Genomic DNA, 143,435 nt, shown 5'->3' on the forward strand with positions numbered 1-143,435 from the left:
AATCCTTCAACTCAGGGATAGAGAATCTTTGGCCCTCCAGATGTTGTCAGCTTACAACTCTCATCATTAGCTGGTTGGGGCTGATGGGAATTAAGAGTCCAACAACATCTGGAAGACCACAGCATCCCCATCCCTGCTTCAACTGGAAATGTGGGGGAGCCAACCAGAGTCCTACAACCACCTATGTTTTCTATTAACACTGAGCTATGGGAGTTGTTCCACATGTAAGCAAACGCAGTGCAGCAGCATCTTTTAGGCTACAGAACAAATTGAGTGACACAAAAATCCATAAGGACCGTGCAATAAATATTCCCAGGGAACGCAAAGAGTTTTAGCCATAACAGGCAGTAAGTACATCTTCCTTTATTTACCGAAACAATTTGCAAGGCTGCAGGAAGTCCTGATAATATAACCCCCATTTGAGTTACTAGGCCAAAAGCTAGCACACATAAGTCGAAGCCAGGGTCAGGTCATTCCCAAGGATATTAAGTGCTGAGGCATACATTTTGCACAGAATTCTTCCCAAGAAAGTGTTTTATCCCTTTAGGTTCCATGTAGAAGCCATTAAACACATTAATGGCTCTGCAGCAGCTAAACACAAGGTTACTTTTGGGTACTTGATTTATTTCACACCTAAGCCAAAGGATAAAAATGCACTAGAAACCAAACACTGTTTTCCACAGTAAGGAAAGCTGAGGTCTATGTGTTCACACTGGATGGGAATATTTGTTAATTTCTTTTTAAAAATATATTTCACATTTTTATATCCTGCCTTTCATCCTACAATGGAGCACAGAGTGGCCAACAGCATAAAACAACGCATTCTTCACAAAACCATTAAATGAACTAACAGGTTCTCATAAATAAAAACAGCAGCAGCCGAGAGCCCCATAACACCAGTTAAACCTCCAAGGCCTAGAAGAAGAAGAAGAAGAAGAGTTTGGATTTGATATCCCGCCTTTCACTCCCTTTAAGGAGTCTCAAAGCGGCTAACATTCTCCTTTCCCTTCCTCCCCCACAACAAACACTCTGTGAGGTGAGTGGGGCTGAGAGACTTCAGAGAAGTGTGACTGGCCGAAGGTCACCCAGCAGCTGCATGTGGGGGAGCGGAGACGCGAACCCAGTTCCCCAGATTACGAGACTACCGCTCTTAACTCTTAACCACTACCCCACACTGGCTCTCGACAAATAGGTGAGCTTTCAAATTCTGCCTAGAGTGGAGGACATCCTGATTTCACCCAGGAGGAGGTTCATAGAATCATAGAATTGTAGAGTTGGGAGGGATCCTGAGAGTCATCTAGTCCAACCCCCTGCAATGCAGCAATCTCAGCTAAAGCATCCATGACTGATGGCCACCCAACCTCTGCTTAAAAACCTCCAAGGAAGGAGAGTCCACAACCTTCCAAGGGAGACTGCTCCACTGTCAGAAAGTTCTTCCTGATGTTTACTGAGAATCTCCTTTCTTGTAACTTGAAGCCATTGGTTCGAGTCCTACCCTCCAGAGCAGGAGAAAACCAGCTTGTTCCATAGGCAAGGTGCTGCCCCTGAGAATGCTGTCTTGTGTGACCATCTTCCTTGCTGCCAACACTGATGGAACCATGAGCAGGGCCTCTCCCACTGAACATAAAGTCCAGATTAGAAAGTACAGTGGTACCTTGGGTTAAGAACTTAAGTCGTTCTGGAGGTCCATTCTTAACCTGAAACTGTTCTTAACCTGAGGTATCACTTTAGCTAATGGGGCCTCCCGCTGCTGCTGCCGCCGCGCAATTTCTGTTCTCATCCTGAAGTAAAGTTCTTAACCCGAGGTACTATTTCTGGGTTAGCGGAGTCTGTAACCTGAAGCGTCTGTAACCTGAGGTACCACTGTACTGAGGAAGGCGCTCCTTCAATTACTAGCACTTTGAACTGTGTGTGGTAGTTCACTGGCAGCCAATGCAGTGAAGATCAGGCGATAAGATTCCTTCTCACTGCTCTTTCAGTGGGATTTTGTATCAGCTGCAGCTTCTGGACTATTTTCAAGAATACCTGTAGTAGCCTATACAGGTTATTAGAACATAGATATTCAAGGTTAGACTATCTTGGTCCAGGAACAGTGGTAGCTGGTGAAACATCCAGAGCTGGGCATCAGCGCTCCTTATCACTGTAGTCACTAGTGACACCTTGGAATTGATGAGAATTACATAGCTACTCTTTCAGTGGGAGTTTTACCCTGCCCAGGGCAGGCCATCTTCCTAACTCCTGAACTTGGGAACGGCTGACCCACAGCATCTCAATCTTCTCAGGATTTAACATCCATTTACTGGTCCTCATCTAGTCCACCAGACTCCAGACACAGGTCCATCACCTGCACAGCCTTTCCGATGGAGATACGGAGCTGGGTGGACCTGCATGTTGGTGGCGCCATGCTCCAAATCACCAGATGATGTCTTCCAGTAGCTTCATGTAGATGCCAGTTCCTCTACCGAAATGAAAACAGAGTGTTCCCAAAATGTGAACCAGGCTTCATGGGATATTAATTGAAGCATACCTTTTGACCAAACTGAGGAGCAGCTTCTGATAAAGGTTATTTCTCTTATCAACCCATGTATCAACATGGCAGCATCAAGATGAATACTTATAGAGAAGCAGGCATTTATTTGTTTTTTTAAAAACCCTGCTCATCTGAACAGTTTGCAAACCACAGGCACCTTCGCTTCTTCGTATCAAAGCTATCCCTCTCCATATTTTAACATCCCTCTAGAAAAAATGATCAAAAGTCACAGTTACTATAGAAAGTAAAAACTATCACTCTCTTGCAGTGATGTATAGGATTATTGTTTGGCTTCCTCGTGTTTCGTTTGTGCATCGTGTGGACCTCTCCCACTTTTCTGTTACTCTCTTCAATGTATATGTTTCTCCAGCCAAAATTTGTTCATCGATGTGACTCAGTATATGCAGATGACAGATGTGTTTACATTGCTCTATATACAGAACAACATATATAGTTATGATTTGCCAGATGGGTGAAAAAGGCTGCAACAGACTTAGCAAAATCCAGTCTTCCACAATATCTATTTTCTCACAGTGTTTGATATTAAATGCCATATCCCATTTAAGGGAGGGAATGGCTTCACGCGCTAACTAAACATGTCTTGAACTTTCAAACATACAAAACCTACATATACTTAAGTTCACTGAGAAAGTGACATTTTACCTTTTTTTGGCATCATTAACGCTCGTTATCCACACATGGGGCTGCAAAGTGGGCTAAAGAGTCTCACTGCTTCCTAATGACAGTTTCCTCCCTGTAATTCAACACTGTTAAAAGATTTAACGCTCGGCTTGGAAAAAATCTGTCTCCCTTGTGCACACGCGGTTCATCTGCTTGTGACATCCGCTACCTCTTTATTTATCTTAACAATTAAACACAATGCTTTAGAAAGCTTACTTTAGAACACAGGGCCAACTTTTGAGAGGCCAAAAGGAAAAATGATACTGGATTTAATGCTATGGGGTTTCTTTTTTGGAAAGGCTGCAGAACGAAAACTGTCCTCAGGCCAAGTTAATACGACCGTTTCCTTTATGCTCAAAATATTCACTAGGGATTTTGCTGCTTGCATACAGGAAACAAGGGATGTGGTACCAGAACAAGATTCTGTTTCTTATAATTTAAGGGGTATGTTTAAGCAACCGCTCAGTGCAGCTATGGCTCTAAAGCCACTGCCCCGAATGGCCTTTAAGGAGAGACCTCAGGATCCCAACACACCACATAGTCTTACACCAGAAGGCGGGTAACAGGTAGAGTGAACAGGTCAGGGAGAAACTGCGTGCAAACAAATACAGCCCATTCCAGTTCTGACTTGTTCAACATGGAAAAGAGGGCAGAAGGAAATGTGGAATGTCAACATCTGGCCAAGGCCAGTATCTTATCAGTTGGAATTCTCCATATAAAATCTCAACGGGATCTCATTGCAATAGACTAGAGCACCAGCCAACATTCTCGCCTTTAGTGACTGGGGAAAAACTTGTCACAGTAGGTGAATAAAACATTATTTTGTGATCGGGAATGAGATGATTGCGGGGGACCAGCCCTACGTCCATGATTCCTAGGTGGTACCTTAGGGATAAGCCAACATCAAACGTCAGTTTTGTGTTTTATACGTATATGAAGTGTGTGTGTGTGTATGTGTGTGCATACAAAACATAAAGTAAAAAAGGAAAACCAAAACAAAGAAAATTGAAATAAATACTTATATCCAATGTAAGCTGGGGAGGGGGCAGACTTTCCCCCCCTACTGTTTTTTACAGTGCCATGCACCTTGATGGACACCGCATAAATATTCCACTCCGCTGTGCAATTTCATCACAAACTAATATTCTTCCCCCCCCTGCCATATTACTCCATTTACCTTATTCCCTGACTCATGAGAAAGGGACTTTTTTAAGAGATGAGGATGAAGGACGGCAGTCCTGGAAGCCAAAGTGACGCAATAGAGGTAGAGTTGAGTTCCTGACAGCAACTGGAAAGAGAAGCATAATCTTGTGGCGTCCAGCTATGTGATACTGGGCGGTACGCACATACGGTCCACTTTGGTTTTTAGAAATACACTGATGAGTCTTGCTCGACTTGTGTAAACTTATGAAGGACCGGTTGGGGAAAAACATCAGCGTTGGTACTAAAACACATTGAGCTTGTCCTTTCTTGTCACACGATTCGCCCAAGATAGAGAGACTTGGGATACTTTTCTTTGAGCGCAGGCCACTGGACGATGAAATAATCTGAAAAGTGGTAAAGGATCTTCCCGGACAGAGACAGGTTTTCCACGCGGCAGATGCTCTCGACGTATACAATGGTTACGCTTTTTATCCCCAGCATCCTGAGCAGGAGGGCAGATGCGCATATGGGAACGCAAGTTCCTGGGCCATTGCACAAAACCTAAAAAGAAAAAATGCCAGACAGAATATTAAACTTCAAAACCCCACTATTAATGGAGAGTGCAAGGATAAATCCCATGAGTCATACAGGACAATAAAAAACAAAAGTGAAAGGCTAATGCAATTTTAGTTCAAGACAAAATAAAAAATGATTATTGGAAAAAAACAAAACCATTGCCTTCTCCACTGTCAAAATTTGGGGTTTTAAGGTGCAGAGAATCTATTATTTGCTTGTATTATTCTGTAAACTGCAATCTATGGTGACGAATAAATGAAGATGGCTTCCAGTGAGTCAAAACAGGGCTTAGATATCAATTCGCAGCAGTTCTCTGGGAAGAGGACTTTCTGATCCCAGCCATCTGACATCCATTTTTATATAACAACAAAATGCCTTGTGGCACCTTAAAGGCTAACACATTTATTATGGCTTAGTTTTCATGAACCAGAGTCCTGCTTCATCAGATGCAGCTGATGTTGTTTTTGCTGCAACAGGCTAACACAGCTACCCTTCTGGAAATGGTTATGTTTTGCTATTTGTCCAGGCTTTCGGCAGCGGATAGGTGCGTTTAGGAGTTTTAGGGCATTTTAATTATTGCATACTGGATGTTGTTTTATTTCGGGTTTTGTGCTGCTGACTGCCCTGGGTACCCTTCAGAGAGAAAGGGGCAGGATACAAATTGAACAAATGAACACAAAACTTTTCTACAGATACTGAGGACCGAATCTTGACCCAAAAGTGTAACTTCCCCACTTATGGCCTTTGAGAGTGAGTCCACATCTGCACCATACAATTAATGCACTACTAAACCGTTTTTAACTGTTGTGGTCCCCCCCCCCCCAAATCCTGGGAAACTGTAGTTTGTTAAGGGGGCCAAGAGTTGTTGGGAGACCCCGATTCTCACAATTTCCAGAGTAGTTTAACAATCCATCTCTCCTCCCACGGAACTTGGGAATTGTAGTTATGTGAGGGGAATAGGGGTCTCCTAAAAACTCTCCCCACCTTTAACTAACTATAGAATTCCCAGGATTCTTTGGGGGGGGGAGTCATTATTGTTAAAGGGATTCAACAGCGCTGTAAAAATATGGTGTGGGTGCAGCCTGAGAGAATGCATATTGCACACAGGGATGTGGAAATTCTCAAATAAATTCCCAGGGCACGGGTGTCACTGGACCATTCCTTCCTTTGTTACTACCCTTCTTTTACTTCACTCAGCTAACAATCCCAATTCCACTCCTATCCTTGTGATGATCCTTTCAGTAACAAAGGGGCAAACCAATCTGGCGCTGAAATGCTCAGGGGGCACCCAATCTTTTTGTCTCTACCGTCCTTTCTAGGGCTAGGTGATTGGAATCCAACTGTGGAAATTAATTTGATTTTCCCCCCCTTCATGGCTGCTGGGCTGACTTTGGGGGAGGGGCTCTTCCAGATGAGGTTCTGTTATACATGTACCCTGCCTTGTTCACTAATTTTTTTTTCAGAGGGCCCGGTTTTTAAATTGCTCCTGTTTTTAAAACAAGCTGTCATGCTTTGGATCAGGGTTTTTCCAAACTTGGGCCTCCAGCTGTTTCGGGACTACAATTCCCATCATCCCTGACCACTGGTCTTTCTAGCTAGAGATGATGGGAGTTGTAGTACCAAAACAGCTGGAGAACCCAAGTTTGGGAAACACTGCTTTAGATGGAGGCTGTCACAAATTAAAAAGACAACCCCCCCCCAAAAAAAATGGGGTGGAGGAGACAGCAGAGGTAAAGCACAGCTCACGGGTGGCTGGGTACCCATTTGCCCCAGCTTGGCTACAGATCTGGGTGGGAAAGTGCCGAAAAATTCCCCTACAATGGAAAAGTAGCTTAGGAGGAGGGAATTGTTGGAGGGGACAGGAATGATGTGAGCATGTCTGTGGGAAGGTACATAAGAATCAACTACTTCAAAAGTGCTAAGAGTAACTGGGGGGCCCTGCCTTGAGGCCTACAATCTGTTAACAGCACCATGGCATAATTACAAATGGCGTGTGCTACCACATACTAGATTGTGGAGAAATTGCTAAACATGGGAATGCCGTTTCTGCTAGTACCCTATTTCCCCTCACATGTAGTCCTGTTTGGCGTGTTGGATATTTGATGGGTTTTGGTTTCTTCGTCCTGCTTTTACTGCTAGCTGCCTCAAACTTCTAAATCAGATGGGGTTCTACAGAAATATTAAATCAAAATGTGTGCCTTAACGTGCGCCAAGGAAGCTTGCAGTTCTGAGAAAATTATCAGGGAAAATAATAATGTGCTGTGGGACTATCCAAGATTTCTGTGGGGAGAAGAGGAATTGCGAATGTGGTCAGCATGAGTCATCCACAAATTTATTATAATTAGGCTTTGGAGAACTCTTTTCGTAGGCTATTGTGGAGATGAACAGCTAATAAGAGAAAAAAATAAACTGCAGGAGTCTGCTTTAAGAATTTCCTCCCCTCCTCCTTGGCTTATTCTCCCATTGAAATAAATAGTAACTGGTTCCCCCATTAGGGTAGAAAGGCATCTTAAAATCTGCAATAGCAATTTGGGCATAGTTGTTCTACAGTCCTTATTAACTGTTCAACAGTTTTAATTCAAGAGAGAATCACCTCACAAATTCTGTGTCGGCAGAACTGTAATGTGTCCCTTACCATGTTCCATTTTCATCCAGATACAACTTTCCATGAGATTAGTTCACAGCATTTTGACCACCTCTGTTTGACGGCATTCTTGAGGTGTCAACAACTGGCCACATCCAGCCCCCCCCCCCCGAGTACTAATTATCCACACACTTCCAACTGCCAGCCCACAAGGGAAAGAAAATATGGAAGAAGCAGAGGCTGTAGCCAATTGTTTTGCCAGAAATCCACTATGGTGTGTGGAACCGGTCTGCTCCCCTCTTTCACCTCCAGTAAGAGAATGTGTTGACCAGAGCTCTGTTCTTTTAATTAGGATTGTAACCTTTAATTAATTAATCAGTTAGTTCAAAAAACCTTTTGACTCAGTGCGGAGAACACGTGGCCTTCCAGATATTGTTGGTGTCTAACTCACATCAAACTGAGCTAGCATGGTGAACAGTCAGGGATGCTAGAAAATTATAGGTCAGCAACATCTGGGGGACTACAAGTTCCCTGCCCCAGTTTTAAATCAACTGAAAAGACTTCCCCAACACATTTTAATGTACACACAGGCCCCACTATCCAAATGTTCATTATATGAAAATTCACTTATCCAAACAAGAGCAATTAGTACCCAAACCTCACTATACACACTGCAGATTCAGATATCCAAATAGCCAGACCTGCCTGTAAACAAATAAGCAACCTTAAACAAGTCTCACTTTTTTGTGTTTTGCCGGTGTGTGCAGCTGTTTCACCAGAAATCATTGGGGAGAGAGGGAGTGAGACACTGGACATTCCTTGTTTCCCTTCTGCAAGGTTTCAGAAGGTTTTCTTGAGTTTCTTCATCACTTTGGGGTCAAAATTCCATAGCCGGGTACACAGTAGAATTTTTACCACAGAAATTAATGGAAATCATTGACTCATTCGGCGAACGCTTACCTAACAAATGATTTCCTGATAACACATTGTGTTCAGATAGCGAAACCTGAGTCTACTCCCCTAAAATTGGCTAGGTCCACATTGGAAGAGGTACTCTCCCTTCACTTTCACAGAGAAGGGAATATAGCCTAAGATGGTGCCTCCAAAACCAAGCATGTATCCCCCTATAAAACAAGGTGATAAAAAAGTTTAAATCTTTAAAACAAATTGCCTGAGCAAATTTCTACATTATTCAATTTGTTGAATCAATTGATTAAGTTTTCTTTAATTGGGCAGTAATTGTACTTTCATAGAACCTTTACAATCCAGTGTGTGCGTAGCAGAAGGTTTCCCTCTGCTGAAAAGATTTCCTCTGGGCTTTGTCTATATTATTTTCTTTCTCTATTTCATTGCAGGGATTTCACTTACCTTCACATTACAAAGAGTAACAGGCTATTGTAACAAAAACTGCAGGTCTGCATTGAGCTTTTCTACCCTCCCTCACTCCCACAACTAGCTTAACCTACCCTGAGCCCTTCCATCATTTCAATGTGCTTTTAATTGGCTGCTGCTGGTGAAATGATTGAAATAGCATCAGGGTACAGAGCAAGTTGAACTAGACCCTACCAATGGAAAGAGCCTGACACAGGACTCCTGTTTTCTGCGATACTTATGTTCTTTGCAATCTCCAGAGCTAACCACAGAACATAACACTGAAAGTCCTAAATACCTGAGAGCATGCACTATGCAACAGAGTGGGATTTCCTTCAGAATTAATATGCATAGGGACTGCACTGTATAAACACTCCCAGGTTAACTGCAAGTAGCAACCCACAAACAGGACCAAAATGCACAACTGTATATAGCAACACATAAACACACGCACCCTTTCCCTGTGAGCAAAGGAGAAAACAGATCCAGTTGATGGAGGCAAAATGTATGAAGACAGCAGAAACCATTCCTCGTCCCCCTCCCCCCAGACTTGGCATCCATTGAACTTTGACACTTTGCAGATGAAAGCTGCCTCAGTCTACTGAATGTGTAAATCTGTGCGAATGACATTTACTAGTTTCCAATGCAGAAACCAAGCTCCCAGCCTTGCATGGATTAAATGTCAGCCAAACTGGCCATAGAAGGGAGAAAGCCACTTTTAGGCCACTTGTTGAAACAAATGAACTCCTCTGTGTATTTTAATTCCACTTTGGAGATCTCGGGATGTTCCCAAGCTAAAAGAAACAAAAAGAGGACAATGATTCCAGACTCTTGGTGCAAACCCAAACATTTTGAGCATGCAGCCGTTCTGCTGAAGAAAGGCTTAAGGACCTTATCAGAGCGGAAAGCTGCCATAGACACTGGCCTTTGTAAGTCCAGCAGTGGTAGTGTAACACACTGTATTTCCATGTTCCTTGCCAAAGCCTGCTTTGTGGCCAAATAACCGCCTGAACTTTGGCAGTGATTCGCGAAGGCACCTAACAGCATCTTTGTCCTCCCTTATTTGCCAGTGCCTTACAAAACAAAGAGCAATTATAAGGGCCTTTCCCACATGGAACAGTTGGCATGGCAGAACAGCTATGATGTTAAATTAGTATGTGTTTGAAATCCCTGCTTGGACACTTAAGGTGTAATCCTGCCATGTTATTCACACACAGTTTTAATGGGGCTTATACATGAGTGGCCCCTTTACAGAGTTCCAGCCAAGTGTTTCTAGGAAGCCTTAGGCAACCCACTATACATGTGTGTGTGCCTGTTTAATTAATTAACAGGAGGGGAAGAGTGCTCTTGCGCTCAAATCCTGCAACTTGGTTATACTGAACTTTTGATGTGACTAAGTAACAAGAGGGTTAGCTCTAGCTAGCCAGACCTCTGCCTAAACTGCCTCTGCTGCAGCCACGGAGAAGCTTTTGAGAGCCCTGGCAGCTTTGTAGAGCAGGGTGAGAGAGAAGATGAGTTGCTTCCATTGCCTAGTTGGAATGCAAGCAGCACAGAGGTGGTTGCAATTGATTTATAATGACAAGGGGTGACTGTAGAGATAAGCAAGCCTCACCTCATTTGCCACTCCTACTCTCCATACACCCTTTGCTAGGTGAGGCATGGAGGTGGAGTAGGTTCAGACTGCAGAATTAACTGGTTTTTCCAGATGTGTGATGCAAGGATGCTTTGGAATCACAAAAATAGAGCCCCCCCCCCTTTTAAGATTCATGAAGGCAAAATGATTGACGGCCAAAACTGATAAAAGGCTTATACTGTGGCATCCTTACACTGGAGACAAATAAAGACGTGAAGGCAAGTTTTGATTGTTTGATGTTTTACTGTGGTTTTATAATTGTTGGAAACCACCCAGAGTGGCTGGGGCAACCCAGTCAGATGGGCAGCATATAAATAATAGAAGTGTTGTTTTATTACTATTACTACTACTACTACTATTACTATTAACCCGGGCTATATAAAGTGATTGCATGAGCAATTACTTCTTGATACACAACATTCTACCTTTACACTTACAAGGAACTGGAGCAGGCAGAGCCTTACTTACTGGTTTTGCTAGAATCACAGGAGAGCTGCCCTATGTTACACAGCCACCCATTTTGTGCTCTTCTGTGGGGTACTTTATAGCCTCGCGGATATCCAATGGCCCCATATTACTCCGAAGTTTTGGGGCAGGTGTTGTGGTGTGGGGATAGATGTGGCAAAACTGAGGAAGCGATCTACTACTACATGAAATCCTAAAGCTTCAAAAGAGTATTTGCACGCTGGAGACCAGGAGACCACCACAGGACCTCTTCACTGCTCAGTGCTACATGGAGTCTTTCATGCTTTTTGACGGTCCACGATTCCGTGTGCCTGCTTCCCAACTTTTGTTCTCCTCTTAAGCTACTTGACGGGCCATGCAAACACCAGTTAAGGAGTGGACCATTAGTAGATGTATTCCCCTAACCAAGGTGGAGCACAAGAACCTAAGAAGCTGCCTTACACTGAGTCAGATCATTGGTCCATTTAGCTCAGGACCAACTACACTAGGAATGGGCAGCTGGATTCTTATCTCCCTCACCCACTGCAGACCAACTGACGGGTGGGAGGAGCTTGTTGTTCACAGGGTGTCATGACGTCAGGTGACTGACAAGAGGCAAAGTTCAAAGGAGATTGCTTCAGTTGCTGATTTGTCTGCTAAAGCAACCACATTTGAAGATATGGATTTAGTGTGCCTTCAGAGGCTCCCTTTTAATGGGCCATCAGCTGAAGATGTTTCCAAAACTGGAGCATTTGTCCCTCTGCAGAGAAAGCAGCAGCTTGTATTCAAAGTGCTTGGGGAAGCGCTCTGAATACAACCTGCTTCCTTCTGAGAGAGGAGTGCACCATTTAAAACACAGAACTTTTTTTCTTTCCTAAGGAAGCCTGCATAGCCCCTTGCGCTGTGCTTCCCAAGAGCCTGACAATCAGCTGACTGTTGGGTGCTTGGGAAGCACTGCCCCAGAGGTTTTGGGTTTGCTGAGCACAGCGCTTCAGCCAGCCGATTGTGCCTGCAAAGCCCCTTTCAACCAAGCCCCACCTTTACCTGCCCCTCACCTGACATCAGGTGCAGGGCAGGTGGGCATGCATGGACAAAACAGCCTGGCAGGATAAATGGAGCTGCCTGATTTAGTTACTGAACAAGCAAGAAAGGATTTAAAGAAGAAATGTTCTGGCTTGGAACTGTGGTTTCACCACTGGATGACTCTGAACTGTTATTTTACTTTTCTTCTCAGGCAGGGAACTTTGAGGACAGAAGCTGTCAGACGGATCAGACTCCTTTTGTTTGAGCTGCCACTTTTCCTCCTCAAAGGCATTTACAAGGGGTGCCGAAATTATCCTATCAGGACTGAAGCACATTCCCTTACTAACTTCATGGCCCATGTTGTGGGTCCCTAAATCTCTAGGGAGTTAGGGACCCTTCCGATCATAGGTGCTTCCCATTCTGTGAACCAAGCTTTCCTGGCCTTAGCTCACCATATGACAGTGACCCCCCCCCCTTTCTTCTCTCTACTGCTCAACATTTTCTTAATTTCCTCAACTTTCACTGTTCTGTTTTCTTTTGCTTACTTCTTTGTTTCGGCTGCCTTTCCACTTATACCTGAAGCTCACAGAGACAATTTGACCTCCCGGAGCATTTCCTCTGCTGTGCCTTCACTGTCAAAACAGTCACAAGGTTTTGGGGTCTAGCCACAATAATGCATTCTATGCATTTGCAAGTTACTTTTCAGCTAAGGCAGCTCCCAATGTGACTTTGGTCACATGTACACCATACCATTCAAGTGTTGCTACACCATTTTAACATTCAGGGAGAATCCTAAGAAATATAGCTTGTAAAGGGTGCCGGGAACTGTAGCTCTGTGACGTAAGCACCCTTAACAAGCTACAGATCCCAGGATCAGCTGTGTTTTCTTCCGCAGCCTCAGGTGGAACGGCTGGCTGCTACATCCATCTGGCTTCCCAAGAAGATTGCACAGCAATTATTTCTGGTCCAGCCTTGCAAGCAAGCCCACGACAATTACCAACCCACAATTTCAAACAGCCTGTCTGCCTGCTCATATAGGTTTTTAAAATTAAATACAGCCCCTTACAAATTAAAACAAATCCTTTAATTTCATACCCTTACAAGTTGTTGGCAAAAGAACAGTTGCTCTGGGACTGGTGAGGAAAGAGACGTCTAGGCACCTCTGCTTTGAGGGAACTTCAAATAAGAAATTCTCCCCCTACTTTCCATTACAGCCTGAATGTAAAGCACACACCCCTTTTTACCCAAACTGACATCAATCCTAAACATGCTGACTTGAAAGACAGGTCCAGCTGTGCTCAACTAGGCTTGTCCCAGGCCTTTGGTTTACAGTGGAATAAGCCCTGTTCAACACAGCGGGGCTTATTTCAGAATAAACATGCATAGAGATAACACTGAAATTCTAATCATGTTTACTCAGAAATGAGCTCCACTGAACTCAGTAAGACTTACTTCCATGCAAACATGCTTAGGTTTGGGCGGCAATTCACATTCTACTCCAAAGGACTGTTCGCAGCTGGGCTTTGCGGTGGAAGGTGGTCTTCTCTGTTCTCCATGCCTTCTTAATTTGGCAATGCTTGCTAAGCTCAGATCCGGAAGCCACTTTCAATTAATGGGGCCAAACCAGAGTAACCACAACATGTCTTGGAACAGGGAGCCTGGGAATAAACTTCTCCCTCCAGCATTTTTCAGTCTGCTTCCTCCTATAGCTCCTTCAACCTTCCAAATTCCAAGAAGAGGAGTTAAAACCAGAAAGCTGCTTTTCGTGATTATGGGGGAAGTATCTCAGCTGTGGAAAATAATTCAATGGCAGCTTCTGCAAGTATGAAGGTAAAAGTATTAACAGATTGATTCATGGTGAAATACTAAATGATCATAAGAGAACTGGATAGAATATGTGAAATGGATTTCTTGTATTTTTAAAAGGTTCATGCTGTAGAAAAGCTGCATTGATGTTTTAAAGAAAAGATTCTGGATTAACATTTGGTTGCCTAAGGAGAAATTAATACTTGGCACAGGTAAGTGCCTATTTGCAGGTCTGTTTTAAGTACTTCCCGAGGCTTGTGCTTTCCCATTTTAGGCCTGGTGCCTCCTGTTTGCTAGAAACCTCCTCAGGTGGGTGAGAGTTGTCAGAATCACAGAAATTATGTGCAAGTAGACTGTTCAGATGAACAGTTGATTCAAGTGCTTGGTACCGGCCCTCTTTGACTGTGCTGTTTTGGTAAGGTGATTGCCCCAAATATTTGCACCAGCATGGTGGGAGGCTGTGCCACAAGACCCTATATTTTCTTTATGTTAAGATGCAAGAAAAGCCAAGGAGACCTGCCTTTGGGAAAGAACAGCATGTCTTAATGACAAGGACAAAATAATAATAATAATAATAATAATAATAATAATAATAATAATAATAATTTTTATTTATATCCCACCCTCCCCAGCCAAGGCCAGGCTCAGGGCGGCTAACAAGCAATAATAAAAACAAGTTGAGTGAATACAACTTAAAAACAAGATTTAAATACAACATTAAAATATTGAAACATTAAAATGCAGCCTCATCACAGGAGGAGAAAGGAAAAAGAAAGAGGGGGAGGGAATAAAATTGGCTCCAAGCCAAAGGCCAGGCGGAACAACTCTGTCTTACAGGCCCTGCAGAAAGAAATCAGATCCTGCAGGGCCCTGGTCTCATGAGACAGAGCGTTCCACCAAGCTGGAACCAGTGTTGAAAAGGCCCTGGCTCTGGTTGAGGCTAATCTAACTTCCTTAGGGCCTGGGACCACTAGGGTGTTGCTATTTATGGACCTTAAGGTCCTCCGTGGGGCATACCGGGAAAGGCAGCCCCGTAGGTACGAGGGTCCTAAGCCGTGAAAAGAGCTCTGTAAAAAAGTTAATTCTAAAATATGATAATTTGCCAACAGAAAGGGGAGGTTCTGCTTGAAAAATGCACATAACCAAACATGTATTAGAAGCAACTCCAGAACTGGCCCTATTAAATATTTTCCAAGCATATATATGAATGCAAGCAGCTGCTTTATAGTGAGTAATACCACTGGTCCGTCAAACCCAACATGGGCTTTTCTGACTGGTGATTGATTGAACCTAGGGCCTTATCAGCTGCACCACTGAGTTATAGCCCTGCAAAACAAAGTTTGTTTATTTTTTTTAAAAAAAGATGGTGTGGAAAATAAATAAGTGGAGGATGCCAGATCCAAAAATCAAAACACAATGATGGAAAGACTGAAGGAGCTCAATTAAACACACACTTTCCCAGGAACAGTCTTCAGGTTCCTCAAGCACATATCTGAAATTGCAATCTGGAATCCTTCAGTCTTCAAAGAAGGCTTATCTAGGTACCAAATTCTGGAACAATGTTTAAAAGGGCAGGAGAGGAGGCAAATAATATAGTGTGTGTGTGTGTGTGTGTGTGTGTGTGTGTGTGTGTGTGTGTGTGAGAGAGAGAGAGAGAGAGGGAGAGAGAGAGGGAGGGAGGGAGGGAGAGAGATAGCTGTTAACTTTTCCCTTTTCTTGCAAGGAATCCTATTCGGAATAAGGGAATTTCCCTTAAAAAAGGGAAAAGTTGACAGCTATGGTGTGTGTGTGTGTGTGTGTGTGTGTGTGTTGCCTTTCCTAAGTGGATTGTATTACTTGTTTTCACTATTGCTCAAAAAAGATGCCCTAACCCTATGCCACTAGGAACTTTACATGAATGCTTATATACATAAGAGGGGGCAGGGCGAGCACATCCATTGCTAAAGCTACAATATGCAGTGCTAACAGAAACCAGTGTTAATTTTTCTTCCGGAGTGTTCATGCTCCAACTGTGAACTTTTTAGCAGAAGTAGGTTGCAAATAAATGGAATTCCCCATTGCATAAATACAGATATTGAATACAGGCCAAAGAACATTGGTCTGGCACTCGGAATGCTACGTTTATCCATTCATGTCATCCCCATTGTCAGGAGAACCAAGGAACAAGGGCAGGGGTAGCAGAGAGGAACCAGAGAGATACAGGAATTCATGGGGTTTAAGGACTTTAAAATGGGGGCATTGCTCATCCGAATGCCCATTTGCAATCCAGACAAATATGCAACAAGGGTCACTTAACTCTGAGGTCAGAATTCACATTACACATATGGAAAGAAGGATCCAGAGTGTCTCCTCAGAGGATTTTTGCCTCTGAGAACTCCTAGCAAATAAACTGCAGAGGGAGGGTCATGTCTGTGGTTGCTCCTCCAGTGTTTTTTTTTTCAGCACGAGGTGAAGAACATTTCATTTCCCCAGACCTTTCCATCGTAAAAAAAACAACAACCTTTCAGTGTTTTTCAATTGCTTTGTACTCATGTCATTCTCTGTTGTGGTTTTTTTTAATTCCGTGGCTGGTTTAATTCTGTTTTAGATTTCATGTTTACAAGTTAATTTTTTGTATCTTATGGTTTTAATTATTATTATTTTTTTACTTCTAAACCACCTAGAGAACCTTTGCTACTGGGTGGTATAGAAATACTGCAAGTGAGTAGCCAGACTGTTCCTTCTTGGTCATGCACATGGCAATGCAGTTCTCTGAAGCCAAGGTCCCCCTGTGCATCACCTCATGGAGTCCCACACGTACTTTGGCTTGGTGATGACTGGTGCCCATTGAGACTGACAGGGTGGAAGGCAGAGACGACAATGGCAGGTGGAGCCGGAACCAATGACAGCCCCCCATCTCCCTCCCTGCCGAATTCTGCAAAGGCTCCTCCTCCAACTAAGCAGGAGGAAGCTGACAGACAGGGCCACCTCCTAGACTGGATGCAAGTTAAGAGGGCAGGGAGTTAGGGGCTGGCTGAGAGGGTCCCCATCCTATTATCTACAGCTGCTCTGCATCCTGCCCTCCATGTGGTTTGCGGGTGGGGAGGCAGATTGCAGGACTGTGACTAATGTGTACACTTAAAGCCATGCTTAGGCAGTTTAAACTCAACTCTCTCTCTCCCCGCCCCCACCTCCAATTTCTCTAGCCAAAAAAAGAGGCCTGACAGCTTGGATATTTCCAAAGCAGATATCCAAAGGAATGCAACCTCCGTTATTGATGAAACAAAGAACACTCAGACCTCTGTCATGCTATCAGATATTATTGCTTAGGTAATTATCAGCCACACTGTGTTCTTTCTAAATACTGGAGATCGTATCGCAGCTTCCTCTCCTCTCCCCCTCCGGTACTCAGGAGGGCACTGAATAGAACCAGTTGAAACTGCATGTTCAACGCTATTAGAAGGTAATGGTCTGAAACCATACACAGAACTGCTGTACGCCGCATTTATTTCTGATGTCCTTAGTGCTGGAGGTGCGTTAACTGGTTTCAGGAGAGCTTCCCCGTTAACAGTAACAAAAGCAACCCTGTCTGCAGGCCTCCTTCCTAAAATACTAAAGCTGCACAAAAAATAATAGGGAATGGTGGTCCCAATCCAGAGCAAGTTAGTCCAAGTCCCATTTAAGTCAGCGGGACAACTAAAGTTGTGCTGAACTTTTCAGTTCCCTTGAAATGGATGGGATTTAAGCATGACCGCCTCTGAATTGGGGTTTCATTTTTCTGCCTCTAATGTAGGAGCCTTGCCTTGTAGGTATGGATGACTTCTGTTTATATTTTCCTACATTTGTCCATTGTTGTTGTTTAGTCGTTTAGTCGTGTCCGACTCTTCGTGACCCCATGGACCAGAGCACGCCAGGCACTCCTGTCTTCCACTGCCTCCCGCAGTTTGGTCAAACTCATGCTGGTAGCTTCGAGAACACTGTCCAACCATCTCATCTTCTGTCGTCCCCCTTGTGCCCTCCATCTTTCCCAACATCAGGGTCTTTTCCAGGGAGTCTTCTCTTCTCATGAGGTGGCCAAAGTATTGGAGCCTCAGCTTCAGGATCTGTCCTTCCAGTGAGCACTCAGGGCTGATTTCCTTCAGAATGGATAGGTTTGATCTTCTTGCAGTCCATGGGACTCTCAAGAGTCTCCTCCAGCACCATAATTCAAAAGCATCAATTCTTTGGTGATCAGCCTTCTTTATGGTCCAGCTCTCACTTCCATACATCACTACTGGGAAAACCATAGCTTTAACTATATGGACCTTTGTCAGCAAGATGATGTCTCTGCTTTTTAAGATGCTGTCTAGGTTTGTCATCGCTTTTCTCCCAAGAAGCAGGCATCGTTTAATTTCGTGACTGCTGTCACCATCTGCAGTGATCATGGAGCCCAAGAAAGTAAAATCTCTCACTGCCTCCATTTCTTCCCCTTCTATTTGCCAGGAGGTGATGGGACCAGTGGCCATGATCTTAGTTGGCCATTATATTTTCCAATTAAATTTCTGACTTGGTTGCTTTGCAGCACTGGATTGTATTTCTAGGCCAGGGGTTGCTAACCTGTGGCCTTCCAGATGTTGTTGAATGGCACTTTCCACCAACTCCAACTATGGCCAGTGGTCAGGGAGGATAAGGACTATAGTTCAGAAACATCTGGAGGGTCACATCTTAGCCAGCCCTGATATTGACTGAAGTTAATATGGGCTGTATAAAGAATTCAAATTGTTGCTTTTTGTTGTTGTTCAGAACAATTGTTATGATCCTGCCAACTTTAGATATGTTTAAGTTTAATTGATTTCAGCAGGCAAATTGAACATGTTCTTAACTCTCTCATACTGAAACCAATGGGATTAAAAGTGCGCTCAGCTTAAGCTCTGTCATGCTCAATATTAACAAAATGAACATTACACAGATGCATCCACTGCAGCTTATAGGAATGTCTCATGTTAGCAATTTGCAATTCTTATTATTGGCACAAATATATTTCTAGTCGACTAGAAGGCATTTCTCCCCCTTGAAATTATACGTGAAGGGCAAGAGACCAAACTTTTCACACTGGGTGTTCTGCTCTGGCCTTGCAAAGGAGCCCTTGGGTGACGTGGCAAGGGAAGGTCAGCTGTTGCAGGACCAAGGAGAGCTCCTAGTCATTAAGAGATCTGGGGCAAACTGATGGATGACCAGCTCTATTTCTCTGTAATATCCGAATTGGAGAGGCTATGCAAGCCCTGGAGAAGTGCCTGAACTTGCTGGTGGGCTGGATAAGGACCAACAAACTGACTCTGAATCCTGGTAAGCCGGAGGCACTCTGGGTGAGTGGTTCCCAAGTCTGGATAATTGATCAATTGCCTGTTTTGGACGGGGTTGCACTCTCCCTGAAAAAGCTGGTTCATAGTCTGGGGGGGGGGGGGGCTTTGGTTGATATGAGAGCTGCAGCTGTTTCTTAACCGAGACAGCCCGACTGCTGTTGCCCATGCACTGTAACTCCAGATTGGATTGCTGCATTGTGCTCTATGTGGGGCTGGCCTTGAGAATGGCAGGTATGGTCTTCTCAGGAGGTCTAATCCATCCAATGTCAGAATCAGGTCTTTAGTGTGGCAGCACCTATCTTTACAAATCGGACAAAGTGTCATCGCTACTGTCTTTCTGGCAGGCCTGTCTGGGGTAGCTCAGTCAGTACAGAATGAGGCTCTTTGTGATGGCCTGTGATTTGGACTTGGAGGCTGAACCTGAGGAATCCCAGCCTGCACAGGAGACCCCGCCTCCATAACCAGCTGAGCCGGGGCTGGGGCTTGAGCCTGAAGGATCCTCACCTGTGCTGGATCCTCAGGTGCAGGCACCAGCTGAGTCTGCTCTGACTCCTGAGGTGATGGAGGACCCATTGCCTGCAGGTGCTCCACTCTCAGCCCCGGCAGGGGAAGCTGAGGTTGCCTCTGGGTCCGGTAACCCTCCAGCCTCTCCTGAGCTGCAGAGTCTCAGGGCAGAGAGGTGGAGGGAACTACGTTCCCGCAGGAGTGCTCACCTCCAGGCCAGGAGAGGCGAGTCACCTGTGGACCGGGGCCGCCTTATGCCTCGGGGCAGATAAAAGCCAGCCAGCCCCAGTCCCAGGTTGCAGGAGCAACATTGTGGGTAGCCTGTTCCTGCCTGCACCCTGTTCTGCTCTTCGGCCAGAGTTCCTGACCTCACCTGACTCCCTGCCTTGGACCCAGCTTCAGCTTTGATGGACAGTCTCCATACCGTACCATCGACCTCGGACTAGACTCGGACCCGCCACACGGTTAACCCTTGGGACCAGCACACTCTTAATTTCAGGGTCATGGATACGAGCCCCAAGTTGGCCTTCTTGCCTGCCGAGGACACCATATCCAGCTGTACCCATCTTTAGGTAGGTCTTCAAGGAACAGAGGTTGAGAACATAAGAGGAGCAAGACATCTAGCCCAGAATTCTGTTCTCACAGTGGCCAACTCTATGAGAAATATTGACCTGCCCACATTAGGACTTTACACATCAAGGGTGATATCCAATGCCCTTGTTGTGTTAGCACAAGGATCTATGGTATCCTCCCCGCCCCCTGCACACCCCACATCTGTTCCAGAGGGTTGGGGAAAACCCTACAGATTTAGGAAGTGCATGGAGGGGACAGCAGGGAAAGAAGATTCCGTTGTGCAAGCAGAAATCCTTTTGCAACATTCACCTAGCACTACTTTAGATACAACCCCAATATGTTTGTTCTCCAATTTAAAAAAGCACATGAGACAATACACACACGCACACCCGTGCGCGCACGCACAGAGCAGTATTTTGTCAGACAAGTTACGGATGGAAAACCCCCACAAAGCAACTTAGCAAATTCTCTCTAGCAGAAGAAATCTACTTTTTAATCATCATCATCATCATCCATTTTTCTATGTTCTCTGTAAACTTCAGAGATCAGGACAGAAGAAACCAATAATATACTGGAAAGTAATCTAGGTTTGTACTCTCTCCTCTTATAAAAAGTGGGGGGAAATCCCTAATGCAAATCATGCTACAAAGGAACAATACCTTATTATCCATTCTAGCATGCTACAGAAGTGCTATGAACTTAAGACATTTTGAGAGCTGCGGAGAGAATGGAAAGTCTTAGCTAAGTGAAATAAAGATCGCCTTTCATCACTGTGTGAGCGTTTCTATAACAATTGTATCTGTTTGCTATGGTGGAACTTAGCAAGACTGTGAATCCAGCACCTTACACTGCTTGCTCATTTCCATAATGCTATATGTATGCACTGAGGGTACTCCCTACCCAATCCCACCTTAGGGTGCCTAGCTTGGCACCTTTGGGAGATACGGTAACCAAATGGTGTTGTAGTCAGCCTTAAGCGAGACAGCTGCCTCCAGCCTATCCAGCTGTAAAGACGCATGAAATCCATTAAGGTTAAGGAAGCCAGATGGAATCCTTGTCTCGTCATTCTCTCACACAGAGCAGGAAGGAAAACATTGGAGTGCCTTAGGTCAGTCGGCAGAATCAAGAGGCAAAGCTTTTTCCTGGGCTTCGTCACTTCAGGCAATAGGATGCAGGGTTTGTGCATGTAGAAGAATGCTGTCTCGGTGGAGAAAGCACTCTGTGCATATAGAAAAACAGCCTGTCATAGAGAAGGCTTTATCTAAATGGATAGATTCTTGCAGTGCTATTTTTTATAGAAAAAGAGGTGCCGGAACTCACCATGAACGCCTCCCTTGTTCTCTTATAATGGCAATGGCACCCACCTGAGAGGTGCCGGAAGTGAGTTCCGGTGAGTTCTGGCTTAAAATAAAAAAAGCCCTGGAATATTGCTTTTTTCCTTTGAATGTATAAACATTTAAGCATAGGAAGAGTGTCTCCCCCCCCCCCCCCCAGTTCAGATCTCAACTATGCCAAGCAGCCTTAAGCAAGGTATCATACCTCAGGCATTAACACTGCCTTTACATCTCCCTACTGCAATTTAGGGATTACAACCCTAGGTAGGTTTCAGGGCTCCCATCCAGGTAAATTAGTCAATATATACGAAACTCAAATGGTGTTAAATGCTGGATATAAATATCACCGTTGCGCAGTTTCCCCACACATTTATGTCCACCTCCTCCTCGTGTGAGGCAGGGAGTTGGGAAGTACTGGAGAGAAGGGAAGGGAACAACAGGAGGCTTTGCTTATAAATTTAACATAAACACGAGAGGTTACCATGGGATTGCTGCAGAACAAAACTTTTAAGCACATAACCTTTCTAGGGCGAAGGGATGGAGATGGAGGACTTCAGACACAGGAGCACAATATGATGCTCCAGACATTTTTACCTGACCCCTTGGGACTCGGCCTAAGCCACACCTCCTCCCCAGGCCCCACCCCTTCACTCTGGCCCAACTCCACCCCCTCCTTGTCCACCCCGAATGTTGTATTGAATGTGTGCTGAGTGGGGATAAATTCACTTTCCCAATATGCCACCCAATGCCTAGGTTAGAAAATGTGATGAAAACCCTTTAAAAGAGAGGGGAGGATAACACCTGAGGAAAATACCCTGCTCTGAAAAGGGATTGGAAGTTTGTCACTGGGAGAATACACAAAAGCAGTGATCGGATGGAGGGGCCCATTAAAAAGGAAATGAACGAAGCACTGAGGTAGCACGTCCTCCGTCTTTTACACCCTCATGGCTAAATGCGGTTATACTGGGAGAGCGCAGGTTGGTAAGAATCTTCCTGTGGACTAGCAACTTGGGTAGACTTATTTGGCCAGTTGCTTTGCCGGCACAACAACAAACTGCTACGCACAGGCAAATGACAGAATGGTAGAGCGGCAAGGATGTCAGACTGATCCCCACTCAACCCTGAAACTCGCTGGATAACCTTGGGCCAGTTACTATCTCTGTGCCTAACCTACCTCACAGGGTTGTTGTGAAGGGAAAAACGCAAGAGGCACATATGCTACTTTGACCTCCTTGGAGGAAAAAACAAGCTTTAAATGTAATAAACAAACCTCTGCGTGTGATGTACTCGGAATGCTGTCTTCCAGAGCCTGCTGTGCTGTGCTGTGTCTACAACCTTGTGCCACAGCCAATTGCTCTCGCCGCTTGTTACCACCAAAGCCCTACTTGCGGGCAAAGCTGCTTGACTGCCACTTATTCCCACAAAGTAATGTTGAGGGCAGCGCTTGCTGTATTCTCACATTCCTTGCTTAATCTCACATTCCTTGAGCTCCTCGGATTTCTTCTTGCCGTCGAGAGGAGTTTGGGAGGGCACAAGAATCTGCACAATCAGGTCTTGCTAGGCGCAAGTGACTTTTTGAAAGCATTCCGAAATCCCACTGCTTCCCCATTAGAAGTACAGTAGAAACAGAAGAACGACAGCAACAACAACCTGCCTACACTGATTAACGCCTAGTGTGTCCACAGATTCCAGCACGGCAACCGTGTCATTTGGGCCTCATTTGGTGCTTTTCTTGGTGTTTCCTATTTTTAACACTTTTGAAGTTGAGCTCCATGGCAGATGCCTTTGACAGATGCTGTCAACTCGGAACGCCAACTTTTTGTTCCACCCCCTCGGAAGACTTTTTTAACCTTTGGGACCTGGTAGTCTGCCAAGGATGTGGTGCTCTGCGGCTCAGTAAACGCAGTCTCACCCAAGCAGAGTTAAATATATGTTGTTGTTGAGGCGGCTTTCAAGCTCAAAGCTAGATACTCTGGCTGATAAATGTCCGTGTAATAATATATTAAGCCAAGCTGTACGATCAAGGGGTTGTGCACTGTTGCTCTTAAAAAAAGATGCAATACCTCAAAGTGTTCAGGGAGAACCTTATCAAACAATACACAGCTCTCCCTTTCAATTGTTATCAGATCCTCTTTCCCAAGACACTTTAAAAGAGGCGGCAGTTAACATCTCTAACGTCGGGTTTACGACAGAAAGCCGTTGGCGCAGGCTCCCTGATGAATGGATTAATTTTTCTCCAGCTATTTACATTAGCTGGTTTTCACCTTCAAAGCCTTGGCTGATCAGAGTCAGAGTTATCTGAAGGACAACTTACACCTGTATCCACCTGCCCACACGTAATGACTAAGAATGGAGGTCCTCTTGGTTTGCCTACCACTGCAGTCGGTGAAATACGTCACAGGGCCTTCTCTGTGGTAGCCCCACGACTCTGAAATTTGTTGCCAGCTGACCTCTGGAAAGCAACCATACTCCAGACCTTCAGAAGCGCTTTGAATACGTATTTGTTTTGGGTGGCCGATGCATCCTTTGGTGCTTTTCGATTGGTGCCCCTTCTAGCTGAACTACAGCGGTGGTAGTGAACCTATGACCCTCGGAGTGTTGTTGAACACCAGTTCCCATCACTCAGTAGGACCAATGGTCAGGGATAATGGGGTTTGTAGTTCAGCAACTACAACTGCAGGTTCCCCACCACTAAACGAGATGATTTGACTCTGCATAAGGCAGCTGCATGTGTTCAGATGAGCGCTCAAAAGCATTTCGTATACATTATTTCAGCAATCCTAACCAAAACAGTCTTGCAAGCCCTATACCACAGGCATTAGGACCGGAGTGGGAGGAGAGAAAGAGCCGATTGCTTACAGCCACCTATAGAAAATCACGGATGAGGAGAGATTTGAACCGGGGACTTGTGGCCACACCCTTAACCACAATGCACACCACTTCACAAGCCAGTCTACAAGTCGCTCTAAATCAAAGCACCTGAGTGATGCTGCTGCGGCTGAGCACAGAGTGTATTCAGTTTCACTATGCGCTGGCAAAACTCCATTCTCTTGCAACGAGAGTCCCTTTTTTTAAAACACACACAGAGGAGATTTCAGTGCAAAGTCCATGAGGCCCTCTGGCACCAGCTCTGTATTTTTTGGCACTGCTATTTCAAGTGAAAAAGCTATACAGAAGTTAAACTATCGCTAAGTTACCCGCCGATACCCTTTCTCCTTTGACTTTTTCCACATCATCTCCTCCAGCAATGTAATGGTCTGTTTGATTTTCCAGACAATTTCCCTTATGATGGAAACTCAATACAATTGATGCTAATTAAACGGAGCCATCGCTGTAACAAGGCAATGTCCTAATGTACTCGTCGCATAAAGACGGTCTGTTTCATTTGAATTAAGGCATTTTGCTTCCTCTTTAATGAAAAGCAAAAATCAATGTATGGGGAAGAAACGGGGAACAGGGATGGGCTCACAAAGGTCTCTCCTTTGTTTTCTTTCATACTCTGGTCAGCAACTAGCTTTACGGGAGAATCACTTTGAAGTCAGGAGAGTGTTCCACCCCCTCTGACTTTGCAATGGACAGTCAACAAACCCAACTCTGTTCCCACATTGCTCTTCTGGGGGTGGGGGTGGTGCCAGATAGAAAGAAAAGTTAGAAAGGAAACTTAGACAGAAAGAAAAGTAACCTTGAAACTAACTTTTTAAAACGTTGTTATTACAACATGGCACAAGCTTCTCCTAGCAGACTATCGAACCTCATCTGAGGTCCAATTTAGCACTGTCTATAAGGAAGCTTGGGACGGGGGTGGCGATGTGGGTTAAACCACAGAGCCTAGGACTTGCTGATCAGAAGGTTGGCGGTTCGAATCCCCGTGATGGGGTGAGCTCCCGTTGCTCGGTCCCTGCTCCTGCCAACCTAGCAGTTCGAAAGAACGTCAAAGCGCAAGTAGATAAATAGGTACCGCTCCGGCGGGAAGGTAAACGGCATTTCCGTGTGCTGCTCTGGTTTGCCAGAAGCGGCTTAGTCATGCTGGCCACATGACCCAGAAGCTGTACGCCGGCTCCCTCGGCCAATAAAGCGAGATGAGTGCCGCAACCCCAGAGTTGGCCACGACCGGACCTAATGGTCAGGGGTCCCTTTACCTTTACCTATAAGGAAGCTTTGTCATGTTACAAAAAAAAAAAAAAAAAAGCTTCTAAAGATTTAGGGCAACAATCCCAAGGAAGCAGACTTCTGCTTGTGTGAGAGGAGTTTCCCTTCATCTTCTTTCCCCTACAGGTCCTGTGGCCTTCCAAATCTGCACTGCCTGATCCCCCAGCTGCCCAGAGCGGATTTGTGGGGTACCTTGAAGAGAGATAATCCATTCTAAATAGGGTGCCTGCTCTGCTGGCAGGTGGGCATTGTTGGATTTCACTTTTAGTCTCAAGGTACCATCAGACACACTTCTTTCTCTTTATTACAGATGAATCCATAAAGAAGGCTGACCGCCGAAGAATTGATGCTTTTGAATTATGGTGCTGGAGGAGACTCTTGAGAGTCCCATGGACTGCAAGAAGATCAAACGCATCCATTCTTAAGGAAATCAGACCTGAGTGCTCACTGGAAGGACAGATCGTGAAGCTGAGGCTCCAGTACTTTGGCCACCTCATGAGAAGAGAAGACTCCCTGGAAAAGACCCTGATGTTGGGAAAGATGGAGGGCACAAGGAGAAGGGGACGACAGAGGATGAGATGGTTGGATAGTGTTCTCGAAGCTACAAACATGAGCCTGACCAAACTGCGGGAGGCGGTGGAAGACAGGGGTGCCTGGCGTGCTCTGGTCCATGGGGTCACGAAGAGTCGGACACGACTAAACGACTAAACAACAACAACAGATGAATAGAAGACAATAAGAGTTTTCATACTGTATAAACAGGAATGTTGAGTCTACTTTGTTGTTCACTAGAACCCCGTGATCCTACCAAGCAAGGCACAAAGGACACCTATTTAGAATGAAAGAACGGGGTGCCTCTGAGCACATGGGCCGAAGGAATTTGTTTTTAGTAGAAAAACTGAGGTGAGTTCACAGTCCTTTCAAAAACTTCACTCCTGGTTAGCCTTCTTATTGCAGCAGCCTAATAAAAAGTCACTTTGTTGTTGCTGTTGTTAAACAATTTGGAACCGGAAATCCTTGTTATCTGGCCGCAAATCACTGCAATATCTTCCACTAGATCCTGATCTAACTTCTGCCACCTTTGATATAAATCAGCTAGACAGACCGATAATACCCTGTTTTATGAGTACCAACTGCCAGATTGAAACTTGCCTGAAAATGCTGCATTGCACAAGAGAGCTGCTTAAAGGTTGGAGGACTCAATCGAGGGAAGTAAACCCTGCAGGAACCAGTCCTAAATTTGTATGCATATTTAGAGGTTTGTTATCTCCAGATAGTTATTTCCTTTTGGAACAGACAAGGCATTTCTTCACTATTTGTCTGCAACAGTTGTTTTACATACCAAATCCGGCTTGAGTCTGAAGGTCAAAGGGAGACAGTAAAACATGGAACGCAGAGTCGTCAGCACAGAGGAGCTCCACAACTGACGGACCTCCCGGCTTCTGGGAATGCGGTGGAGGGTGAACTTGGAAAAGAAGGGAATAAATGGACAGATTTACACCAGATGACTCGTGACCGTTTGCACATAGTTCCATAAGGCGGCTGCTATCTTTGCTTGCTGCACACCTCCCATTCACAAAAAAAAGGAACAGATATCAGAGATGGGGCTCTTGGGTTGGGTTCATGGCTGTTGCCTCCAGATTGCAACCTATTTCCCTGTTCCAAAGGAGCGAGTTCTCCATTTGCAAAAGAGAGCACACAGATTCCCTGACCTTTCACAGGATTTTCACCCCTCCCCTGCAAGCAGCATCCGGCACATGCTTTTAAACACATGATGAATAAGAGTGCAAGACCCGAACATGGCAGCACAGATGCATAAAACCACTTGGAAAATGCAAACAAATGTCTCTCTCCTTTCTTTTCAAACAGTGCTCAAACTGTGCAGCTTAGGCAGCACAAGAACAACTGGCTTATCGCTCCACCTAGTGGACAATAAGATGAATTGCTAGCAACTGATGCTGTTGAACTGAAATCTTCTGAGCTTCCTATTAAAAGTGCTCTGCTCTAATCTTACCTTGCAAAGCATCCTCCCAATTTCCACATCACTTTGTGTCATAAGTTAGGACACAGGTTCATACGCCTTTTTGTCAAAGTTAGTACAAAACTAATCCCCACCAATGTATGCTTGACTTCACAATGATTACTAAGGTGAAACAGCAACGGAAGTTGCAGCTCAGACGTAATGCTAGCCATAATTTAGTGTTGCAGAAATGAGCCTCAGGAACCCTCATGCTTGCACACTCCTCCTTACACCCAACAAGGAAGACTTCAGAAGCTTTTGCTTTTGCTTAGTGTGTCTATCAAACTCTAACCTATAGTTACTGTTTTCTACGGTTGGCTGAAAAAAGCCAGCCTAAACTATGGTCTGGAGCTGGCTTGCTTCAGCTAACCACAGCTAAGATTAACCAGTTTGTCCAAGCCTCTATACCAAATGAAGAAAAACATAGGGCACAGAAAAAAGTAATAACAAAACTGCATCCATAAAAAAAAAATACATCACAAATGGATAGATTGAATTAATACAGGAATGTAGCTGTGTGACCCCGTCAAGGAAGGCCTGGACAAACAGGTGAGATTTCAGCTGCCTCTTAAATGCCAATACTGTAGGTGCTGGCCTGATGTTCACCGGAGGAAGCCTGCAAAGGGTAGGTCCTGCCACACTAAAGGCTGTGGTCTTAGCGGATGTAAGACCCACCCTGGAAGCATATGGCACTACTTAGGGGTATCTCCCTTGAGCTTCAAAGTGACCAAGCAGGACTGTAACATGCAGGCGTTCCCAAAGGTCCCAAGTCGTTCAGGGCTTGACATGCAAATAGCAAAACTTTAGAATTAAGTATTGTAGCATACTGGCACCCATGGCAACTATTTCAGCACAGGATTTATGTGCTGTTGATAGGGCACCTCCTCCAACAGCCAGGCTGTAGCATTCTGCACTACCTGTAGCTTCCTGGACCAACCTTAAGGGGAGTCCTGCCGTAATCCAATCTTGGGGGGTTACTAATGCCTAGACTACTATAGCTAAGGTATTTTGATCCAGGAATGGCTGCAGCTGTTACACCAATTCATCTGGCAGAAGGTAGTGTAGCACACTGGTTAGGGTGCTGGACTAGGACCTGGGAGGCCAGGGTTCAAATCCCCACTTGGCCATGAAGGTCTCTGGGTGACCTTGGGCCGGTCACTGCCTCTCGGTTTAACCTACCTCACAGGTAGGTTCCATCTTCAAAGAAACTGCCTTTCTTTTTTTTAAGTTATCAAAAAATGGAAGATGCCTTGGCTGCTAGTGCTCATTCACACCCGAAGCTGTTTTGTTGTTTTCATCTTGCATGTGCTAAGAATGTTGAATCCTTCATCTTTGGAATGTCTTGTCCAAACAGAAAACACGAGCAGGAATTTTTAGTGACGTTGGTGAGAAAAATGCTGTGAAGCCCACAGCCATAAGGAGGCCACCCAACCTATTTTACGTGGGTGAGATGTGGTGGTGCGATTTACCCCAGTGGATTTATTTTTGCTCATTTTTACATTTTTAAAAATATAATTTTTAATCTGTTGCCCACAACAGATCCTTAAGAGAAGCAGCAGACTACATGCAAGGATCCACTCCCTGCCCTGAACAAATTACCAGCTCTATAGCTTTGTGTCAGCAATGGCTGGATTTGTGTGTAGCTCTCCCTTGTTGTGAACCTCTCCAGGAGGCAGCTTCTCAGCCCTGGGGATCCTGCCATTCCTCATCCATGCCTTGGGGATCCTGCCACTCCTGCTGACTACACGATTCCCCTGGAAAGGGTATAGGTAGGCATCTTGTTCCACTTAAGCCTTGTTCAAGCAACAAGGCTTGCCTATGCTCCAATGCCTTCCTGTATTCTTGGTTTCCTCACAGAACCCCTCCTGGTGCCGACTTAAATAAATAACTTTATTTGAACTGAATTTTTATGCAGCTTAATCTTAAAAACCTCTTAAGTAGACTTTGTCAGCTTTTCAGCACCAGGCTGAATGTTTCTATTCTCCCAGGCTTTGGAACAGCACTAACGGTCTGGCTTTTTGTTTGTTTGTTTGTTTGTTTTATGGTCTCATTCTCATGTTAGGCTAAGTAGTTATGGATGCTTCTGTTTTGTATGTTCTTGTTTTTGCAAATCGCTTTGGAACTTCTTTTTGGTTGTGTGAAGCAATGTATAAATCAAACTGAATAAACTAAACTGAGGAAGTCCCACTTTTATTCCACGGGGTTCATTCTTAAGAAGAAGAAGAAGAAGAAGAAGAAGAAGAAGAAGAGGAGGATGAGGAGGAGGAGGAGGAGATTGGATCTGATATCCCGTTTTATCACTACCCTAAGGAGTCTCAAAGCGGCTAACATTCTCCTTTCCCTTCCTCCCCCACAACAAACACTCTGTGAGGTGAGTGAGGCTGAGAGACTTCAGAGAAGTGTGACTGGCCCAAGGTCACCCAGCAGCTGCATGTGGAGGAGCGGAGACGCGAACCCGGTTCCCCAGATTACAAGTCCACTGCTCTTAACCACTACACCACACATGTGTAGGGTTGCAGTCTTACAGGGCAAGCCTATATATGTCTACTCAGATGAAAGTCCTATTGAGTTCAATGAGACTTACTCCCACATGAGTGTAATAGGATTGCATCCTTAACTGGTTGGTGCTGCAGTCCTGTACCTGCTTTCCTGGGAACAAAACCCACTGAACTCAATAGGACTTAACTTCAGTGTAGATGTGCACAGAAGTGCACCATAAACCTCACAGAAGTGTTGGAAGGGACCACAAGGGTCATCTAGCCCAACCCCCTGCAATGCAAGAATCTTTTGCCCAATGTGGAACTGAAACCCACGGCCCTGAGATCGAGAGTCTTCTGCTCCACCAACTGAGCTACCAGGGCAGATATGACTAACCCACTATGATTTCTTTAATCAAGTGGCAGACCTTATATAAATTCAGATAAACAACATATTGAAATCTACTTTTTTATTCCATTTCATCTTTTCGCCTGATAACATTGCTTGTTCTACAGGGGTGGGGGCTAAATTCCTTCTTCTAGTTTCATGGAGGAGAGTACAAGCGCTCAAACGAAAAAGAAAGAAAGAAAGAAAGAAAGAAAGAAAGAAAGAAAGAAAGAAAGAAAGAAATGTATGCCCTCCAAGTAGGAACAAAAATTCCGCCTCAGAGATCTGAGAAAGAACAGTGATATGGTTCAGAGACTTCAGTTCTCAGCGGAGTCATAACCCTTAGAACTTGATAGGTACTAGATCAGACGACAAATCCCCCCCTGCAAAAAAAGCAATCTCATATTGTAATAAATGTTACAAAGTAAAAGACACTTTAGTGGAGATAAGCCCAAGCCTGAAACCTCAACCCAAAACAAAACAAAACACGGCATAGAAGCATGTTAACAATAACAAAATTTAAAAGCTTCAGAAGCAGGTCCAACTGAAACAAAGCTTTCGTTTTCCTGAGTTTGGGTTACACAGAACTTGTTAAGATACTTAAAAGGAAACAGATGTATGTTGACATGCATTTATAAAAGATCCTATCAGATGCCACCCTTCTTTCTGGTACTTTTGTTAATAATTGCATGTAGCAAGAGATTAAAGAGAAATATTTCTTTGTGTTGTTCCCCCCGCCCCTCCCCCCGCCCGCAGTTTGTCTTCATTGTGCAAGATGCGCTGGGAATTGGCTATTTTCCATGCTGAACTGATTATAACAGAGTTGCTGGCTAAGCTGTAGTGAGGAAAAGCTTGACCATGTTTCATACATGTGCTGAAGTCACATACAGAGCTAGGAAAGGGCATGTAACATCCTGAGCATCTTAAAAAGCATCTTAAAAAGCAGAGACATCACCTTGCCAACAAAGGTCCGTATAGTTAAAGCTATGGTTTTCCCAGTAGTGATGTATGGAAGTGAGAGCTGGACCATAAAGAAGGCTGATCGCCAAAGAATTGATGCTTTTGAATTATGGTGCTGGAGGAGACTCTTGAGAGTCCCATGGACTACAAGAAGATCAAACCTATCCATTCTTAAGGAAATCAGCCCTGAGTGCTCACTGGAAGGACAGATCGTGAAGCTGAGGCTCCAATACTTTGGCCACCTCATGAAAAGAGAAGACCCCCTGGGAAAGACCCTGATGTTGGGAAAGATGGAGGGCACAAGGAGAAGGGGACGGCAGAGGACGAGATGGTTGGACAGTGTTCTCGAAGCTACCAGCATGAGTTTGACCAAACTGCGGGAGGCAGTGGAAGACAGGAGTGCCTGGCATGCTCTGGTCCATGGGGTCAAGAAGAGTCGGACACGACTAAACAACAACAAACATCTTGAGCCTACTAGGGCTTGCTAGGCAAGCACACCTAGGGTTTAGGATGCAGCTACCAGCAGCTATGCCAACACAAAGCATGGCCTTGTCTGGTGCTGCAGCCGCATTGTAGTGGAACTGCAGGCAGATGTGCTTGTGCAAATGGCATTGGCAGATGTGCCACATTTTTCACTCTACTCAATGGACAAAAGACCCTTATTGATATGAAATCCTTCTCAGGTACAGGGAAACAGAGCTCATACGTTTAGATCACTTTTACCACTGGTTCTTAAACCTGCAGTCCATTGATGACCAATGATCCCTCATGCATTTTCAGGCGGCTCCTAAGCTGTCAATAGGAAAGAGAAGGAAAGGCTGGAGGTCTCTTTGAACTTTCTGCCACATCCTGAAGATAGGCAAGCCCTTTTTTCTGGGAAAAGTACAAACTGAAAAATGAAAAGCAACTTGTCTTTTCCAGCAGACATTTTAAAAAGAAACCTCTGACTGTGTGCACATTTCTCCCTTGTGTACAGAATTATTATTATTATGAATGAGAACAAACAGTAATTGATTATAATCCCCAATTCTATACATGCTTATTTGAAAATGCCTTGCTGATTTCAGCGAGGGCTTATGTTAAAAGCAGGGGTGGCTAATCTTTTTTGGCCTGAGTGAAAGCCACATTCACCCTTGGCTAACTTTTGGGTTTGTGAGTAAAAGGTAAGATTCAATAAAGATAAAAGCATAAAGAAGCAATTCAGCAGGATAAATTGAGAAGCAAAGTGCTTGGAGCTACAGATATGGAGCCCAATGCTGATAAGCAATTTAAGTCACCATTTCGGCGCGTGAAATATAAACAAACAGTTATCAATAAAGATGCCACAACTTACCAAGGAATTGGAGGCGGTTTCAGCTCTTTGTTGTTCAAAAGAACAGATTTTTTCTTCACTCATTTTGTCTGAATCAGCCAAAACATAATGTCTAGGAGAGTATGTCTGGGACAGGCTACTAAGTAACCTCAAGATTTCTGTAGTGTGTCCTCCTGAAAAACACAAAAGCGAAGGTGGCTTGTGAGAGATCAGCGAACTGCAAGACTCTGATGATTGCAGCATCAACTGGAGACTGATGTGTGTTGATGACTGAGCCGGTATAGATCAAACCCCACAGAGATAACTTTCATGTCATATCAAAGCACAATGCTTTTCATTTCAGACATTTCACATTTCCCCCTCTCAGTCAACTAATGTCTGAACTGCCAAATGTTTTCCATATGTATGTACTCCAACTCTAGTTCATTTCTGTTTTTTAAAAAGTTACGCTTACATGACTTGGGCCTTCCTAAAAGAAAATTCATATATACAACATACTAGAAAATTGTTTTGAGGTTTGCAAACTTCTTTTTCCTACTACTACTAATAATAATTTTATTATTTGTACCCCACCCAACTGGGTTTCCTGTGGCAAATTTACATTCTATGTCTATATTTGCAAGAAGCATTCCACTGATGCGATGCTGCTGTCTGTTTTAGAAGGGGACCAATTATTGGGAATATATTAGGAACCTAAGAAGCTCCTTCATACCAAGTCAGAGAAACTTGGACGTCTTTAAAGGGGGTTGGACAAATTAATGAAGGAAGAGGCTGCCCATGCCTACTAGTTATGATGGCTGTGCACTTTCTCCAGTATCAGAGGTGTTTTGCTTCTGAACATTAGTTCAGAGTGGGGAGAGTCCTCTTGCACTCATGTCCAACATCTGGGCTTTCATAACCATGTGGTTATGGCCACTGTGAGTACAGGATTCGGGACTAAATGAGCCTTTCGTGTGATCCAGCAGGGCTTTCCTTATGCTCTTATGATCGATCCCACTCGGTATTATCCACGCTGATTGACAGCTGCTCTTTGAGGGTTTCAAAAAGGTCTCTCCCGGTTGTGTCTGGAGGACACTGAGGATTAAATGTGGGACCTTCTGCATGTAGAACATTGAGAAATACCCTTTACACAGATGCTGCTGCATTTAATGGTATATTCATACTGAGCCACACTATTGAGACTAACCAATAGCTTACTCTGCTGCTACGCTGACTCCCTCCACAGAGCCAGCGCTGGGTGGTGGTGGTTAGGGTGTCAGACTAGGACCTGGGAGACCAGGGTTCAAATCCTCACTCAGCCATGAAGCTCCCTGGGTGACCTAGGGCCAGTCAACGCCTCTCAGCCTAACCTACCTCACAGGGTCGTTGTGGGGATTAAATGAGGAGGAGGAGAACCCTTGTATGCTGTCTTGAGCTCCTTACGAGAAAAAGGTGGGGTGTAAATGCAATAAACAAACAAACAAACATTCTGTGAATAGATAAATGAAGCAGGATTCTCATGCTATTCGTAGTTATCTTGAAGGGAGAATTTCAGTAAGGTGCAGTTTTCCCATCCAAGCCCCACAACAGCAGGAGAAGCAAGTGGAAAAATATTCACCTATATAGCAATTAGATGAACCGCTGTGCAAGGGTCTGGCTACCCAATTTACATCCTTTAAACTCAAGACTCTGTAGTCACATGGCCCCTTCATTCTCTAGCACAGAGTAAGCCATGCCATGAGTTCACCTGCCTTGGTGTAGGCTTGGCCCATGAGATTTTGCTGCCTGAGATGATGGACAAGGTGACACCTCCCCACCCCCACTCGATGAACAGAAGCCATTCAGTTGGCTGTTACCACAGTATCCTCTGCACCAGGCTAATTTGGGGGGCACAGGGCAAACTCCATGGTATATACAAATAAGAAGCTGCCTCATACACTTACTGGCAGCCAGACTCCAGGATTTTAGACTGGGTCTCTACCAGCCCTACCTGGAGATTCCTGGGATAGAACCTAGGACATGGGTAGGCAAACTAAGGCCCGGGGGCCGGATCCAGCCCAATCGCCTTCTAAATCCAGCCTGCAGACGGTCCAGGAATCAGCGTGTTTTTAGAATGTGTCCTTTTATTTAAAAGGCATCTCTGGGTTATTTGTGGGGCATAGGAATTCATTCACCCCCCCATATAGTCCAGCCCCCCACAAGGTCTGAGGGACAGTGGACCGGCCCCCTGCTGAAAAAGTTTGTTGACCCCGATCTAGGACCTTCTTCATGTAAAGCAGATGCTCTACCATCGAGCTGTGACCCTTCCCAAAAGCTATCCTCTCACACCTTGCTGCTGCACACTCACAATTCATTCATTTATTTCATAAAATATATACACTGCTTGTTTTTTGTTTTAAAAACCCACAAACAAACCTGAAAGTGATTTTTTTAAATAAAAAGCTGCTTCCTGATGTGGTCATCTCACCTGACATTTTGATTTGTAAATTAATTAGCTTGTTATTGGTGCATTTTAATTTTCTGCCATGGGCAACTATGTGCTTTGGACCATTTCTGTAACACCTACTCTTTATATACGGAACAACACACACTTTAAAAGCATATTATGACAGCTCCACGGGACATAAACATCCCTATTTCAGAGCAGATATTATGGTAATGACTGAGACGAGCTTGCGCTTCACCTGCAAGTGTTCACCTGTGCATCAAATGCAGCTGAGTGTCAGCCATCCGCCACGAGGTTTACGCTACAGGGCAAAGGACTTCAAGGTGGTGGGACATCTGCATTCATAAGCACGCAGCTGTCACAAATGCTGCACATTACAAATGCCGCATACAACTCCCGTGTTATAACAGCTAAGCTGGCTAATGGTCTGTTTCTGTGCACTGTTCAATGTGCTGGTTATGACTTACAAAGTCCTATATGGCTTAGGTCCAACTTAACTGAGACTGCATTCCCTCGTACAAACCTTCCCGAGTTCTCAGGCCTTTCTCTCAGTCCCGCCACTCTCACAGGCGTGCTTGGTAGGGGTGTGGTATAAGGCCTTCTCTGTGCCTGCTCCGGGACAACTTTGGAACTCCCTGCCTAGAGAAGCTAGACTAGCTCCCTCCTTGTTATCCTTCTTTCAGCAGCTGAAGACCTTCTTATCCCTACAGGTTTTTGGGGACAGAGTGTTTTGAATTAAAGGGCTGGGGCTGTGCTGTTTTCACGGTAATTATCTGTATGTTCTTAGTAAATTATTATATTATATTATATTATATTATATTATATTATATTATATTATATTATATTATAGTTTGGTTGTTGTTTTTAATGTTTATTTCCGCTGTTCTTATTTCACCTGTAAGCTGCCTTGAGTCTCTGTCTGGGGAAAAAGGAGGATTAAATAAATTAATAACAATATAGCCGCAATACACGTGGCGCCAGCATTTGCTCTCAAAAGCAGCGAGAACGGTTCTGTAAAATGCTTTCCGGCTTAGCATCTCCCTCAGCTTATACTACAGTCATTTTAGCTGGGCGACTTATAAATTGATTCGAGGCTCCTCACGGTGGTTCCCCGAAACCAAATGAACCTCAGATCCATGCAAACCTCTGCCCGCTGTATGAATTACAGATCCCAGGATGCCTCGCGCCAAAGAATGCTGTGAGGGGGAGAGCTTGCCGCTGTGCTTGCTGGGTATTGTAGTCCGGGTGGACTAGGCCACGCTTAGCTATACAAAGCGCGGAGCAGGCAAACTCCGCCGTCTCTTTCTTACCAGAACCGGCCACCACCAGGAGGCTGACGGCGGCGTTACGCGGGACGCGCGCTCGCCTCGTTCGGAAGAACCGCGCGGCGAAGAGAACCGGCAAGAGGAAAAGGAAAGCTGCGATGCCCAGAGTCGCCCAGGAGGACTCCATGGGGAAGACAGTAGCTAGGGCGGCGGACTACGGGAGCCGAAGCAGCTCAAAAATATTTAATCGTCGCATTGCCACCCATCGCTTGCGAGTTGTCTACACTGCCACCTGTTTTCTTTTGGTTTTTTTTCCCCAGGCAGCGCCTGTAGGTAGATGCAGATGGTGTTTATTTCAAAAGGGGAACGTTTCCTGGAACTACTAGCAAGCTTTTCCATTTTCGAAACAGGAATGTTTAGGAATGTGTAGGGTGAGAATTGTACTGTCCATAGTTATGCTGATAGTATGTGTTTTAATCAGTGCTTTTTCCTGGGGGGACGCATACACCTAAAATTTTTGTGAATCTTTGTTCTTTTGTCCTGATTTGAACTATAAAATGGTGGAAACAAAATAAAATTAAAAAATCCTTCCAGTAGCACCTTAGAGACCATCTAAGTTAGTTATTGGTATGCATGCACACTTCTTCATGTACACGAAAGCTCATATCAATAACTAACTTAGTTGGTCTCTGTCTAAGGTGCTACTGGAAGGAATTTTTTAAAATTTAATTTAATTTATTTTATTTCTTTTTGACTACAGCAGACCAACACAGCTACCTACCTGTAACTATAAAATGGTGGTTTTCTTGAGTCAAAATTAAGAGTACCCCTAGACATTTTTTAAGGAAAAAAGCACTGGTTTTAATAGACAAAACTTGTTCCTAAATCCTTAAATCTGGAGAGGAAGTTTTGAGTCCAGCAAAAGATATTCTTACCTTTCAGTAAGGAAATTCAGTAATGAGAACCTGTGGTCTTCCAGCTGTTTATTTATTTTATTTATCTTCTATCTCACCTCTTTCTCACTTTTTATCCTGCCTTTTTTCCCTCCAAGGCTCTCAAGATGCTGTGCATGGGTCTCTTCCTCCTCATTTAATCCTCACAAAAAATCCTGCAAGGCTGAGAAGCAATGACTGGCCCAAGGCCACCCAGTGAGCTTCATGCTCAAGTGGGGATTTGAACTGTGGTCCTCCTGGTCCTAGTTTGAAACTTTAACCACTATTGGACTTCAACTCCCATCAGCCCCAGCCAACATGGCAAATTATTGGGGATGATGGGAGTGTGGTTCATCATAGGTTCCCCACAATTGACAAACACTGCTGCCTATCAATACACGTCTTTACTGTCTCACAGACCTGGTTAAAGTTTAACTTGTGCCCCTTTGCTGTCCTACACCCCTAATGTGTTTCTTTGCTATAGCCTTGTTCACCTTGAATAACAATAATTTCCCATCCTGATTCTGTCCAAAGACAACAGCCTTATTGCAACATGATCTTCCACCTTAGGAGTTTCCTTCCCTAGAATTGGTTTCATGCATCTGGTGAATTAATAAGCTCTTGTCTCCCAAATTTCATGCCACAATAAAGTTTCAGTCCTAAACATACTATCTAGGCATAGCTGTCAACCTTCCCTTTTTTTGCGGGAAATTCTTTTATTCTAGCGCTGCTTCCTGCTGCTATCCTGGATTGTTAGATATCCCGTAGACTATCCCTGGGACAGGTGAGGCTGCTGATCTCTTAATTTTGAGGCTGCTGATCCCTTATTTTCAAATCTGAAAGTTGATAGCTATGTATCTAGGAAGGGAGAAAAGGGAACAAAGTCCTACAGTACAGTGGATCTTACTCCATACTAAATATAAATAGCTTTGGAATTGGGCTGCACAGTCTCTTAAGATGCCACAAAATTCACAGTTTTTGCGATATCAGGTGATCACAGCTGTTTTCAGGAATTTATGTTTCCATATTGCTCAGCTTTCCAAGTAGTGAGTCCAGGCCTTTAGATTGTGGGAGAAGAAGCTCTATTGCTTGCCAGGAATGCAAGTCTGAAAACCGGCCAGGTGACATGTGATGTGATTTTCACAGTCATGGTATTACAAAAGCCAGGAGGTATCATGTTGCAGAATGCAAGCTGTACTTATTAATAATTATGTCAGTGTGCTGTACCTTGATGAAACCAAAGCATATAGTTAGTCTGGTCATGGCTCCAGAAATTACCTTTTCACCTTAATGTGGACTCTCAAGACTATTTTTTGTACCTTAATTTGTTTTGGGCGAGAGCCCTAAAAACTTGGTTTGAACCTGAGACTCTCCCTTGTCACCATCTGACAAAAATCATATACTGCCAAAGCAGCAGCAGGAAGTGGCAAAAGAAACCACATTTTTGCATTATGGAACTTTTCAAAAGAAAGCAAAACTTTATATATTAAGTTCATTTTAGCTGTAGCATCCAGATTGGAAGAAAAGCTCTCCTAGAGTCAGTGCTGGATTTACGTATAAACTAAACAAGCTATAGCTTAGGGCCCCACACTCTTGGGGCCCCCAAAAAAAATTTAAAGGAAAAAAACTGGATATACATTTCTAAAATATAAGATAAAAAATAAAATAAAACCTACATACAGCAACAGTGGCAACTGACTTTAGATATATTTTAGGTCCATAAATTACCATATAGCATATATTCAATTCAAGTGACAATTTGTTGTTGACAAAGGACAGCTGGACATATAAAGGGCCCCATTACCTTCAGTAGCTTAGGGCCTCATCAAACCTAAATCTAGCCCTGCCTGGAGTGCATTAAATCAGGTGGAGAACCTTTTTCCTATGAAGGACCACTGAAGAGGAAACAGGGATTAGTGAGCTGGGAGAGTTGGTGACAGAGAGAAGTTCAGAATCGGAGGCAGAGGCTGGAGCAGGAGAGTGGGAGGAGGGGGGCCAAGAGGCAGAGATGAGTCAGGCTGGTGAAGAGTCATGGGTGTCTCCCCCTCCAGCTGCGACAAGCTCCCTTGCCCGCTGGTCTCCCAGAACCACAAGAGGCATGGAGAGTGCGGAGGATAAGTTAGCTTCACATAGGCACAGTCTCAGAGTGCTTGGGGGGAAACCCTGGAGAAGAGGGGACTTAGGTAGCTGTGGGAAGACAGGGACCTTCAGTCTCAGCAACCACTTTTGGAGATGAGTTGCAGATCCTGTTTTTTTCTAATAAAGAATCCAACTTGCTCAGTATGATTTATAGCTGGCTCACTACTGTTGGGTAAAGTGGTTATATTGCTTAACTAGGATAGGGTCTTTCTATCTGGCTCTGGAGACTCTCCTCAGGCCATACCCCGTCCTAGTACTGCTTTGTCCTAGTACTCTTTGAGTGTTTTTGTATTACAGGAACATACCATTGAAGTCTGATAATGCCTCTTGCTTCCTTGGATGGAGAACAAAGAAAAGTGTCTGAATGTGTTTGGAAACTAGCCCAACGTACAAAGATACCTTTCGCATCCATTGCTCAGTCTGCTTTTGCTTCTAGCCCTGCCTGCCATGTGCTGCTTAGAAGCCTTACCCAGAAGGGAATGGCTGAAAAAGATTCCCTACCCCTCAACTAAGATTTTGGAATCCAGAATTCAAATCCTGATTCATCCATGAAGCTTGCTCGATGACCTTGGGCCAGTCATTATTTCACCCTAACCTATGTCACAGGATAAAAAGATGTTGAGCTATGTACGCCACCTTGCAGTACTTGAAGAAAAGTGACCCCTGAGCGTTAGGTCCAGTCGTGACCGACTCTGGGATTCGGCACTCATCTCGCTTCACTGGCCAAGGGAGCCGGCGTACAGCTTCCAGGTCATGTGGCCAGCATGACTAAGCCACTTCTGGTGAACCAGAGCAGCGCGCGGAAATGCTGTTTACCTTCCCACCAGAGCGGTACCTATTTATCTACTTGCACTTTGACATGCTTTTGAACTGCTAGGTTGGCAGGAGCAGGGACCGAATGACGGGAGCTCACCCCGTCGTAGGGATTCAAACCGCCAACCTCCTGATCAGCAAGCCCTAGGCTCTGTGGTTTAGACCACAGCGCCACCCGCGTCCCACTTGGAGGTGCCCATTGGGGTGGTCCAAAGACCAGGGATGGAATCGTAGCATCCAGCTGAACAATACAGAGGATCTTATGAAATGAGGTAGAAGGCCGCATGTTTCCCAACTCAGGATTAAATTAATACCCTTTGGAGGCCATGGTTTTGGAGCGGGGGAAATGGAAGAAACTCCTAGGGATAATGATTCTAGTACACACTTACTAATAGCCTTTTGGAAGCTAGCATCAAGTGAGATCAGTTCAGCTGTTTCATTGCCAAATGCCTATGGATCTGACTGAGAAAAACTAGAAATAGAATGTGCTGAAAGAGCTTTCCATAACAGACAAGCTGAGTGGCACTGTCTATAGAAGAAAATGCTGCATATGTAGTAATTGAGAGGATTTGCTCATGAAAAAATTCTTTTGTTAGCAATCTGTAGAGTTTGCAAAATTCCATGGAAAAACAATTCTCTATTGTTTTTTAAAGCAGCCAAGAGAAGGGGAGAATCTAGTAGTACCTTTATTTTTTTAACTGAAAGTTCTTTTCTAAGGACTTCCCTCACAAATCTTATAAATGCCATTTCTTAACAACAACAAAAAGCCCCCAGTTTTTTTAAAAAAGCACCTTTTCGTAAATAAAATACGGTAAGTTTCTGTCTTAACTCACAATTTTGAAAGCTTGCAATATAATAGATAATAATCTTTATATTCTTTTTTCCAAACTCTAATAAAATTTATTTAAAAACAAAAAGTGGGGTGGGGGGGGGGGAGAAAGCTTGCAATAAATGGGAACCAACTTAGTGCCCTCCATATGTTGTTAGATTCCAATTACCATTCACCCCAGCCATTATGGCCAGTGGTCAGATATTACGGGAGTTGTTGAAAACATAAAAAGCACCACATCGGAGAAGGTGGGGGTACTGATTTACTTCAGTAGAGCTAAACTTATAATCCATGCTGCCTAGCTCAAAGTATTCACATTTATTTTAATCTTGCCTGAAGTGCTGGGAGGGGTCCTGTTCTTTTCCCCACTGGATATTCCTGAAAAACAGGGTCTAGAAAACTACCACTGAGTGTCTTACTTGGCTCAGAGTTCATTATGTTGTTACCTGTGCAGCATGCATTGGGTAGTTACCTGAGAAGGGAATACTTTTGCTTCCCGAAGTGGTCCTTACCTCACCTACTAGAAAGCAAAGGCCAATTGATTTAATATACAAAGTTAATAGCAGATAACAGTTAATTATTTGAAAATGTAATGGTATTTTAATTTAGTAAACAGTTTGTGGAGACATGATGGAGTGTGTGTATTCTGTGATCCCCAGGTGACATTGATCCTCCCTGACCATCAGCCATTCAGGCTGGGGTTGCAGGGGATTGGGAGTTCAACAGCATTTGGTGGACATGTTGGCCACATGTTTCTCACTCCTGATTTAATAGGATGAGGATGATCCTAGATAAGCCTTGGGCTTGTGCCTCACTCCTCCTCTGGTTCAGCCATTAGGAGGTTGGAAGCTTTTGCTTTTGTTCATTAACCGCAGCTTGCTGTGTCATCTGTATCTGAGCAAACTCTGGCAGAAAGACACTAACTTCAAGGTATAGTTTAAGAAGCTGGCTTGTTTCAACATACTGTAGTTAAGATTAATCTTAGTTTAGGGTTAATGTAATGTTAAACTGTGGTTAATACAGAAACTCTCCCAGGAGGAGAGGCAGAGCTTGTCCTCATTACACTAAATCATTGTTTTAACATTATGTGCAAACTGGGCCAATGAATAGAGACAATATTTTTCTCTTATCTTATAATACTATTTGGTAATACTGCTTTAAGTTAGTTAGTAGTAGGTTCAGGGTAGAGAAAAGGAAGTGCATCTTCTCACAGTGGAAATTCTGTAGCACAATATGTGGGGGACTACTAGCTTAAATGACTTTTGACGGAGAATTTGATAAATTGATGAAGGATAGCTGATTAACATCTTTTAGCCATGGTAGTTAAGTGAAGACTCCATGTGCAGGCCAGACAGGATAGCTCATCACAAGAAAGTCTCAGACCTATTCAAGTAAAGGTAAAGGGACCCCTGACCATTTGGTGCAGTCGTGGCCGACTCTGGGGTTGTGGCACTCATCTTGCTTTATTGGCCGAGGGAGCCGGCGAACAGCTTCCGGGTCATGTGGCCAGCATGACTAATCCGCTTCTGGCGAACCAGAGCAGCACACAGAAATGATGTTTACCTTCCCACTGGAGCGGTACCTATTTATCTACTTGCACTTTGACGTGCTTTCGAACTGCTAGGTTGGAGCGGTACCTATTTATCTACTTGCACTTTGACGTGCTTTCGAACTGCTAGGTTGGCAGGAGCAGGGACCAAGCAACGGGCGCTCACCCCGTCGCGGGGATTCGAATCGCCGACCTTCCGATCAGCAAGTCCTAGGCTCTGTGGTTTAACCCACAGCGCCACCCGCGTCCCCCCAGACCTATTACCCTGCTGCTAATATTGAGCACTATACAGCCTCAGAATTAAGAAGTTAAAGTTACATCAACGCTAGGCCATTTTTAACGAATCTTCATTATAATCATGTGAAGTACAACAATTTAGGGCTTGATCACACTTCTGCTTGTCCAGTGCCTAGAAAGCATGGGTCCAAGCAATTTTCCACTGGTCCAGTGCATTCTAGGCACAAGTCTGAGCAGTTTTGCCTTTACCCCACTACTTTCCCCTTGAAAAGCTGCTCTTTAGTGCTAAATCAGAACAAATGGCAATCCACAGAAAGCCCAATTGCTGTTTGTTCCAATTCAGCTCTACAGATTGGGTTTCCCGGAGGGAAAGCAGCAGGGGAAATGGAGGTGTGAATAAGCCCTTAAGTAAAATAGGTAAAGGTAAAGGAACCCTGGACAGTTAAATCCAGTCCAAGGTGACTATGGAGTGTGGCACTCATCTCGCTTCCAGGCTGAGGGAGCCGGTGTTTGTCCACAGACAGCTTTCCGGGTCATGTGGTTGGCATGACTAAACTGCTTCTGGCACAACAGGACACCGTGACGAGTGCCAGAGTGCACGGAAATGCCATTTACCTTCACGGGTCCTAGCCCCCAAAACAGGAGAAAACAAGCTTGATCCATCTTGCATGTGGCGGCCCTTTGAAGATGGCTGTCATAAAGAACAAAGAAATGGAGGAACAATTACTACAGAACTCCAACATGGGGGAAAAAGGAAAACGTGTCAATTGCTAATCTAATCTGTATGTTTACGCCAACTTGTTTTTTTTTTTAAAAAAAACCTTTTTGTAACATACTTGTGGAAACAAGTTAATGAATGAATCGATTTATTTCGGTCATTGACGAGAATGGAAAACAGTTAAAGAACTCACTCACCTGTTCCTAAACCAAAAAGGAAATTGCACTGGGCCCTGCGATATCAGGTCAATACATGTCGTGGGTGGACCAAGCCTCGTATCCAACTCCTGGTTCCAAAATCGGATTCACACTGTGTCCTTACATAGAGAACATACTGTATTACATATTCAACTGATAAGAACAGATACTTTGATATTAGCCAGAAGGCTGAGAAGCAATTATAAATTGCTATTTGATGTGGCATGAATTTTAATGTGTTTGCTTGCGGAGTTTAAAAAGTGGTATGGATTTCTTGTACCATGTCTGGGACGGTGAGAGTAAAGCACAGGATGTTATGATAGCCTGGAAGCAGGTTGGGTGTGGCAGTTGAACAAAATACAAACAAAACATGTAAGGGTTTGTTAAATCCTCAGATTATGGCTATGTGATTACATATTACAGTGTGATGTAATTGCTAGGTTTCTGGGCCTGGCATGTTCTCTCTTGAGTAAAGCAACCTGACCTTATTTTTATTAGGAAGCAAGCAGAAGTGGCAGTGTTGCATTCTGAGAAGTACAGAATAACCACATATTCACAGCAAGGCTTCTGGGAGATTTTGGATACTCTTCAGACTGGAAAATCAGCCCATTATTGAGGTGAGTAGTCATAACTTGGGTTCTTGATGTTCAATTACATAGTTTTAAGCTGAAGTCTGCAAAAACCTATGTACTTGGGAAGCACAATGTAAAGCTAGTCCATAAAATGCTTGGGCAGAGATCGCTTTTGGTATCTACCATATCTGTAGGATTTTCTGACTTCTCTGATGGAGAAACATAATGCAAAAGAAAAGACAATGCAAATGTGTCATCAATTACCTATCCCTATTATTTGCAGACTGAAAACAACACAGTGAATACCAGTTGAATTCACTGGATTGATTTCCTTTCCAGACATGAGATGAATATGTGGGCACTGGCAATTTCCACTGCCATTTCTGCTGGAATTCTTTGACATCTCTTTATATCATTGGCTGCCTTGATATTTATCCACTTCACTATCAGGTGGGGTGTGTGTCTGAGCACCTGCTCATTATTGCATGCTCTTGTACAAAGCTGTTTATAAATGTATCGGTTATGGAATTACCCAGGAGGGTGGGAATGAGGAAAAGGTTGAGATTTCTTTTCAGTTTAGTGCCTTGTTGTGTCTCTTCCCTGCTTTTTGTTTTGTTTTAAACCATTGCAAATATATCTCGATTTCGCTTTTATCTAACCTATTTGTATCTGATGCCACTTGAATATGCAGAGGGTGCTGAGGCTTATAAAAAATGCACAAAGGCTTCACTCATCAATCCCCTTCCTGACCATAGCCTTCAAGAATAATTTATTTATCTAGGCTAGTCTATACCAAAAATGGTCATAGTGTGGTTTACAAAAGAAGCAGAAAACCAGCCACCCTGCTTCCAGTAAAAATGCAAACAATTCTAGCATATTATCAGCATTAATATACATATAATACTATATGTGGGATGCGGGTGGTGCTGTGGGTAAAAGCCTCAGCGCCTAGGGCTTGCCGATCGAAAGGTCGGCGGTTCGAATCCCCACAGCGGGGTGCGCTCCCGTTGCTCTGTCCCAGCGCCTGCCAGCCTAGCAGTTCGAAAGCACCCCCGGGTGCAAGTAGATAAATAGGGACCGCTTACTAGCGGGAAGGTAAACAGCGTTTCCGTGTGCAGCTCTGGCTCGCCAGAGCAGCGATGTCACGCTGGCCACATGACCCGGAAGTGTCTCCGGACAGCGCTGGCCCCCGGCCTCTTGAGTGAGATGGGCGCACAACACTAGAGTCTGTCAAGACTGGCCCGTACGGGCAGGGGTACCTTTACCTTTTTAATACTATATGTGTATGATACACCCCAGGTTCTCCAAAGTAACCAGCAAATATAAAGATACAACAGTGCTTATAAATGTACAAAAATACTTATTTATACTTTTGTATGTTTTAAGTTTTTAATTTTTCTTGACTTCATTGCTCCATCTTTTTGTAAATTGTGCTGTGCATCATGGTGTATAAATTTTATTTTATACACACACACACAGTGGAACCTTGGTTTTCAAGCCTCTCAGAAGCCGAACAATTCGGAAGCCAAATGCCGAAAACACGGAATTGCTTCCGTTTTCAAACGTGCCTCAGAAGTCGAACGGCTTTCTCAATTTCCCCCATAGAACTTGCTGACAGCCCATTGCGCCTCGGTTGTTGGAAGTTAAACAGTCTTTCGGGATGGATTGCGTTCGACAACCGAGGTTCCACTGTAAATATACTATATATAGGTACAGACCATGAGCTGTGTTATTGATAAGAATTATATGGTGATGTAAGCAGGTTAACTTGATAAAATGTTTTCTTTATTGGTATGTTTGGTGTTTTTTGTATTTACCAACACAAGGATTTTCTAATTGATGTAATTCTAAACTTCATGATTGTGTAGAGTGCCAGAATACAGATGATTGGTGTATTGAGTCCAGATCAATAAAGCTTTGGTTTGCATTGTTTTCCTTCTACCATTTATTTATTCAGGCAAACTCTTCAAGATAGATGATAAGATATATTAAACATGAAATCATATAAAAGTTACATTAAAAAACCCCGAAATACCTCCTAAGAACTAATCAGTAGAAACATTGCTACACTAATCAGAAACATAAAAATTAGATATTAAGGGCAACTCAAAAGCTCTCCAGAAGATGGCCATCTTAGCATGGTGTCCAGAAACCCGGGAGGGAGTTGACCTCTCCTTAAGGCTACGGGATGTAGGCTTGAATAAACATAGTTTCAGTGAAGTTTTGCCAAAGTTTATTGTGCAAGGTTACCCTTTCCATTTAATAATTTTATACAGTTTTCATTACTGAGAAAGTAATGCTGTCAGTATAGGTTATCTGTTTTTTAAAAAATTAATTTGCTTTGTGATGTGTGTCTCTGTGTGTGCATGTACTGTACCTAGAAATAAATTAAAATTCATTCACTATAGTGACACATTTCAAGTCTGAGAATATTCAAGGCAGGCAGATGCCCCTGCCTGAATCAAAAGGCAAACATCTTGTATGCTGCATTATTTCTAAAAGAGGATGGGGAGACAGCAGTTGTGCGCGGAGTGAAAAGTCACTCCAGTTCAGCAAAGGTAACTCATAGTTAACAGTACAGTATTCAGCTATGATTGTGCAAAATAGTGTATCTGCCGGGGGCAGGGCAGGGCAGGAAGCAGCAAATCTAGATCAGGCCATGTTTTCATTTGGAATTAAGTTATTTGAGTGTATAAACATTTAAAACTTGCCCTGCTAATTCCAATACAGTTCATTTTCCATATGTTACAGGAATGGACATACACCTATATATGTAGTTAGATAGATAGGAATGGACATACACCTATATATGTAGATAGATAGACAGACAGACAGACAGACATAGATGTATAAACAGGTATTATGCTCCATTTATTTTCATGCAGACATGTTGCATTTATTTTGAATTAAAATTACTTTAAAAAACCAAAAAAAGACCTAAACTGCAAGATCTCAGATCTTCGTTACTATTGTTTGTATTTGGGCAATAATATAGACAAATAAAAGGTAAAGGGATCCCTGACTGTTAGGTCCAGTCACGGACGACTCTGGGGTTGCGGCGCTCATCTTGCTTTACTGGCCGAGGGAGCCAGCATAAAGTTTCTGGGTCATGGCCAGCATGAGTAAGCCGCTTCTGGCGAACCAGAGCAGTGCACGGAAATGCCGTTTACCTTCCCGCTGGAGCGGTACCACCTATTTATCTACTTGCACTTTGACATTCACTGTGGTCTAAACCACAGAGCCTAGGACTTGCCGATCAGAAGCTCGGCGGTTCAAATCCCAGCTACGGGGTGAGCTCCCGTTGCTCGGTCCCTGCTCCTGCCAATATAGACAAATACACCCTCCAAATTACAGTTATGCTAAAATCTTGGTTTCTCCGCTATTTGCTACATGCAGCACACACTTCAGCCCCTAAACCAGAAGTTGCAGTTAAGCTCTGTGTGTGAATCTAGCTATTAAGGCTGTAATCCTGTACACACATCCAGATAAATGAACTTAATGGAAATTTCTTCCAAGCAAGGGATGCCTAGGGTTGTGCTACAAATCAATGTTAATAAAAGCAATAGATCTTCCCCTCTCAGCAAACTTACAAAATAGCAGATGGTGATCTTTAAAATTGCCAAAATAGTTGCCCTAAGCAACATTCTTTACATATTTCACAGATCTGGAGTTCCCAACATGGTGCCCACAGGCACAGTGGCACTCCAGACACCCTACTTGGTTCCTGTTGAAGTTCCTTCTTCTCCCAATGTTTAATTTGTTTTGGAATTTTACAAGTATTTCTTCTTGGTGGTGCTGCATTGGCTGGAAAACTAAGTACGGCCTCCAGCCACCCCACCCTCTTCCTTTCTTCAGAATGCCTTTTCTCAGCAAAGGCAGAGAGAGCAGGGTAGGTGGATGCTAATACCTAACTATCCACCTGCTTGCCAACTTATTTATTTAAAAGGAAAGGAGACCCCATTGCTGCTTGGTAAGCAATGGAAGGAGTGTTTTGTCTCTTTGGTGGGAGGTGTCTGCTTGCTTTTTGATATGTGCCTGCACACACATACTTGTTTGTGTAATGCCTGTTTTGCCTTTTGGGGGTGTTTTGCTTCTTTCTGTGTGGCTAGCATTTTGGGGTGGATTTTGCCTGTTATTTGTGATTTTCTGTGGTGGAATTTGCCTCTTTTGCAAGGGGGGCATTGTTGGTGGCTGGATTTTGCGTTTCTGGTGTGGTTTGAGGGAGTGTGTGGTTGAGTTATTCCTGTCCGTTTCTTTTGTGATGGAGTTTGTATGGTTTTTGGACTGGATATCTTTCTCTGAGCATCATCACTTTTCCTTTTGTTTTGTTGTCTTTTGCGTGGCAAATATGTGGCTTGGGATTGGGATTCAGTTCATAATTTTGTCTTGCACTTAGTTTCTTGGGAAGTCATTTGTGACAAGGCAGGTCTCCTTGGCAGCCATTTTGTGACTAGGCAACCCACCCCCCCAGCCATTTATTGGTGGTGCCTATGACAGTTTCTCAAGATTTCTAAATGTGCCCCTGATGCTGGATCCAATTAATTTTGACCATATATTTGTATGAGATGTACTGCAGGTAAGGCTTCCAACCTACCAGTTGGCAACCAGTTCTTTTGGCCAAATCCACACCATACATTAAAGCCACTCTTATTCATGGCTCCCCTCCTCACTAAAGCATCCTGGGAAATGTAGCTTCAGGGTCTCCGAACAACTTAGTTCCCTTAACAACCTATAATTCCCAGGATTCTTGGTGATGGTAGGGAAGCCATGACTCTTAAAAATGGAATAAGTGTGCTTTAAATGTGTGGTGTGGAAGTGACTTTAGTTTAGGTATGGGAACTTGTGGCCTTCCAGATGTTGTTTGACTACAACTACCACCATCCCTGTCCATTTTACTGAATGTCTTGTTTCAGCAGCGATATAATAAAAGCCAATTTTTGTAAGGTTGCGAATTTAAGCCGCACTTTAACTTTTCACGGTCGGAATTTGGAAAAAAAGTGAGGCTTATATTCAGGCCAATACGGTATATAACCTTTAGATGACATCTGAAGGCAGCGCTGTATGGGGAAGCCTTTTAATGTGTAATGTTTTATTATATGTTGGAAGCCGCCCAGAGTGGCTGAGTTTTAATTATTTATTATTATTATTATTAATTCTATCAGACTAGGACTGGTGAGGCTGAGAGTTCAGCCTAAACTACCTCACAAGATGGTTGTGAAGATAAAATGGCAGGTGGTTGAAGGGAATACCATATACTTCAGGGGTGGGTGATGTGATGCCCTTCCGCCAGTGCTGGAATACAACTCCCATCAGCTCCAGATGGTCGGGGTGATGGGAATTGTAGTCCAGCAAAATGTGAAGGGTCCCAAGTTAGCCAACCCTGATGCACACGGCCTTGTGGAGGAAATATGGGAATCTAAAACGTGGTGACAAACTGGCTTTGCCAAACGGGCATAAAATCCCGCCTATGAATCCCAGCTGGCTCTCAAACAACAGGGGCGATAAGGTTTTTTGTAAGGGTGGGAAACAAGCAGTGAATTTTGGGGTTGGGGCGCACGCATCCTCGACAGTATGGGGAGAGGGAAGCAAAAGGGTTACCTTCTTCATAATACATGTGAGAAATCTCCAGGCCCTCCATCCAGAAAATGAAATATTTGGGGGCGGGGTGTGGATTTTTCTGAGTCCATCTCCAACTCCCGCCTCCTGCCCCGTCTGCAAAGGGGGGGGGGCGCTTCCCACATCAACAACCCGCAAGCAAATGTCCTTCGGTGGGAGGCAGGTGGCCGCCTCTGCCGCCTGCCTGCTTGCCTTTTGGAGCCGGCCGGCCGGCGAGGCGGGCTTGCTTCTTGCTTCTCGCCGCGGGCGCTCGGCGGGCGACCAGGAGGCGGCGGTGAGAGCGGCTGGCTGGCTGGCCGGCTTCCCCCTTCCCGCCCTGCGGCAACTGGGAACGTCGAGGCGGCGGCGGCGGTTCGGCGGCCCCTTTAAGGCTGAGGCCGGCGTAACGCGATCCCGCAGTGGGCGCCTGTCGCGGCTGCCGCAGTAGCAGCAGCAAGAGCAGCAGCGGAGGAGGCCGTTTCCGCCAGAGAAGCCGCGCCGCGTGGGCGTGTGAGGGGCTTTTCCCCCGCCGCAGGGACCCGCCAGGAGGGATGGCAGGGCCGCCCGGCCGGCCGCGGTGAGACTTCAGGTGAGCAGCGGGGGGGGGGGGGGCTGCTTCTCCCATCGAGAAACGGGAGAAGACGTGTCTGGGCACCGGGTCGTGTGTCGGGCGCGTAGGCCCCTTGCGCGGCGTGTCCGGGGATGCCGCCTTTCTCTCGGCGCGGCTGCAGACACTGGTGCGCGGCGCGCTTCTGGGCGAGTACTATAGGGCTTATTAAAGGCAGAGGGGAGCCTTCGGGGCGCAGGTGAGGATGCGCGCCAGTCGCGCAGCGCCGCCGGAGAGGGAGGTGAAATGCCGTAGCAACCTTTCCTTTCCGCGCACGACACACACACACACATACACACCGCCCCGCTCCCCTATGCGTTGCGTGGCTAAGGGAAGGAGGAGAACCTGCAAATGCTGGATCGGGGGCGCGCGGGTGAAAAGGTGAGGGAGTCTCGGGGTGGGTGGGGGAGCGGGGAGTCTGCAAGGAGATCCCTCTTCTTCAGGCCCCTCTTTTCTTTCCTATTCCCAGCACCATGCCAGACTTTGGTTTCCTCCCTTTCTTCTGGGGACTGAAAATGGGGCGCTGCTGAAGAAGAAACGAGAAAAGGGGAGGACCAGGAATCTGGTTGAATTAATAAGGACAAAGATAACTGACGCATAGGAGCCAGTGCTTAGGGGACAAGGTCCCTTCTGCAGCCCCAATAAAATATTTGAGGGGGCTGCCCCCCTCAAAAAAGGTGATGGGCATTGCCATTCAAATGGTGTGTATGTGTGCCGTGTCATGCGATCAGTTGTGTGTGGTGGGGCCTATTTGCCACTCCCCCATATTTTATTAAAATTGGTACCCCTGTAAACAAGGAGAGAGGGCCCAGGTACCAACCTCAAATTGAGTGTTAACTGTAGCTTAGGCTGTGCTGCTGTTTCACTGTTGTGAAAGTGGCCTGTCCGCTTTGAAACAATGCACCAAAGATTCGGCTCAGACTTCTTACACTTTTGGACTTCAATGCTTTTAAGTACCGCACAGATTTATTTACATCAGTGGGAGACCGCTTCCTGGGCACTCCAAGTAGTAGCGGATAATGCGGATTGCTTGGATCCATTCCAGCCGGATTTCTGACCTGATACGGGGACAGAAACAGCCTCGTCACACTGGTGGATGATGCTAGGAACGGACCAGGTTTGCATGCAATGCTGTTAGTTCTCCTGGATCGCTCAATAGCCTTGGATTCCATTGACTATGGTTTCCTTCTGGAATTGGGAGCCATTTCTAGAGGGGCAAGCCCAGAAAGTAGGGCTGAGAGACACCTGCTCCACCCTGTGGCCTTTTGGGTGCTTCAGGATTCCATCTTATTTCCCGTGCTTTTCAGCATCTAAATGAAGCTGTTGGCTGAACTGACCCAGAGGTTTGAACTTGTTTATATCATGCCTTTCCTCTGAGGAGCTCATGGTTCTCCCCACTCACATTTTGTACTTGCAGTGTAAAGTAGTTTGGGCTGAGAGTTTGATGGTTGGCCTGAGGTCATTCACCTGTTCCTCACTGAATGGCGATTTGAACCTCAGCCCTTACTTGTCTTCATCCAGCACACAACACGTTAATAATGATAGAAGGTACATCCTCCCACTTCCTGCTGGTGTTGCTCAAACTGCTATTTACTGCTTCCCAAGTTTGTGCCAAAGGCTGCTGTGTCATCACCTGCTTGTCCCAGGGAAGCTGCGGAAGTCTTGAACAGTGTCTGGAGGTAGCATGAGATGGCTGAGGGCAAACAAGCTGGCATTTAGATCAGATAAGACAGGTGTAATGTGGGTGGAGAAATGTGATCTGGGTGAAGGTGTGTGCCACTGGTGTTGTATTGGGTTACACTTCTTTTGAAGGGCCAGATGCATACCTTGAGAGTGTGACAAGAGGTGTGAACGCCATGTGATAAGAGCCTGCAACACCGAATCTGCACCAGCTGCACTGGCTCCCAATGCACTTCCAAGCTCAATTTCAAATGCTAGATGTTACCTTTTTAAAAGCCTAAACAGCTTGGGGTCAAGTTATTTAAGGGACTATCTGCAGCATGCTTTAAGATTGGCTGTGGAGGCCCTGCTCTTGGATTTACCCATAAGGTTTGTCAGGTTGTCAAGCCTTGTGGCTCCACAGTAACTTTCTGTTTCCCTAATTACCTGCTTTTAAGTACAGTGGTACCTTGGGTTACAGACGCTTCAGGTTACAGACTCAGCTAACCTAGAAATAGTACCTCGGGTTAAGAACTTTGCTTCAGGATGAGAACAGAAATTGTGTGGTGGTGGCACGGCAGCAGCGGGAGGCCCCATTAGCTAAAGTGGTACCTCAGGTTAAGAACAGTTTCAGGTTAAGAATGGACCTCCAGAACGAATTAAGTTCTTAACCCAAGGTACCACTGTACCCTTTAATAATCTGGTTGTTTACACCAACTTTTTACTGATTCATAATGCGCTTGTAATTTTAGTCTTTGCTGTCATTTGATTTCTGGTTTCTATGTGGTTATTACTATGCATTTTATTTTTGAATCTGTTTTATGAGTGTTATTTTGATCTGCCTCGAGAGAATGCCATAGTTCTCAAAGGCAGTATTTAAATCCTTATCTATTATGTGGTATAATTTAGTGGAGCTGTAGAATACTTAGTGTCTGGTCAGTCAAGCCACACTAGTATTATTGTAGCCTATTTACTTTTCTGTGTCAAGCCTGTTACTGAAGTGCTGCCTTCAAGTTTCAGCTTTCCAAGTGAGAAAATATTTTCTATCACTGCTGCCATAATTGAGTATTGCCTTGCTGCTTTCTATATACTAATTCCACATGGGTCTTTTGATGCTAATCTCTTACTAGTTTTATATTTGTTTGAATCAATTGGGGGGGACGGGACTCTTCTATTTCTGTTTCTTTGTTAATATCATTCTCCTTTGCTCTTCATATGTAAAAGTCCAGTACAGCTATCTATGTCTATATATGGTTACTTAGGAATAATTCCTACTGGGGCTTACTCTCAGGTAAGTGTGTGCATAGGCTGCTTTAAGGTTTAAAATATATGTGAATCTCCTCAGGAATTATATTGCTTCTAATCTGCAGTGCATATGGAGTTCCCTATAATTAAGGCATCTTTGGGAACCTGAAATGCTGGCAATAAGCAGGTGCTAGGAGATAATGTAAACAAGGGCAACACTGATTGACTGCACCAGAAACTTTGGTGAAGAGATACAGCTTCAATTACCATTAAAAAGTGTAGAGTAGCATTTTGAATGGGAGGGGAGTTCCATCACTGGGGTGCCACCACATAGAAGGTGTCATGATAGATCAACTATGATGGGCCCCCGGAAATATCGTTCCTACAGATCTCTGGGCCCAGGCAGGTTGATGCTGGGACAGGTGTTCCTTCAAGTCTTTTGTTCATGGTTTTGATATGTCAACAGCAACACCTTGAGTTGGGAATAGCAGCAGTAGCAACCAGTGCTACTCTCATAAAACTACTGTTGTATGGTTACAATAAGCCACCCCACTTGGCTCTTGGGCTGCCACATTCTGTACTAGTTGTAGCTTCTGAACAGTCTTCAAGGGTAGCCCCATGTAGATCACAGGATAATAAACGAAACTGGAGATGATCAGAGGGTAGGTTACTTTGGTGAAGCTGTGTCAGTCAAGAAATGGCCACAGCTGGTGAACCAGCAGTAGCTGGGCAGGAAATAACTTAATGCCACTCATGCTTTCTGGGCATCAAGTGGCAATCCTGTTTCTTGGAGTATCCCTAGACTATGAACCTGCTCTTTCACAGGTAGTGCAGTCCTGTCTAAAACAGGTTGTTTACCACCTACTCAGCATATTTCTGCCTTACCAGGATTCATTCTCAGTTTTTATACACTTAACAGTTTATGTATGTATAATCTATGCAAGGACCTTGGGATGGAAACACCTGATTATTAATTATCATTGAATTAGAGTGGGTATGGAAGTTGTGTGTATGAGAGATGTTGTATCTATCACTACGAAAAGCAGTGGCAAAACTTGAAACTGTATTTTGAAATGGCTGAGTTTGACAATTTCCTATTATCTTTGTATTTTGTTGCCCCAGAGGAAGTGCATGTTGAGAGGTCCAGAAGTCATTTAGAGAATGGCCATGGACTATTTCAGTACATAAGTCAGGAGTGACAACCTTTACCCACCTAATAAAAAGGTAAAGGTACCCCTGCCCGTACGTGCCAGTCTTGACAGACTCTAGGGTTGTGCGCCCATCTCACTCTATAGGCCGGGGGCCAGCGCTGTCCGCAGACACTTCCGGGTCACGTGGCCAGCGTGACAAAGCTGCATCTGGCGAGCCAGCGCAGCACACGGAAACGCCGTTTACCTTCCCGCCAGTAAGTGGTCCCTATTTATCTACTTGCACCTGGGGGTGCTTTTGAACTGCTAGGTTGGCAGGCGCTGGGACCGAGCAACGGGAGCGCACCCCGCCGCGGGGATTCGAACCGCCGACCTTTCGATCGGCAAGCCCTAGGCGCTGAGGCTTTTACCCACAGCGCCACCCGCGTCCCTTGCATGAAAGTACCATAGCTCAAAATAATTGTACAATGATATGGAGTTGGAATATTAGGTATAGGTTTAACATTGCCTTTGATTTTTTGTGTAACTTTTGCAGCCTAATCCTACTCATATTTATTTGGAAGTAAATGTCTCCACCGCTACTAGACTCTTTTTGAAACTTAAGTGCAATCCTATACATATCTACTCAGAAGTAAGCCCCAGTTAATTCAATAGGACATGCACTCAGGTAAGTATATATAGGACTGCAGCCTAATTATGCATAGGGTTACAGTGTTACAGTTCATTCATAAGCACTCTGGAACAAAAGAAATGGCTGCTTTTGGTGGATAGTTAAAAATCTGTGCTTACTAGAGATTCTAAGTGTTAATAATATTTAAAGGTATTACTGTAGTCTATAGTTTAAAAATGGTACATGTCTAATGTTATTGGTGTAGTGTTGCTCGATGGGATTGGAAATAAGCATTTGTTCAAACAAACAGAACTGGTGCACAGTAAAGGTGCACAGGGCACTAACAAAATAAACTGCCTGTATAGCATCATTTTGCATTTGGGAGAAACAATTCAGAAGGGAAAAAATGTACATAAGGCTGCTTCTGCACATATATTTCAGCTTCTGGTTTTATGGATCAACAGGAAGCCATTAGCTTAGGGAGAATATTGGTGGCATTAATTAACTAATTGCGAATATTGGGACGCGGGTGACGCTGTGGGTTAAACCATAGAGCCTAGGACTTGCCGAGCAGAAGGTGGGTGGTTCGAATCCCCGCGATGGGGTGAGCTCCCCTTCCTCGGTCCCTGCTCCTGCCAACCTAGCAGTTCGAAAGCATGTCAAAGTGCAAGTAGATAAATAGGTACCGCTCTGGTGGGAAGGTAAACGACGTTTCCGTTCGCTGCTCTGGTTCGCCAGAAGCGGCTTAGTCATGCTGGCCCCATGACCTGGAAGCTGTACACCGGCTCCCTCGGCCAATAAAGCGAGATGAGCGCCACAACCCCGGAGTCAGCCACGACTGGACCTAATGGTCAGGGCTCCCTTTACCTTTTACTGATTATAGCTGGATAGACCATGACTTTATAATTACTAAATCATCCCTTAGTTTTAAAAAGCAGACTGGATCCACTCAGTGGCAATTCATGCTAGATCTATTAATTATTTTCAGTTCAATCTTGCCATCAGGTTTGCATGGGGAATTGGCAAAATGGTAAAAACAGAAATGGCTAAAAAGTGGTCTCTTAGCACAGAATTGATAAGGATACATCCCACATAAGGATATGTGCTCCAAACTTTGTTTTATGGTTTTGAATCATATACTTTGAACATGAGCTAAACACAATCATGTGTGTTCGAGATTTTGTTTGCTTTGCCTAGCAGATTAAATCAATGCACCTTGAAAAAACATTATCTCATTTGTCAACACTCTTTGGAAATTGTTTCTTAATAAGGTCTGTAAATTTTCCCCCAAAGAACCTCATTTGATTTCCTGCTGAAATTAGAAATTGTCTACAGGGTTGTGATCTAGTCTCTCGGGGTTATGGCTAATTGATACAACACCGTTTTGGTAGGCTGCACAAATCATGTCTGTTAACATATTTAATGTAAAGCATAGATACTCTTCCAAGTTATAGACTCTGTTTTTTATAGGTCTAAGCCTGGTTCTTATGAAGTGCTTTTAATCTGCACCAGGGATTTTCAAAGTGTTATAGGGAACCTTGGGCTTTTCTGGAGGTTTATTAAGCTTCACCAATAAGATCAGTAATGGAGGTTCCTTCACATCACTATTGATCCTACCCTGTAATTTACAACCACTTGAGAGTGTTGGGTGTATCCTAGGATGCACTTTCGGTTCATGCAGGACAACATTTAGCTTTATGAAATGCAGTTAACACTCTGTACCTCTAGAACAAATAGGCTTAGAAACTCGGATATATAAGTTAGACACCAAATGGCACCTTAAACCTAGGTTACGGTCGCCACAACGGAATGTCTACTCACCAGGGAGTTGGACTCGCTGACCCTTGGGGTCCCTTCCAACACTACAGTTCTATGATCTCAACAACATTGCTTGCTCTTACAGCAATTCACTTGTCCTAGCATGCAAGGAGGAGGAAAAACACACAGTGGAAATGGAAAATGGTATTAAGAATGGACTATGGCAGAGGTTTTTTAAACCATGGTCGCCAACCTGTTGTCCAGTAATCTCCACGTAGTCGCAATTGGACCTGCGCCAGTAGTAAAACGTGCCTGACACTTGGGGAATTTCGAACACTGAGTCAAACGATGTGTCTCACTTCTCTTCATTTTACTCAGTGTGCCTTGTTTCATATTCTGCAAGGAAAAATGAGTTACGAGTGTGAGGTGGTCACCAATGGCATTTGGGGAACTCCACTTGTATTTTCCTTGTCCAAACTACATGGGGACAGACTGATGTGGCTGTAGGTCTTGGTTTATGTTCTCCTAGTTTATGTTCCTGGGAAAGTCTTGTGATTGGCTACTGAACTAGTATTTTGTCTTCTGTGGCTTTGGGGTTTGTTGCCTTGAATCAGTGATGGCCAAACTTAGCCCTCCAGCTGTTTTGGGACTACAATTCCAATCATTCCTGACCACTGGTCCTGTTAGCTAGGGATGATGAGAGTTGTAGTCCCCAAACAGCTGGAGGGCCAGGTTTGGCCATCACTGCCTTGAATTCTTTTTGTGTTTGTATTTTGCTGCCATTAGTTCACATCAGTGTTGTGGGGAGACTGGACCCTACCCCTGGAGAAGGATAAGTTTCCAACTAGGGTTGCCATATTTTGAAAAGCAAAAGAGAGGACCCTATGGCGGCCATTCAAAGCAAATAAATGCAATTTGTCCCAAATTTTACTACCCAAAAAGAGGGCGTGTTCTGGGAAAAAGAGGACACATGGCAACCCTAGTTCTGACTTACCTGGGCACTCCTCTTCAACTCCCTTCCTTTCCCTCCCTTATGCTGTCACAGTTACAACCGTGTAGCTGGCTGACTTGAAGTTATGATGGCACAATGATGACACTGCACTGTCATAACTATTACTTTTGAGTTATCCTGGTGTTGAGGATGTAGTGAAAATCATATCCCTTGCCCAGCTGGCATAACTTGAGAGGTCAGGGCCAATCTATTTAGTGTGTGTGTTGATATTAGAAAGGTTTTAAAACTATAGTTGCAATTCAAGAAAGCTGGACTGTGAGCAGGGGACAAATGTGTATGCAGCAAATGGTGTTTTTCTTTAGTAGAGCCCAATCACCCTGCTGGACACCTCCAGCTTTATGCATGCTTGCTTCTCTTCTACCCATGGCTGTTGAGAGAGTTGTAGCTTCTGTGTTTCATGTTGTTATTTAAATTGACATGATTGTTGCTTTGCTTATACTCCATTGACAATCCATGCCTGAATTAAGGAACCCCCCCCTTCTTCCCTTAACAGGCTGAAGAATGATGTCTGCCTTCAGTAAACTCAATTTGGGTGTTGCTGTTAGCAGTTTTGCTATATCTCAACTTCTCTTCCACGTGCTAAGTTCTTGGATTTCTGCACGTGTAACTTCTGGTTTTAGCAGTCTTGACCAAAAGAAGAAGATCGAATGGAATTCAAGGTAAAGTTTATAAACAATGGGATACAACTATTAATAGATTTTCAAAAACTTGTAATAATTCAGTTGTGCTTACTAGCACACTTGCCAAAAGAACATAGCTCCAAAACTCGATTGTTCTTAGTTCCATTTTTTTGGTACAATAAAAACACTTATTTTCTTTACAGAAAAGCTGCTTTAGATGTTATATGTTGATAAGTGAGATATAAATTGAAATAATAAATAAATACTGATAAATAAATTTGAAATTAAAGTGACTTGAGTTAGAATTTAAAAATATTAATGAACCTTGGTTGCCATTGTGACGGTGAGTTTAACTTTGTTTACATAGTGTGCATATTACTGAGTTGCAGAAAAATATATGTGGTTACTTAGGGGTGCCATCTAATTTACTGGCCCTGCTTCTGTGCTTTTAAGAGCAGTCAGGTTGCATATAAACTAATGTAAGCTTTCTCTGTTACTTCAGTTCCGTACTAGAAAACTTCATCTGCTGAGTGTTTACCGTTAAATGCGCAAAAATGGGCAAAGCGGAAGCAGTGTTGTCTTGTCCTAAATAAACTGATAAGAGCACAATAAGTACTTTTTATGGAATTTAGTAGGAGACTTATAAGAAAATATTGGATGGTATCCTGTTTGCTGATTGCTTGCCTTCCATGAATTGACCACTGAGATGTAGTATACTTTTGTTCTTAAATATGAAAATATACACAAAAACTGATTTGTGATATGCACATCTTGTCTGTGATCCTCCTGTCCCCCACTGCAGATATCCTTTGCATTTGTTGCCTAAGTGATATTTTGCAGTACTCTTGTGGAAGAAACCATTAATCTCATACAAAAATATAGCTTTATCAGTTCGCACAGCACTTTACAGAGTTCAAGAGGACAGGTCCCTGCTCTGAGGAATTTCCGTTTTAAAATTTGACACGGGGAAAACGAACTACTTAGCAATTTATAAAATAGTGCTCTAAATGCATCTTTCACGTTGCAAGTATTGCAGTTGAATGTGAGATCTACCTGTGGTGTAAGGAAAAATACCACTCCATATTTCTAAGAGAATATACTTAGTGGTGCGCATCTTTCGCTGTTGGAGTGGTGCCAAATGAATGGATATTGGAAGACTGTTTACCAACTGCCGTTAAAGGAGTGGCATTACGACAGGCAAAGTTTCTGTTAGGCTTTTCTTAACTGAAGCCCCAAAGTGAGTGGAAGATAATGTTTGTTCAATGTTTTATCTCTGAAAACACCAGCAAACAGATGTGTGGTGAACCAACAAAAGATTCACTTTCTTTATGTAAATTTCTCTCTCTGACCAGGGTTCTTCTAGATGACGGGTCAATGCACTGAAATGTATGGCTCCATTCCAAAGATTTGCTGGACCTCTGTATTTTCAAGGCTTCTCCTTTGCTTTAGTTTTGGGGAGGTGGTCACAGAACTGCTGTTGGTGCCACCAATGGCCTGAATGAAAAAGCACACATAGTTTATGTATTAGTGTTAGAGTTATGCGTCATGGTGTTGGAGTTCCTGTATGTGCTAGCTGTCATTCTTAAGTGAAGCTTCAACAACACTAATTCAAGTTTCTGATACCTGGATGTGTTAAGCTGGCACAGTTATCTGCAGAGTATATGAAGCACTTTGAACCTTGGGACACAAATGACAATGGTCAGAGATGGACTTCAGTCTTTCAAATTTCAGCAGCACCCTGCGAGGCCAAAATTTGTGCCTCCCACCTCTGGTCTTCCGTTCTGCTCAATTCTCTACGGTAATAGTTGTGGCGCCCTGTGGTACACCCTAGACTTGGTGCCCAGTATGGTAGAACTATAGCTCTGCCCTAAATCTGCTTCTGCAATGGCCTTTTGAAAATGAATAGTACAGTGGCACCTCGGATTACAGATGCTTCAGGTTACAGACGCTTCAGGTTACAGACTCCGCTAACCCAGAAATATTACCCCGGGTTAAGAACTTTGCTTCAGGATGAGAACAGAAATGGTGCAGCGGCGGCACAGCAGCAGCGGGAGGCCCCATTAGCTAAAGTGGTGCTTCAGGTTAAGAACAGTTTCAGATTAAGAACAGACCTCCAGAACGAATTAAGTTCTTAACCCAAGGTACCACTGTATATAATAACAGGGAACCCCCTTTTTGGTGTTATCCTACTCTTGTTTGTAGGGAGCCTGGTAGCTGAGGTCTCCCTCTCTCACTATGAAGTAAACTATAATGGCCTGCAATGGGTGAGTTCTTTGAAACTCATATCTGCCCGGCTTTTGGATGGCATTGCCATATAATAATAATACAGTTTCCTACATGCAGAACAAGCACTTTGAAACATTCTAGTGTAGGTGACTCCCAACTCAAAACTATTTTCCATGGATACTATTTTGCAATCTGTATTAATGGCAGGCTTTTCTGACTGAGGTTTAAATATTTTGAGAATTTCTAGAAGCATATAATTGTTGCACCCATCTCCCCCAATTTTAAATCCAGTTCATTCCTAATTGGGTTGTGTTTTTTCTTTTCTTTTTAGGACGGTATCATCATTCCATGCCTTGTTGGTTGGAGTATTTTGTTTGTATATTTTAATGTACGATGAAGCTGTAAATGCTGACCATGTTTGGTAAGGCACATTCTTGCTTGTGAATCTCCTCTCCCCTTTTCCTTGCCCCACTCGACTGTTCCATTGCTCTTCACTCTGCTAGTCAAATTATTTCCAAGCTTAATTTAAAGCATAAGACATTTACCTCTACCAATTGTACAAAAGTTCTAAAGTGTTGTTTCTTATTTGTGTTGGCTATAATGTTGAGAAGAATTCTGAGGCTCTGGATTATCAGAGTTGCTTATTGAAGTTGCCTTTACAGTGATAAAATTCCTGTAAGCTTCCTCACAGATACCATCATCACCACCTTCTGTCTAAATAAATACTGTTTACCGCTATGACCATTGTTTACCCAGGTATTTGATGGCTGAAGGATGCTGCTCCTGGCAACCATGAGACCACTGGATAAGAGAATGTTACAAGGCCTTTTTTGTGTGTTTTGCTTGTGGGTGTGTTTGCTGCCCTGGGCTCCTTCGAGAGGAAGAACGGGATATAAATTTAATAAGTAAATAATAATATGAGATACTACAAATAAAACATGTGGATGAGAACTCTGTGGCAGCATTAAGAATTAGACAGCCAATACTGTGCATACTTTTTCTTAATAAGGTGCTGATGCAGGTAGCTGAGGTTCAGCATGGTTTGCTGGTATAAACTTCGCATGAAATTATAGATCCCTTTTTCAGAATCTCTGTTTGAGGCCACTTTGCTTCCTAAAACGTTTTGTAAAGATGACACAAAGCATTGCAAAACGAGGGTGGTCTTTCTAGAAAATGAATGTTGGTATTGATCTTGCATTTCCACTGAGCAGCAGCACAAGAGAAATGTGGCTAGTTGCTATTGGAAGCAATTCATTGGAATGTGTGCTTTGTGTTCCCTTTAAAGGTAAAGGTACCCCTGCCCGTACGGGCCAGTCTTGCCAGACTCTGGGGTTGTGCGCCTGGGGGCCAGCGCTGTCCGGAGACACTTCCAGGTCACATGGCCAGCGTGACATCGCTGCTCTGGCGAGCCAGAGCCGCACACGGAAACACCGTTTACCTTCCCGCTAGAAAGCGGTCCCTATTTATCTACTTGCACCCGGAGGTGCTTTCGAACTGCTAGGTTGGCAGGCGCTGGGACCGAGCAACGGGAGCGCACCCCGCCGCGGGGATTCGAACCGCCGACCTTTCGATCAGCAAGTCCTAGGCGCTGAGGCTTTTAATGCTCCTCCACCTGGGGAGCATTACAATAATAACGGGTTAGATTTCCGTACAGGGGACAGGGGGAGGACTTACCAGATTTTAAATCTATTGAGTAAGAAACTGACATAAATCTACTGACATAAACTTTCTTAAATGCCTGATTATTCAGGGAGAGAACTAGTTTCCTTTGTTAGAATAGGAGTTCTTTGGATGAGCTTTGAAATAGTTTCAATCTTCAGTTGGCTGTGATTTAGCTAGCATGTTGGGGAATAAGAAGAAGGTTTAAAGGCTATATTAAGTGCTTCTTTCAGCAGCATCTACTTGTCTAATGCAGTAAAAAGTGCCTGATTCTTTCTCTGCCACCGCTACTAAGTTTTTAATAGCAAATAAAATGTAGGATTCCACTTCCATTGATGAAGATCAAATTGGAGCTTCTCATTAATTTTTAAGCTTCAAGTTTTTGTTGCTGTTTTTGAGGCGTACAGTGGTGTGTACAGAAATAATTCCCTTCTGGATTCATATTTTCAGCTAATTTGTGGAGTGGGACAGTAGTTCTTGGCACTGCAGTTTGTATGCCTTATCTGCACATGTCTGCTAAGTTTCAGTTTGTTCTCATACTTTCCTTTTTAAAAAAATAATCAAGCAACAATTGCCAGAAATCTGTGCAAACATCTTCACAAGAAAATTCACCTACAACTTGTTGTTGGCTCGCTATCATGAGAATCAAGGTGAAATGTAATTCATGATGGGCAGAGCAATCTTAAGCCCTCCCTCCTTATGCTGGGCTTGGGGGAGAGAGTTGAAATGAATGGAGGTATCCCTCTGTCCAGCTTTCCCAGGTAAGCTGGTTACTGCTGGAGTAACACTAGCGTCACTTTGTGCTCACTTCCCCCTTCTCCACATTGTGTGTGTGTGTGTTGGGGGAAGACTGCCTGTAAGATCCATGCTGGCAGCAGCCTGTAGAAAATGAGGTGTTGTGAAAGTGATGAGGGAATCAACCACCCTGTATATTTTGGTTCCCAGTCCAGGCCTATTTGTTGCTCTCGGTTGTGCACAGCAGTCTGCTTGCTCCCTTCCATCCTGGCTGCAGATGCTGTGATGGCCCCACAGCTCTGTACATCCCTGCTGAGGGTGTTGGATCGCAACTGAAACCTAGGATCGCTTTTTTTTAAAGTGAGCACATTGTTTTAAGTGGAAACAAACTTGTTTCTACTTATTAGGCCTAAATAGTTTTATACAATTTACATTGATGCAATGTTTATACACTGTATAGAACCTGGACGCATGTGGTCTATCTACGATTGGAATTCCTTTGCCACACTCCTTTTGATGTTTAGTACAGCAAGAGTTTGCTTTCCATTTTTTGATTAGTCCACCATGGTTTGATTTTAGTTGACTTTATGACTGATGATAAACACGGAAAGAAACGCTGATGAAATTGAAACGATGTTGTATGATCATGGTTTAAAATTTGCCTTCTCCCTAGAGAAGGCAGAGTTAAGCTCCAAAGTCAGTTTATGAAAGATTTTCTTTTTTAATTAGGAACTCTTTCTTGCCATTTGAGAATTGGAACAATTAGAGGCAAATATAATTAAGTCTGGGAAATTGCAATTTAAATGTAGGTGAAAATTACAGGGGAATGACAAGCATGCCACAGCCACTTTTCTTCCTTTTATGTTGGCTACATTCTTCAGGTAAAAGGTTGCATTGAAGATTTACAAAACTTAGATTTATTTAAGGCTCAAATATAGGTCTTACATTAATTTGAAGCCTAATCCTCTGTCTTGTCTATCAAGTTCATATGTTGCATCACTGGGGATCATTCTGTACATGTGAGATATATCTGCAGTGGGTCTCTCCTCATAAACTCCTCATCATTCTCAATTGCTTTTGCCTGGCTAGAATGTGTCCTTGAAGTGTGATAATGCCTTTTGCTTGCCAGGATGAAGGATGGAGAGATTTGCAGGAGGGTGTATGTCCAGCCTCAGACTTTTGTGAGGCTGGAATGTGACTCTTTCTGCATCTGTTGCTCCACCCATTTTTACCTCTGGCCCCTATTCCTGGCATGTAGCCCCTAGAATGGTAGCCCAGATTTGTGTTTTATTGTTTATGCAAGTGAAGATAAACTACAAAGGCAGGATAAAATAGCTTTTGACTCCCTGTGTCTCTTCTATGAGACAAGCAGAAGATTGTTTTGTACTATCAAACTGTATTAACAAAAAATGTTTCAAAATTTAGGGGGGAAAACAAAAAAAATCCAAATGTTTGCCCATGCAGATAAATGACTCTTGGGCTGAAAAAGCTTCTCCATCTCCATTTTCATGTATACATCTATACATGGTTAGGAAGCAGAAGACAGAGGACAATCTACCATTTCCTGCGCACAGAGTCACAACCCATCCCACACGCATAAAGGGTGAAGGTGATGGCAGAAAGATTAACAAACTGGTTTGGCCATCAGTCAGTAATAGATTAGCATGTTGCTTGTCGGCCCCATAAAAACTAGCAAAGCAGCAGAAAGGAAGAGAAAAAATGTCACAGAATGGCTCTGAAAACCATTGGTATAATGAACAAGACTAGAGAGGCCCAAGTAGTTTTACTTTTTCAGTGAAGAGTGAAGAGTTTCTCCATCTTCCATAGTCCATACTCTTAATAAGCTATTTGTTGAAGAGCTGCTACTATACCTTTTTGTCATATGTCACGGTTAGTTAAATATTTCTTATTCCCTACACCATCCCAAATTGTGTGGGAGGGTAGAAAAGTGGGCATGAGGGCAGGCAGGGTGTTTTTCTGGGGCAAGGAGGCAAATATTTCCATATGTGTTAACTAATATACATATATGTAGTTGTCATGCAGGTGTTATAACTTTTGCATCCTTTGTGTCATTGTTTATAGGGGTGAGCCTTCTACAGTGCAACTAAACCTTGCTATTACTTCAGGCTACCTCATTTCTGGTAAAGTATACAATGTTATTTGCAAAGTTTGTTGTAATTTGCACCATGCACAACTTAACTTTTTACAATAAAAATATTTACCAAGGTATTAGCCTTTAGGAAACCCTGTTTCTTAGAAAGCAGAATTTACCTTCCTTGCCTTTTGTGTTGTGGGGTGGGGAAACATGCTGGTGGGAAATATGATTATATGCTTACCGACAATATTGTAATGTTGCAAGCTTATAGTTCCTCTGCCAGCTTCTAATACTCCAAGGCTGAATACAGCCAGTCATTCCTCCGAAGCAACAGGAATTACCCTCCCCTCCCCCCTGCCCCACTGCAGTAACCCTGATCTGGCACCAGTAATTTGATAACTGTAGCAATGCAGCGAAGGGGAAGAGAAGCTAACTAAACCAGATGGCAAGTATCTTCTGGTTGGTTCAGTTTTGTTCCTGTGAAAGTTGAACCTCTCCCCCCCAGCCCCCATCTTAAAGGGCTGCAAAAAATGCATACGTGAATATGCATCTTTTCTTTTGGGCCCTAAAACATATGGCAAAACCAAAAATAATTTTCAAAAGTGTCTTCGGCATTCTGGGGTGGAATTTATTATAAACTGTGGATGCTGTGCAGGGGTAATGGATAGCAACATCCAAACAACCATATGGAATTTGAAACAACTTTAAAATTGGCTGGATTATTTATACCTGAGGTTCATATTAGTGGGAAGCAGCACAGTCATATGATTAGGTGCCACAATCCAGGCTTGGGGCTCTATTTCCTGATGATATGCTGGAAACTATAACCCTTAATACCATGAAAAAGGGTTGCTATCTATTTTATAGCTGCCCTTTGCCAATCCTTCACTTTTCTCATTGTCAGTAGTTTGACTGGTGGGCCCTCTCTCTGGAGGTGCCACTGCAGTGGGATGTTTGGACTTGTTTTTTTTTAAATAGATTGCATTAAAGATATCCCCAATGGAACTGGCAAGTAGACTATTATTATTTTATCATTTTAATTGATTTATACCAATATCTATCTTGTAGCTCTGTTCATGGGTGCTTTCAGTTTTATTCTGTGAAAGGAGGAAAGCTCAGCATGTTCACTAAAAATGTCAGCAGCACATGAAACATTTTCCTCAGCATAAGATTGAAATCCCCTGTACACTTGATATTGCAAGTCCTCAGTTTCAGTGCTATGACCTCCTAAGATTTCTTAAGGGAAACTACTATTGTATTCAATTTCTGCAACAAAATTATTCAACTCTCTGGTGCAGATGTGCTAAACTTGAACAGCCTACCCGATAATTGGCATGTGTGTGTTTTGAGACAAAATGGTGAACAACATTAATGCCTTCCAAGGCTGGTCCTATCCACACATACACAAAATCTACCTAAAACAATGGACACCTGCATTCAAGTCAGCACATGGCAGCAACATGGGAGTCATGGGAAAGCTTTGACAGGCTAAGTATCATATAATGGCGACTCATGCAGAAAGGGTTTTATATAGCGTTGCTGTGCCAGTGTGTGATTTCTTAGGATAAGATGCCTCACCATGCTATAGCCTGGCACTGGCTGGTGTGTATTACAGACAGATACACCAAACACTGTATTTATATTTCTGCTCTCAGCTTTCACTTCAGGAATTATTACAGATTGATTGTAGCATAGATTAGGAGAAGCATTGTCACTTGCTGAGTATTTGCATGATTTGATACCTATTTTAATTCTTCTTCCTTGCCCCCAAATGATTGTCTATTAAATGCTTTAAGATGAAATACAATGATTGAAGAAAATTACTGAGCCTTTCATTTTTCTCTCTTTCTTTTAGATTTGTTGCTTATTATTTTCTACTGGAATGCGATTGGGGATATATATTTTGTAATTCACCATTTAGTAGCTCTGTATGCTTACTACTTTGTACTGGTGAGTGCTGTATTGTTTTTGTAATAGCAGAGCAAGGAGCCATGTGGGATTCATAGTTTGAACGTTATTAGTCATTTATAGAGCACCATCCATGTTCATAGTGCTTTCTAAAGAATGAAAGGAGAGGTCCCTGCCCTAATGACAGAAGAAAGGGATGGCAATGGGGGTGGAGTAAAAAGGTGAGGGATATTAAAATATTTGGGCTACACATACCTAGTTATAGGAAAGTTTGGGGTCTAGGGGATCATAGCAATGTCTTCACAGAAATATAATTTTAAACAAATTTAAAACTTGCACATTACATAGCGTCTAACTGTTCCAGCGGCCAGTGCAAATATTTGAGCAGAGTTGTAATATGCTGATGGAACCTCACTCCTGTCAGCAGTTGTGTTGCAGCTTCCTATTTTTAAGGTGGCACCAGGGACCCAGTTACTTGGATTGGTTCCTCTTTGGTTCAAATGCCAGTCCAGAGAGCCTTTAGAAGAGGCATTGATGAGGTTCAGATTTGGTAGTTCTACTCTGTTATTTGTTTTTGACTTGTTTGTAACTAACTAACTAACTAATTTCCCTCATCATTCAAAACTTCTCTTCTACAGAGCACAGTCTTATTTGGGACGATGTGCTGACAGTTTTAAAAAATTATGAGCAACCGGAATGTTTGTAAGCATTACATAAGAGCTTAGCAGCAGAGCCAATGGCAAAGGAAGGCTCATCTCCATTAGCCGAAGCCAGAGCTCTTGCAAACAAGGCTACAGAGGTCACTGATAATGCAACTTGTTTCTGTTGAGTATGTGGTTTTGTGGGTTAATGGGTAAAACTACAATTTTGTCAGCAGATCTTAATTTCATATCTCATCTGATCTTTCTTGAACCATTTCAAGTACCCTAAAAGGTAATCAACCTGGGTTTGACCTTGCTAGAAGATATAATTCAGTTTTGAACATTATACAATTTTAACAACAGAATGCAAGGTGCATTAAGTACTTGATGTACATAGGTGGTGTGGGAACCAAACTGAGGGAGTTTAAGCACTTTTCTAATGTGTATTCTGTTTAATTATGTACATTTAATTTGGCATTTTGTAGAAATATACAGTATATTTCAATTTGTATATTTCATCTTGTATAATAAATTTTTTTACAGTTTTTCTGAGACTCTCTCTCTCTCTCTCTCTGATTGTGATAATGCTTATTTTATCTAGGAAAGAGGACTGTTGGCATACTTTGCTAATTTTCGTCTGCTTGCAGAAATATCTACCCCTTTTGTGAATCAGCGGTAGGTGACATTTTCTTACATTAATAAGCTGTTCTTAACTTGCCTGTTGCCAAGAGTATGTATTTCAGGGACTACACAGCAAGACCTGTTGTCAGGTCTTTGCTCCGATGCGGTTCATTCAGTAGGTAGTATTCCAATCCATATCAAAGTATATTAGAAATGGCAGTAGTCCACTTCAAAGGGTTGTTGTGAAGGCAGGCATGTTAAAGACTGTAAAAGAAAACAAACTTTGGGGAGGCATCCAAGTAAGTTATACTCAGAGTATGTCCATTGAAATAAATATAATTATTTAGGCTATTGGTTTTATTCAATCTTGTCTTACTAGTTTCCAAACACAAATGTTAATGGTAGGAGCCATTTTATATAATTCTAGCATTCCTAAGTTTATTTTATATTTATTCCACCTTTCCTCCCAAAGTTGCACAGGGAGGAAAACAACAAAACAGCAAAACTACACCCACAATGTTTTAAAAACATGTGAAAACATTTTAAAACAGTCCCATATCCTCACAGTTAATAATTTCAAGGTACAGTATATTTCAGCCATCAAATGCTGGGGTGAACAGGTATGTTTTTAAATTCTTTTCTTCCTGAATGTTGATAATAAAGAGAGCCAGCCACAAGGACGAGCATTTCATAAAAGGGAACTACTGTACTTCCCTTCCAATAAGACCCTGTCATGGCACCACTAACAGGGCCTCTGTTTGTAGGGCTGAAGATGGTTGATAGTGGGAGAGACACTCTTTTACATACAGATACATTATTTTTGTTAGCCTATCAGAGCAATGAGGAACATTTTTAAATATTGGAGTATTAACTTTCTTAATAAAATTTTGCTTTGTATCATTAAATTTCCCCCTTTTTGTAACTGGCATAAATCCTCTCAAAGCTGCTATGCAAAATAATGTTAGCAATTACCAATTTTCAGCCAGTCTTCATTTCTAAGCAAGACTACTTTTAGTCACATAAACTGAGGAATCTTTACATACAAGATTGGAATTCCCTAATACAAGGATACTTGAAATCTACTCAGTAAACTGATGCAATTTTGGCACTTGTGTTCATTGTCAGGTATTGTGTATATGCATCCTAATCTTTTGCAAGGTATAGCCTAATTTTTTCTCTCCTGGTGGTGCTTTTTGTTAAACCTCCACTTTAATAAATTTTGGCATACATCAAAGGTTTCAGTCAAAATCCATCACAAAACATGAGCAGCCTGAGCATTAACATGGCTCCATTTACACATTCCTGGTTAGCCGTAGTTTGGCTTACTGTGTCGATGTAAAGAGTGTATTCCACACCACCATACTTTGCTGTCACAGCATTAATCAACTAACTAGTGTTCTATTTAATACTATTCCTGTACTTAAACAGGCAGCTTTATACATTAAAAAAAAAAAATCAAGATTCAGCCTTACTGCTTAGAATTTGTGGGTGCCAATTCATTATATTGTATTAGTCATACCGTCACCCTCATTTGCTTCTCTGGGTATTTTTAGGTACAGTACAGCAACCCTTGTGTTTCTTTCTAAGTCTTTTAAAATCTGGTTCTTGTAGTATTCCCTGATGCTATTGTCTTCCCACAGTCTGTGGCTTAGACAGCAAACTGTGCAGTGTCTTTGCTTCCTCTGGAATGAAGGGCAAATAGGCTTCCCCTTTCTGCTATGTTAGAACTGTGCCAACACATTTTTTCTGGCTTTCTTTGCCATGTCCTTAAGAGATAATGGGCTCAAATAATTTAATTGTTTCTATTAGAAGGCTGCTGAGGCTCTCTGCAGACAATTGAGGGCCCCTTCTGTCATTACCATTGCACTGTAAGGAGGAATCATGTGACAGTTACTCCCATGCCACAATGTAATGTCTGAATCCTCAAACTGTATTTGATGAACTATCACCATGGCTACTTCCCATGCTGCTCCCAGATGTGGGGGCAACACTGGTGTGGGAAGAAGCTGTGGAGCTGACATTTCTCATGTGGTGCTGATGGTGACGTTTTGTAACTAATACAGTGCTTGAAGAAGTGAAAGCTCCCATGCAGAGAACTTAATGTCAGAAGGGGGCCTTATTATAGGCTAAACTTAAAATTTAATGCAACAGCTAACCGGATAAATACTGCACCCTGTTGGCAGTTGCTTCTTTGAAATGAGGAATTGCTATATTTATCAATATAAAATAACCTCCAGGACTTCCACTTAAGTACAAGAACAGTCAACGAATGCACAGCCTTTTGTACGAAAAGATCTTGAAAGGAAAGTTCAGCTGTGATCTTGCTAATGTACTGAATACAAAATGCCTATCTGCCTGAGAGAGCCATACTGAGACTTTTGAGACTGTGAAGCCTTATCAGTGAAAAAGGACATATTCCTCTTTTGAAGCAGTGTTCTAAAAATAAAACTAACTTGCTACTTCATTTGATAAATGTTTGCAGAAGGTGACGAGAGAGAGTGAAGCATTTGCTATCCCATCAGCATTCGTATATAGATTTATTAAATTTGAGAAGAACCAGATGGTAAATAATGTAAATTGTTGACACTAGCTCAGATATACATGTTTGTATCATTAACAAAAATGAAGTAGTCAAGTAATGCTACTCTGTCATATTTTTAACTTTTGAACTCAGTGACCTTTGCAAACAACCCAAGTATCCTTCTAAAATTGTCAACAAAAAGTTTAAAAAGCCTGATATGTCAAGCTAGTGTGTACAGTATTAACCAGATACTGTTCTGAAATTGGAAGCAACATATTTGATTAATGTGTTGGAGAATATTTCTCAGCCAAACCAAATCCAAGCTTCCTTCCTTCCTTCCTTCCTTCCTTCCTTTCCTATTTGGTAGTTCTAGCTTGTGGATCATTTTGCAGGAGCCTTTGTGGTTTGAACAAATGACATGCTTATGTGCATAAAAAATAGAATCATAGGTCTTTCCCACTTGCACTTTGCGAACCCTGACCATCTGTAAGTCAGGCTTTGTTTAAATAAACTTGTGGCAAAGATCAAGAGCCTGCTAGAAACCCTGGTACCATCCTGCTTATGCTTGGGCCAATATGTAACTCTGTGGGATAGCTCAGTCAATAGAGCATGAGACTCTTAATTTCAGGGTTGTGGGTTCAAGCCCCATGTTGAGCCAAAGATTCCTGCATTCCAGGGGGTTGGAGTTGATGACCCTCGTGGTCCCTTCCAACTCTACAATTCTATGATTCTATGTACACTGTGGAGTAGCATCTCTCGTACTCCCATGTCATGTAGCTCTTGTTAAGGAAAAGTGCAAAAACTATTTGGGAGCATGGGATAGTGTAGGGAAAAGTATGCCATTGTAAGAAAACTCTTGTTAAGGAAAAATGCAAAAACTATTTGGGAGCATGGGATAGTGTAGGGAAAAGTATGCCATTGTAAGAAAACTAGATTGGGGAGAGGTATTGGCAGAGAAATATAAACCTACTTTAACAGAGTGATGTGGAAATCAGCCAGTGGAGTATAGTAACAATGCTAACTGCTGTAACATAAGCATCTGCCCTAAATATGTTTTCTCACACTGCTCACATGTGGAGAGGGAGAGGCAAAGCTTTGATATTGTCTAGGATTTGGCAAGATGTGACTTTCACTTTTCCAGCACATGCAAGCTTTCTTGCAAGCCAAAATGGAATAGTGCTGAACTCTTTGTACTCTGTTTCTAGAGCTTTCATGGATTTCATTTCAGTACCAAGGTTCCATTCGTTTGGATCTGTCAGGAAGATAAAGGACATTGTGTTACAATAATGAAGGAACCACTTAGATCTGGAACAGAGTATTTCACAAAACGCAGCACTGTAGGAAAAAATATCAAAGGACACTAACATTGTATCTGTTTACAATTTGGTATATAAAAAAAAGACATTAGCAATTCTGAATATCTTTACAGATATCTTTACAGCTTTCTAGCTGCATGAAAGTGATGAGAAATGAAACTATGATAAAAGTCAGGAATTCTGAATGCTTGTAGAGCTGATGGAATCTTTATATCCAAATCTGAGTCTGTATTCAGAGGTTGCACTCACAAAATTTGATTTAATTTCTGTTAATATTTTTTCTCTTGCAGATGGTTCTATGAAGTACTGGGGTATTCCAAGGCATCAAAATCCAACATCATCAACGGACTACTAATGACAATCACATTTTTCCTGGGGAGGATCATAGTCATCCCAATTTATTATGCCAAGGTTGCTGCTGAGGTAGGAACAGAAGCTTTCGACAGATTAGGACTTGCAGCTCAAAGCGCCTGGTTTATCTCCAGCATTATCTTGGACATCATGAACTTAAAGTGGATGGTCAGAATCACAAAGGGATGTTACAAAGTTGTTTGTCTTATTGGACATGGAGAAGCCAAAGCTAATAAGAATGGCAAATATAACTAGAAGATTTTTAATGCAACAACCATCTATAACGGGAACTTTGGGTTCTTTGAAAGAACAATGCACACTTTTGCCATAAAAAACTCCTGTTAAGGGAAAAAAGGTATTACCTCTGTTCAATGTAGCCTTCCTCTTGGCGCACTGCCTGGGCACCCAGGGCCACTTCATTTGAAGACTTGTATTACATGGAATGGAAAACAGTAACATGCTGCATATACAACCTTGGTAGTGTGTTCTAAGCACTTAATAGACAAACGAACCTGTAAAGGAACAAACTTTTCTAGCAGTACGTTCCTATGAATTCTCACTCAGGTTTCTTAGACTAATGTGTTTTTAATGCCTGTGAATGTCAGGATCTTTGGTTTACATTCTGCTAATATGGCAACTTTCCTGGCATGTTTCTCTGCTTTCTTAATGTATGGTGTTCATAACTGAGGTTTCATCTTTTGACAACTTTTTTACATTTTTGCGAGAATTTTGCTTTGAATCTATAATCTTTTACTACGTTTTCTGCTGCCTTGTATGCATGCACATGATCTTTTCTAATTTATAGAACAGTTTTACATAAACACATACCATAGAGTTTAGGGGTTCTTTTTCTTTTAAATCAATTACTTGTATTGATTCTTTCTGTACATAAAGGAAATCTGCAGGCCCCCACCCCCCAGGTTTTTGTTTTTTTAAAATATGTGTGAATTCTAGTACATACTTGCATGGTAAACAGTATGGACATTAGCAAATTCTTGCACCAGTGTTCCTTCTCTATCATGGCTGTTGGAACCTATCTATGTTTTTAGTGTAGTGTCATATAACAAAAGGATTTTTGTGGGGTGTGAACTACAGCACTGAAGCAGGAAAAAACTAACGAGTCTAGAACATGTGAGTTTGTCACAAGAACTACTGTGCTTGTTAAGTTTAAATGGTAGCTAATGCATTCATTTTCACTGACATTCTTATCACTCTCTTTTTTCTTTAAAGCAAGTTAAAGAAACATTGCTTTACTAAGTTGGAAACCCCTATTTAAAAATATATATACAGTAAATGCATTTTATTATTTTCAACTTTGGAGCAGTTCTACAAAACTGATAGGTTGATAGTTTCTCTCTAATGATAGAAACTTCTTTCTTCAAGTGGCTTAGCTCTCAACATAATTGCAAGAGCATGTTGCTGATGAATACTACGTAAAAAGGAAACACAAGAACAGATAATGGTAATCTATTTGTTTGCATTAATTTTACAAATGTTCTCTGCTATAGTGGCCTCCACTTTTATGGTGTATTATATTCTTGTGTTGATCAACTAGTCAGTTGACAGGTCTTTGTCTGATTGTTATGGATACCATGTGTCATAATTTGCTAATAAGGTTGTGTTCATTTTCATGTTTGTGATGCAAATATGCAGGAGTATTGTAGAGAACAAGCTGTTTTCCTGTCCCTTTGTTTGTCCCTTTCATGGTCCCTAAAGTGTTAGTTCTTCCAATATTTATTTGTTAACAAAGCCTGGTGCAAAAGGTTATTTGTCTTACATAACAAATAATAGCCTGTGGTTACTAGTTAGTATAGGTTTTTAAAAGTGAGTTATTACAACATGCAAATCCCCCTTTTCTTAGAGTGCTTCTAACTCCTTATAGCTTGCTAAATGTTGTTGGATTCATAAGATTATGACTGCTCTCAAAGGTCTTTTAAATTGCATTTTAAGTGTCATGACAATCAAGACAGTTTGGATCTGTTCTTCATATTAGTGTTATAATATTTTGTATATTTAATATAAACACAGAGGCCCTGTTCAGATACTCATGTTCATCCATTGATAACTGTAACTTAAGTGTTGACTTGCATTTGTGAAAGATCATTGTAGACACCGTGAATAAGAGGGATAGAAATTTCCTGTCACCTCAAATGTAATGTTTGTCCATGGTGGCACTTTACACATTCAGCCTAGGCTCCAAATTATGAGAGATCAAGTGATATCTGTGCATGTGTCATTCTCTTTCCTGGAGGCTTTTTTGAGTGTCTGGATAAGAAGCCTAGAAATTCAAATCATAAATATATTCAATTTTTCCTGGTAGAAACAGAAAGTTGCTAACAAACATATTTTAGAAAAGACAGCTGTTAGGTGCAAGCAGTAACAATATTGGGTGCTGTTTAATCCTTCTAATTTGATTTGCCTCTTTTGATTGTAAACTGCCTTCTTTTAACACATTTGTTAACCATTACTTAGCTACTTTGGGTTATCCCTGAAACAAAATTGAACACATTTTAACTTTCTAAATTAAAAACTTTTGAAATAGCAATCCAATATTATGTGTTAGAAGAAATCATCCACTTATGCAGAATAATGGAAGTAGCTTTGAAAGCTCTTCTTGCTTGTAGACAAACTTATCCTCAGATTGCTGGTTCAATGAAGTGTTACCCACTAAGCTTTTCAAGGAACTACACATACTGTTCTTACTCATTTCAAATGTAGCTATTAAGCAGGACCCAGCAACTTCTTAAGCCAGGTTGGTGTGCTTTCCATCCCCCACCCAGCAGCCATAGCAGAGTGGTATCTCCACAGTGCTACAATCACCTGGAAATAGTGAAGGTGCTCGTCTTCATGTCCTTATCCCACATTTTTCTGGGATTGCGAAAATAACCCAGTTACAAATTGAAGCACAGTTGCTTATAGGGAAGTAGCAGGATCCTACTGAACTGCAAAGATCCATGTCCTTGAACTTGGCAGCTGGCTGACCACTGTCCCTTAACCAGACTCAGGATTTTTAAATATATCTATTCTTGCCCAATGAGTAGGCCAGCCCTAATTTGCTGTTGATTTTTCTGGGTTATAGATACAGGTAGGTAGCCGTGTTGGTCTGCCGTAGTCGAAACAAAACTAAAAAAAATCCTTCCAGTAGCACCTTAGAGACCAACTAAGTTTGTTATTGGTATGAGTTTTTGTGTGCATGCACACTTCAGATTTTTCTGGGGGTAGGGGAAGGAACTTCAGTAGTTGCCCAAACAGTGTCATGTAGCAGATTGTGCTTGCAGAAGACCACTATTTATATATGTTGCAAATCACTTCAAAGAACACTTGCTTTGGGCTGGAAAAGTACCCTTCAAAATATTTTATCAGTATTGTTTGCAATTACTCTGTAATAGTGAATCACAATTGTGCTTATGCATAGTTTCTTTTCCATTAAAGTTGCAATCCTGTATTTACATATACAGTAGGTTCCACTGAACTAAGTGGCCCTTGCTTCTAAGTAGACATACATAGAATTGCACTTTAATATATTTTGGCTGTGTTGTGCTTTACATATTTTGGAATTTAAAATAACTTAATTTTTCTGGGCAGATGTGGCTTTGTGGTATCTGATCAGAAAGTACAAGATGCATAATTGGAGAGTCCTCTTAATTTCACTACTTATTTATTACAGTTATACATAAATCTTTTAAGCTGCTTTTTGATCCAGATATGCAATCATTGTGTAGTCTTATTTCTTTGTTTGGATTTAAGTTTCCTTATACAGTATATGCTATAGCATGAAGGAGTTGGAAAACTGAGGCATTGAGCAGCTTCTGTCATTATCCATTATTGTATATAGATCACTCTATAATGCCATCTTCCTTTCCTAATGCTAAAATATGTATCTTGGATCAAATGGGTTGGATCCAGAATAAATTGGTTGCTACTGATTTAATTGAGACTGAAGTTTAACTCACTTAACCTGGATTCAACTCGATTGTGTTTTACAACACTGTCATGTACAGCTGGGAAACTTTTACACTCTCAGAAAAGGAGTGGGGGGGGGAGTGGGGGAGTAATACCGTAGATCAGGGCCAAATAATGATTATTGAGTTGTATTTGTCCTTCAACATTATTTATTTTTCTCCAACATTATGATAATTCTTATGGAGAAAGTTGGTTTTCCTGACTGCACATATATTTGATGTCTGCAAAAGAGAAAGATGGCATGAGGACAAAAGAGGATGGTGAAGCCAGGTTCAGTGGAAGCAAGTGCCTCCTTTATTACTTTTCCATCTACTCTAAGCCTGGTGGCTTGCATCTGTGTACTTAGGACATTCCTTTATCCTCTGAGATAACAGCCAGGAATATTCCAGCAACTCCGTATGTGTTGCTTGATGGATGGTGAGAGTCGGGGTACGGCTTTCCAAACTTAGAAAGCTGACTTTCCCTGCTGTGGGTAAAGGTAAAAAATACCCTATTGCCTCTTTTAAAATATGCTAGCATTTATAAATCACATTTTAAAGTCTAGCAAGTAACTTACTCAAACATTGATGTGGCCTAATGTGTTGTAACTTAAAGGTGGTTGGTTTTTAAGTCATTATTTCCTTGTTTAAAATATGGGTTAGAAGTTAAACCCAATTTCTTTAAGGTTATCATCTCCATTTATCTCGGGAGACATATGAGTAGAAAAGGGCATCTATACACCCTATAGCTGCTCTGAGAGAAGAATTACTAGCAGGAAGCCAAGATCACAGCACCCTCTTATGTGAGGGTCCTCCTATTAAATAAGCTTTGGATTCAAGCCCTTTTTATCTACTACAGATTCCTTTGAGCTTTACTATTAATGCATTCTGATACTGTCCCCCAAAATATTTGGAGAAATAATACTGTGAGAGTTAATGCACCATGTAATGAAAATAGTAGTTCAGTATGCAGAAATAATGAAAGGTAATGTTACAGAAGCAGGGGAAGATTTTTTTGCTACACAGCAGAAACTGTTAATCAAGGCCAGTTAACATCCGAAGAACATGTGTGGGGTAGGGGCTTTGCATTTGTTTCTGGGGCTGGGGACCCCATGCCACATTGCTGCTTTTAAAACTCAGATGAGTTTTTAAAAAGTTATTTGTGAACATTTTGCTTGCCATTTTGAAAAAAGAAAAATGTAACTTCATACATGTGTGCAAATCCTAAAGTAAATTGTTTGGATCTTGGTGAATTAGGCTGCAATCCTATACTCACTTACTTTGGGATAAGTTCCATTGAAATCAATGGGACTTGCCTTTGAGCAGGCATGTATAGGGTTGTGCTGCTAACTGCTTTGAAAATCCTTTGAAATACTTACTTAAAATATGCCCTTTTGATGTCCTGCTTGAACAATTTTAAACCCCAAGATGGAATAATAAATATATTCTCTCATACCTGGTTGAAGGTGAGTTTTGTTATTTTGTACTATAATTAAAATCATGTATGCTAGCAGCACCATCTTCTTTAACCCTGCAAGGCAAATGAGCCTGATGGGAAAACGGAGATCATTTTATATTCAGACTACTAATCCAGTATTAGCCTACAAATCATGCCTGGGGTAACACTGGCATTATGAAGTAGACCCTTATGCTAGTGAATTCCAAAATACAGAAAGTGAGAATATATGTAATGTATACCTATGCTTTTGACTGTCTAATATTGTGGTTCCCCCCTTTTATTAGACATATCTCTGAGTAATCAAACTGTGGGTCAAATTAGGCATAATATGAAAACTCCATGATTTAATTCCTGATATTTTCTTTTTTTAAAAAAGGCAGAAGCAGAAACACTGATCTGGATTGAGCAAGGCAGGGGAGTTAACCTGTTTTGCCTGTCCAAATTTCTGCTGAATATGATCTCACACACGCCCCACAACTGTTTGCCCCAGCATATGGAAAAAAAACACATGGGGTGATGTTTCTGAAAGTTCTTTATTGTTAAGTTGCAGCAAATATGTTCAGAGCCAGTGATTTCCAGCAGGGAAATACCATGAGGGCAGGTTATAACACCAGCACCACCACCACTGTCTATTTTGGATCAGCCCCCCCCCCCCCCCCGGCCACAGCTGATTTTTTTTAAGAAACAGGTTTTTGAAGTTCTAGCCATAGAACTCCAGCATCTCACCTAGTTTGACCCTCTTCCTGACAAGAACATGTTTGTGGGATTGTGTCTGTCAGTTATGAAATCATAAGAGTTGTATCAAATTGTGTCTTGGAACAGTCTTTGATCCAGCAAAGTTTCTTTGAGAACAAAAAGTGGTGGAGGAGAGGTGATTTTTGCAAATTACGACATTCTCCTGCGGCTCAGCTTGGAACTCCAAGAGGAAATGGGAAAATTGCCCCACCCCTTTTCTGATCCTGGAAGTATCGTCTGGATCAAACAGCCTTCTTGCAGCAGAGGGACACAATCTGATACAATCTGTAAATATTTACTACAAACTGAAGCAGATGTATAGTTAATGTAGTGTGTACTGCAGAATATATTTTTTAAAAAGCAGTTGCTACTGGTGCCCAAATTCTGAAGGAAAGTGTTCAGAAATCTGGTTCAAATAAATAGGTCACATTATTTTTAAGTTCATTTAAATGCTTTTTAAAAATACAAGAACCAAATTTCTGTATTAGTTTTCACAGATTTTTTCCCCAATTACACTACTGAAATAAGTATAATGAGATGCATTGCTGAGTTGTAAATCCATGCTGGAAAAGGGGTGCAATAGAATCTATGATATGGGGCCTTATTAAATCATAGCACAATGTTTGATAAAGGCAGCACTGAAAAGTCCCTTACAGGGATGGAATAAAGATGATGGGCTATGAATCCTATTGCACTACATTGAAAGCCTGCAATATTCTTGATTTGATAGCCCCATAATGATAATGGCACAAAAGAGTGAGATAGCACTATTGACTTTATAGGGTGGAAAAACAATTTGTGAACTTTAACATTTGCTTGAATATTTTTAAATGTTGCTTGTGATAGGCGTATGAGTTTGCTCTTCAGTGGTATTTGAAAGCCTTGCTGTTTGTGTAAATTTGTGTAGGCTGCTTATGTTTGAGGTATATGCAATAATGTCTAAGCAATAAGTTGCATGTGTATTCAAGGCACTGGTAAATAAGAATAAAGGAAGAGAATGCAGTATTTCTTGGAATTTCTTCATTCAAATTGTGTGTACTATGTTAACTAAAACAGCCTACTCCTGTTATGACGAACAGGAATGACTTGGCACTCATTGCCAGCTTCTGAATATAGCTACTTTATAATAAGGCTTATTTCCTGTGGGAAAGGAGTAGCCAGAATTTTCTTCTGCGAACAATTTTTAAAATTATTGTATATACAAGCCTAACACACTGTGAGGTAGAATGAGATGGCTGCCTCGTGTGGCAGAAATAAGACACTATAAAAAAGTAATAGCGATCAGCTAAGTAGATTTTTTATAGTGAAGTGTGAAAAGTTATCTTCTGTATTGTGATATGCTCTTACAACCAAATATAATACATTTGGTTACATAAACATGATCATTGTGGACCCACAACAAGAGTTGCTGTGTATCAATGCCCCTCCAACAAATCTGGAACAGGAATCTTGTAGTGCTGCTTGGAACATGGGGGTGGGGGTGAGGGGTGAGGAAAGGGTGAAATGGGTCATTTTCTGTATATTTCTCCTGAAATGTTTTTCTGTTGTGCTATAGCACTAAAGTGGTCGGGTTTGCTGTACAGTGGTAATGAGAAGATTTCTGAAAAGTGAAAATGATTTCCGTTCCCATTCCTCTCCTGTGAAACCTCACTATACTGTGTGAGACCTTTTTCCTTATAGCAGTGATTAAGTGTGTCATCAGATATCCTTTCTTCTTGCTGATTTTGTGAAAAATGAGAGGTCTGGGATGTGTGTCCAAAGGATCTGGAAAGAAGATCTTTAATATCAAACAAGTTGTTTTGGGGTTTGTTTGTTTTTTAATGTGATGTTATGCCCATAGTGTGCACAACCTCAGAATTGCACATGTATGGTACTTTTTTGTCTTAATAAGTCTGCCAATATGATTTTGTGTGTGTGCCATTTTGAGTTCAAAGTCAGAATACACTGAATACTCAACAGTTGTTTCCTCCCATCTATTAAGGCGGGCCTATATATATATATATATAATATATATATATATATATATATATATATATATATATATTATTGTATGTGAAGCATTTTTATCCTTCTTTTCAGGATGGTTTCCATTGCATCTAACAATAAAGAATATAACAGCAACAATAAATTAAAATCCATTCACGGAACTAAAATAATTACAACAAAACAGCAACACTGAAAGCAGAGAACTTTAGTAAGGGCATTGAAGTTATAAGCAGAAATCCAGGTTAAAACTTCATTCATTAAAAGTGCTTGCAAAAAACGAAGCAGAGTCATCCAGGTGTCCTTTAGGAACTAATTTTACAACTAAGAAAGTTGTATCTGTTGACTTCAGAAGCCAGGACACCTTGTGCAGGCCTGACCTAAGTGGTTGTTCCCTCAGTGTGCAGTGTTCATAATTTTTATATCATTTCTGGTTGTTGTGCCACTCCATTATTCTACATCTGTAGATTTCAAATGTTTGCAGAACCTTCTTCCACATTGTTTGTTGATGAATTGTTGTGTGACTTCCACACAACCCCTGTGCCTCTTGCAATCAGTTCCTGGGAATGTTTGAGCCACGTACATTGTTCATGTGGGATGCTAGTCAAGCCTGTTGAGTATCATTAACATACCTTGCATGACCTGAGGATGTAATTCAGTAGGCAGAGCCATTATTCCCTCTGCAGCTGCTTCTACTTGCAAAGTTAGTAGCGGTAGGCAATCTTGTCATTTTGTCTACTCATTTGAACAGTCTTAATAGCAGCACTATAGTTCCGTGTGGACATAATAAAGCAATACAATAATATGACTGTGTAACTACTGGCGTTTGTTTTTCTATGAGCCACTTAGTTCATTCTTTTTCTGTTCTCACTTGCTATTCTAGAATTTAGATCTGTATAGCAGCATTGAATAAACAGATAATTCTTTTTCATAGTCTCCAATTGTAGAAACATTAGGAGAAATGGATAAACGATTTCTACAGATGTTTAAAGCTACTGGACTATAAAGCTTAATTGTTTTGTGAATCCGAGAACTTAACGTGCCAAAGCAATAAGAGATGTGATACAATTAAATATTGCTTTACTGTAGAAAGCAACATTGTAAGTGCTTTTGTAAACAATATTATTGATTATACATATACAGACTAATTCTGTGTGCTTAATGAAATTCACTGCAGTCTACACAAGCTAATGACAGTTTTATTACCTGCCATAGTATTAAACTTGTTGTTGCTGCTGCAAACTAACATAGCACTATTTTACAATGAATAAAGGACACACACACAATAATAAATAAAATGCTAGTAATACTCTGAATTAAGTAGCTGAATTTTTCAGGGTTGTCAGATAGTTACATTTTTTAATAGTTGGAAAAATAATGTGTTGGGTACCCTATCTGCTCCCCAATTCATTCAGTGCCACTTGTAAAGCTAAGTTCCGATTAAAGGCCTGAGGTGGTGTTTTTTTCTTTACCTGCCAGAATGGTGGTTCTTCCAGAACGGATCATAGTTTTAATTGATCTGTCCACAGCACCGGTGCTGAACCGCTAGTGGAATAATATTTGACAGCAATATGTAATTTTGTCTGTTCAGTTTTGCTTTCCTTAAAAAAAAAGTTAATTTGGTGCAAGGTTTTGCATACTTTGCATACAACTCCCATGATCCCTAGCTAGCAGGACCAGTAGTCAGGGATGATGGGAATTGTAGTCTCAAAACAGCTGGAGGGTGGAGGTTGAGGAAGACTGCTTTAGAATTTCACAGCCTTTCCATTACTGGTGGAAAAACCTCATAAGTGGGCAACTGGTGGGCACCTGCAAACGAGCTGTTGTTGCAAGGGGGATCTGTTCTTCCTGCCTTCCGCTGGGCAGGGAGGGAGAAAGGGAGTGGAAACAGAAAGAGAGCAAAAGGAAGGAAGGAGGTTTTGGAGGGAGAAGGGTGACCTCACCTACTCTCTGTTCTGTCCTTAGCCATCACGGGCCCGGAACGCTGTGGTCGAAAGTTTTCAAATCCTGGCCGCTTCAGCACCAACAGGTGTCACACTGGAACAAATAAAATAGCCACACTTTTCGGTTTTGCATTTCTTAGGATTCAGCAGAGCTAAGGCGCAATTTGTTCCACCAGGGATGCGCTGCTGTTTAGATTTCAGCCACGTCTTGGGAAATTTGAAGAAAGGGCGGGGGGGTCGCATTTGGGGATCCAATAAATCCAAGATGTGTGTGCTTGTGATCCAGTATAAATAGGGGACGGCGTGGTTATCTATCCACAGTCAGCTTCTACTAGTAAATGAAGAGGACCCGATGGATTAAATGACTGACACGATAAAGCACCTTTTGCCCCATTGGTCACCACCAAGCCTTAATTTCCTCACGTGAAAAGGGACAATAATCGAGCTTACTCGCCTTGAACCCTCTTTGACATGGGAAGCTAAGCGCCATTGGCTAAGCTGTGAGGTTTATAGTTACTCCATGGAGAAGGAAAGGCACTCTTAGCATGCTCTGTGCTATTATTTACACTTTCCCCCCTTTCAAAACGAAGCCTGAAGGCGGGAAGAGAAACTGTTCTCCTCACGCCCGGAGCTCGCGACGGGAGAGAAGCGACCTCTGCGGTTACCGTGGAAACGAGGAACCTAACGTCTCTCGCATTCCCCCCACCCTCGCCTTTTTGAATTCGCGGAGCGCTGCGTTCCAGGCCCCGCCCCCTTCCCCACCCCACACTCACCTCCCGCACGCGCGCACAAACCATTCTCCCCACCCGCTTCTTAGTTCAGTCCCGTTGGCCCTTTGAGCTCCGCCCTGATCTCGCAGCGTCGGCTCTCGCGAGAAGTGCGCCGCATCTCGTGACTGGGGCCCCCGAGGAGGTCGAGGAAACAGGTAAGCGGCAGTTGTCCTCCCCACGCCACCGGTGAAATTCGGGTGGGTGTGTAGTGGCGTGTCACGCGCCTTGCGTGACAGGGCTCCGGGCTCCGCTGCGTGTTGTGGGCTGCGAGGCCTTCCCTCTGAGGGAGAAGCGCCCTTCAGGCTTTCCCCACTGAACGCATGAGCTGGTTTTGGTGATCAAGGAGACACCCCCCCCCCCGCCCTCGACAAGTCCAGCTCCCCAGCTCATGGCCTCGGCCTGCTCACGCCGCCCTGACCTGCCCGTGTTGTTGTGTGAAGGCTCGTATGTGGCTAGTGATGTGTGTGCTGCTCCACGCGCATACAGCTCCCCCTAATGCATTGCATTGGTCTTATAACCGTCAAGGACCCCTGCAAGGTGACCCTGGGCAGATCCTCCTAAAAGCCGGAAATCCAGGTTCTCATTCTGCGCTTTATCCCCTCCCATCTCCTGTCCTACTAAAACACAGTGGTACCTCGGGTTACATACGCTTCAGGTTACAGACTCCGCTAACCCAGAAATAGTACCTTGGGTTAAGAACTTTGCTTCAGGATGAGAACAGAAATCGTGCAGCGGTGGTGCGGCAGCAGCAGGAAGCCCCATTAGCTAAAGTGGTGCTTCAGGTTAAGAACAGTTTCAGGTTAAGAACAGAACGAATTAAGTACTTAACCTGAGGTACCACTGTACTAAAATTAGCTAAATCATTGATCCTTTGCCTGCCTTCACATGGCATCTCCAAATGCTGTCAGGCTGCCTCATCTTGGAAGCAGCAGGATAGAAAAAAGTCACAGAATCACACAATTGTAGAGTTGGAAGGGACCACGAGGGCCATCTTCTAGTCCAACCCCCTGCAGTTCAGGGATCTTTTGCCCAACGTGGGGCTCGAACCCATGGCCCTGAGATTCAGAGTCTCATGCTCTACTGACTCAGGTATCCCAGGTATCCAGTAGTTGTATTCTGGTTTTGACCTTTTAAACTGCCATGTGCTGGACTGGATAAAGAACCTTGTTATTTTTTCAGCTCCCGTTCTCTGTTTAGAATGAGAAAAAGAAATCCCCTAAGAGTTGTCCTGTTTCCCCCCTCCTTTTTGAGGCCTTCAAGTCTGTGGGGTGGCTAGCGCCCACAGGAGATGGAAGCTTGAAAGGCAGGGAGAACAATGGTAAGTGGAGCTAGAGCCAATGCCAAGTGGAACCAACCAGTTCTAGTTTTGTTCCCATCCTCCTTGATAAGTTCAAGGGCAACACAGACTAAGGCGCAGGAAGCTCACAGTCACTGTCACCCATAAGACTGGCTGTAAGAAGGCAGGCAGGTGGGGGCAGGCTGAAGCTGGTGGAACAGTGCCCCTTTTGCCTTAATCGACCAGTCTCCACTGCTTCAATAACTATAGTTGTTCATGTACTTCAGGTAGCTTCCTCTGTTTCTGTACGTTTGACGCACAGAAAATTCTCACCATCCAGGTGAATGGTGGCTGTGACTACCTGAAAGCGCTTGGACATGGATAGGTGTGCATGTAACCAAATTCCTTTCTGATGTGGAAAATCCAGTCTATGCAGTCACTGCATGAAATGCTCTGAGAGTGTCTTGCCATTGAATCCTTTGGCGAAGCCCGCCTCCGAGTAGGAATATTAGTAAGACTTGAAGTACCCCAGACATTTCCCTCCCTGTAAATTTCAAAGATGCATGTGGAAAGTAGGTGGAAGTGCAGTTGATAGTTCCTGGTTTATATTTACAAGCATCCCCCGACTTACACAGGGGTTATGTTCCAGCTCCCCATGTGCATAACTGAAATCACATAAAATGGGGAGCACCCCACTTTAATAAGGGGCATGTGGTGAGGAGGAGAGAGAGAGACTCATGTGTGCTGCCAAGGCTGCTGCCCAGTGCACCTTCCCTTGTTCGGAGCTGCTGCCTGGAAGTCACTCAGGGTCTCTGTCTGTCCTATTCTGAGCCTTTTCTCACTTGGGGCCACTGTCCCGAGTCTTCCCTCTAGTACTTAATAACCCTCATGGCCATGTTTCATACCTGACCATAACTACTCACTTCCAATCTCTGAAATTATTATTCTTAGCAAGTCACCTTTCTGGTTTTATTTCTTCATTTTTCTAGTAAATAATACACTATTAATATGCTTGACTTTGCATTTCAGATGCCCTGTCAAATCTGGTTTTAAGGACGAGGTTGTCATGGGTTTATCTGCATCTTCTCCATCAATTGCACTCCAAGCAAATGTATCAGAACAGCCTCCGGCTGTGCCTTCACAATGTCCAATGCACCAGAAGAACATGGAAGGTAATTGCTCACTCAACTAAACAAGCTAAGCATGTGAAAAATGATTCTAAAATCACTTCAAAGAGGCTTATTTAACAATAAGAATAGGTTTCCACATTTTTGTTGGCCTGGTAAATATGAGAACTCCCAGCAGCCTTGCTGCTACAGAGGTGGGTGAAGTTTGCAAAGTTTCTATGTAGTTCTCCCCTTCTCCTACACAAAGGTTAGTAGAGTGAAGGGTGGTGATTGTTCAGCCTCTGAGGTGACTGAAATGCCTCAGCTATACCAGGCCAAATCAGCAAGGCTCTGCCAGTCTTTTCAGCTTGAGTAAGAAAAGGTGGGGTGGACAAGGGTAGTGTCTTTGGAGTCAAGGTGTCTGGACCATGCTAGAAGTGTAGGACCAAACCAACAAGCTTGGAGCTGGAAAGGGAAGCAGTGGGGTATCTCTTCCCTTGTATGAGGTTTGCGACAAAGGGAAACGGGGTCCCGGCAATCACAACCATTTGGCTTGGCTTCCAAGGCCAGCCAGTATTTGTGAACCCAGAGCTAATATGGCTGGTTCTTTAAGCCCTAAATGTGTGGATGTTAAAGCAAGAGAGTTTTTTCCGTTGGGATTTTTTTTTTCTCATTAAGAAGCTTCTGAATTCAGGCTAGACACTTATTATCCAACATTAGAATTCTTATTCGATCTTCTCATTATGATAACTTATTTATAAGGTTGCCTACCCACCTCTTCATCTTACATTACAATATGCAATTATAAAACATGTAACACTGTTTCAGATGAAGAGAATGATATAAATTCAACAAAAGAGGCAGGTCCCGTAAAACAAAGGTCCTAATATCCAAAGTAAAGAGATGCCTCTTCAGCATGCCTTGAAAGCTGCATAATGAAGATGCTAGACACACTTTGTGGGGAGAGAGTTCCACAATTTAGGGGAGAAAGCTCTCTCTTGCCATTCCTCACAATTCTGAGGGTGAGGCAATTACCAAGAGAGCCCACTCCTAACACCCAAGAATAGTGATGGAGATGATCCTTCAGATATTTTGGGCCCAATCATTAGGACATTAAACATGTTGCCTGGCAGCTATTGCAGCTGTTGTAAAACAGAAGTTATATGAATTCTAAATGGAACCCTAGCTAGTAATCTAATGAGAAAAAACAATCTTCATGAATGACTTTTCCATTGCAGCTACAGTAGAGAAATACAGGACATTTATTTTCATAAATCAAAATGTGAACTGAGGTCCCAGTCCTAACTCTGGCTGGGCTTCAGCAGGGCTTAACAGAATAGTGAAACAACCAACACAACCCTACCACTTGTGCTTGATAGGAAAAGGAGGTTGTTTTGGTATATCAGTGGCAGGGGATGTGCAGAAACGAGGGCTGGATCTTACAGCTTGTTCAACTGGCTTAGGATCTATTTTGATCCTTCTTCTTCTTCTTCTTTGTTGATCACTCGTAGCCGAGCAAGATTGTCTTCCATGGGTTCCCTAGCTCTGGAACACCCTGTTACAGGACTTTACATTGGCTGCTGCCAGTGGCAACTTCCACCTATTCATGCTTTCAGTAGGTTGGGACCTCTAGCAGAACAGCCTTCCTGCCAGTGAAGCCTGGCATAGCCAGGCAAAGCTGTGCAGGGAGACATGCTTGCTTCATTCACCTGTCCCTGTGCCTCAGGGTATATTGTGCTGCAGTATAAATATTGACTCACAAAATACATTTCCAGTCACACTACATCAAACTGTATAAATAGAAGCATGAATAAAGTTCAAATTAAGGGCACAGTGAACGAGATCATTTGTCATTTAGTTCATATTCTGCTGCACAAAATTATGGTTTGTTTTGTTTCAGGTTGTCCAATGAATATGCAGTCAGCTGGCAGTCTTAGTGAGAACCAGAGCTATCCTGTTCCTGCGCATCAAGAAAGAGCATATGAATATGTGGAGTGCCCTGTGAAATCTCAAATGCATGAGAAGATTGATCCTAGCAATATGGTAGCCTCAAAGTCCCCCCCCCCTAGTGTGCTGCTATCAAATATAAAAGTGACATTTTAACATTATTATGAGGCCAACAAGAATTCTGATATGTTTCTGCTGCAACTTTTAAGAGTAATGCCTAAAAACTTGGTATTTCATGTTGCAGACATCTGTTAACGTAACTGAACTGAGATTACTTTGAGCTGTTTATTCTGTAGTGCAGAGTATCACCCTGTCTTCAGATTGAAAAGGCAGTCACCCTGAATATTGCTTTTTAATATTGCAGTATTGCATTTGGCTGCTCTCAACAATAGACAGTAGCCATCAAAATATAATTTTCTCTATATCTGCTGTTTATGAAATTGTCAAGCTGATATCGTTACTTCTGTTCAGTTTATCATTTTTGCAAGCAAGTTAGAACATTTGTGACAGGCATAGTATTGTCTTTGTATTAATTTAAGGCCATTCTGACTGTAAATATAGTAATCTTGACTAACACCTGTAGAAAGTGAAAGCTTCAGCCTTTCAGATCCTGGCTTCCTTTGTTCTTCTTCCAGTAATACTTATTAAAACTAATACCATCTCTTCTGTTATCATTCCCCTTTGGACACCCTTTCCCTTTCCTACCAGGGACATGTCTGTCAATATCCTTGGAGATTTGATGAGTTGTTTTTAAAATGCTAATCATCTGCTCAGTTTACTTACGTGCATTAACTTAGTTCCTTTTTAGCTTGAAACATCATACGAATTGAATGCAGGGTGGTATAGAAATGTTTAAAAGAATTTTTTTAAATTAGTAAAGGGCATCCACCCTCCTGCTTTAAGAGCCTTTGAATCTCTGCATCCTAAGGCTCAAAAAAGAAGGTAGTGTGAAAAGTCAACCTCAGACGTATAAAGCATGAATAAAATAATTTATTTATAAATAAATGTATAGGGTGGAATTCAACAATCCTCTCTTCCAATTGCTCTGTCTGCGCAACTGTTCCAGACAGAACAACCTGCCCCTTCCCCTTCTCTCCTTTTTGGATAGCAGGTCGAGAAGAGGAAGGAAGCCTGTTGTGCAAGTGGAAGTCCTTGCACAGGGCTTCTGCTGTCAGGGCTGGTTTACTGAATCTTTCCCATAAAGTCTGTTTTTTAACAGTGCAGAATTCTTGCTTCCAAATGTTAAGTAACTCCTGAGTTGAACAGCAAGTGACCAATGTTTTGGGTCATTCAGAGTACTCTGGACAAAACACTCTTCTTTGATATGTTTGACTACATGAAACTTGCTCTTGTTAAAGGATGTCTTAAGTAGAGTAGGTGAGAAGCATACCTGGAGTGAGGGAAGTTACCACTGAAGATAGGGTTCTTTACCGCAGAATATCCACTGTTCTTATTTCCTGCTCCTTCTTATTTAGATGCCAGCACCTAATCAGCTACCAGCCCCCGATCAACCATTTCCATTGTCTACAGTGAGAGAAGAGTCTACTATTCCTAGAGCGTCTTCTGAACAAAAATGGGTTTATCCCTCAGAGCAGATGTTTTGGAATGCAATGCTTAGAAAAGGGTAAGTGAATTATAAATTAAGTACAGCATCAGTTTGCTGACTAGCCTGCTGGTGCAGGTACAACAAAAAGTGCATTGAAATCACCCTGCTCGTGCTTCTCATCCTCTCAGATTAACTGTAACCTGTCTCAGCACACCTGGGATTTAAGGTGGATTTATAAACATCCAGGTGTTCATCCATTGCCTCTCCCATTGCTCTCTTCATTTTATTCCCCCCCCCCCACTCCCTGAAATATATTTGAGGCTGTGCCTGTGCTGGCTCATTTATTTATTTGAGTAACCACTTGATATTGCTATCATTAAATATTAACATACAGGTGTGAACAGGGCCTAGTTAAGTTTACAAAGTCCTGTGTACACTTATCTGTGAGTAACCCTGTTGAACACAGGGACATAAGTCTGAGTAAATATACATAGGATTATGCCGTCAGTCAGTCTGCCTGGAAGCTATGCTTAAGCTCTCAGCTTGCCTTTTTTAACCATAGTGTATGAGCATTTGATTCTAGACATGACTATTATGCAGACTTTCTAAACTACTGGCAGTTGTGTGATTGAGCAAAAGTGTCTTCAAGCTTTTTAGAAGTTAGGCAACTATGGTAAAAGACTAAAATGTGTAGGTGGTATAGCATGCATCTTTCAGCCTCCTGAAAATCTGCTCTGGCGGGTTTTGGGTACCCTTGGGAGCAGTGTGAGTTGGGGCTGTAGGGGAAATCACATCTTCTGCCTGTGGGGATGATGTCCATTTAGCAGAGCAGGAGGTTCCTCTGGGTTAGAGTCTGCAAACAGAAGGAGTTGATGGAACCAACCCATTAAACTTATGCTTTTTGACTGTGCTTTGAAGAAAAGGCCCACAATCTGTTATGCAAACACCCAGTTTAGCTGAAAAATGAAGAAGTCTACAAAGATTTACCATCACAGCAAGAAACAGGCAAGTAGTATATTACTGAAACTTAGTGCTATTGGCATATTTGAGTTTTGTGCCAGCTTGGCAAATAACATCTCTACTTAGTTATTTCTTTGTTCAGTGGAGGAAGGGCAGAGAGATGGGGAACTTGATTTCAGTCAAGTAGTTCCCCCTCGCACAATAAAATAAAGACTTGGAACTCCACAGTTCCCCTCTGATACCTCCTTTTTCAATATTGCTTTCTGTAGATGGAGATGGAAAGATGATGACATAAAACCTGAAGATATGAATAATATAATCAAGATTCATAATCAGAATAATGAACAGGCGTGGAAGGAAATTTTAAAATGGGAAGCACTTCATGCAAGGCAAGTACAGCAACAATTTATATTCACAGTTTGATACGGTATCTTGTAATAAAAGATATACAGGTGAGTTTTTGTTTTCTCATAGCAATTCTAGGTTTTGTGCATTTTTGTGTTGAAAGGAAATACATATGGAAATGAGAAGTTGGTGCAGGTCTTTCACTAACATGATTAGGCTTTTTTTTTACTTTCAGAACTAATTTGTTCCTCTTTAACTTTCTGAACCATAGAGGTCAAATAACTCACAGAGACTGTTGAAAGATGCTTTGGGGTTCTGCAATTAGCATCTAAAGGTCACACTAGACGAGGTAGTTTTGTGAGTTCAATTAACGTGACAATTTTTTTGTTACATAAATAGTAGCCATGCAAAGCCTGCCACAGCCCTGACAAAAATTGCTTCTCTGAAGCTGTTTACAATTAAAGGGAGGTGTGTGTGTGTGTGTGTGTGTGTGTGTGTGTGTATAGATAAAGGTAAAGGTACCCCTGCCCGTACGGGCCAGTCGTGTCCGACTCTAGGGTTGTGCGCCCATCTCACTTAAGAGGCCGGGGGCCAGCACTGTCTGGAGACACTTTCGGGTCACGTGGCCAGCGTGACGACGCTGCTCTGGCGAGCCAGCACCAGCGCAGCACACGGAAACGCCGTTTACCTTCCGCTATGAAGCGGTACCTATTTATCTACTTGCACTTAGGGGTGCTTTCGAACTGCTAGGTGGGCAGGAGCTGGGACCGAAAGACGGGAGCTCACCCCGCCGCGGGGATTCGAACCGCCGACCATGCGATTGGCAAGTCCTAGGCACTGAGGTTTTACCCACAGCGCCACCCGCGTCCCTGTGTGTATAGATATATGAAGTAAAAAAGGGGGAGGGGGGGGAATCTGCTGCCTTTGACACAGGAAGGTGTGATCTCCACAGAATAAATATCGTTTTATAATTTCATTTTGCTGTTGTGAAATTGAAGTTAATAAATGTATCTATAGTTGTATGGTGGACACATTTAAGTCACAAACAAATACTTCTTAGTCCTTTTGACTGCAATTGTTTAGCCTCGATTGCTGATTATGTGTTTTTGAAATTGCCTTTAGGGAGTGTCCATGTGGACCAGCACTTATTCGGTTTGGTGGTAAAGCGAAGGAGTACTCGCCAAGAGCCAGAATAAGGTCTTGGATGGGGTAAGCTGTATAGAGCAGATTGCTTTCTATTTTAAAAACAAAAAGTCTTAAAATTTGGAATCTGTGTTTAACAGAATGGGACTTGAACGAGGCGGGTCTTTGGTAGGTCTCTTAACTTTCATGTTTGGTACATGTGGCATATGTAATGATTGATGTACAGTTGGACTACTTTTTAAAATTCAACAACATTAAGACTTTTATTTCTTTCTAGCTATGAACTACCTTTTGATAGACACGATTGGATTGTTGATCGCTGTGGAAAGGAAGTTCGATATGTAATTGACTATTATGATGGAGGAGAAGTAGATAAGAACTATCAGTTCACCATTTTGGATGTCCGTCCGGCTTTTGATTCCCTAACTGCAGTATGGGACAGGATGAAAGTGGCTTGGTGGCGCTGGACTTCATAACTAAATTTGCACGGTATGAACAGTTACACTATTTGGGCAAAGTGGTGCTGCCCTAACTTTGGACTTTAATAAAAGTTTATGGTGACTTTCCATTGGAGGAGAAATTACATTTATTTAAACAAGCCTCTCATTAAATAATACAGTGTGTGTGTTGTCCAACGGTGTTAACCTTTCAGAAAAACTCTATGGAAACATGCTCAATAAGGAATACGGAAGGCACTCAACTAGTGAATGTAGTATATCAGTGCTATGAAATGGGAGTAGCTGTAATCTTGGTGGACGAGCAATTACAACCTTTTAACAGCGATAACATAAAACCTGAAAGATGGGTGCATAAACTGTTTTGAAATTATACCTTCTGCTGTAAAAAATAAAATTACATTTAGTCTTTTAAAATCCACAAAATCCTTTTTGAGTGACTTACATACTAAAATATCCATAGATTTTATATTACACTGAGTGTATACGTTCTCAAGGTAACCATGATTCATGCACAACCATATGTGTAACTGACTCAGTTTAAAAGCAATCAGAAGTCATCTGAATCAACGGCATTCATATCAAGCTAAAATTAAGGTGGCGCTTGGTTAATTAAGTTGCTCTTCTGGAAAAAAATGCACTTATGTCAGAGTGTGGTCCTGTATTTGCCCTTTTAAGAAGAAAGGTGTCTTAAAACATATCAATGCCAAAGTTAGTTATGCAGTGCAAAAATGTATTGTTAATGGAACTGCCTTTAAAACATTTCATTTAGTTTGATGAATGTAGGCAAAAATATTGCTTTCCGGAGGTGACAGCATTTGCCACTAAATCCAAACTTACACATAAATAAGACTTTCAGCTTGTGTTGGAAATGTAACAACTGCTCTCAAGTTAAAACCTGAGTGTACCATTTCCCTGTTCAGATGGCTGCAGACAAGTCACTTGGCCAATTGTAGGTGCAGTTGAGTTGATAACCATTCTATACCAGTGCTGCTGGTTGTATCTAGGAAAACACAATGAAAGTTATGAGGATTGCACACTCAGTTTGTCCTTCTCACCTCCCCTCCTTTTGGCTTTAAAAGGACAGAGCACAAGGACAAGCAAGGTGAGTGAAGACAGAGTTGGGTGATTCACTCTTGTATAATTGTTTGCAAGGCTGTTGTACACATCCCTTGCAAGAATATTCTTCAAGAGCCTTTGAATAAAGAAGGAATTATTTGCACAAAAAATAAAGATATAATAATAATAACATTTGCAAAGAGAACTTTTGGGGGGGATGCTGCTAGGGAGAAAACCATTGATAGAATAATATTATTATTATTAATTGAATTTATATACCGCCCTATACATGGGGGTCTCAGGGTAGTTCACAGACTAAAATTAATATATAAAACCACAAAACACACACACACAAAACAAATATTATTAGGATATCAAATAATGTTTTTGTTGAAGGATCTATATACTCAACATTATTCACAATTGATTTGCTAAATTAAATCATCTTGGAATTGTGTTTGAAAATGCATACAGGGTAGGTGTAAAACAGCAAGGAGTATCTATATAGATATGTAGATGCAATAATTCTACCTCTTGATATGCTGAATGTTGCATCTTAATTGATGTTGTTCAAGGAATATTGGCATGTCTACAAGATGCACTTGCTGTCCAATTATCCATTGTTCTAGTGTGTGTACATTTATCTTCGTTTTATATAGATGAATTCAGTTACATGTCAACTGCTTCATAGGTGTGTCTTTGGTTTTAATAAACTATTTTTTACTTTATTGCTTGTCTGATTTTATTTTCTTGGGCTAAACACTTCAGTGATTTGGTGATACCTTAGCAATGCACAAAGCATTCAAAGCCTTGGAGTTCCTTAAATGTTCCATGCCTGTGGGCTTTTTGAATAAGTCAGTAAGGCTGGAACAAAGCATGATACATGTGTGCAGAAGCCTGTTTTAATTGCACATTGCTCTTGCTGGGTTGGGGAGATTTTGTGCAGCCTGAAAAGTCACCTCTAGGATTGCCAGGGTACAAAACCAAACTGCCCTCAAGGTTATGTGGCTTCCCCCATCATCTGTATGGTAGGCGTGGATGTCTTTGAGGACAACAACCTATATAGGTTCCAGTATGAAATATATTGGGCCAAATGCACAGACACTTTGAAACTGAAAATACATGCATCTGAATTCATCAGTATGGGCCATTTAAACACAGAAATGTAACATCAAAATTTCCAGGAATGCTTGCTCTATAAAGAATATGTATTTACTGAGTACCCATTTGGCAGAGTTCATAAAAAATGCATTAAGCCAAACTTTCGGATTTGCCTCCTTTGCATTTTGCGAGGAGAAGCTGTTTCATGGCATGAATATTACCAGGAAAGACATTCTTTCAAATGAAAATAAGTTTCTTAAATTGCATTTTGTTTTGTTTTTAATTCATCATTTTACTCAGAATTTTCTGTGCCTTTTCTGTTCCTTTAAAAGGAGACACATGGATCATACTTTGCTTGCTTGTATTGGAACAAAAAAAATGCAGTGTTCTTGTTTTGGGCCTCTAGTCAGGTTTTTTTTAACACGTTTAAGTTCATTCAGGAATATGTTAGCACCTGTGAGCCATTTGCTCAGATCTAAATGATTAACTCTACCTTGCAAAAATAAGGGACTTGATTTCCCCCCTCTGAAAATGACAGCTATGTTTCCTTTTGTGATGAAAGAAAACCTGTAGTTAAGAATTTATGAAGATGCAGATGGTCTCCACTTAATCTGACCTTTCTCAAATTGTAGGTATGAATTAATTGCACAGGATGATGCTATTGTGACTGCATTAACACCACAAATGTCATGGTAGGCCATCAGATACTTGCAAAGTTGAGGAGTCATAAGAAAAAGATTAAAACTCGTGTTTACAACATTTAAATCTGCTCTGACCTTTATAAAGTACAGTTTACTTTCCAAAGAAATATGCTGCCTGACTGTATAATAGCAATTAAGCATTCAAATAAAACTTTTTCTTTAACGGTTTGTCTAACAGACTTTTGCATAGTTTTTAAATTCCTCAGACAAAACCCTCACAGTTTCAAGTTTCTGTGAAATGCAGAATTTTGTGGTTTAAAAATGCCTGTCTCATTTATTTTACATCATGCAGGTCAGGGTATACATATTTCAAAAACACCATGTAGGTCATGACTTCTGGGCATACAATATTGAGCTCTTCTTAGTAGCATCTCAGTACTACTGCCTGTCTGTTCTTGTTGCAAATAAACCTACCCCTCTGATCCTTTTGATTTCACAAGCAGCTTGGGTTGTTTGAGCAGTTAGATAAAGGTCATTTAAAAAGAAAAAAGTCACTCAAAAGAAAATGTTTGAAAGGAACTGAAATTCTGGAGGTGTGAAAGTTTCTGCGTGTGGAAAGTCTGAGTGATACATTCCCCAGGTGGGAAGGATTAAGTAACAAGTGTGTTATCCTTGCAGCTAAAGTTACGAACACATTATATCTTTACCATATGGTCCCTGACATTGCCCCTGCAGACCCACATTAACATTTTACATTACATGGTGGTAAAAAGTGAAGGTATTAAGGACCCTTCTGCTAAAATTGCTGCCCATGACACAACTATAAACAGTATTCTAAAACAGTGGTTCCCCGATTCCACCCAACTGCAAGACAACTTGAGGGTCTTGCCAGACTACTTAATTTTTTCCCCTGCCTGCTGTAGCAAATGTGATGCACTGGTGCTAGATGCACTCCCTGCTTTTTAATTGTGCTGTTATTTCTTCTTTTACTTCTTACTGAATTTATTGTATAGAACTCAAATTACATTGCATTTTATGGTAAGAATTCAAATAATCCATAGAATTCAAATTGCAAGTCAACAAAATACAATATAAGAAATAAAAGAAGCAATTCAAATGCAATTAAAAATTAAGAACATTTAATGTGATGGATGGGCTGTCGCCCGTCTTCAACCACAAATCCATACACACACCACAGACCACCTGAATGAAGCTCGGTTCGCAGACCAGTTTAGGAAGCCCTGCTCTAAAACACAGCCATGTTTGGCAGAAAGTATTATTCTCTCAGTCTGCAGATGAACTTAATGGCTGCATTTTTATACGCAATGAGTGCACAGTGCATTAAATGACTTTGTTCAATCCTCTCAGAAGTATGGCATCTATAGCTGAGTTGGATACCAGTTAAATACACTTTGAAAAGGATGGATTTTTCTCCATCACATACATATAATGATTGAACAACCAAAGCAGACAATATACATAAAGAGAACAATTACCATACAACACAATGAGCTTTGTAATAAAGTATAAAAAATCAGGAGTGAATGAAATGGTTACAATTATTATAAATGAGGTGTAAAAGCACACGTTGCATACTTAAGTAGGGAAGACCTTTCCCTTTCCCCCCTATTGCTGTAATATTAATTTCTGAACCTTGTATTATTCACTAATACGTCTTTAATCAGTCATTCTGACTACTGGGGATTAATATTGTTTCTGTTTGGGTCCTGAGACCTTGCCAACATTGGTGAGTTTTAAAGTGATAAAATTTCTGTAGAAGAAAGCGGAAAAGATAACATAATATAAATCTATGCTTGAATAGTGCAACTGTGGATGTGCAAATATACTTTCCTCCCTAGCTGTGGGACATGCGTGTTTACTGCACCCTTTCAATTAAGCATCAGTACATCCCAACAGTATGGCTACAACAAGCCATATTCTGATGGCAGTTCCATTTATCCACACATATCTTTTATATGTGAATTAAATCTGCAAAGGGCTAAGTTACAAGTGTTCGCATACCAGGAATTGGTAGGCCACACTAATTAGCTGGTATGCTAATAATAAGAACAGCTAATAATATTAGTTTTTTGTGAGCCACACAACTGGATTTTTTTTTTTAAATAGAAAAGAGTTCCTACATGGTAATAATGCAACAGAAGGCCAAGAATAGACATTCATCTTGAATTTAAATATTTAGCATTTTCACAAGCCTGTGACTACAAGAGAATGTATTACGTTTAGATGGGATTTAGATCTTTGACATGAAGCGGATATTTGCATAGTGTGACAAATATCAAACTGACATTATGCTGTCTCATTTGATGACTTCCAAATGTCAGAGTGCAAGAACTTGTGTGTGGGGACCTCAGTGACTTTAGATAGTGTCAGTTTAAAAGACATTTACATTGACTTACTATTTTTTAAAAATTATTTAAATGTATAAAATGTATTAAACAAAGCATTGTTAAGAAAGGAAGATGGTTGCTGGGGAGTGCGAAGGGAGGAAAAGATTGTCATAAAAGAAGAAGGTGGTAAGTTTCAGCTAATTTTCATAGACGCCTTCCTGACAGGAGCAAGCAATACTTTGCTGCACTTTTGACAGCCTCTCTTCAACTGTTTCTGTCACCTGCCGCTCATTCCCCTATTAGTTTGTAAATATTTCATACTTACAGGTATGAAATATGTAGACTGCTGAAACATGGCCACACTGCTGTTTTTAATTGTGGGGCTTTTTTTGCCTTAGTATTTGTAAGTGAATTTTTTGGGGGCCTGCTGCTTTATGTGCAATTATCTTTGCACAGCAGCAGCAGCAAGGAAACTGTGGTTTTGTTAAGCACTCTTTCACTTGGGCAGCTGCGGCTGTGGTACCTTGGAAAATGCTTGTTCGGATATATTTCCCACCTGACCCTAAGGGCTCATGGCCCGCCACAGCAACTATGAAGGCGACATTTTAAGCACCCACAATAAAATACATATACGTTTTGAGGGAGCCTTGGGAGAAGGTGCTGCTGATGGTTCCCTCCTCTGCCAGTGGACCCTGGCCGTGAGCTTATTCTGGCAGGTGGCTGTGTATAACCACCCATTCATTTTCCCACAATGCTCCAGGATGACACTAGCTGAAAGCAGCGGTGGTCGTGAGGGTTTTGCGCAGCCTTCAACCTGACTGCCGTACAAACAGAAAGTGTGTCCTTGATTTCCTCCTGCCCACACTCTTGCCAATAAGGCACAAGCCTGGGCCCTACCCTGCCCACATACAAATAACGGGCGCAGCATATCTTGGAGCACCTAATTCCCCATAAACTCTCCTAGTTATTAATATCATCACAGGAAGCCTTGTCTCTATTTAGCTGACAGAGGCTTTTGGTGGAGACTTTTGAGATACTTCCCATATAATCCTTCTTCCTTTGTAGGTAATTGTTTGGAGCCACCTCACATGATAATACTACATGGGTTGGGTTGCGCTGTCTATTTTTGCCATGGGTTGTGTTATGTACTGAGTTGAACAGGATCCAAATGCAGCAGTCTGATTGGTCCTAGAACAATAGGATTCAGAATGCAGCAGTCTGATTGGTCCTAGAACAATGCAGCAATATGATTGGTCCGCAGAAGCCACCCAATCCAGCTCCAGGTGGAAGTGAACCCGCAACCTGATTGGCCTACAGGAGAATCCAGGAATTAGCCAATCACGTGCGGCCCATTGTGTAATATTGTGTAAATAATATATATAAAAAAGATATTTTGGGGAAACTTGCATTCCTCACTACTATGAGCTAAATAAAGAGCATGAAATCCACACTTGCCTCTGAGTATATTTCAGGTTGCTTCTTTTTTTTTTAGTTGCCACCTTTTATTTCTCTCACCCCCCTCTCTCCACCACCTGCATTATTTCTCTTCTTTTTATCCAGCCTTTTGTCAAAGGAGCTCAAGCAGCTCTTTTCACAACAACCTTGTGAGGTAGCTTAGGCGGAAACAAGATGACTGGGCCCCAACACCACACCGTTTGAACTCTGTGATGGAGGTGGGGGCAGGATTGGGACTCGGGTCTCACCCTGTTTTACGTGCAGAGCTCTAACCACTATGCCATGTTTAGGACAGAACTACTTTTAGCATTTCTTGGAATTGTTCAAGATTACTTATCTGTGAATTAAAGATTGCCTATTCAACGGAATTCAGTGCCGACAGCGGGCCAGGAAGGTTTCAGATACCTGAGAAGAGTTACAAAGGACCATATAACCATAATTTTCCAATTTGCACACTTTCAGTTTATGTTGTTTCCCATGCACAAGTTTTGTTTAAAGGTCCTTTGTTTAAAAAAACAATTCTGAAAGCAATCAAACTTCACACTTTAGGAATGCAGAGCCTCTGACTGTTCTTATTGTTAAATTTACAGTGCTTTGTCCCGAAGGAACGGGTTTCTTTTCACCACAAAGTACACAACCTTGGTTATTGAGGCAACCAGAGGTAACCACTTATCAGCTGTCAGCGGCAGAAGCCGCATCCTTTGCCTTAATGAGCGGAGGAGGCGGAGCGCCCCCTTGTGGACACGGGACTCCTTTTCAAGCCCGTCCCCGTTTTCAATCCGGGCGGAAGGGGCGGCGCGTCTCTCTGCCATGTCGGACTTGGCTTTAGAGGAGCTCTCTGCGGTTGCCGCGATTTACTGCGGGGAAGATGAATGCGAAGTGCTGGAGGTGTCAGGTGACTGTTTCTCAATCCTAGCACCGCTGGCTCAGTGACCCATAACCGGGAGTTTTTTGCTGAGAACCTCCTAATGACGACAGATAGGAGCAGCTTTTAGCACACCTGCTTTCAAAACAACACCACGGGGAGGGAAAAAGACCCGTTTGAAAAGCAGGGGTTCCCATAAAAATGAGGAGGGGGAAATTCTGTGCGGCTCCTGGAGGGCAGAGAAGAAGCAGCTATGAAGGCCACAAAAGCAGCAAGCGGTAGATGAATGCAGCTTTATCAGCCCATCAAAATCAGAATTACTTTTGATTCTCATTAGCGAAGATGAACTTCCCCCTTTCAGCAACCCCCTAGTTTCCCCTCCCCTTTGAAATCGTTGCACAGTTTTAAAATAATAATAATAGGAATGCTTAATCTGTTGTCCAGGTGCCGGTGGTGGCTGCTGCATCAGTTTTTATCCCTACTCTTTCCCTTTAAGAGTGTAGCACCCTGCTAGAGTACAGTGGTACCTCTGGTTACGTACTTAATTCGTTCTGGAGGTCCGTTCTTAACCTGAAACTGTTCTTAACCTGAAGCACCACTTTAGCTAATGGGGCCTCCTGCTGCTGCCACGCCGCCAGAGCACGATTTCTGTTCTCATCCTGAAGCAAAGTGCTTAACCTGAAGCACTATTTCTGGGTTAGCAGAATCTATAACCTGAAGCATATGTAACCTGAAGCATATGTAACCCGAGGTACCACTGTATCCTTAAGCATGTGCAGAGCGCCATTGTCTGGTTGCTGATTTTTCCTGCTGTTTTGTATGCAGCCATGGATAAAGGGAACAGGTTGCATTTGAGAAGGGTGTGAGCGTAATTGAGAGAAAACCCTGGCTGAAGCCCTGGAGAGCAGCTGCCTATCGGTGTAGACACTGATTTATTGTATTATGGTGATGGTTTTATATGTGTTTGGTGACTATAAATGTCTGAAATCTTTAATAAATATTTTTTTAAAAAAATAAAAAATAAAAAATAAATAACAGACAGCAGCTGCAGAGGAGCAGCAAGTGGTCTGACTGCTCATGTAGGCAACATACATGATCCCAGAACTCCAGTTTTCAGAGCCAAGCGGATGTTGCCTTCCTGTGTGTTTAATTGACAGAGAGTGGCTTGATGGCGATATATTTTGGCTTAGATGCGTGCAGTGAGATGTAAGCTGATGCCCACATCCAAAATAAAATACCCGTGAGACTTCTCTTGCATTCCTTTATCTGTACTCTATTGTACAAAAGGGCGATTGTCTGGGATCAATCAGGTGTTCAGAAAAGATCAAGCGCTTACTGAGTGAGCCCATTAAAAAATGGCCCTGAGCAGCTAACTAACTTGAGCTGTGTACACACCATACATTTAAAATACCTCCCCCCAAAATCCTGAGAGCTGCAGTTCTCAGCACCTTTAAACTACAACTCCCAGGATTGTTGTTTTTTTTTGCCAGGAGACGGGGAATGTGCTTTACATGTACGGTGGATACACAGCTCTGTTGATGATATTTGAGAGTCCCTTCCCTCTCTGTCATCCTTTCCCCCCGCTCCATCAACTGATACCTTCTTCCTTTTATGTCAAGCGGGGGCGGTGGAAGGAAATCCCAATTTCCTACTGGATATGTTTTCTCTCAGGCGTTTTTTGAATCTTAGCATGGGGGGAAAAGTTAAAATGATGTAAGTTTTATTTATTTTATTTTTCTCCTCCCAGCTCAAATGTCTGTAAACATGCAAAGTGTTCCCATTCTGTTCCCAACTCTCTTGTAAGCATTGCCCTTGTACCCTGCTTTTCTGTCAACAGCTGCTGGCAAGCTGAACCAAACGTTCTCCGCTGCTGCCAGTCGCCTCCGAAGACCCCAAGGCTGCTTTGCACGAGTTTACTGTCGGACTGCTAAACATCACCAATGCACATTAAATATGCATCTGAGTATGTTCCAAAAACAGTTCAGCTGCTTCCCCCACTGCGGTGTGCTACAAATGTGTGGCAATTTCTCTGTTAAAACTCAGCGTCCCCCGCCCGCCCCCCGCAGCATTGTAGCTTTTCAAACAGCGTTCCGGGGGACGTTGCGTTCTTCTGAAACCTACGAGGCATTTTTGAATGAGATCAGTAATGGTAGGCAGACTTTTCCTTTAAAAAAGAGCTGGCCCATCTTCGCCACCTCTGTCTCCAGTGTGCAGCCACAGTGTGGTGGGTGCATTCTGTCCTGGTCTGTGCTTTGCATGAACTGAGCTTAGAAACCTCTGCAACAGACAGAGTATTCCTTGGGAGAAAAGCGCACGTGAAGAAAGGGATCCCCGGAGATCGAAAATTTGAAAACCACTGCTCTCAGATACTGAGCCAGATTGGATGATCATGCCTCAAACGGTCATTGGATCAATTCACACAGAACACGTTCACCCCTCCCTTCACTCAAACTGCGGTTAAGCCAGGAATCTCCTGATTAACCATAGTTTCCCATTACATCCAGTTTGAGAAACTATGGTTAACTAGAGACTTCCTGGTTTGTTTACTTACACCAAGAAATGGCTGCATATGCCCTCTAAAGAAGTTGTTCATATTTTGACTTAATAAGCCACTGTATCACCATCTGAATGTGGCCCATTGTGACAGTTTATTTTTCCTTGCTTCTGCATTGCATGCATACCTAAAAGTTACCCTAAATAATTAATCCCAGACTCTCTTTATAATTAATGGTAGCAAATCCAGATTGGCTTCTTTTTTCTCCTTGTCAATTTTTTGATATAAAAAAGTTACACATCTTTACTGTTTCTAACTTTTGACATAGCAGAGAGTCTAATGGGTGTCAATTTTCTGTCACAATTTTATATATATATATATATCGTATATATATAACAAATTGTGATGAGTAAATGAATGACACTAGCCAGAATTTGCTTGACTTGCTAAAGGGAATTGTAGAAACTGGAGATTTGTGTTCTGTTTTCCAAGAGTAAGTTCTCCAGGTTTAAAGAGGGGATGGGGAGCTGCCTTTGGCTGGCTAGATCCTTATCTCTCCTTATCTCCTTATCTTTCCTTGTGAGCCATTTTGACAGGGCCACAGTGTAGCCATCTCTGCTCAAAGAACAGGAGAAGCTTGCTGTCTTTCTCAAAACGATTGTCATAGGCTGCAAACAAATGCACATTTGATTTATTAACGCATTAATCAGCGAAGGTTTTGTTAATCAGGTGTCAATCCCTATCTTTGGTCTGGTAAGAATATATATTTTTAAAACACAATCAATAACTGTCAAAAGAGGACTATAAAAATTAGACGATAATATGCTATGGGAATGCAGGAAAGACATTTTATTTCCAGCATCAAGCTGGAGATCTTTTGTGCCTCCCAGTCCTGCAAAATGTTCCAGTATGAGATATGTATCAGTTTTGCAAAACAAAACTAGTTTTGCTGCTGTGGATCCCAGGAGTGTCTTTGTAGCATCCAAATTAGATTGAATAATTTATGAAAATGCTTGCTGTTAAAATACAAATCGGCTGTAATGTTGCTTACCCATGTTTAGGGTTGGAAAAAATCCCATATGCCTGATCACTGAGGCACTAGGCCTGGGTGATATATCAATATATCTCCCAGGACCGGTATAAGGAGCGGACCGCGATCACTCAGCAGTATATCACTGGTGAAACCGCCACCACTCCTGAGTCCCTCTGCTAGTGACTTTCTATAGTGAGTGCGGCACGAGCATCTAATAATTGTTTGCTAACAGGCATATCTTTCTATCTAGGTTTTCTCTGACTCATAAGATTGGACCTTGCTATTGCTTGATTGTTGCTTTTATCTCCATCTTGTATTTTGCACACTGCCTAGATGTTTCAAATATATTCAGCTGTTTGGAAATGCTAATCAAAGGAAAACAAATTAGGTGCGTTATTAGAGATGGTTGCGTTATAATCAAGGGACGTGAATGGGTCAGAGTAGAGATTTCTTGAGGGTTGGTGGGTATGGGGTGCTCTCCCTCCACTCAGTCTGTAAAAACATCCGAGTTTTCTGAAGCTTAGGAGTGACCCGCTCAACATGCAGCAGGCGTTTTATTGAAAATGATGTGTGAATGAATTTAAATCAGCTAATTAACAAAGGTCTGCTTTACTTTTTCTTGTCTGGCCTCAAAGATTAGTGTTGCCGATAGACCGACATAATTTACTTGTTAATCCACTCTCTCGTCCTCCTCTATGGTTTGCTCAGCTATCTTGCCATAAAACATATATTTGTTCATCAAAATTTGGATTTCTGCAGGTAATGCTCAGAAATGCACAATGAGTTGGTGACACAGAAAGCCAGCAAAAGGAAAAAAAGGAGGTGTAGAGAGGGAGCCCTTTCTAGCTGACACCAAACACAGAAAACAATTTGAAGTATGCCAGCACTAAATTTACTGATGATAAGCATGCAGCTGCGGGAAATGAGTGAGAATGTGCTGGGTTTCCAACTTATTAGCACAATAAATGTCAACAGAATGGTAATTTACTGCGCTCTATTTCAGATAGCGCCTCTTGTGAAAGAGTCAGGCAAATAGAAGGTTCTATTACAGGTAGGTAGGGAGACTTCTTGTAATCCGCCAACTTCAGCTGCCAGCGCCCCTTCTGAGTCAGGGCTGTTATCATGTTCAGCCTGATATGTCAGTATTATTTTGAAATGTGCAAGAAAAATAACCCCAAAGCAAACTCGAGGCACAAAGGTGGCCGGCTGGTTTTGCATTGCAGGCCGGATAAGGAAGATAATAAGATACAGGACATTGGTATTGGGTTAAAATAGGCCTCAGCTTTATTGATTGCAGCTGTAAGTAGGCTTTGGCGAAGGCATTGGGTATGTATCTCCTTCCTTTTTTTTCTTATTTGCATTTTATTTATTTGTTAACATTCTTATATTACATAAGTAAACGTTGTCATATTCCATTACAGGGCTTACTATAATATAATTTCTAACATGTATACAAAAATTATATACAATTTTTATATACCTAGAAAGAAAATTAAACAAACAAACAAACAAAAGAACAAAGAGAAAAAACAAAACAAAAACAAAGTCATCTCCTCCTAATGGATTAATTGGCCGGGTCGACCCTGGATTTTGGCGTACATTGAATCAGTCCTACCAGGAGTCTCATATTGGAAGGTTGCTGTAGCCTCACAGCCCCTGTGTGGGCTCCTGGACAGAGACACCCCCTCGCAGATTCCTTTAGTGGGGTACCCAAAAGGCTAAGGATCCAGCCCAATGCCTTATCCACCATCAAGTTATGATTGCTGGCAAAAACCTCCCAACTGGCCCAATTTGTCTGCAGGAAAAAATATCCTTCCCTGGCTTCCAATACAGCAACTCTACAATTGTGTGCTTCAGTGAGTATTCCATGTGGACTGACCCGCTCTCCTTCGGGCAGAACCAAATCTGATGCTCAGGGTGAAGGATCCAGTGCCAAACCCAAATGGATGGCTCGGGCGTGGCCTCTTTATATAAGAAATAGGTGGACCTTACCTGGAACCTGGGTCAGTCAGGTCCGCTGCTGCTGCCATGCCTTCCCCTAGCCAACTTGAAACTGGTCTGTTCAAATGGGGGATGCCCTGTCAGTTTGCATTTCTTAGTACAGAAAGTATTGATCTGATGTGTGGAGATCTTTCCTATTCTACTTAGTTCAAGAATGTTCTGGAAGGTTTCTTTCTATGTGAAAGAAACAGGCAGAAGGTTTCTGATGTTTGGGTTGTTCCTTCTGGGAAGCTGAGTACAGCTGGTTTAAACTGGTTCTGTTATCCTTTCTGTCAAGGTCATGCTGACTATAATAATCAGGCCAGGAGGAGCCTGGGTTTCACGCTTTCTCTTTCTGTCACTTTGTTCTGGTGTGGTGTTCTGTTCTGTATGCTATAGTGTTAAGGTTCAGTCTTATTATAAGTTATAAGTAAGTTTAAGTTAAGTCTGCTGCAACTAGAATTCTTATGGACTGTGCCTATCCTGAATGTATTGGATTTGTGACCATTATGCTCATTTGCCTTCAGTAGCAGTAAAGCTCTCCTGGGTGAAGTACAGTTGCCTCTGGTCAATTTTTTTGAGAACTCTGCAACGTGTTTAAGTTTTTTCCTCTACACATGACATGTCCGGCACTCCGTGCGGCCATGGGGGGAGGCACTGACATCCCCCAGCGGCTGCGTGGGGTGGGGAAATGGCATCAGCAAGTGAAATGGGAGACTAGGGTTGCAGTTTGATATGCTGTAGGCCAGGGTTGGGAAATCTCTTGACAGCAGTCCAGTTCATGAGACCTTGAGGCCTCATGATTTACACAATGGTAGTCTCTCCAAGATCAAACCGATCCATTCTGAAGGAAATCAGCCCTGAGTGCTCACTGGAAGGACAGATCCTGAAGTGAGGCTCCAATACTTTGGCCACCTCATGAGAAGAGAAGAGTCCCTGGAAAAGACCCTGATGTTGGGAAAGATGGAAGGCACAAGGAGAAGGGGACGACAGAGGACGAGATGGTTGGACAGTGTTCTCGAAGCTACCAGCATGCGTTTGACCAAACTGCAGGTGGCAGTGGAAGACAGGAGTGCCTGGCGTGCTCTGGTCCATGGGCTCATGAAGAATCGGACACAACTAAACGACTAAACAACAACAACAAAAGTCTCTCCAAGCTGTTTCCCCTTCCTGATGCTGCTCTGTGGTTGGCTTTTCTGTATTTGCCTGTCAGTCAGTGCCTGTGTCCCTCTTGTTTCCTTGAAAGTGCCCATGGAAGAGAGAAGCAATGTCTTCCTCTTAAGGCAACGCACTCTACTGAGAAGAAGACTCCATTTCTCGGCATGCTGTTCATAGTGCTCAGGGTTGTCTGAACCATTTCAGCTCATGTCACTCACTAAACCGTCTTCGTCTGTTGTTTGGCAGAGGGCACTGAAGCTTGCGAAGCCGTGTCAGCCGTGAGGAAGGGGCGGGAGGCAGGAATCAGACATAGCTCCATTGCCCATCCCATGAAGCCGAGGTAGATCTTGGGAGGTAGGGAAGAGACAAGCCACTTCAAAAGAACTCATCTGAAACTTGGGACTGCTTCGCTGCGTCTTTCAGATCTGTCTCTCCCAACCCCTTCAGAATGAATCAAGTTGACATTTTAGCAACTTTTTGAAGGAATGGGGTGAAGTGGTTGGAACACATCAAAGAAACGATGTAGTGAAGATCTGAAAAAAGAGCACCTTTCATCTTACACCCTAACTTTTTTCTGTTTTAGTAGAAGCAGATGAGATCCTTGTCCCCTCTTAATTTAGCAAAAGCGTTGCTATTGTTTCACGCTGGCTGCATTACTGTTGGAAAACAGCACAGTACAAAAAAACCATGTGCCGTTCTTCTCCTTTTTTCCATTGCCTTTGATTCATGCGATTAGTCTGATGACAATAATGAAACTCAGCATTTTTATAGCACGTTCCGAGTGTTCAAAGCCTTTCGTGTTGCAGTAATTCTTTCAGCAGCTCTCTAGAAAACAGGGCTGTAATGGCAGCGTTGCCAGTTTAGTGGCTATGGCTGAGGGAAGATTTCAGCCAGGAGCTTCCTGGCTCACAGTTTTAGTCATACAGTACCATATACATTTAAGATGGAAGAAAGAATTATGGTACTTTGAAGAACTGCTTGCAGGTCGGTCGTTTCTGTTGGCTTGGAAGTTACGTATTTTCAAGCAGGTTTTGTGCATAACTAGGGTTTCAGTGGATAGTCTGGGATCTTGTGGTCTGGGATCTCTCTGACCTTATTCTGTACTGCCAAAATGCCTGTTGTTATGACAAGTGTGGTACGTGTAAAGCAAAGGTTCATAAATTGCAGGGGTCTCCTATAAAGGGTACTGTGAACTCTAAAGACATAACTTAGCTGGGATAGCTCAGTCAGTAGAACATGAGACTTTGACTCTCAGAGCTGTGGGTTCGAGCCCCCCGTTGGGCAAAAGATTCCTGCATTGCAGGGGGTTGGACTAGATGACCCTCGCGGTCCCTTCCAACTCTATGATTCTCTAAGAAGAACTGTGCTAGACCATATCCAGACTCCATCTAGTCCAGTCAGATGGTTCAGAAAGGTCCACAAATACCGTAAGTCATGAAGTCCACAGTGCTTCCTTGTAGTATATTTGTACCCATAGCAACTGGTATTCATTTAGGGGTACCCTGTCTCTCAACAGTATTATTCATTTATTTTGTTTTGTTTTTTTTTAAAATATGCTGCTCTACTTCCCAGTTGGGAAACCAGAGTGATGCACAATATAATGAAAACCACCAATGCAAAATAATTTACACCATCATTATCATTACCTTTTTTTTTTACACCCCTCACAATCTTCTAATAGCCATTGAAAGACAAATTTGTTGGGCTAGGCTTAAAGCCATTCCCATTTGGTAGCAGTCAGTTCCATAAGCTGATTATGGGTGTTTGTGAAGAAATTTGTTCTGGCTTGAATCTCTTGCCAGTTAGTCAGTTTCATTTGATGACCCCCCCAAGTGGTCTCGGTCTCTGTCACACACTCTCTCTCTGGATATTAGAAACTTTATCTTCGTTTATTTTTGCCAGCATCCAGGCCGTTAGAGCAGCTTCGTCACGCTGGCCACGTGACCCGGAAGTGTCTCCGGACAGTGCTGGCCCCCGGCCTCTTAAGTGAGGTGGGCGCACAACCCTAGAGTCGGACACGACTGGCCCGTACGGGCAGGGGTACTTTACCTTTACCTTTTACTTTGCAAAGGCAAAAATTCATTCCCTAAACCCCCATACCGAACGACTGGCTTCTGAGGGAGAAAATTGGGGACACCCCCAAAGGGGGAAAACACCTCACCCTCTTGAAGCAGGTGACTATTTAGGAGATATGTTTTATTTCACTCCTGTCCCAAATCCACAGCTCATAAACTGTCAGCCAGTGTTTGCCATTTGCCTACCCTTGGTTCTGTTTCATGGCTGGAAACTGGCTCTTATATAAATATCAGATAATTCTCCATCAAACCAAACCTTACAATCTTCTAATTGAGAGTCGTCTTAATTGATTTTTCATTGTCTCCTGAAAATCTGTTGTTATGTACTGAAGTTCTCACCCTGGGCCAGCAGGGGGATACTGTAGATAGTTATGCAAATGAAGGATCGAAAGTGACGTTCAGTGATTGGATAGTTTGTATGCAAATGAAGGATCAAAAGTGACGTTCAGTGATTGGATAGTTTTAGAAAGTTGCAACAGTTACGTTTTTCTGGAGCTCTATATAAGCAGGCTGACTGAGCCCTTCAGTTCAGTTCTGTTCTGGCATCTGAATAAAGAAGAGCTGTTTGAAGAATCTCTGTGTCGTCTGATATGTTCACCCACAACTTAACATCTGTCTTCCTGTAATGTCTGAACATTAGCTGTAAGTTTTTCTTCTTCTTTGGGACTGGGTTTTATCTTGCCAAAGACTTGTGAACTTTCCCCCTTTCTGAAGCATTAACAAGAATTGTGCAGCATTTGACAACATTTAAAGCAAAAATTAAACATTACTGTAAAGCCATCATTTTTGCTCAAACTTCCAGTTCATGTTAAGCATGCACTTCAAATTGCCCTCTTACCATTTTTTGTTTTGCAGAAAGCAACTTCAGCCAACAGTGATCTAGATATAGGGGGAAGTTGGGGGTATTAATCCTTTTTTTCTGCACTGTTTTCTCTTGAAAAATCGTCCTGCCCTATCTGTGTCTGAGGGTCTATTTGCTGTAAATAGCTTGACATTTAAGCAACATGACTTTCCTCGCATGATTAAAAAAAAATCAAAGTCTTGCTAGTTCACCCTCAAAGAGTCCTGGTTTATCTTAACTAATAGTTCTTGATTAGATGGAATCCATATTTGTATTCCCAAGACTTATATTGAATTTCACTAACACTGAAACAGACCCTTCCACATTGCTTTCCATTCAAGATCTATTGCTATGAATTCAGGTCCTGGATTAAATTCTTACAGGTGTGTTAAAGCATTAATCTCTTCTTTGATCCCTAAACTAAAATGCTTAGGGTAACAATTGGCTGTACGACTTCCCTGTTAAGCACAAAGGACAGAGAAGTACCAAAGGCAGAATTCAGGAACCTTAGTAAGCGTAATATCATTTAGACACTCTTTTTTCCCTTTCCTTTCTTAAAGTTGTTTTGAGCACTCTCCAGTGTGACTTGAAAATGATAGGCTTGGGCTGATTACTGATTTTCCTTCGCCTCTTTTGGGAAGCAGCCTATCCAGTTTGTAATTCACATAACAACATACCACAATACTTTGCCATTTATATATTGGTTTTTGAATGTCCAAAATGCTTCTCTTAATGTTTTATTTACGGTACATAATTTATAACTTGTACCTTCAGCATATTTCAGGTTGGGAAACCATGTTAAGAAATATTTGTTTTATTTGTTCCATTTATATATCATCTTTTCCTGCAAGGAGCTGAAGGTGATACTCATGGTTTTCTCTTCCCCATTTTAGAGAAAGTGATTGGCTGAAGGTCACTCATAGCCAACTTCATAGCCAAGTGGGGGTTTGAACCCTGATCTCCCAGGTTACACCACCCAACAAATTCATGGTGGATGCAATATCTTAGTTTCTCAAAAACAGCTCAGTGTGCAATCTTATACTTGTTTTGTTGTTTTTGTTTTAACTACCTATTTGTGCCTTTACCTTGTATTTTTATCCTGTGAACCCTAAGATCTTATGATGAAGGGCGGTATTGTCAGTCTAATAAATAAAATAAGTAATGGAAATGAAGAAGTAAATCCTATTGATTTAATATGGATTACTCCCAGGTAAGTAGATACTGGATTACAATCTTAGTATTTTAGCCACTGGATCAAGGGTGGTAAACCTCAGGCCCAGGATCTAAATGTGGCCCTCCAGGCCATTTTACCTGGCCCTCAGGCTTCTACCCAAATCCTTCTCTCTCAGGCTGCACCGCTAACTGGCCCTGATGTTTCCGCTGGTGATATTTCCTGGTTGGACTATGTTCATGAACTGGGATTATTCGAGTGGTATCTGACCACATCTACTTTAGCTGTACAAAGTTGCCCACAAATGAATGTGACCTTCGGGCAAAAGCAGGTTATTCACCTCTGCGCTGCATGGTACACTTCACATTTGATGTGTGGATTTTGTACTTGGTGGCGCTGTGGGTTAAATCACAGAGCCTAGGACTTGCAGATCAGAAGGTCAGCGGTTTGAATCCCCGCGATGGGGTGAGCTCCCGTTGCTCGGTCCCTGATCCTAGCAGTTCGAAAGCACATCAAAGTGCAAGTAGATAAATAGGTACCGCTCCGGCAGGAAGGTAAATAGCGTTTCTGTGTGCTGCTCTGGTTCTCCAGAAGTGGCTTAGTCATGCTGGCCACATGACCCGGAAGCTGTACGCCGGCTCCCTCGGCCAATAAAGCGAGATGAGCGCCACAACCCCAGAGTCAGCCACGACTGGACCTAATGGTCAGGGGTCCCTTTACCTTTACCTTTATCCCTCCACAGTACAGAAATAATCTCACACCAGACATTTTATAGTTTTATGAAATATTAATAGATCATTCAGGTCCGTCCGTCCCCCCCGAGAGTAAATAAAGCTTTTTTCTGAGGGTAAGAACGAACAAACAAACAACTGTTGCAAATATGTTAGTTGACTCTCAGTTGATCATTGCTTTTGGATGCTTTTTCAGAGACGGAAGGAATCACATTTAGGATTCAGACCAGCTCAAAAGGACCTTTGGGCGCAGATATATTGTTGAAGCTGTTGTTTCATTTGCCGATTGGTTACCCATCAAGCCTGCCGAATATCTCTGTTAGCTCTGAGCAGCTTACAAGGACGCAGTGTGCAGCCGTGAAAGGGAGATTACTCGAGGAAGCAAGGAGGCATTTTTCACAGCCCATGGTACACGAGCTGATTCTCTGGATAGAGCAGAATCTTAAGCATGCTGTCGAGCAAGCTGAAACTTCAGTCTGCAGCGGGGAAAGTACTCTATCAACAGACGGACCTGAGGAGGATGGTGTCTGGATTGCCCTTCTGCGTTTAGATCACATGAGAGCGAAGGGAAAATATGTCAAAACAGTAGAAAAATGGTGTGCAGATCTAAAGCTGACTGGAAGACTGATGTTCATGGGCAAGATGATTCTGATTCTTCTTCAAGGAGACAGAGCGAGCATTAAGGTGCAGACATTGCTCTGATTTGCCGGTTCGGTTGCTGATAGCTCAGAGAACTATGCCAGTTCAAATACATTCAGTTTTTTTTTTGTATGTTTGTTAGGCGTTTTGTGAAACTGGTTGTTTTATTAACAGCAATGTCTTTTTAAAGTTAGGGACGCAGGTGGCGCTGTGGGTAAAAGCCTCAGCGCCTAGGGCTTGCCGATCGAAAGGTCGGCGGTTCAAATCCCCGCGGCGGGGTGCGCTCCCATTGCTCGGTCCCAGCGCCTGCCAACCTAGCAGTTTTAAAGCACCCCCGGGTGCAAGTAGATAAATAGGGACCGCTTACTAGCGGGAAGGTAAACGGCGTTTCCGTGTGCGGCTCTGGCTCGCCAGAGCAGTGATGTCACGCTGGCCATGTGACCCGGAAGTGTCTCCGGACAGCGCTGGCCCCCGGCCTCTAGAGTGAGATGGGCGCACAACCCTAGAGTCTGTCAAGACTGGCCCGTACGGGCAGGGGTACCTTTACCTTTACCTTTTTAAAGTTTAAGCTCTGTGTCCCGTCCGCCCCCTGTCTGCCGCCCCGAGTGCCCTTTGTATTTAGAGCAGGGTTTCCCAAACTTGTGTCTCCTGCTGTTTTTGGACTACAACTCCCATCATCCATAGCTAGCAGGACCAGTCGTCAGGGATAATGGGAATTGTAGTCCACAACCATCTGGAAACCCAAGTTTGGGAAATCCTGATTTATAACAAGATTTAGCATTGGGTTAAGAGGGTCTGGTCAGCCGCTAACATCAACAGGGAGCTTATTTCTGAATTGAAGAAGAGCCAGCAATATTAGCTCTGCCCATTGATCCCCCCCCCCCCGGGCAAAGGGATCTTTTAATCCTCATTTCTCCAGAGGAAACAGCAAGACTGGGTTAGCCAAGAGCTGTATCTCGGCTGGCATTTGCCTGCATTTTCCTCACACATGGAAGAAATCTGCTGAAGTCCATGTTGGGAAAACTTTGTTCCGAACTTCTTTGGCAATTTGCACAGGATCTTTGCTTGGGAGGAAAAAAGCTGGTTTTCAGACAGGAAGCTGGTGGGAGTCTGAGGCCTACTGTGGCCTATTCCTATTCTAGGAACAGATGGAACCAAATGCTAACCAAGCAGACTTCTGGTAAATAGTGACCATTGCACTTCCACATCCCTTAGAGACTAATGCATATGATTATGGCTGCACTATGGAGAATATGGTGTTTTGTCTTCCTGCAACAAGTTTCTTCATAGTCAGTGTAGCAGAATTGCAGTGGAAGCCTGTTTTCTAAGATAAATTACATAATTTGGATCAGGATAAGCCAACTGCAAACCTAGACATAACTAGGATTCTTTTTTTAAAAAAGGGATAAGTACATGTAACATAACCATAGAGGTAGGAAGGTTGAATGACCCTGTAGACTGCTCATAAATGTTTGCTCTTTCAAAATGTAACTTCCTAATATGTCTTACTCATTTAGGGATTTCTATACCACTGTTTACCAAATGGTCACAGGTTGGTTTGTAAGTTATGAAGATCATAAGTGCAGAATGTGAAACATTAAAACAGCAAACTAAAATAATAGCAAGAATCATCCAAATTAGTGCTAATTACAACCCTGATGGTTTTAAGAAGTTTGTGGGTAGCTGCAGTTAAGAACACTGGAAGACTTGGTGCATCAAATAATAATAATAATAATAATAATAATAATAATAATAATAATAATAATAATTGGCCAGCACAACTGGAGCATGTCACCAGCGTCCCCTCATGTATCCCATCATGGGTGTATATTTTCCATGCTTTACATGGAAACACAAGTGTAACACTGGTCTTGCAACTTCAGACTTCACCTGGTCTTTCACCTTTAGTTCTAAGAACCTTGAGATTTTGACCAGGGCAATGCTAAGGATGAGCTCCCTCCCATTTTTATTTTTCAGCAATAAAGTTTAATCAACAGGTTCTTACAGTTGACGTTTCATGTTCTGATGTTGTGTGGGTTTTTGTGTGTGTGTGTGTGTGATTTAGGAATATCTTCTTCTTCAGAAAACCAGCAAGGTGGATGTGGATTCGAGCGGAAAGAAGTGTAAAGAGAAAATGATTAGCGTTCTTTCAGAAACAAAAGCCCAGGCAGCACACAGAAGGTATAATTTAGCACTGTTTCGGCTAGAAAAGCAGCTTTGAATTGATAATTACATTCTGACACGGAAGCAGGCATATTCATGAAGTCTTTCTTGTACAACATAGGTTTCAGGCATTTGAAGTCAAAGAGTACTCAACGCTGGGTGAGCTGCAAAATGAATTTGAGGCTGTGGGCCTGGCAGAACTGTTCAGCGAGTTTGTGCTGGCTCGCCTGAAGTAATTCTGAAGCAAGCGCATGTGGCTGAGACTAAAACTGTCATTGAACGTATCAAATGGATGCCGAGAGAAGGTAAAATGAAAGGTTTTGGTGGAGGACAGCTCTGAAGTGTCTCTTGCAAAATGTCAGGAAAAAGCTGTCTCCTTGGGAAGTTCTCACACTCAGATCGGGTGATGTTTTTGATTGTGACAACTCTTCGCTGGAACACTTTGCATATGAATGATATTTAAGAACCGCAGGTCAGATGGGAAGCATGGGCGGCACAGAAATCACCCTATTCTTTGGGATCAGGGTGGATTGTTCCTCCTTTCTTCTATAAATAAATGATCTTTTAGAATAATTTGTTTCCAGTGTGACATTTTTTGGGTATGTTTATGTTACTTGGAAATCCATACAAGAACACCCCCCCTTTCTTTCCACCATATTTTAAATGAACTTTGTTGGGGATAAAGAAAAATGGCAATTGTTTATACCTCACCTCTAGCCTGCCTTTCTGCTCTGGGAGTTCCCAAAGCAGCTTAGGCTGCAGCCCTGTGCACAAACTCCTGGAAATAAGTCCGACTGAACTCAACAGGACGATTTTTCTAAATAGACAGGTATAGGATGGCAGTATTAATTTGTGAAGAAGATGTTACATATCCAAGACTGCAGCCATTTTAAGTTTTATTTGCTCTTGTTTAGATTTGGGGAAATGAGGGACAATAACTTCGCAGAGATGACATCTTGGTCGAACCCTTTTCTAATTATGATATATATTTTTTAAAGCCTGTATTTCCCCTACAACTTATTAGCTCAGAGGTGGGGAACCTGTGGCCCTCTGAATGTTGCACTCCAACTCCCATGAGCCCTCTGAGCAGCGGACAGGGATGCTGGGAGTTGTAGTCTTGCATTCCCTGGAGGACCATTTTATAGCTAGTCACTTCCTTATACAGTGGTACCTCGGGTTAAGTACTTAATTCCTTCCGGAGGTCCGTTCTTAACCTGAAACTGTTCTTAACCTGAAGCACCACTTTAGCTAATGGGGCCTCCTGCTGCTGCCGTGGCACCGAAGCACGATTTCTGTTCTCATCCTGAAGCAAAGTTCTGAACCTGAGGTAATATTTCTGGGTTAGCGGAGTCTGTAACCTGAAGTGTATGTAACTTGAAGCGTATGTAACCCGAGGTACCACTGTAGATGACTGTAGCATTCCTATGTCAGATGTATCACCACCTCCAACAACACCTGGAAGACTACACATTGACTTCCTTTCTCTAGAAATCTGCATCTGGCTGTGGGTAGCCCTTAACAAATTGGGGTGCATCTCTCCCCCACCCTCTGCTTTCGTGATACAAAACGGTGCTCAAACACATACAGAAGGTGCTTGACCTTCTTTGGAGTTCATCAAGCTGGAATGAGCTTTGTGATTTTCCCCCTTCATTTCAAAGCATATGGTTGATGTCATTTCAATCCACACTTGCTTATTTACTGCGACAATAGTAAAAAAGAGAGGTGAAAAAAGAGTGGGAGGGGGGAACCTCTTTCAGTTTTCTGTGGCAGATACTTAAGCATTTCATCTACAGATGAAATGGGTTTGAAATGGCTCTTCGACATCAGATTTATAGCTCGTGTGTTTCAGATGGCAGCATCTGCCTTTGTGACATTTAGGAAAGAACCATAAAACATGGATGTTTAAAAGAAAGGAGGGGTTGAACATAGCACAACCTTGGCTGGATCAGACTAAAGCAGTGTTTCTAAAACCTTTGATACAAGGGGCCCATTGCACCTCTGACTATGTGGTATGCTTCACCTTCACACTTCAGATGCTATCCTAATACTTTCATCCCTCCATCTCTCTGGTCTCATCTAAAACCCATTATCAGCCAGTACAAGTTAAAGATGCCCTTTCAAGAGATACCATGAAGATGGCACTATAATTGCAGGTGAGATGTCTGGTACATGACACCAGTTGAAGATGTGCGAGGGAATCTTTGACCCTCCAGATATTGTTGAATGACAACTTCCATCATCCTTGGCCAGGCATGATGGGGCTGATAGGAGTTGAGGTTCGGCAACATTGGAGGGCTGCGGGTTCCCCATACCTGGTCCAAGGAACTACTTTTCTTCCTCAATGTTTCCAGACGAAGAACTGTGAGGGGAGAGAGACTTTGTGCTGGCCATCAGGCAATGGCTTTTTCCACCCGCCTTGCCCCACCCTCTAGCCCTAGGAGCCCTTCTTCCCAGACCATGACTTTAAGAACAGCAGAAGCAGCTGGGAAGAGAGGAGCCGAGTTCAGGGATATTCAGTTTTAAAAAATATATAAATTGTGCATCCTTGTTTCTCAACTTGACCCTTTTACATGGTTTTGTATGGTTTTTTTTGGTTGTGACTTGCTGTTATTTTTATTGATTACAGTTTAGGAATTCTTTATTGTATATGGTAAAATGTAAACTGTTTAATTATTATTTGCTGATATTTTATTATACTGTTTACTATTCCAATGGATTATTGAATATTGCTTTATTTTATATAAGTTGATTATTCTAAAGATGTTTTTGTTACGACTTTTTTTGTATGGGATCAGATTATTAGTTGTGCAACCTTTGCTGTCAGTTTGGTTGTTCCTTCAGCTTGTCACCTGCCTTGCGTATAGTAATATAGAAAGGCGGTATGCAACTTCAAAGTGAAATGAAATTAAATGTTGCCAAACGAGCTGCTTCTGTGCTCCACATGAATCAAGCCCTTTTATATACGTACACCTATGTGATCTACCACTTTTCATGGCAAACTCTTCTACCCATACTGTTTAACCAGTGTACAATTTGTTTGCTCCATGGTGATAGTGAGCTTTAACATGGGTGATGCCTAAACACTGTTATCATTGTTCCACTACATCGCTAGTAGTAGTAAGCAATATTTGTTAGCGCCATCTCTCCAACCTAGTGAATTCAGCACTTGGTGGCGGCTAGGGCGGCTAGGCTAGTCAATGCTTTAATCACTGTTAGATAGATAGATAGATAGATAGATAGAAAGATAGATAGATATCTTTATTGTCATTGTCCCATGCAGAACAATGAAATTGAAAAACTACATAAAACTACATAAAACATTCAAAACCCCCTAAAAACTCTAAAATCCCATTTTAAAATACACTATACTATAGAGACCCCTCATGCTGCATTTAGAACCAGAATTGCATTTGCGTAGAAACTGTTTCTCAGGCGGCTAGTCCTGGCCTTTATAACCCAATACCTTCTTCCAGACGCGGGTGGCGCTGTGGGTAAAAGCCTCAGCGCCTAGGGCTTGCCGATCGAAAGGTCGGCGGTTCGAATCCCCGTGGCGGGGTGCGCTCCCGTTGGTCGGTCCCAGCGCCTGCCAACCTAGCAGTTCGAAAGCACCCCCGGGTGCAAGTAGATAAATAGGGACCGCTTACTAGCGGGAAGGTAAACGGCGTTTCCGTGTGCTGCGCTGGCTCGCCAGATGCAGCTTTGTCACGCTGGCCACGTGACCCGGAAGTGTCTCCGGACAGCGCTGGCCCCCGGCCTCTTGAGTGAGATGGGCGCACAACCCCAGAGTCTGTCAAGACTGGCCCATATGGGCAGGGGTACCTTTACCTTTTTACCTTCTTCCAGAAGGCAGAAGCTGAAAGAGATCATTTCTGGGGTGCGTATTATCCTGCGCTATCTCTGCCGCTTTCTTATGGCACCTGGCAGCATAGATTTGATCTAAGGTGGGATGAGTGCACCCAATTATTCTCTCTGCAGTCTTTACAACCCTGGATAGCATTGTTTTTCCCCTGGCCGTGCAGCTCCCAAACCACACACACAGACCATAAGTTAGTACGCTCTCCACAGTGCAATGGTAAAATGCCATCAACAGGTCCTTTGAGAGATTGTTTTTCCGGAATATTCTCATAAAATATATCCTCCTCGCCATGTTTTGCTACAAACACGGTGTGCATGTGAGTTCATTCTTTCTCTCTCTCTCACACAGTTATGCACATGCTACAAGTGCAGGGACAACACATGCAACCATTTGGTGTATCTAGGGAAATGTGTCCTTGCAATTCTCTGACGAAGCTCTTGACTAAGTGGCAGGTTCCTGCATTGTTATTTCAGGCTTATTGAGTGGAAGTCATGATGATTAAATCTATTTAGCTTTGCAGTGTTCACATTCTGCCTATTTTAATAAGCATCCTTATGGTCATAAAGCTTTTGCGCATACATGCATGTGGGTCCACAGACGCTGCACAGTTCACTACTTTACTAGACAGAGGTTGTCGCCTCTCACCTATGTTTGTTCCATATGTGCGGATGTTAGAGAGATGTTACGTTGAGAGCCAGTGTGGTGCAGTGGTTAAGAGCGGTAGTCTCGTAATCTGGGGAACTGGGTTCGCGTCTCCGCTCCTCCACATGCAGCTGCTGGGTGACCTTGGGCCAGTCACACTTCTCTGAAGTCTCTCAGCCCCACTCACCTCACAGAGTGTTTGTTGTGGGGGAGGAAGGGAAAGGAGATTGTTAGCCGCTTTGAGACTCCTTAAAGGGAGTGAAAGGCGGGATATCAAATCCAAACTCTTCTTCTTCTTCTATTGCAAAGTTTGTGGGTTTACGAAAAGAACCTGAAGAAGCTAGCACTGAGTGACTTCCATGGCCACTCCTGTCAGGAAATATCCCGTGGCAGAATGGATTGCTCAGATCCTTGCTCCGAAAACTTTGCTGTGACATTTCAGGAAAGCTTTAGCCTCTGTGAAAAGCTGACAACGACCCAAGTCCGGTCATTCAAATGCTTTGCATTAAAAGCAGCAGTTACATATGGTAGTTAACAGAAAAATATAAACTCTGTTGCCAAAGCTGATGGTATAGTAAGTCACGCAGGCAGCTCTGAAGCCTCATTCATATTCAAACCCTATCACTGTAAATGGTGTTCTTGATGCTGATCCTTGCTGACTTGCTCTATTATTAAGGCTGGAGATGGAAATGCAGCTTAAACTCTTCAGCACATTTGGCGCAGCATTTGTACATTCAGAAATGAGCCACAACGCAATGATCCTGGGATCCTGTTGCAACCACCTTAAAACATCTCCTCGTTCACCAGGCAAGAAGGGTTGATTACCTGTTCAACATAGCTTGGTTATCTGTCAGGTCCAGAGATAATAACAGATGCTTTGTGCATCGATCTTCTATCACCTGCTTAATTTGTTACTCACTGTTCTTAAATTGTCTAAATCGACATATCAATTCAGCATAAGAAATGACTTGAGTTTTTCTGCTTAATTTGACATACTTTAAAAGAACATGCTGCTGCTCAGGCACCTGGAGAACATCAAAGTAGACGTCAACCTGATTCCATCAAAGCAAATACTCTTGCTTCCTCATCTATCAGCCATTGACAGTAAAGAGCATGCAGGTATCTTGCGTTTGGGCAAGTAACTGGCATCTTTAAGGGGGTGGTGGTCCCCTGTTGAAGGCTAATTTGCATGTGATACAGGCATCTTCCTAAAAGAAGTGTTTGGATTTGTTATCCCGCTTTATCACTACCCTAAGGAGTCTCAAAGTGGCTAGCAATCTCCTTTTCCCTTCCTCCCCCACAACATACACTCTGTGTGACTAGCCCAAGGTCACCCAGCAGCTGCATGTGGAGGAGAGGGGACGCGAACCCGGTTCACCAGATTACGAGTCCACTGCTCTTAACCACTACACCACACTGGAGAAATGGGTATGGTCCATTGGCATCATGGGGCAGAAGAACTGAGAAACAATGTACCAAGGTATCAAGCATTTCTTACCCAAATTGAGCAGATGGAAAGGGTCAGTTTCCCATCTTCCTTCACCATTAGCCAAGTTGCCTGAGGTTTATGGGAGTTATAGTCCAAAATGTTTTGGGGGCACCAATTTTAGGAAGGCTGGTGTAGGCTACTTTTTTGTTTCGAAAGGTAGGAGGAAGCAGTTGGTGTGAGGCGCAGCTTATTATCAATGCCCCAGTGAAACCTGTGTGGGAGAAGACAAGGTGATGGTTCGGAAGTCAGGAAAAAGTTGTGTGGATTCCAGATGTATGAGGTAAACTGCACCCGAGTTTTTAAAGGGCTCCCCAATTTAGTCCTGAATGGTGCTTGAGTAACAGTGTTATCAGTTTGTAGGGCTAGGATTCAGTGGGATGGTGAAAGTGCAATGGAAGCTTTGTGTTGTTTTTTTTAAAATGGATATGCTGATAGAGAATATGCTAGTGATGTGTTTGGTCATAGATTATACCCCCAATAAGCTAAATAATGGAGAAACATTGCTGCTTTAAACATTATTTTCTATATCTGAACTGGACAAAATTATAAAAGAGGCTACAGGGCACCCTAATACAGAGATAAGTCAGATTTCGAAACTAACCATTTGTAAATGTGAAGAGTAAAGTTTTCTGAAGAGCAGAAAACTCAAAACAACATAAAAGCAAAAAATCACTACCCTCGTGGTGAGGAATGTTATTTATAAGAAGCCGTTTCTTGGGACTGTTGGGTAAATTAAAATAACACAACAATGCTGATGTTCATGAGATTGATAGATCGTTGTAAGTTCCATGTTTGTCTTTGAACTTAAGCCGGTAATTGTCTTTATGACAATAAACTGTAATTATTGGAATAATCTCATACATTTTGTAGTATTGGGATGTATTTTATATCTTTTTAATGTTTCACATTAGTTGCATTGTTGCCAATTTGCAGTCCGTATATTTATGCTTAATTTTGTGTTATCTTACTCGGGAAATATGTATTGTGTAACTTAATTATGGGATTTATAGACGTAAATGGAACTTGAAATGAAAATATGCTAATAGCATTTTAGAGTTATTGTTCTGAGCTGTTCTCAGATATGTGCTCTTGAATCAATATTAGTTTGGCTGTCTAGCCTTGTTCATGGCAATATCCTCCAGCAAGAAAATGTGTGTTTTTTTCAGAGAGAGAAGGAAAGGAGAGGGAGGGGGGAACTAAACAAGTTGCCTGTAAAATAAGGCAGCATTGCATATTAATTTCTTTGTACTTTAAGAATAAAATCCTTTAATACTTTGGGTGTGGAACAATTATGTATTCATCGGCTTTAACCTTATGCTAATAAGGGAACAAAGCTTTAATTTCTTTCCTTTTTCTTGTTTGTATTTCTTGTGCATAATTTAATGCAAACAATCAGTTCATACATGGCATTAGCGTTCTGGTGATCAGTTCCACTGATCATGGTTCGTAAGCATTTCTGTTGCAAACCTTGATTATCTATGGTTTATAATTCAGAGGACGAAAATGAATTGTGGGACCTGATTAAACATACCTTGAAGGTGTGTTAATGGCTCCTTCTTTGCCCACTTCCCCCTCTTAATAGATACTGTGTTTATGGTGGGATAACCAAGGTTTGCACAAATCCAGAATTTCATTTGTAGACCTTTCCATTCATTTGAATGTATGCTAATTGTCCATTCAGCTGAATGGGAAATCAAAGTGTTTCCTACCATGCATAGGAAATAATGCATTACAGGTTTGGTGGGGAGGATAGCAAAGGTACAGTGGTACCTTGGTTCTCAAACTTAATCCGTTCTGGAAGTCCGTTCCAAAACCAAAGGCATGCTTTCCCATAGAAAGTAATGCAAAATGGATTAATCCGTTTCAGACTTTTAAAAACAACCCCATAAACAGCAATTTAACATGAATTTTACTGTCTAACGAGACCATTGATCCATAAAATGAAAGCAATAAACAATTTGCTGCAATCACACAATCAATCAATCAATCAATCAATCAGGAACTGAACTGGGTTCCACACAGTCACAAAAAATAAACAAAAAAGAGCTGCAAAAATGCAAAATAAATAGCAAAAACAGACAGACTTCAGCGTAACGCTCAAAATGGAAGTGTGGCACTCAAATCGGATGCGTAACACTCAAAACGGAGCACATTTGGCTTCTGAAAAACGTTAGCAAACCAGAACAATTATTTTCAGTTTGCAGTGTTTGGGTTCCAAGGCGTTTGAGAATCAAGGTACCACTGTAGTTGACTTTCTGCCTCTAGCCTGTAAAATAATATGTGGTAGCAGGTATCTACGGTAATTTGCTAGGTTTCTTCAGCATCCAGCCTTTGTGTTGGGAAAAAAAAAAAAATCAGATGGAGCCGTAGTGAGACGTTGGCTTTTTTGCCCTTCATTAAGGTGGCCAAGTTTGGAATCTGAAGCACATTTCATAGGTAGTTAAGTCCCATTTAACTCACTTCTGAATGAAGTTGCTTAGGATCACCCTGTAAATTGTGCTATTCTTGTGCCAGGCTATAGCTCAGCAGTAGAGCACATGCAGAAGACCCCTGGCATCCCTAGTTAAAAAAAAGTTCAGGTGGCAGATGACCACTGTCTGTTAGGGTAGACAAGACTAGATGGATGAATAGTGTGACCTCATATAGGGTGGCTTTCTGCGTTTCCTTTCCATAAAACGTGTATCTACCCATTATCCAACATGTTTATCTGCTTTTCTGAAAGTGCAGTAAAGAAAGAGTGCTTGTCAGTTCATTTGCCGAACAGAGCAAAGCAGAAAACTTGGAAGCACGCTGAAGAAAATGGGGTGCTTATTAATGTGAATTTAGTCCGAGCCAGAAGAGGCAAATATCACAACTCTTCTGAGATCACAAGGGAAGAAGTCAGAAGGTAAAACTTTTGGATAAACGTTCTCACCTGCTAATGTATTCAGATCAATCTGGTGCTTAAAGCATAGCTGCAGATGCCAGTTGAGAAGTTGGGACCTGCCAGGAACATGGTAAAAACCCACAACGATTATAGCAGTCTGTTATTTCATGGAAACAAAACAGTATGGAGAGTTCATCTGAGCAGCTGGAAGAGGAGGACTGAGAATGAGAAAGAGCTGTGAATAGAGGGGGGGGGAGAGGCTTTCCCCATCTGGACCCCCTGGGAAACTTAACAAACCTGCTCCACCTTGAAATGGGTGTGGAGAGTGAATGGGACACAGCTGTGGGCACCTTGGGGAAGTGCCATCTTCCTTGGGCCTGCCCATTGATAAGAAGTCTAGATTGAGAGACAAGGGTGATGTCTGCTGTTTCCAGCAACTCTTCTCATTGTAAGACTTCTGTGGGTGAGCTGAACATTTGTTTGGACCCTGGGTGAGAACCGGGAGGAAAATGAATTGATATTGATTTGTTTATATTAGTAACATTAATTAATAAGTGTGTATTTTTGTAACAATTTAAGTCTGTTGCTTCAGATTTCTGTTCACCGCTTAGAGATATATTTAATATATTAAGCAGCATAGGAGTTAAATATTCAAAAGAGAGCCAGTGTGGTGTAGTGGTTAAGAGTGGTAGACTCGTAATCTGGTGAACCGGGTTCGATTCCCCGCTCCTCCACATGCAGCTGCTGGGTGACCTTGGGCTAGTCACACTTCTCTGAAGTCTCTCAGCTTCACTCACCTCACAGAGTGTTTGTTGTGGGGGAGGAAGGGAAAGGAGAATGTTAGTTGCTTTGAGACTCCTTCGGGTAGTGATAAAGTGGGATATCAAATCCAAACTCCTCTTCTTCAAATCCAAAAATTAAAAACATATGGGACTAGGCAAGGAGTTAGGCTTGTACTGATGGTGAATGCAGTTGTTTTCTCTTTCTCTCTCTCTCTCTGATAGAGGAGACATTTCTGCACCAGGTCTGTTGATCCACTGAAGAATTTTGTTTCTGTACATGAATTTTGTTTGCAAGACTGAAGGGTTAGGCTAAAAGCCCGAGGCATCTCATTTAATCCCTGTTACAGATATACTGTAGTCTTGGAGTGGATATCACGGGCCATCTAACCTCACCTCTCCTCATCCCCTATCCACAGGAGCAGATTTTAGAGGAACGGGAGGTGGAGAAAATCTTGCTCTGAGAAGCCCTGTTTATGGAAATTTGTGCCATTGTTCTGAGGCAGGAAATAATAGCACTATAGACTATACCATTGTAAGTATGATGGCTTTCCTTAGATCAGCATTCAGATGAGAACACCATCAGTGGCAAAAGAGAAAGGAAAAGCTGAAAGGATGGTTAAAATATCCTTATCAACCAAGATGATAAAAGTTGGAAGGCAAGTTTTGTGATGAAAGGCTTGAAGGTGTTAAATATGTTCATCCTGGGTTAATATGGAGACACCTTTCAAATATCTTTACAAGCATTAGGAGGAAGACAGAAGAATGTCAGAAGTGTTCATTGTGTCCTGTGCTATCAGGACAGGATAGAAAGCAGTGGTTTTAAATTAAAGAAATCAGACATTGGGGCGTGGGGTGTGCATTTTTTTTGAAAAATCGGAAAGTATTTTTATTAATACATCACCCAGCCAACATTAGTCTTCTGTCTGCTTCATAAAACATTAAAAAACCTTAAAAGGGGTAATAATAGATCTAAAAGCATATCACCACTAATGACAGATACTTATGCTATTACTTGCAGATTTAAGACAAATAAATGGGTGATATTAGTATAACTGCACAAGGGCACTTACTGGGTGCTGTTAGAAAGATGTGATACCATTAAAACAGCCCAAGCCTTAGGAAGGTCTAGAATTTTAGAATAGCTAAGTTTGATCCTACAAAGACAAATATCTTTTTAATAGTGTGAAGCTCTTCTGTTCTGGCAATTGAATTATCTGGCAAAATCTGGTTGATTTAGAGTGGGAAATGGCACCTTCTCTGCTAATGTGCAACAGCTGTATCCCCAATTCAAGTCGCAATATACCTTGTGTTCCATCGGCATATGGGTGTGTGTTTGTGTTTAGGAGCGATCCTGCCCTGCCCAATAAGCAAAGCATGAGGACAGGATCTCTCCATTAGATGTGTTTAACTTCAGTTGCCAGGGAAACCTAGTATGAATTTAGCTTGCTTTAGCGCTTGTGATCCGTACATCTGCAGTCTTTCAGAAAGGTTGACATCACAGCTATAAAAGCCTATTTTCAATAAATGTTTGAAGGATGAGTCATTATTGGAAAGTGCACGTTGGCTAGGAACAAGCATCTCATGTTCTCCGTTACAGACAGATCCAGCACCTATAAGAGACATCAGTGCCAGCAGTCTTTCAGTGGGTGATATTTATGTATATGGCAAATTCTCTCTCTCTCTCTCTCTCTCTCTCTCTCTCTCTCTCTCTCTCTCTCTCTTTCACCCACCCACCCACCCCCTGTAATGTAAAATTCACAACATGCTTAATAATGTCAACATTTTCATTCTTTTGAGCTTTTTATTAAAAAACAGAATTTCTTGATATTTTAATAACACTCACTTGACATGTATTTGGTACCCCTTTTTGTTGTTAAAAGGGCAGCATATTTCAAAATTGCCGTGGTGCTCAGGATAATACATACAACCACTGGCCGAGTCAGGAGTGGGGTACCAGATGTTTTTGGAATCCAGCTTCCATCAGCCAGTATGGCTGATGTTCAAGGATGAGAGTTGTAGTCCAACAACAGCTGGAGGGCCACAGCCTCTCCACAAACTATATGGAGAAGAGAATTTCAGAAGTCTCCTGCTTTCTGTAATTCTGACATAGTAAAATTTTTAAAAATAAAAATCCTCCTTAGTTCTCAGGATCCTAGGGACAATGACCAACCCAGAGTTGTGCATATCATGCCTGCAAGTAATTGCAGCTCTCAATTCCCCTTTCTGGCTAGTCAGTCTGGCTTTTCTGCGAGTGAGCTGAGACATATTAGTGGTGGTGGTGGCTTAAGGGGAGTGAAGACAGGAGCAGCGTCTGTGGAGGCAAAACCGAGGCAATTTGCAAGGTCTTCTTCAAGGTAGACGCCTGCCAACCTAGCAGTTCGAAAGCACCTTCGGGTGCAAGTAGATAAATAGGGACCACTTACTAACGGGAAGGTAAACGGCGTTTCGTGTGCTGCGCTGGCTTGCCAGATGCAGCTTGTCACGCTGGCCACGTGACCCGGAAGTGTCTGCGGACAGCGCTGGCTCCCGGCCTATAGAGTGAGATGAGCGCACAACCCTAGAGTCTGTCAAGACTGGCCCGTACGGGCAGGGGTACCTTTACCTTTACCTTCAAGGTAGAAGAGTCCCTTGGTGATGCAGAGCTGTGCATCCAAGGAAGGAGGTATTGGGGAAGATAAAGTAATAAGAAACATACCATTCAGTAATCAGAAACATACCATTCAGATTCAAGAAGACCGCATGCCAGTGGTATCAGCAGATAAATGTTTAGGCATGGGGAAGTCTCCACCACTAGTTTTGGCAGTGTTATGCCATCGCTCAAATATATAGTTACCAGAAGCTCAGGTAAGCTTGTGAGCTGTTCAGGGCCACCTGGTTCACCACTGCTGAAGAAAATGTTCAGGGTTTCCCAAATTTGGGTCTCCAGCTGTTTTTGGACTACAACTCCCATCATCCCTAGCTAGCAGGACCAGTAATCAGGGATGATGGGAACTGTAGTCCAAAAGCAGCTGGAGACCCAAGTTTGGGAGACACTAGGTTAGATGCACCAATTGGTCAGATGTGCCAGTGTAGGTACTTTGTATGGCAATGGGTGAAATTAGATGGAGCTAGGCTGAAGATGACTCAACTAAGGACCACTCTAAAGCCATCTGATGTAATGTGCATATGTCTACATCTTGTGGGGAGGAACCCGATAGCCACATTCACAACTAGGCAACCTTTCAGGGGCCGTATTCCAGTAGTGGGCAGAAGCAAAAGCAAAATTGGGCAAAGTAATGAAAGGAAGTTTTAACTTTTTGCAGGAGGTGTGTCTTCATACTTCTTTATTCTCCAAGCAAAGGAGCATTATCTGAGCTCAAGGACACATTGCAGCCAGGGCAAAACACCCAAGGAGGATGCAAAGCAGAGCTGGTGGGGTGGTGGTGGCCGCCTCAACAGTGTGGGGTGTGACTTGAGAAAGCAGAGCCCTGAAAGCCTGAGGTTCCCTACTCTTGACAAAACCGTCGGGTCTGAGACACGGTTTTCAGGGCTTTGTGGAGCAGAAGTGACTCACAGCGGTTACCCTGTTTGCTTCTTTTATATTGTTCGCAAGTGGTGTGCAAACACTGAAAACTGATGGGTGACGAGGGACGCAGGAGGGTAGGCATTTGTCTTGACAAAAGCGGCAGAATGGACAGATTGGAAGCTTGCACCCTGAAAGGAGCAAAGGAGATCAAGGAGAAACGAACATTCACACATCACAAAACCGGCATGGAGAATGCCGGGGACAGTTTTGTGATGTACGAAAGCAATGCACGTGAGACAACCGCGGTATCAGATAGCCTCGGGATGACAAGCCTTGTTCTCTCCTGTTCCTTTCTTCTCTTTTATCTGTTGCTAGGACCTGTTCCCAGCCTCCCAAGTGAACCTTCATTAATTTTGCTGTTGCTCTGATAAAGCGTGTTCTCCCTAGCAGAGAGCACGTGTTGCGGTTGGGAACAGGCCACCCTCCAGTGACTAGGCAAATTTAGTTGAATCCCGACCATTTAATGGTTAACCTGGGTTGCTGGGGGGTTTTGATTGTTGCCATTGCGGAGGAGGGGTCAGAGTCTATATATACAGGGGCCAGATTTTGGCACGGCCTCTTGGCCGTTTTGCATCGGATCACATGGAGCGCTTGGACAATCTTCTCATTGTCTGGTTACATTTCTTTATTTCTTTATTTCCCCTTTCTTTTAATCCTCTCTAGTCCCTTAAATAATTTAATTTCCCCCTTTTCCTGTTCGATTTCCCACCCCACCCCTTACCCTGCCCAGCTAGTCAGGGCTGTTCCCAGCTTAGCTGGAATCACTTTCATTTATAGTATCCCCAAAGGTTGGCTTATTTTGAGTGTGTGCAGCGCTGTTGGCCAAATTTTAAGTTAGCCTTGGGTGGGAGCACTAATTTGAGTTCTTTTAATATTGCTATGACATTCTCGCTATAGGAATGTATCTGCTTGCAGGCTCAGTTGCTGCTAATGTTTATCTGAGGCAGACAGAGGGCCCCAGAGGCTCCCTGTGCCTCCAAGGACTATGAGCACTCTGTATATGCTCTTGAACTATGCTGTTTCTGAACAAGTTTATTTTCTTTAAGTTTGTTTTGCCCTGATAGTGGCGACTGCCATTTTAGAGATGAGCCATTGTGGCTTAGTGGCTAAAGTGTAGGACTAGGACCTGGGAGACAGGGTTCATATCCCCCTCTTAGCCATTGTTATAACAAAACAAAATAAACTGCTCCTTTTGGGCTATTCTGTTGCTGGGTAGTTCGGCCCATTTGTGATAAAAGAACTTTGGGTTTCTTGAAGGGGTGCTTCCCTCTAAAAGGGCAAGCAGGGGTACCTGGACAAGCTGTGGGCTAGCTTACCTCTGCTATTTCACTGAAAACATTTATGCCTGGCCTAGCAGGTGATCATAGGGCTTTGCCCTAGAATTCGATGGCCTGGAAGCGTTTCCGGCCTGAATAGTGTCCCCATGTGGTCCATGAAGCATTGGTTTCACTGGGTCAGCGCATAGTGCCGGTAATGCTTAGGTTGCAGGATTGGTCCCTGTATGGGACAGCTGCATGCTCCCCCATTGCTCTGCCTGGACACTTAGGTCCTTTTGGTGGTTACCTCACTGCGAGGGATGTAACAGGCGCCAAATTGCAATATGCAAGTGGGAGAAAGCACCTTTGCGTGCCTGCATTGCAGTTTGCTCTGTGCGTTGCAGAGCATGGCGCTGCATGGGCTGCAATTGCATTGCATTGCGTGAGAGATTTGCAGTTGCATTGCACGGAGGGTGTGTGCATTGCATGGAGGGTGTGTGTGCATTGCACGGAATGTGTAGTTGCATTGCACGGAGTGTGTTGTTGCATTGCACAAAGTGTGTTGTTGTATTGCACGAAGTGTGTTGTTGCATTGTACGTAGTGGCTTGTTGCATTGCACAAAGTGGCTTGTTGCATTGTACGGAAGGTGTGGTTGCATTGCACGGTGTGTGTGTGTGCATTGCATGGAGGGTGTAGTTGCATTGCACAGAGTGTGTTTTTGCATTGCACAGAGTGTGTGTGCATTGCACAGAGTATGTAATTGCATTGAACGGAGGGTGTGTGCAGTGCACGGAGTGTGTAGTTGCATTGCATGGAGTCTAGTTGCATTGCATGGAGGGTGTGTGCATTCCAGGGAGTGTGTTTTGCATTGCACAGAGTGTGTAGTTGCATTGCACAGAGCGTGTTTTTTGCATTGCACGGAGTGTGTAGTTGCATTGCACGGAGTGTGTAGTTGCATTGCAGGGAGAGTCTGTGCACTGCACGGAGTGTGTTTTTTGCATTGCACAGAGTGTGTGTCTGGAAAGGAAGCTGGCTCGGCGGCAGCTTTGTCGGGACTTCTTTAGGGGTTCTGGCCAGCGTCGGCCCTGTAAGTTTACTTATCATGATGGCAGCACAAGATGCCCCCTGCCCAAGCGGGGGCTGGAAGCTGGCAAGCAATAGCTCAATACCTTTTGCCCATATTCCCATTTTATTTAGGGATCCAGTTGGATATCGTTGCTAAAACATACCACTTGCCTATGGAGAAGCTGTCTGCCTTGAAGGAAGTTATTTTGTAATACTTCCTCTGTAGCAAGTGATGCTTCATCAGATCCGATCTTGCTGGGTCACTTAATTAATCTTGCCACTAGGCCAGGCTGCCTGTGGCCTGAGGTCCCCTTACCTTTGTGTATGCCTACCAAGTGTGGTGAAGGCAGATATTAGGCGATGGTAGCAATTCCTGAATGTATGCAATAGTAGTTCGCCATGGCAGGATACCTTGAACCCGCACAGGGATTTTCAGGTTCATGCTGGTGCTGCTGGATCTTTGCCCTTTGGTTTTTATTTCAAGGGCTGCTGGTGTGCAAAGCTATGGCCTCGAGCCTGGTGTGGTGAGGCAATCATGTGACATAACTTTTCTTGAGTTTTCCCCATTGTAGCAGTTCACATGTGGCCCGAAGAGTTCAGTGACCATTGGATCTGCTTTTGGTCTGATAACCAGGTAGTGGGGAGCGTCTTGGCAAAACAGTCCTCACACTCTAGCAGTCTCCGCCCCTCCACTCATGCTTTCGAGCTGCGCCACCTAAGGTTTAATATTGTGCTTTCTACTCTCCAATTTACGGGATCCTCTAATATTGTCGCTGACACTCTATCCGATTTTCAGATGAAGCGCTTCAGATCCTGGGCTCCAGACTCAGCTATTGCCAGACTTTTCCAGACCACCTGTGGCATTTTGACAACAACATTTTGACCTGGACCTGTTTTAATTCTCTTCCTACCCTTTAACCTAATGTACCAAGCCTATTTTGGGCCATTATATACTTTATACACACCCGCATTTTAGATTCTCGGCGCTGGCAACTGAATCTTTACATTATTGTCTTAGGGTATTTAAATGTCATAACGCCAGTAATATCGCTTTGAATTTTGATTGGTTGCTTGTCTCTAGCATTTTTTGTCTTATCCTTGCTATGGCTGTATGCTAATGCAATAAAGGTTGATTGATTGATTGACAACAATTAGTGATTACAGAGAGCAGCAGCTCCCATTTTCCCTTCTGCTTTTACCTCTTATGGGAAGGCCTGGATGGATTTCTTAGCCTTAAGCTGGCAGTTCTCGGTCATTCAGATGAATTAGCCCCCATCCTCTGAGCAGATCCAGCAGTATTTGGTCCACCTGCTGCAAGTTGGGCATGCGGTTATAACTATCAGAATTCAGTCCGCTGCAATGTCTGTTACACTGAAGCTTTATTTTTCAGAGACCCTTGTATAAAGTTTGTAGGGCGCAGGGCCTTGGAAGGTTGGAATAGGCTCCAACCTCATAGGACAGTGGGCAGGAAGTCAGTCAATTTTTACCTATGCAGTATCTGCAACAAGTTAAAACTGTCTGCTGGTTAAAGATCTAGGCGAGACTCCTTTCAGTAGTCCATTGCATTTTCGCACTGAGGGTTGGGAAAATGGTTGTTGGAGCCAGCACGGGGCTGAGAGTCTGGAGGCTTATTGCTTCAGGACTTTTCCTTATCCTTTGGAGCTTGTCATTAGAGTTGGGAACTCTAAAACAGACTTAGTGGGCAGGAGTGCCACAATCAGGCTTCCCGCCACAGGTGAGGAGGGCCCTTGCCCACAGAATATTTGGCTTTTTATTCCCTGGGGGCTGGCCCGCTCCTAGTGCATGAAAATGGGTTCCCGTTAGCCAGGCATCAATGTGCTTACGTCGTGCACCAGTTATTACGGCCTGCGGCTTGCTTACCGCTGAACGCCTCATTCCTTACAATTAGGTGCTGTTGCAAAGGCTGCACACTGGGGGCCTGTCAGTAGACAGGATTGTGAATACGGGTCATTGGAAGTCTGACGCTGACAAGGGTTATATCAGGAAGTGTCACAATGATGTCTGTGCTGATGCTTGTCTGTTATTTCCTATTTTCATAGGAGCAGCTGTGCACATTTGGGCCACAGCATTGTACACTGGGCTGGCAAGCGCGCTGACGAGTCTGGACTGGGGCGCCATCTCAGTCTTCCTGCCCATGTGAACCTATACTGGATGTCTAGATGGGGAATGCTTTGGGAGGAGATCCTTCCTTTGGTGCGGTCGAGTGTGACCTGTGCAGGTCCTCCCGCAGTGCTGGTGGTACAGCTGGGCGAGAATGTTTGCTGTCTTCCTCCAGCATACGTTTGCATTCCCGCATGCAAGAGGGCTTGGATTGAGTTGATGGCAGCTCTCCCTGGACTCAAAATAATTCAAGGCATTGGTTCAAGGTGGTCTGGAGGGGGGGTTGGAGCACCTGTCCCCTCCAATGTGCAAAGATATTCCATTAAGGGAATCCAAGGATTTGCCATGCTTTTGTCGACCCCTTTCAAGGGGTAGGGCCACGCAAGAGTCCCCTGGAGCATTTGGGGGTGAGCTTGAGTCTGATCCTGGTTCATTGCTCCCCCACGCTATTTATTTGTATTGACAATATGGTGGGGCCCTGTCGTCAGTGCTGCCTTGCTGAGGTCAGGTGCAGCTAGTCGGGAACCAATGCCTAGACAAACTACCACCGAGCAGGCCAGAAAGCATGTTAATAAGGCGGTGGACAATAGAATAAAATAAATATAGTAAAGAAATAACAAATAAAATAGGTCGTTGCTTTATGTGGTTCTGTAATATTGCACCCTGCTATTTTTCTTCAAGGCTGTTCCCCTCTTTAGGGCAGATGGGGTGCATCTTTCCCCTATGGGGAACGACACCTGGTGGGATGCGATTGCCTTGGGATGCATTGCTCCCCCACAATGTTTGCTGGCACTGACGATATGGTGGGGCCCAGTCGTCAGGGCTGCCCTGCTGAGGTCAGGTGCAGCTAGTTGGGAACCAATGCCTAGACAAACTACCACCAAGAAGGCCGGAAAGCGTGTTAATAAGGCAGTGGAAATAAAATACAGGTCGTTGGAAATCGAATGCATTCAAAGGTTATGTTCGTTAACATTATTGGTGTCTGACAATTTTTGCTTGTTTTATCTTACGCAGCATCATCCACTGGGCTGGTGTCGCAGCACGGCAGTAGGGAATGGGTCCAGGTCTCGGCCTTCCTCCGCATATTCAGTTGTCTTGGCTGTCCAGACGGGGAATGCCCTGGTTGGAGCTCCTGCCTCGGATTCGGAGGCAGTTGCTATGGGAAGGACCCCCATCGGCCATTGTGGTGCAGCTGGGTGAGAACGACCTGGTTTCTATGGACTGTTTTTCCCTGCGTGCTGCAATTTTGTCGGACTTGGAGGCGCTGCGGGCAATGGTGCCAACAGCTAAAATATTTTGGTCAAGGCTGCTACAACGGCGCGCTTCGAAGGGCAGTCGTTGCCCAGCCGCCACTGAGAGAGCCAGAAAACGCATTAACTCTGCAGTGTCGAAAAGATCGTGGAGCTGGGCGGAGATGTGATTTTTCATCCTGATACGTGCTGCAATATTGAGAGACATGGAGACGCTGCGGGCAATGGTGCCAACAGCGAGAATTTTTTGGTCAAAGCTTTTGCAACGCTGCGTTTGGAGGGGCAGTCGTTGCCCGGCTGCCACTGAAAGGGCCAGAAAACGCATCAATTCTGCGGTGGCCAAAAAGGTTCGGGAGCTGGGTGGAGATGCGATTTCCCACCCCGAGATTCTTTTTCAGAGGCCATCCTTTTTCCGAGCTGATGGCGTGCACCTTTCTGCTTCAGGGAATGAGGCTTGTATTGGTGCGGTGGTGACCAAGCTGAGGTCTTGGTTGGGTCTGTGAGTGGTTTGGCGGTGAGCTGAGGGCTCCATGGCGGTTAGGCATTGGTTAAATTGGTGCTTGGAGGGGTAAGTGCCTACCCCTCCAAATGATGCGAATGGGAATTCCGTTAAAGGAAATCCAGGGGCTTGCCATTCTTTCGTCCTTGTCCCCGGAGTCGGACTTGGGCCGTGCAAGCCCCACAGGAACATGAGGGTGAGAAGTAATGGTCTGGTTCCCAGCTTTATTTCTCACCCAATACTTGTTTCCCACGCTGGCTTCCGCTGGTGTCCGGAAGGCCAGCTCTGTCCCTGAGGGCAAGGACAGATAGTCATAACCAATGCCTAAGCAACCACTCACATTTTTTGTATTTGAATAAAGTTGTGGCCAAAAATTATGCCAAAAACCTTAAACAAAAATTGATGTGTGAAGTGTGAATTATTGGGGGGCTACTGTGACTCAACACGCAAAGCGTGTTCTCCCTAGCAGAGAGCACGTGTTGCGGTTGGGAACAGGCCACCCTCCAGTGACTAGGCAAATTTAGTTGAATCCCGACCATTTAATGGTTAACCTGGGTTGCTGGGGGGTTTTGATTGTTGCCATTGCGGAGGAGGGGTCAGAGTCTATATATACAGGGGCCAGATTTTGGCACGGCCTCTTGGCCGTTTTGCATCGGATCACCCGCCCTCCCGCCCTTTTATAGGGTGGTTTTTTGTTTTGCTCGCTTGACCTTGCTATTGCCTGTCATGGGGTCGTCCGCCTTGGTGCGGGGGCCTAGTAGGAATTTTGCCATCTGGCTGATTGGCTGGTGCCATTTGGTTTTTGCCTACTACGTAGCAAATCGTCACAACTTGTAAGGTTGGCGGTTAGGCATTGGTTAAATTGGTGCTTGGAGGGGTAAGTGCCTACCCCTCCAAATGATGCGAATGGGAATTCCGTTAAAGGAAATCCAGGGGCTTGCCATTCTTTCGTCCTTGTCCCCGGAGTCGGACTTGGGCCGTGCAAGCCCCACAGGAACATGAGGGTGAGAAGTAATGGTCTGGTTCCCAGCTTTATTTCTCACCCAATACTTGTTTCCCACGCTGGCTTCCGCTGGTGTCCGGAAGGCCAGCTCTGTCCCTGAGGGCAAGGACAGATAGTCATAACCAATGCCTAAGCAACCACTCACATTTTTTGTATTTGAATAAAGTTGTGGCCAAAAATTATGCCAAAAACCTTAAACAAAAATTGATGTGTGAAGTGTGAATTATTGGGGGGCTACTGTGACTCAACACGCAAGGCCCGAATCCCCCGCTGTTTGGGAAGACATCTTTTATGGTACAAAAAGATCTATAGGAAGATGATATTCATTGTCTTTAATTAAACTGGGAATTTCCGCTTGCTGCGAGTACTCTGGTGATATATATATTTGTGGCATTATTTCCCCTCAACGCTTTCAAATTTACAACAGAGAAATGGATAAATAACTTTTAGTGGGTTGCCATAAACAGTGTGTTTCAAAACAGCAGGATGCTCCCTTTCCCTGCCTCCTTTCAGAGGAATGAAAACAGCAATAATTTTTAACTAGAGTTGGCAGATCTGAATTAAATCCACTAATGATCATTTTCTAAACAAGCATTATTAGTGCACACAAAATGTGAAGCTTTGGTTTCATTAGCTTGTTTACAGAATATTACAAAACTATTGGCAAGGTGAATTATTAATTGAAATGTCTACTGTGTACTTAAGGAGCACAAATCTATTTGCCAACATTACCAAGGGGTGCATTCTAACATGGTTTTTATCTGTCGGGCATGTTTTAAGTATCTGCTTGTGTGTGTCCCTAATCACAAATGACAACAGTTCCTACAGAGCCAACTCAACGCTAAGCATTTCATAATGCAGAAAACAATCATTATGATCAGGCTGGACTTCCGTAGCCTTACCATCTTGTCTTTTACCTTTGTCAAGTCTTTTGGCTTGCTGGGGAACATTCAGATTCTATAGATCATGGGTAGGGAGCCTGTGTCCCACTAGATGTTGAATTGCAACTCTCATCAGCCCTGGCTCAGTCATTGTGAGAGACTGGGACCCACTACTACTCATTATATGAAGTTATATTGCTATTCTGATTCTAAAACTGCTCTCTGACGATGCTTACAAGATATCACAATACAGATGAGTGTGGCTGCAAACATGGCTCATCACTGAGTTTTAGAAGGGGATATCTGGTTGTGAGCAAGAGATCTGGGAAAATACCCCAAAGATAATTAATAGCGGAGATTGCAATAATTCTTGTATATTTGTGTTAATGTGTTCAGAAAAGCAGGATGGGAACATGGATGTTCAAAGAAGAATGGTGAACTTTTCCAAGCAATTGGAGACTGCGCTTGCATCAGTCAACCTCTCCTACACCCTCTTCATGCCTCTCCTGGTTCTGAGTGACAAGGAGGGGAGGGGAGCTTGTCTAAGCAGGAGGGGAAACACCAGTGATTCTTCACCAGCCTGACTCATCTCTGCCTCTTGGCCTCCCTCGTCCCACCCTCCTGCTCCAGCCTCTGCCTCTGATTTTGAACTTCTTTCTGCCACCGACTCTCCCAGCTCACTAAGCCCTGTTTCCTTTTCAGCTTCTGACACCACCTCCTCCTAGTCTTTTTCTGCTTCTCCCTCTTCTCCCTGACCACTCATCATTGTCCCACCACCACTCCCTGGGCTCTATGTTCCTTGGTGGTGGTTCCTTAGCTGGTTCCTCCCACCATTTCTCTGTGTCTAACCAGTCCATCTCTGTGTCTCTCTGTGTCTTTCTGTCTGTCTGTCTGTCTGTCTGTCTGTGTCTCTCTCTATCTCACCCACCCACCCAACATCAACCTGTTCTCTCCAGTCCTTCAGTTATCTCTTTTGGAAGTGGCCGATCTAGCTAAATATAATAGGTGTGTATGCTTTCTGCTGCTTAATATGCTTAAAATATATATACCAAAAACATTTATCCACTATATAATTATGCAGAAATTAAAGTTTCTTTAGCCACTGTTCAATAGTATTTTAATTGGGCTGACAAAATTGCTTTTGGCTTGCATTAAAAGACATTAGTATCTTATTTCTAGTAACAAAATAGTAATCAATGCTAAATTCTAAAATGTAACCAAAGAAGGCTGTATTTTTTATTAACTGCAGAAAGATAATGAATCTGCCCTATATAAAGATTTGGAATAAATCTTCTGAGATGCTGGGGATGGTGTTTTAATTAAAGTAATCCTTATTTGCATCTAACAAACACTATTGCTACTTAGAAATCTAAGACCTCAGTGATGCATATTAGTGCATTACCTAAACAAATCTAATAGTGACTTAATACTTGTATTTGAAGTAGCAATCTGTCATAAATTAAGAGCATTTGCATAGTAAATTTACAGGTTGTTATTCCTTGTAGAGTTTTATATAATTAAGGGACACGATAAGCCTTAACATTAATAATTTTTAATGGTGCAAGGGAGCTGGGTTTTGATGTTAAAGTGGTCCTCACTTCAATCAGAACCAATTCTCCAGTCTTTGAGAATTATAATGATTGCAGACTCTGGGTGCTTCCCCGAAAGAACCAGGCAGGAGGAGGAGGAGGAGGGGAAAGTGCTTCCCTATAACTTGGTGCTGCCACAATTTTAATTTTTTTCCAAGCATCTTGGCTCCAAAATCTCCATTCTGCTTGGGAAGAGTACACTGACGTGAGGCTTTGTCTCCAGTGGGAAGAAAGCATCAACCATACTTTCCTGGCTGTCCCCCCATTAAAATAGACCACAAGAGTCCCCCATCCCGCATTTCTGTTTGGTGGGTCTAAGACTCCTGGACTGGGCATATGTCCTCCTTCCCACTGGGAAGCAATCAAGTCGTCCGAAATGCATTCACACCCATTAATATTTAGAACTTCTACCCAATGGATGCACTGACAACCCTGGCAAATAGCTTGCAGACTTGCTTCACTTTCCTTTCCAAACACACAACTCTTTTGGTCCCCAAGCATGGTTGCAAGGTACTTAGAGAAAATATTGAAAGGTCAATATGCTTCGTGTTCTACGGTTTGATATGAATATGTAGTTTTTGTCCAGCAGTTCATCTCTACTTGGTTGTCATGATATTAACCCACAAACTGCAATATTCAGAGTGTTGACTACTTTCTGGGTTGACTGCTTTCTTCTTCCCGTCTGGTAATTTGGGGGAGGATTCTGAATGGAGGTGGAAATTAAAAGTTTGATCCCCTCCCCCGTGCTTGCTCGCGGGGAGACCTCAGCTACCAAGGTCAACAATTTGCAAACTTTGTGGAATTACGTGACAATTTCCTCTCATGATCCCCAGTTGAGAGAACTCGAAACAAGAGTTGTGAGTCTAATAGTCTGAGTCATAGGGTTAGGTCTTGGGGTCTACAGAGAATTTGTTTGAACTCTTGGCTTAATGCATTGACGATTTTCCATTAGCAATGAATTACAGTAGTAATTTCATTAATTTCTTCACCTCTATAAGGGTATGTTAGTATGAGTTGCTTAGCCAAGCATCAAAGGAAACATTGCATTTAACCTTTAGCCCTTTGCAGTGTAACCAGGACCAGTTAAGAAGTAAATTAGTGTAACATCCCTTTAAAAAAAATTACTTTAGATAAGCAGTGAACATAATTTTTGTGTGTCTTTAATTTAATAGGGGTTTATAGTTTTATGCAAAACCATTCACATTACATATGACCCTCTGGGAACTCTCCCCCCGCCACTCCCAGTCTGTATAATTTGGTGTCTAATAATCTGCTGTCTGTTAAATCCAGCACAGTCTTGATTAATGAATTGTGATGAACCAATGCATTCATTTACAGGTTTGGTCTAATACCCTGAAAGCCTATATCAGTGCTTGCCGTTATTCATGCAAATAAACTCCGGGGAGAAAGCACTGTGAGCAAGAGGGCTGAGGGAACATACAGACAGACACATTTGCCTTCCTTGGAGCCAAAGGGCTGAGCTACAACCCAGACACCCTGGCTGAATCTGCAAATGAACGTCAGTCTTTCATGTAGAATAAGGTCCAAAGTACATGTTACAGAAAAATGCATGTAACAGTAGCCCCAAGGCTCATTTAGATCACTGGAAGCAGAGAATCACCCAGAGGAAGAGATACTTGATCGGCTCTCTGCCTAATGTATATGTATTTAAAGCCCTGTGATACAGAGAGCAGCCTTGGGGAGTGGCCAATTTGGAATGTGAAAATAGTGCGTAGGGAAAGTTCTAAGCTTACCGTCACCTCATGACTTCTCTGCTCCACTGGAAGCAGAGCCGGTTCTACCGTTAGATGATGTGAGGTAATCACCATAGAGAGAAGATGTTGGGGGCAACAGCAGCATGTCCCTGGCTGTTCCTCCTGTGTGTACCATGTGGCCTTCCCTTTGCTCTTTCGGCTACTTGTCTGCCTACAAGTGCAGTGAACAGTCCGTTCAGCTGCCAGTCCAACAAGTTTCTGCACACGGAATGAGGCAACGGGGCCGCCATCTTGTCCTTTGTCTCAGGCAGCAACATGTCTTGGATTGGCAGTGTCACTTCCTGTTTTAAATGGGCCATTGGGCTACCGTTATACAGGCAACTGTTTGCATGGGGGTCTTGTTCCGGGTCATCGTGCACATCATCAGTGCACACATAAGCCTGCCATGCCACACACCCCTCCCGGGGCCCCACGCCAGTTGAACACACACGAAATGTCCACTGTCTGTACACACTTGCATGTGACATGTGAGCCTGAAGTATCAATGGAACTGTAAAGCTGAACTGTGAAGCAAAATATATTCCATCCATCAGCCATGAAGCTGCTCTATTGTATGTTCTTGTATGTTCACTGCTCCCCACAATTTTCTGTGGTGTCAAATGTCACTGGAGCTGACCATTGGCCAACAACAAGGATTACCAGTGCATGAATGTTAGTTGCCAGGGAATAACTGTAGGAGAGGGCTATTGCCCTCATGTTATGCTTTTGGGCTCAAATAGGCATCTGGTTGGTCACTGTGGGAAATGGAATGCTGGACTCGAGAGGCCATTGGTCTGATCCAGCCAAGCTGTTCATATATTTCTTAAGTCAGCACCATTGCCTGGTGTGCTGCCACTATGCTTCAAAGAAAGATAGGTACCTTGAGAGGAAGTGCTGATGTGGAGTCAGGTGACCTGGAACAAGCTACTGTGATTTTATGACCTTCCCACACGCATGCCCTTGTCTGTCTGAACAACTGAGCCTCAAGTTCAACACTGCCTGCAGTCTTAGATTGCTGTCCAGGGCTTCCTGTCTCTCTGCATCCACCTCACCACACCCTTTATTGCTACCTGGTTCCCATGCCCTTCACTTTGGATTGATTCACACATGCATATACATAAGTTGATCTGGTTTATTTTTTTAAAAAAAACGATGATGCTCTAATGCCTGCATATTGCATGGGAAAATCCGTAGTGATGGGCAAACTGTCTTGTTCATTATTATCATCCTAATTGAGAAATAAGCTTCCAAGGAACCTCAGGGTTTCCCAAGTGCAATTTACAAATCATTGGAGTACCATGATCTCCATTGTGATTTAGGATGAGTGAAATTCCACTCCAATTGCACTATACAACATCAATTTCCTTTACTTTTGGAGCAAGATTAATTTATGCTGCTGTATCTTCCGTTAGCTTTGATAACATGCAGAGCAGATGATCCCAAAAGATATTGAACCCGGGGCAATGTCTTTTTAGATTTGTAATAATTACATGCAAAAGTTATTCAAGAGTGTGGCAATTAATGTTGATGAACTTTTATTAAATTCTGTTGTCGATTTGCAGAGATTAGTGGTGACATTTTTAAAGAAATACTTCCAAACTTGCAGTTCTTTGAAATCCCTTTATGATTTTTCCTGTACTAAATTTTTATCTAGCGGAGAATAACTGGGCTATTGAAAATTTGTTGGATTAAGACTTGACAATAACATTTTCTAAAACTGATACAAGTCACAGTATGATGTCGTAAATGAGCATACCTATCAAATTCATTCAGATGATGCACTTTTACCATGGAAAATACAAGAAAGAGGGCAATCCTTGTAATGTACAGATCTGCTCAGTCTTTGCCCATGCGCAAAAATCTGCCTCTCTTTGTCGGTATACTTTGTTCTGTTGGTTTTGTGTCTGCATGCAACAATGAGCCACTGTGTGGGGGAAGGAAACCTGAACCACGTATTTGGGGAACTCCTACCAATTCTATATAAAAAGGTAAAGGTAAAGGACCCCTGGACGGTTAAGTCCAGTCAAAGACGACTCTGGAGTTGCGGCGCTCATCTCGCTTTCAGGCCAAGGGAGCGGGTGTTTGTCCACAGACAGCTTTCCGGGCTATGTGGCCAGCATGACTAAACCACTTCTGGCACAATGGAACACCGTGACAGAAACCAGAGTGCACGGAAACACAGTTTACCTTCCTGCCACAGCAGTACCTATTTATCTACTTGCATTGGCATGCTTTTGAACTGCTAGGTTGGCAGGAGCTGGGACAGAGCAACGGAAACTCACTCCCTTGTGGGGATTCAAACCGCTGACCTTCCGATCGGCAAGCCCAAGAGGCTCAGTAGTTTATACCACAGCGACACCCACCAATTCTGTATAACTCTGGATGTGTAGGGGTGGGCAAGGAAGATCCAGGTACCCTCATGCCTCTGAGCATGTTAGAGTTGACAGTTCTGGGAATTTGCCAGGGAAAAAGAGAAGTGCTATGTGATAATCTCTCTGGTCTGGGACCAATCAGGCTGGGACCCAAAAGTTGGTACTTTAGGTAGGCCAATGAGATTTTTGGCATCATTGAATGCCATACACAAACCAACATGCACACTATGGGTATCCAGAAAAATATAATGAACTACCCATCATTTCTGCTGCTTCTTGTTTTGGGGTGCAAATAGGGTTGCCATATTTTGAAGAGAAAAAAAAGAGGACATATTTGCCAACTTCTACTTTTAACTATGGATCGCTATGACGACTCTACCCATGAAAAAGAGGATGTGTCCTGGAAAAAGAGGACCTATTATAAAAGGCTTGAAAAGGAATCAGGAAGTGCCTTCCCTAGATTGTGGGTGTGCCACTCTAGTTGTCTCCTTGACTGCCTAGCTAGATCTGCTTCTCTAAATGTCAAATCATTTCTATGACATATTCATTGGCTAAAACCACAGGAAGGTAGAGCAGGCTGGTTGCCGACAAAATAAATAACGAGAAGAGTGCGGGCACTTCTTGCCACACAATTCAGGTTCCACAAGGGCTAGAGATTTACGTAAACAGAAGGAAAGATAGAAAGCTGGGAGTCCAGGGAATATGCCTCCCTGTGAATGCCCATCTCTCTCTCTCATACACACAGTGTTACATCACAAACTTCTTTCAAAACTTTCCTTAGGTTGGCCTTCAGGCATAGTGGGCTGCCATTCAAGAAACCCAAATCCAAACCTGACTCAGGCATGCAGAACTAAGTTGTGAGATTCTTTAGATGCTTGCCTTAATCCACAGGTGCATGGCAAGTTTGTTAAATTAACATTAATTATTTTGTATGTGAACCAAACTTCTGTTTTTATGCTACAAATTCATTCATTTTTGCCTACCTCCCTGTACCACTGCAGCATTTCCCCTGCCTGAAAAGAAATTATGTTTGGGCTCAAACAGGCAAATTTCAGTAATTGATAGACAGATTTGGAGGTTTGGAGTTCCCTGCTGGGACTTTTTCGCTGTTATCAGTGCTGGAGCAAGAAAGTATTCAAATAGTGGAAGGACTGAAGAATAACATGAATATACAAAGAGATCACAAATAATTGCTTTGCTTCAAATTGTCCATGATGGATGCTATGATACTAAGTGAGACTTTAACAGTTTTGATACTTTAGCCAGTTGAAGAAAAATGATGTTTGAAATTCTGACTATGGAACTTAGCCTTTTTAGTTGTCTGTTTAGCTTACATTCAGCAACTCCATTCCCCTCCACCCTCATTCATCTAATCCCCAGGTAAAACAAGCTTTAGATGGTGTTATTAGGAGCACTACAATCCAGCTACTTTTCCTTCTCCCAGTGTTGATGTAGCAGAACTATCCAGACATTTATAACTTCAGATTTTGAATCCCATTGAGTTCTCTTTCATATCTCTTTGCTTTCACCCCCTGTGCATTTCTTTTATATTGAATGCATATGAAAATTAGATTGTTTCCCTCCTTCTTCAGCTGTAGCTATATAGGGAAATGTTTAATGTTCATTTCCCCCCCAAATAACATAGCTTTTGTAACATCGCTATTACTGTTTAGCTCCAGCTGAGCACTGGTGATGTCCTAAGCATTACACACAGAACCAGGGGTGGGGGAAAACATTCAATTCATTTCACATTTAAAGGCGAACCTACATAATTCACAATTTCCGAAACAATGTGTGAACCGAAATACATCCATCCTTTGAAATCCACATTTCCTCTGAGATTTGCAATGCACTTCCCTGGACAATTGATATGTGCAGAAATGGATATACTAGGGTAAAGTTTGCATAAAATCCATATATTTATGAAAGCAACGTACAAAAATTTGTTGCATTAGGCAAAATTGCTTTGTTAAAATATGTACATCAGAGAAATGTGTATATACAGAGAAATGTGGATGAGTTTTCACAAATACTTTTAAAAAAATCCGAGAAGATGTGGAAATGTGGAGAACTGAATTTAAGATTAGAAAAATGAGAAACTGAGAGAAACCGAAATAGACACCCATCCCTACACAGAACATACATGTAACGTGGTAGTGCTTCTCAGACAACTCACAGCTTGTATTTGGCAGAGAAGACTGAGGTGGTTCCAGGACAGGACAAATACATTTTGCAGCCTGAAGTGAAGG

The 143,435-nt window shown here is 42.8% G+C and overlaps 4 protein-coding genes, 1 long non-coding RNA gene and 1 other non-coding gene across 13 annotated transcripts; 3 read left to right on the forward strand and 3 right to left on the reverse strand.

The window, feature by feature from the left end:
* Positions 1-347: 347 nt before the first annotated feature.
* ALG14 (ALG14 UDP-N-acetylglucosaminyltransferase subunit) lies at positions 348-50,240 on the reverse strand. 4 transcript variants are annotated; one of them, XM_077928460.1, is made up of 6 exons: positions 50,104-50,240; positions 43,934-44,052; positions 43,634-43,709; positions 32,851-33,002; positions 27,015-27,137; positions 348-4,915 (listed from the first exon to the last, which is right to left on the reverse strand). In XM_077928460.1, exons 3-6 carry the CDS (start codon positions 43,686-43,688, stop codon positions 4,685-4,687), a joined length of 561 nt encoding a protein of 186 aa, XP_077784586.1. In that variant the 5' UTR covers positions 43,689-43,709; positions 43,934-44,052; positions 50,104-50,240; the 3' UTR covers positions 348-4,684. The 4 variants fall into 4 exon arrangements, 3 of the variants coding, with proteins under 3 accessions (XP_077784586.1, XP_028588574.2, XP_028588575.2); XR_003707143.2 differs by lacking the exons at positions 43,634-43,709; positions 43,934-44,052; positions 50,104-50,240 and adding an exon at positions 36,565-36,764 and having other exon boundaries at positions 348-2,458; positions 4,389-4,915; XM_028732741.2 differs by lacking the exons at positions 43,634-43,709; positions 43,934-44,052; positions 50,104-50,240 and adding an exon at positions 36,565-36,764.
* Positions 38,983-79,972, forward strand: TLCD4 (TLC domain containing 4). Of its 3 annotated transcripts, XM_077928458.1 has the most exons (8): positions 38,983-40,421; positions 44,432-44,550; positions 58,633-58,798; positions 61,317-61,406; positions 65,462-65,520; positions 67,330-67,424; positions 68,625-68,698; positions 72,772-79,972. In XM_077928458.1, the coding sequence occupies exons 3-8, from the start codon at positions 58,641-58,643 to the stop codon at positions 73,085-73,087; spliced, it is 792 nt and encodes a 263-aa protein (XP_077784584.1). In that variant the 5' UTR covers positions 38,983-40,421; positions 44,432-44,550; positions 58,633-58,640; the 3' UTR covers positions 73,088-79,972. The 3 variants fall into 3 exon arrangements, with proteins under 3 accessions (XP_077784584.1, XP_028588570.2, XP_077784585.1); XM_028732737.2 differs by lacking the exons at positions 38,983-40,421; positions 44,432-44,550 and adding an exon at positions 50,524-50,689; XM_077928459.1 differs by lacking the exons at positions 38,983-40,421; positions 44,432-44,550 and adding an exon at positions 51,068-51,088.
* LOC114599993 (U2 spliceosomal RNA) lies at positions 43,952-44,134 on the reverse strand. The gene has a single exon (XR_003707409.2). It is a non-coding gene; the product is annotated as a U2 spliceosomal RNA (small nuclear RNA).
* Positions 71,163-83,789, reverse strand: LOC144327768 (uncharacterized). Its single transcript, XR_013392868.1, has 4 exons — positions 83,667-83,789; positions 82,894-82,987; positions 73,195-73,344; positions 71,163-72,417 (listed from the first exon to the last, which is right to left on the reverse strand). It is a non-coding gene; the product is annotated as an uncharacterized LOC144327768 (long non-coding RNA).
* HCCS (holocytochrome c synthase) lies at positions 83,700-94,228 on the forward strand. The gene is made up of 7 exons (XM_077928457.1): positions 83,700-83,818; positions 85,969-86,111; positions 87,946-88,088; positions 89,468-89,616; positions 90,768-90,891; positions 91,970-92,052; positions 92,264-94,228. The coding sequence occupies exons 2-7, from the start codon at positions 86,006-86,008 to the stop codon at positions 92,460-92,462; spliced, it is 804 nt and encodes a 267-aa protein (XP_077784583.1). The 5' UTR covers positions 83,700-83,818; positions 85,969-86,005; the 3' UTR covers positions 92,463-94,228.
* Positions 94,229-99,796: 5,568 nt separating this feature from the next.
* Positions 99,797-114,768, forward strand: RWDD3 (RWD domain containing 3). 3 transcript variants are annotated; one of them, XM_028732744.2, is made up of 5 exons: positions 99,814-99,940; positions 101,748-101,873; positions 111,590-112,077; positions 114,098-114,213; positions 114,317-114,768. In XM_028732744.2, exons 1-5 carry the CDS (start codon positions 99,856-99,858, stop codon positions 114,429-114,431), a joined length of 930 nt encoding a protein of 309 aa, XP_028588577.2. In that variant the 5' UTR covers positions 99,814-99,855; the 3' UTR covers positions 114,432-114,768. The 3 variants fall into 3 exon arrangements, with proteins under 3 accessions (XP_028588579.2, XP_028588577.2, XP_028588578.2); XM_028732745.2 differs by having other exon boundaries at positions 114,116-114,213; XM_028732746.2 differs by lacking the exon at positions 101,748-101,873 and having other exon boundaries at positions 99,797-99,940.
* Positions 114,769-143,435: the final 28,667 nt, after the last annotated feature.

Source organism: Podarcis muralis, chromosome 5, assembly GCF_964188315.1.
Source record: "Podarcis muralis chromosome 5, rPodMur119.hap1.1, whole genome shotgun sequence".
NCBI lineage: Eukaryota > Metazoa > Chordata > Lepidosauria > Squamata > Lacertidae > Podarcis > Podarcis muralis.

Bases quoted from the DNA above. Each gene is read 5' to 3' on its own strand.
- HCCS (XM_077928457.1), top strand. From the start codon at position 86,006: ATGGGTTTATCTGCATCTTCTCCATCAATTGCACTCCAAGCAAATGTA. The intron at 89,617-90,767 runs GTAAGTGAATTA...TGCTTTCTGTAG, and splicing joins AATGCAATGCTTAGAAAAGG to ATGGAGATGGAAAGATGATG. The intron at 90,892-91,969 runs GTACAGCAACAA...GCCTTTAGGGAG, and splicing joins AAGCACTTCATGCAAGGCAA to TGTCCATGTGGACCAGCACT.
- ALG14 (XM_028732741.2), bottom strand. From the start codon at position 36,706: ATGGAGTCCTCCTGGGCGACTCTGGGCATCGCAGCTTTCCTTTTCCTC. The intron at 33,003-36,564 runs GTAAGAAAGAGA...TGTGTTTTTCAG, and splicing joins CCTGGTGGTGGCCGGTTCTG to GAGGACACACTACAGAAATC. The intron at 4,916-27,014 runs GTATGTAAAACA...TTTTCTTTTTAG, and splicing joins TCAGACTCAAGCCGGATTTG to GTTTTGTGCAATGGCCCAGG.
- RWDD3 (XM_028732744.2), top strand. From the start codon at position 99,856: ATGTCGGACTTGGCTTTAGAGGAGCTCTCTGCGGTTGCCGCGATTTAC. The intron at 99,941-101,747 runs GTGACTGTTTCT...TTCTGTCAACAG, and splicing joins CGAAGTGCTGGAGGTGTCAG to CTGCTGGCAAGCTGAACCAA. The intron at 112,078-114,097 runs GTGCAGACATTG...TGTGTGATTTAG, and splicing joins GAGACAGAGCGAGCATTAAG to GAATATCTTCTTCTTCAGAA.
- TLCD4 (XM_077928458.1), top strand. From the start codon at position 58,641: ATGATGTCTGCCTTCAGTAAACTCAATTTGGGTGTTGCTGTTAGCAGT. The intron at 58,799-61,316 runs GTAAAGTTTATA...TTTTCTTTTTAG, and splicing joins AAGATCGAATGGAATTCAAG to GACGGTATCATCATTCCATG. The intron at 67,425-68,624 runs GTGAGTGCTGTA...TATTTTATCTAG, and splicing joins ATGCTTACTACTTTGTACTG to GAAAGAGGACTGTTGGCATA.